Source organism: Tubulanus polymorphus, chromosome 9 (genome assembly GCF_964204645.1).
Source record: "Tubulanus polymorphus chromosome 9, tnTubPoly1.2, whole genome shotgun sequence".
NCBI classification, from domain to species: domain Eukaryota; kingdom Metazoa; phylum Nemertea; class Palaeonemertea; order Tubulaniformes; family Tubulanidae; genus Tubulanus; species Tubulanus polymorphus.
The window spans coordinates 14,569,774-14,703,230 of NC_134033.1; the positions used below are offsets into that span (position 1 = coordinate 14,569,774).

Consider the following 133,457-nt stretch of genomic DNA (forward strand, 5'->3'; position numbering starts at 1 on the left):
CCAGAAGAGAATTCTGGCATCGGTAGAAACCAATCAAAATCTACCAAACTCTCTACCGGCAACTTCTATCAGGTTTACAGATTACAAACTCTCTACCGATCGCTTCTATCAGGTTTACAGATTACAAACTCTCTACCGGCCACTTCTATCAGGTTTACAGATTACAAACTCTCTACCGGCAACTTCTGGTTTACAGATTACGCTATTTCGGAATAGTCAAAGCGTATTCTGGTTGAAACGAATGCACCAGAAGAGATTCTTGAGATCGGTATAGAGATTGGTCTTAAGTCATAAGATTGGTTATGGAACCGAAATTGGCTTTAACTCGGTCTTGAATCTGCGTACGTGACTGGCATCTGACCTCCTAGGCCTAGTTGGTCTTACCGGTAAATCTGGAGACTAGGTCTGTGCAACTGACACCCTGGATCCAGTCCCACAGTTGTGAGTTAGATTTAACTGTCGAGTTAAAACATTGAAAATGAACTAACTTTAACTCAAGAGTTAACTCACAACTGTCGAACCGGGTCCTGATTATCGAGGTGATTTTAGGTTAACTTATTGTCTTTCGATCCATGACGCAAAAACAACTGATATTATCGACGTCATTTAATTTGTTCTCTTCTGATTGTTTTTCGTTTGGAAGTTATTTCCGTTATGCAACATTTCAGTCACACATCTAACAATGATGGTTTATATACGTACTATTTATGCATACTACGTACGTACTACTAGATTGTGTAAATTAATTCAAACAAAGCCCTTAATTATATAAATAAATTACTGTCTTCGATAACAAAATTGTTTGTTGTTTTCTGGTCTCAAAAGGTTTGCCGTTCAGTTTATCAGGGCGTTTCCTGGATTTTCAAAATCATATGGTGAAATTAGGGGGACTTGTGACACTAGTACAAACCCATCAAATTTTTTTGAGTGCCCTTATCTATTTTGGCAACATAGATAATTGGTGTATTTCAGTGCAGAAGTGCCCCTGGTATTGCCTTGCGGACATCAAAGTGCCCTTTAGGGATGTGACTAGCTCTTCAAATCATAGGATCTGCCCCTGGTAATGGTCAATCTTCTTCTCCCCCTTAGATGCGTACATACTGTTCATTAAAGGGCACCTTATGGAAATAGCTTCTGATGCAGAATTAGTATTCATCCTCTCTCTGTGACGTGAGACCAAGTCAACCGGACCTATCCTCTATCCAGCTCGTGGGATCAGCTCTCGATGGATCGGTGGTCATGTGCGGAACATGTTCTCTTTTGGGTTGCGTCGAAACCTAGGTGCCCCAAACCCATGGATAGGATTTAGAATACTAATAATTTGGGTTTGTCCATCTCCTCATAACTCTAATCCTTTCAAGTCAAATTATAAAACACAAATCTGAGGACCATTGCAACAGACTGTGATATAAATTGAATGCCTTACTCCAACAAAAACCACTTGTTGCTATTGATTAAGAGTCTACTGCAGTGAAACCTCATTAATATGAACTTCAGAGGACCAGAAAATATGATCGTTATAACCAGTATAAAATCATTAGAATTGTTCTATTTGTGATAGAAATCGAAGTTCGTAATAACCGATAAAACGTTATATCGGAGGTCGTCGTAACGAGGTTTCATTGTAAGCATCTAGGGTCAAAATCATAGAAATCCGATGATAAAATACAAACATGTGCGGGGTACGGAATGTCATTGTGAAGAGCCGCGTGGCCACGTTCACGCCAGAATAAATCAAAACCTAATTAACAACTACAAAACAGTTTAAAATATAAAATTCTAATGATATGATTTATTATTGATTTGGCGGTCGATGTAGTTTGCTAATTTTTTTCAACGTTTCTAAAATTTCGTCTTTTATATTGAGACGTCCGTTCACCGAGTCTACGGTCGGTTTAGCGCATTCGTCGAGCATGTTCGTCAGTTTGTATTTTTGTTCGATTTCGTCGGGAAGATCGTGCAGGAAACCTTTCGGATGAATTCCGTCCGACGCGTAACTCGACAGTAAATCGCGGCACACCGCGTAGTAATTAAAGTCCGTTCTGACGTGCGAACACAGCGCCGACGTGTCGAACGATAGGCAGTCGCCGTATTTTGAGCACTGGTCGAAATTACTGATTAACGGCTCGTCCCAACCTTGAGGCTTCTCTGAAATATTAATGACGTTAAAACGGTTATGATTTCGTATAGGAATTCCGCAAGCTGATATTAACCAACAATTTATCACACTTTTTTGATCATCCACACTTCACATGAGTTTAGAACTTCAGCTGAGATACTTTTAATTGAAAATGAACTACAAACACACCAGACATTAGACATTTTATCAGCACACTTTCAATAACCGATCATCCACACTTCACATGCGTTCAGAACTTCACCTGGGACATTCTTAATTGTAAATGAACTACAAACACCAGACAGACATTTTATCAGCTCACTTTCAAAAACGAATCATCCACACTTGACACGTGTTCAGGACATTTTTAATTGAAAATGAACTACAAGCACCACACATTAGACGTTTAAAAGGCGCACACTCAAAAGTCGATTGTTCAGGCTTAACATTAACAAGGAGTTTTATCTGATATTCTATGTACCGGTAGAACTGAATCTGTTGATTTCCCAACGTCGTATTTAAACAGCTGGTTCGTTCTCTGTTCAAATACGCAAACACTATTTACACTAGAATATTTACAAGAATAACAGCATAAAACCTGATACACCGCAGTTAAAAACCCTTAATGTACATACAAGTAGAAATACTCCCTTAGCGTGTAATACCTACTAGGTGAAGAAACTATAACCTACTACCTACTACATTGTCCCTACAAATCAGTCATTCCTATATATAAGGAGTTCGAAAGTGGAAAATTTCTAGGAAGCAACAGCATCATTTTCATATCCCAATTACAGTAGATTAAATCGCTACTGTTTATCTCGGTAAACCGTTAATTCGGTGGTTGTGTAAGCAATACCTATCCTTTCCGATTTGGTAATTGCCTAATTGGGCAACAAATCCTGGTCCTAACTGTCCCAATTTCGGTGAAGTCAATTTACTGTACAACTACCCGGTACTACATAATTTCATTTTAAATTTCTAATTGCTTATTTCTCAAAATTAAAGGAGTTTCTGGCATTTTGCTCGAATTAACAGGAACTTCAAGCACCTGCCGTTTCGAGCGTTATCCGTCTAGAAGGAGTTTTTTAAGGAATCGACGAGTTGTAGGGACCCTGTACTAGGTGTAATGTCTATTTCAACCTGACTTGAGAGCATACAGGGGGCCTAGCTCAGTCAGTTGTGGTGGTACATACCTGATTAAAGTCTTATTAGGACCAGAATGCATTGGCAGTCGACCTAAATCATCATTATTTAATCCATTTGAAACTGTATTGAAGGATATCCAAAAAATCTGCATTGAGAGGGGTTCCTGAGAGAAAAGAGACTCCATGATTTGAAAGTTTAACAATATGTCTCCATGCCTACCAACTGAAATTTGATATGTAGGCATGGAAACATATTGTTAAACTTTCAAATCATGGAGTCACTTCTCTTCATTTAACCCCTTTCAGTGAAGACTTTTTGGATATCCTTCAATACAGTTTCAAATGGATTAAAAAATGATGATTTAGGTCGACTGCCTGTCCTTTCTGGTCCTATTAAGAATTTTATCAGGTATGTACTACCAAAAATGAGCGAGCTAGGCCACCCGGAATGCTCTCAAGTCAGGTTGAAATAGACATTATCCGTCTAGATCGTACGGTGACTTACCGCGTTTGATATCTCGTAAGTCGACTACGATGATATTCTCGGCGTCGATGATGCTCACCGTGCCGTCAACGGCGACCGCGTAGTTATCGTAATTCACATCGGTGAAATATAAACCCCAACCCTGATTATTGTTCGTGAACAAATCGGCGATTCGAAATATCTGATACGCCAAATCAACCTGAGAAATGAAAAACAAAAAAGTCGTCACGGCGGATGGCTCCGTTTCGATTCGCGGAGCAGTGGCTATTTACATACAAATATATATCATGCCATTTCTTCAACGGACAGATAGAATTTTTATAAGATAGCAAATTTTAAAATCAAGAATCTATTCAATTGAAAATTGAAAATGACAATACGTTTCGGAATCTTACTAGAGATCAACACTTTTTTCGATTTTTGATTGAATAAACTCTTAATTTCAAAACTTTTAAATCTATACATATTGGGTTTTATCTTATTATCTGTTCTCCACGTTTGATTGTGATGGCTTTTCTGCCAAAATTGTTAAACCTGTCGTTCGCTGAATGTGATTATAGTTTGATTACAGTAAAATTCAATTCATATATCACAGAACGATGACCACACTCAAACGTGGTGAACGGATAATAAGATAAAAACCCATTATCTACAGATTAAAAGAATTTACAAAACAAGAATTTATTTATTCAATCTATAATATATAGAATACACGACGTTTCGATCTCACCCTCACACCTGACGATGATCTCTAGGGTGAGGTTGAAACGTCGTTTATTCTATATATTTTAGATTGAATAAATAAATTCTTGTTTTTAAATTCTTTTAATTTGTAGATAGTGGGTTTTTATCTCAAAAAACAATATCTAGCCGAACTATTCTCGTCAGATCGAATGTTTTGGACCATTTTCTATACTTGCAACGATAACAAATTTGTTTCGTAAATGAGCATGACCGTTAGTGATGTGACGTACATACCCGTTTTTGCCAGGGGGCGTTGTAGTATTTGTTTAAAGATTCGCCGGCGTTCTCCGTGACGGTCCAGCGACCACAGGCTCCGATATAACGAGGAAATGGCCATCCCTCTTCTTGCGGAAATACCTAACAATAAGATCGAGACAAAACAAATCACGTCAGATGGATAAACGCCACAATATGCAGTCAGGAGCCACACCCCTGCAGACAGACAAGTGTGGACGATCAGTTTTTGAAAGTGCGCTGATAAAATGTCTAAAATCTGGTGTTTGTAGTTCATTTTCAATCAAAGATGGCTCCAGTAAAGTTCTGAACACATGTGAAGTGTGGACGATCAGTTTTTGAAAGTGAGCTGATTAAATGTCAAATGTCTGGTGTTTGTAGATCATTTTCAATTAAAAATGTCTGAACTGAAAGCACTGAACACATGTGAATGAAGTGTGGAGCACCAAAAAAGTGTGAAGAATGGTAATAATTTTTCTTGCGTGTCTCTAGAGGTGCAGGGTAGAGACTGCATAAGTCTAGCTGATTAGAGAAGTCTTGCTCGAGCACGTCAGGTGTAGCTGGACGCACCAGCACAGTCCCCTCGCGCGCAGCTGCTACGTTACGTACCTGCAGCAGAATCGGTTCCGGATTCACTAACAACGTCGTATAGATGATCAACCGCTCCGACCGGAGTAGAACGTCGCCTTGTTTCTCCGGAAACGAATCGACGATTCTCTTCATCAGCCGCTCCGACGGGCAGCTCACTAAATCGGACAAACCCTTCGTATTCTCGGGCGTCAAAATCGGATCGCTGTCGCGGAAAATCCGCCCGAACAAAACCCTGCCCGGATTACACGAGTTCATCTGCGCCATTTTGCAGATTTTTTCGTCGGCTGCTTTTAGTTCGGTGTTGTGTCCGAGTTTCTTCAACACGACGTCAACGGCTTGGCGCTCCCGCGTCATACGCGCGTAATGCACGTTCTTAATGTTAAACCGGTGCAGCGTGCGGTAACGCGACACGCCCGTGAATTCAAAATGGCCGCTCTGAAACAGCGAACACAAGCCCCGACCGTAACAAGCCGGACACGAGCGCAGCTCGAGGAAGTTCGCGTCTTTTAACGGGTTACTGCGAGACGCGCCGCGACTCGACAGGTAGTAGACGCAGACGCAGACGACGACGGCGATCGCGACGACCGAACCGGATACCTGACGACAGCACCGATAACGGATACTCCTTAACGATAACATAATCAACAACGCGGCGACCCTGAAATATACAACACGATCTAACATCATCACTTCTTTGGAAACATACGTTCAGCGATCAATAACATGATGTTCGAATTTTTATTTGGCTGTTCCAATTTCGAGATTCTGAGTATATATTATCGACAGTTCTAAATAACTCTAATCTAAATATCATTCAATCTTATACATTTTGAGATTAACTTTAATAAGAGGAGCTCATTTTGAATTGACAAATGACGATTAAATTATTCTAACAAGCCCCTGCCCTGTATTTTTTCTTACCCGTTTTTCCAGTCGGTGTTGCCTTGTCTGTTTAGTCTATTTATTTAGAGTCGTCGACTCTGTCGGGGTCATTCACGGTTGTGATGATATAGGCCTAATACTAATGTATCTTAATCTTCAGCAGCAGGTACACAGTTCAATTGTCAAACTCCAAAGACAAGTTCAAATAAATCTATCTATTTGATGTCAGTCATCCACTCATTACTACTCCTCGCATGGCATAAACACGTTCCACAGTACGCACACGAATCATATTACATCCACCTCATTATCCACTATCTTATCAGTCTTATCTCTGGCCTCCGTTTAAAAAGGTACCTAGGACATTCTTAAGACGTGCTGCATGTGGCGTCAGAAGCCCCGAGGCCTGTCACCTCATATCGGGGCCTAACACGGCCATATGGTGAATATAAAATGAAAATCTATTGCTATGCAGGAAATGGAATGTCGACTACGTTCATTGCGGCTTTACTTTCAAACTTGAAATATTGGATTAGATATTCCTTGTCATAGATGATTTATTATATATACATAATAAGAACTACATATCACATATTATAGGAAATTGATTTTGAAATGCTGTCCTTTAGATTTACGGCACGCAGCTACACAGTGAATAATTTTTGGATTTAAAAAGTAAAAACTTCCCGCCTCGTCTCCTTGGAAAATATAATAATTACGAGTTTATTTCCACTTTTTTTATTTCAAAAAAGCTCACAACGGACCAACAAATTCGCCCGCCGGCCTCGTCATGTCTACTATGGAGAAAGGTTTGGATGAGAAACAAGTTATCAACTTTGAAGGGCCTAGCTCTACGTCTAATTCAACTCAGTCCAATCACGGCGGTGGCTAAATTCGGGGATCGCTGATGAGAATCAAGTCATTTATTTTATGGCCTTATACAAAAGTTCTACGTACGATTTACGATATCGTTAGCTGGCTACTGGTGCGTGTTCAACCCAGTGCAGTCAGGAACCTATGCTCTCATATGTAAATCCATTCAACAGAGACACAATTGCGGTCTTTCAGAGTTGTCGATATCATTTACACGCGCTATTGAATACGTCACCGGCTGACTACGGTGTACACAAGCATACGCCATTCACCTCAGCTAACTCACACTGTGAACATGCTACCGTGGATTCTCCTCCTGGCGATTTTCGCTGCGCTCCCGCTCTTGCTCCTGTTCCTGCTTCCTGAGAAACGATGTCTTTATGTTTTATGTGTTACTGTTCGTCTCTGTGCTGTCCTGTACTGTTCCGTGTTCATTAATCCGTTCTATTTTTCAGGTTTTAACCCGTTTTATTTTTCAGGGCCGATTTCTCTGTCGAATTTCAACGTTTGCTGGAACAAAACTAATGTCCGAAAGCATTGGCTCTCCTTTGCCGGTCACGTGTCGAGGATGTCAGACAAAGAGTCGGTCAGGAAATGGCTGCCCTCTACACGCCCTCATACGGAACACGAAAACCAGGATGACGAGGCCTCACTCTCCCCACGTATCAACAGAGTGTGCTGGGTGACGTCAATGACGGGCAAGTCAGTCGAATTGCACAGGTTAAAAATGGAGTGGTAAAGCTGGACTGTCTACTAGTATTCATTGATTCCTTTTCAGGGATTGCTTCGGGCAAAGATTTAGTCTTTTTGCGTTCTAGCATTCATTGATTCCTTTTAAGGGATTGCTTTGGACAGGGATTAATTTCCCTGTCTTCCTTTGCGTGCTAGGATTCATTGATTCACTGTGGGATCGCTTGCGTGCTAGCATTTTCATTCAAGTCTTGTCTTCCTTTGGTGCTAGTGCGGGCAATCCAGTTGCGCTGCCCTATTTTTGGCCTGGGCAATTTGATAGGTTTGTCAGTTACTGACGTCACCCGGCACACCCTGTCGGTAAATGGTGAAAGTAAGGCGTCGTCATCCTGGTTTTCATGTTCTGTGTGAGGGCGTGTAGAGGGCAGTATATTCCTGGCTGGCTCATTGTCTGGTGTTCTTGGCATATGACCGGCGGCGGAGAGCTGAAAAGCTTTCGGACATTAGTTTTGTTCCGTACCAGGTTTTCATCGCTCTTCTCTTTTTTTTCATTTCAGGACTCCCAAGATGAAGAAGAAGATGCTGAAGGCGACTACAGAAGATGCCGAAAAAAGAAACTGAACTCAGTAATGTTGAAAGTTAAGTTGATAAACATGTAAATTACGATGCGTGATACGGAAAGGATTGTTAAACTACAGAATATCGTTCTTTTACTCATTTCAGGTTAATCCGGAAAGGCCCATCTAAAATCTACCCACCAGAAGTGCCCACAAAAGACTCCACCTTGAAGTACCACCAAACACCGAAAGTCCTGCCGCAACCAAACCTGGCAGTCTCATCCTGCATGGCAACAGGAATGCATACATTCATAAAGCTAAGTTGATTTTTCATATCTGGGGTAGAATGTATAGGCACTGGAGAGGATAGAGACGCTGGTCAAGCTCACCATCTCCGCACTACTTTATTGAAGCTCTATGGCCGGTATATTGTTAAAAGTAAATTGAAATATAGCTAGATGAATGATCGCTTGAATATTTACAATATTTGACAAAATGATTGAGTGAGGTCCCTTGAATATTCTGTGGTCTGATAATTAAAATGAAGATTGGTCAGTTATTGATTAAAAGATTTTTTAAGTATGTACAATTAAGGTAAATTCAATATCTTATGTGAAATTTTCCGAGTGTAGCGTAGATATTTCAGGCCCCGTATATGACTATTGTTTAACTGAAAATCAAGATATAGATAGGACAATTTACTAATTAACCAATCACTTAGATATTAGCAATCATTCAATACATTATAATGTTTGATGAGAAATTCTTCTGGTGTAAATAAATTAGGGCTCAATATACATATAGGCTGGCTTCACTTGTAACCATATATATCAATTCAACTTTATCGTCGGTTAATAAACTTAATAGACTTTATAAACATCCAGGCACTTTATAGTATATATTATGTGCCGCCTTACCCATTGCATTAATGAATTTCTCAGCGAAAGATGCATGAAATAGTGTCTAGGGTTCTATCGAGATCTGGGGTGATATATATGGGGAAAACTATGGACTGCTGGTCTTTTAGAAACTGTGATTAGGTCTATGCACTTTGAAAAATCTAGAATCTGACAAAGCTTTAATTGATTCAAATTATTCCCCAGAGCCATACTCTGTGCATTGTTTTGCGCTATGATTATGGTTTAACTGACAAATATGGCTTAGATATCCACAATTAAGATGAATTCAATATTTCATGAAAGATCGAAAACTCTTTATATGTAATACAGGTCCATGATATAAATGTCGTTAAACTGACAATTCAAATATAGGTCATATATGTATATATGGGCACATCTGAATCAGCCTTATCGACTTATCAGTATTTCCATCTCCAACCGCTGTGCTTACAGCGACTGGTCATGCTCTTCAATATTGCCAAAATTTACCAACCCTAACTGATTCAAATAATATCTAAAAGCATTACTGTGTGTCAAGTGACGCATAAAAGATATTGTTTAACTGACAATTAGAATATTATAGCTAAGGCTAAGAAAAATTACTCAATCTCATTAACATATGTATTACTTATCTACAATTCAGGTGAATTCAATATGTATTGTGAAATTATTTTTAATTCAGTTCCATGGACGTTTAAAATGTAGCTGATACACGTGTATCTGAGCACATTTATTTATGTGTATCTAAGTGAACCTATTGCGTCTTCATACAGCTGTATTAGTTTTGATACATATTGCCAAAATAATTAAACGCAGATTTACTTCCGATTGAAGGGAAATAAAACAAATCTGTACGTGCACAAATACATTCCTGAATTTGGAAGGGGGAATATTTCAATTTCACTGTGTATGTCAGATTGAGAGCCTTATTCTGACAGGATATCCTTAACTTAGGTCTTATTCCTCTTGCTAAAAGCTCTCTTTTACTAACCCCTCTCCTTCAAACTATATTCCAGCATCATGTCTTGCACCGCACCAGGGAGGTCCGGTCATAACAAGGTCTTTCGGTCCTTATACACAGTGTACTATTAAAGGGAAATAAAGATTACATAGCAATTCAGCTAATTTCTAATTTACCACTAAAAATGTGCTTAAATTCAAATAGTGATGAATTCACCACATCTGAAATTCTACTCATGTAGATTTTCAGGCTCCATATGAATATTGTTCAACTGACAAATGTATAGCTAGTATGATTACTAATTAACGGATCGCTTAGATATCTAGAAGATTAATTAAAATCAATTCAACATAATGAATATAAGTGAAAATTATTCAAATAAGGCAACTATACGGTGCAATGTTGTCTGCGTCTAACTGGGCCACTTGTATGCGGGATCTGTTGAATCAGTTAGGTTTTGGGGAATTCTGGATTCATCAAACTAGATATCAAAAGCTCTGATGCAAAATTAGCAGTTTGAAATAGTGATCAATCCAAATTTGTACCGGATCTGAATTTCTTCTCGCGTAGATATTTCAAGCCCCATATAAAGTATTGCCAGATACAATTTTAATTATAGCTAGGACATTAATTGATTGATATCTAAAGATGAAGATTAATTCAGCATCTTCATATAAGGTAAAAGTGCTCAAATCTAAACCATAGGGGTTGATAAAACAACTGTATAATTTAATATTGGTTGATATCTAAAGAATAGGGTGTGTGTCTTGTGCGAGGGATTTATCGAATCTTTAAGGCTTTTTTTTAATTCTGGATTTGTCAGGTGTGGGAATGATTCAAGGTTTCTTAAATCTGTAGAACCATGTTGTTTATGGGACCAGTGTGCTCAATGCTGGTAGCACACTCTTTAGCTATAGTTGTATTATCATTATTATCAGATCATTGTATATTTTAGCAGCAATATTAAGAATTACTGAAATGGATTAGAATACCATTCACTGGGTACAGATGTCATAATCTATGGGTAGAAAACATCCCTAAAGTTTATTAATTAACGATGGAGTTGATTTGATAATACAAATATAGTTCAGTTAGCTGACAATAAAAATGTATATAGGGCAATATTACTAGCAGGTTTACACTGTATGATGGGCCTGGGTTTCAATAAAAGCCTACTGGCCACTGGGTGTTTAGCACCCGAGAAAGAGACACATCAAGAATTAACAAAGATAGAAGAGAAAAACAGTACAAAAACGATTTGATAAGATTTATTATGCATTACTCAATATGTTGTAACTCTGGTATTCCTAGAGATGACTATAGCTGCTTTAATCGAATTGCTGTTAAACTATAATAATCAACCATTGCTTAGATATCTAGAATATATAGATGAATAACAATATGAGTAAAGTTTCATTTAAAAATAATTTAATGATTGACTATTATCAAAATCTATATACCGATCCACATTGCTGATCTTATGTGTGAATTGTCACATTAATTATGATCAGTGATATTGGAACGGATTTTCTGCTCAAAAGGTTCCTGCTCTTTTCTCCTGCTAAACTGCTACATGTATAATTATCCACTAGTCATAAAATGTACAAAATGATCTTCAACCTTGTAATATAGATATCCAAAATCCCGATGTTATAAAATAGGCAGAAAAAAAGTTAACCTTGTAATATAGATATCCAAAATCTCGATGTTATAAAATAGGCAGAAAAAAAAAACCTTGTAATATAGATATCCAAAATCAGGATGTATTAAAATAGGCAGAAAAAAATAAACCTTGTAATATAGATATCCAAAATCTCGATGTAATAAAATAGGCAGAAAAAAGTTAACATTGTAATATAGATATCCAAAATCTCGATGTTATAAAATAGGCAGAAAAAAATAAACCTTGTAATATAGATATCCAAAATCTCGATGTAATAAAATAGGCAGAAAAAAATAAACCTTGTAATATAGATATCCAAAATCAGGATGTATTAAAATAGGCAGAAAAAAAAGTTAACCCTGTAATATAGATATCCAAAATCTCGATGTAATAAATTAGGCAGAAAAAAGAATTAACCTTGTAATATAGATATCCAAAATCTCGATGTAATAAAATAGGCAGAAAAAGATAAACCTTGTAATATAGATATCCAAAATCTCGATGTTATAAAATAGGCAGAAAAAAAGTTAACCTTGTAATATAGATATCCAAAATCTCGATGTAATAAAATAGGCAGAAAAAAATAAATCTTGTAATATAGATATCCAAAATCTCGATGTAATAAAATAGGCAGAAAAAAAGTTAACCTCGTAATATAGATATCCAAAATCTCGATTTTATGAAATAGGCAGAAAAAAAATAAACCTTGTAATGTAGATATCCAAAATCTAGATGTTTTAAAATAGCAGAAAAAATGTTTAGAATTACTGAAATAGATTAGAATACCAATCAATGGATACAGATGTCACCATCTGTGGGTACATAGGGCAATATTACTAACTGTATGATGGGCTTGGGTTTCAATAAAAGGCTACTGTCGCCTGGGATTCAAAGAGAAAGAGACAAATCAAGAATTAACGAAGGTGGAAGAGAAAAATAGTAGAAAAACGATTTGATAAGATTTATTATGCATTACTAAATTTGTTGTAACTCTGGTATTCCTAGAGATGACTATAGCTGCTTTAATCGAATTGTTGTTAAACTATAATAATCAACCATTGCTTAGATATCTAGAATATAGATGAATAACAATATGAGTTGAATTTCATATAGATATAATCTATTAATTGACTATTATCAAAATCTACGTATCGGTCCACATTGCTGATCTTGTATGTGAATTGACACGTTCATTATGATCCGTGATATTCGAAAGGATTTTCTGCTCACATGATTCTGCTCTCTTTTTAGCCCAACTACTAATCAACTAGTCATAAAATGGACAAAATGATCTTCAACCTTGTAATATAGATATCCGAAATCTTGATGTATTAAAATAGGCAGTCAACTTAATTGACCCCAATCAGTCGCTTGCCCATTCAGACTGGTTGGAAGATTTTTTAATGAACCACGACCGAATTTCCCAATTACGTACTTCGACTTTGAAAAAAAAAATTATGTAAACTCGACCGCCGATCACACAACTATATCTGTACTTCTATTTTCGATTTTGAAAAAAAACCACCTGTTTCGCTCCCGGTGGGTGCGGCAAATTTATAAGGGACACCAACTCGAATCAATCAAATGAAATCTACCAATCAAATAATGATTAGAACAGCCTGCGGAAGAATCAAACCAGAAGATCGTCACCGATACTGAACCCAGCAATCTTGAGAGGTAAGTTGATTTTTATGGAAACTATTATGATAAATTCTAAATGAAATATTGCGAGATAACAGGATATCTTCTTTTAATCATTGCAGCAAACATGCCAAAAGACGACAGAGAAGAGATGCTGCAGATTCAGCGGCCACGTAGACAGAAAAAGATGATATGATGACAGCCCCGAAGACACCATAGCACTGAATTAAACTCACCGACTCAAAGAAGATCGTAGCCGATACTGAACCCAACAATCGTAAACTGTTAGTTGATTTACATGGAAATTATTATGATTAATGTTATATAAAATATTGCAGGATAACAGGATATCTTCTTTTAATCATTGCAGCTAAATATCAACTATAAGAAAAAACCGAGCTTGAGAACAACTACTCGTCCAAAACCAACCAACTGGAAAAGCACACAGATGAGGCCGACTAAAATATACACATCAACCAACCAACTAATAAGATAATCGCCAATAATGAACCCAGCAATCATAAAAGGTAACTTGATATAGGCCTACATGGAATTATAGCGATTGATTCTAGATAAAATGTTTTGTCATTACAGGATATCTTCTTTTAATCATTGCAGCGAATACGCCAAAAGACGACAGAGAAGAGATGCTGCAGATTCAGCCGCCACTGAGACAGAAAAAGATGATCTGATGACAGCCCCAAAGACACCATAGCACTGAATTAAACTCATCGACCAACAACAAACAAGATCATAGCCGATACTGAACCCAGCAATCGTTATTAAAGGTAAGTTGATTTACATAGAAATTATTATGATTAATGTTAAAAGAAATATTGGGGGAATACAGGATATGTTCTTTGATTCATTTCAGCTGAATCACATCTATAAGGAAAAGCTCAGCCTGAGATCAACTAGTCATCTAGAATCTACTGATTAAAACCACCTAAACTCAGCGATCTTGAAAGGTAAGTTGATTTACATGGAAATTATTATGATAAATGTTATAGCCTATGATATATTGTGTGAATACAGGATATGTTCTTTAATTCATTTCAGCTAAATCAAATCTATAAGAAAGCATTCTTATAGGAGGCATTTAATTATCAAAATCTATGCCCCGGTCCACATTGCTGATCTGATATATACTCGGCATCTTATTCTACAGTCATTAGTCTCAAACAGTGAGGAACTAATGCTGCATCTACAATGAATTATCGGGGGCTAAAACTAATGTTCGAATACACCGAAGACGACAAAGAAGAGATGCTGCACATTCAGCCGCCACCGAGACAGAAAAAGATGATCTGACGACAGCCCCAAAGACACCATAGCACTGAATTAAACTCATCGACCAATGACAAACAAGATCGTAGGATATGTTCAATTAATTTCAGCTAAATCAAATCTATAAGAAAGCATTCTTATAGGAGGCATTTAATAATCAAAATCTATGCCCTGGTCCACATTGCTGATCTGATATATACTCGGCATCTTAATCTACAGTCATTAGTCTCAAACAGTGAGGAACTAATGCTGCATCTACAATGAATTATCGGGGGCTAAAACTAATGTTCGAATACACTGAAAACGACAAAAGAAGAGATGCTGCACATTCAGCCACCACCGAGACAGAAAAAGATGATCTGACGACAGCCCTCAAAGACACCATAGCACTGAATTAAACTCATCGACCAACGACAAACAAGATCGTAGCCGATACTGAACCCAGCAATCGTTAAAGGTAAGTTGATTTTTATTGAAATTATTATGATTAATGCTAAATGAAATATTGCGAGATAACAGGATATCTTCTTTTAATCATTGCAGCTAAATTTCAACTATAAGAAAGAACCCAGCTTGAGAACAACTACACATCCAAAATTGACCAACTGGAAAAGCACACAGATGAGGCCAACTAGATACTCATCAACCCATGGAAATAATAAGATAATCACCAATAATGAACCCAGCAATCATAAAAGGTAACTTGATATACATGGAATCATTACGATTAATTCTAAATAAAATATTTTGTCATTACAGGATATCTTCTTTTAATCATTGCAGCGAATACGCCACAGAAGAGATACTTAAGGTTTAGCCGCCACTGAGATAGAAAAAGATGATCTGATGACAGCCCCAAAGAAATTCATGATGGATTTCTTCTACAATTGGTGGAGCAGAGACAATGCGTGTCTTATATATAAACAATTAATCAGGAGCAGCTGAGACATTAGTTTATATTATCAACAGTTATTCAGGAGCAGCTGAGACAATAGTGTATATTATCAACAGTTATTCAGGAGCAGCAGAGACAATGTGTATCGTCTAAACACTTATTCAGGAGCAGCAACGACAGTAGATTATGTAAAGTATTGATTTATTTTACGTATCACCTTTTTACAAACAAGTCCGATAGGTAACATGGGTTTACAAAATTCACTGTCTATTTGAAGAGACAGAATAAACTAAAGAAATAGATTTAATGTTGATGAATGAATATTGAAGTTAGATAATTAGGGCTCGGGGCCTGGGAAGGAACTGTTCAGATCTGAAAATTTCAATAAAATGGCATCCTCCTGATTCTTTATATTGATTAGGCAAACTGTTTTGATTTGTAAACAGATAAATCATGTCCTTTGTAATGTGACAGTCCCTTCTTTGAGTCTCATATAATCTAAGCTCCATTAATTCATGGTATTGATCGTGTACTGTGTCTGAGTTCGACTCATAGATCGGTTGAAATACACCTAAACTGAGATAGAATATCGACAGGATAGTTCAGATAACCTTCATACTTAGTTGAACATAGCTTTGCATGATTTGTAATAATGGCTTAGTTCATAGGATGAATTGGTCTTTTATTCGATTATTACGGTAATATTAGAATTAGTGATTCATTTTATATTTCCTGAGTGTGAAAATAATTTGCATAGTCTAAATGTTCAAAAGGGAGAGTGTAGTCAGTAAAACAGTTGCAACTTTTAAACGCAATAAAGGAAGTTGGTACGTAATTAGTTTGGACTCCTAAACTCGCCAAGCAAGTTTATTGGTTTTGAATAAAGATGTTTTGAAGATGATTCCTTGGCCAAAAAGTGAAGGGCCGGGCCTTCAGTACAAACTGGCTACGCCACCCGAACATCATCACGTATAGTTAAGGAAAACATAGACTATGATATTAGGCAGTGTTCTGTGTACAAATAATAAGTTTATATAACAAAGTGTCGATGTATTTTTGATGCCATAATTTTAAGGCCCATTAAAGCGATTTAACTAATGAGTAGAATATCTCGATTTTCACATAGAGTTTTAGCATTGTGTTTCCATGTAGGTGATCCTAGCTAGTTATATGAAACTTATATCATAGTACATTGTATCCACAGAGGTATGAGAGGTAATACTAGGAATAATGTAATATAAAGGAATGAATAATAATGGCCAGCAATGATTTTGATCGTTTTGATTTTGTTTATAGCTGTTTTAACTTCTTTCATTGTCATCCATATCATAAGGTTGAGTGGCTTTCAATGACCACTTAACTTCAAATCGGGGTGTTTAATAAGGAAACTATTATTTAGGTGCAGCAGTGAATTTGTAGCACTTTTTTAAGTGAGGCCATAATTTCACCGCTAAAAAATTCCTGATGATGTAAATATTAATAAATAGTACAAAATACAGAGAACATAATTTAAAAACAAATTGATAAAAACTACATAACAAAATAAATAATATGAAAAAAACAAATGAAATTATAAAGTAATGAAAAAATAAACAAAACCAACAAACAATTAGTTAATATAGGCCGTCATCATCAGGAATTTTTTTTAAATCAACTCATCTAATTATTAAAGGGTTCTTCTTTCATAGAAAAACCTTCTCCGTGTTTCCCAACCTCTCGAGATCTTTTCTGTTGTTGTTTTAAGCATTCTATCGGCTCAGTAATAAACAAAACAAATAACCATAAACCTTAAATAAATCACACACACTAAAATAATATCTGTTTCGATAGAATGCTTCAAATAACTGATGAAAGATCACGCGTCCTATAACCTATGTTTCACACCCTGTCACTGCTGTAACTGTTAATTGTTTTAGGGCTAATATCGGGGAGAGATACAGTTTACTCTTATTAGAAAAAATGTTAAACAGCTATAAACGTGATTAGTTATCAATCGTAAAATTATTGTCATGTTTTCTCTAAAATAACGTTGTATCAAATGAGCGAAATGATAATGTTTGAAAATCTTTAGTTAAGACAAGGTGCAGCAAAATTCTAGTTGTCTAGTAAAAATGATGTTAATGAAAATGAAATTTAGAACGTTAAGTTAATACTAAGCTTTCCAGGATGACTTAGTAGGATTTGTCTCTAGTTTGAATGCTTTTATGTTACACTCTTTTTAAAATACAGTTCATTTGTTAACTAGGAACTTACATGATAATTCCTCGAGTACGTAAATACCTGTCATTTAGCAAGGTTTTGTCATGAGAATAAAACGACACATACGTTTCATTATTCATGGTAAACTTATCAATTGTCTATAGTTAAGTTTATAGCAACTATCAAACTGAGGCCCTATCAAATAAAGTGGAGCGGTTCTTTTTATAAATGAGGATTTATGAACAGTGTTCATTAGTATTGTCGGTTTTACAATGTCTATATAAAGTATATTTATTTTTCATAACTCCTACATACAATGTTGGACAGGTTTTACGTGCACTATATGGTTATGGAGGATCCAGTGCGAGCCAGCTGGCAGTGCTTAGAATTAAGGCACTAGACTCCTGCGTATATGGGCCTGATTCAAATCTGCACAAGAAGCATTTCAGGGTCCGATCTAAGGAATGAAAGCCACTTGCCTGGGAGCAAGCATATCTGAAATTTCACTTGCCCCCTCCAAAAGCTACATGCGCTTCACAGGCAGTCCAATTGGTGTTCGTTGTATCGAATGGGAAAATAGCTTAAAATTGCACTAGCCCGGCGGACAAGTGATAATGATAACCTACTTGCCCTGATGAGAATATACTTGTCCCGGGCAATCGAACAAGTGCTTAGATCGGACCCTGCATTTCAAATATCGAAAAAGTTATAATTGTAGACATCTCAGCAATCAGTTGTTTGTAATTTACTTAGCTCTATTCAAATGGATAGTTGAACAATATCTATATGATGTTACTCCATATAGCTTAATTAAAAAACCTTCAAAATACTTGGCATTAAACGTAACAATGTGTAGAAAATAACGTTGATAATGTTTGAAAATATCAAAGTTGGAAAAACTCTAGTTATCTTGTTAAATAATGTTAATGAAAATAAAGATCGATTAGTTAATCTCAAGCTTTCCACAGTGAATCTGTAGGTTTTATCTCTAGTTTTAATGCTTGAATACAGTTCTGAGTTCACCCATTTGTTGAAATTACATGATACAAAAACAATGTTAATTAAATGAAATTAGATATTGATTATTTGAGAGAGTGAATTTGTGGTTTTATGTCCAGTTTTAATGTTTATATGTTGGAGATATGTTATGCAGTTTTATGTATAAACAGAATATCCTAAATCTCACATTGTCATTTGAATAGTTGATATGATTGAATGCTTCATATTTCATGAAATAACCAAGTGTCACTTATGCCCGGCGAGTGACTTCATGAATTGTCAAATTAATAGTCTTAGACATTCAGACTAGTCCCAATTGTCGGTGTTTAATGGATCAAAGTTAACAATTCTTTGTTCAATTTTGTTATTTTCCTATTGATTCAAATTGTATGAATCAATTGCAGTTGAAATGTTTTTGGTGAATAAAACCTTGAAATACCTTGCATGATGTAGCATATGTGATATTAAAAGCTAGTAATTTTATATTTTTGATAATCTAAGTCATTACAAGGCTAAAAATGATACCTTGTTTTTCTTGATGGGTTGGGCCATTTCATAAATCAATGAAATTTGTAATCAGTTCATTTCTATCTGCCGGGTCTGTTATGGTTAGCTTGATCACGATTAAAAAAAAGTAATGAAGGCCTAATATAGATAGGCAGCCGGCCAGGTCAACTTTTAAGAGTAAAAAAGTAAATCAGATTGATTCATTAAATCTTACGCTTTCCAGAGTATTTTGCCAGGTTTATCTCTGGTTTTAGTGCGGGGAGCCATGGACTCTTACCGTTTAGAGTCCATGGTTGTGGGCCAAAGACGTTTCCGTTTTAGAGTCTATGGTTGGAGCATGGACGTATAAACTCTAGTTTATAGTTTATACGTCCATGATTGGATTGTTTTTGAAATACAGTCCACGTGTTTGAGGAACTTGCATTATAATCCCTCGAGCACAAACCTGGCATTTTGTATAATTGTTGTATGAGAATAAATCTGATTGTTTGCTACTCTTTATTTGCTTAGTTAATAAGCTACAACTGTGAACTTAGTTAGTTCACCAGTCAGTGGTTTTTTATTATCTTGCAATGCACCTCTTTTTTCAACCCAATATTCCCCGGCACGAACAGGGTGCGGAGACGAGGATGTCCGGAAAATATGATAATCGATTATATCATTGGCAATACAGCTTACAACTTTAAACCTGACACTTGTTGACCAGTTAGAAGCGAGTGTTGAGCTGTCGAAGAGTAATTACGAAATTAGCGATCTTTTTGATTGTCACTTAAGCCATTAGGGGCGGATCCAGACCGTATTAGCCGTATTGCCCAATACGGTCTAGAATTTAAAGTAACCTTCGAAATTCCTCGGCAATACTTTTTGATGGCTTCACCACCCGCTAATTTGATTTGTCCACTGATGATCGGTTTGATTTTTATATAACGCAGAAGCAGAGGCTGGGAGCACCTAGTATCCTGTGATAGCACTTTTTGGTGCGAAAGTTTATTTTCCTTATGTGTTAACATTACATGATTAACTACACGGCGATTAAGATTTAGATTTAATGCAGTGAATCATTGCCCCGATTGCGCCGATATATCCTTCAAATTTCATAAACCGTGCGTATACTGGCCAGGCGAAGATCTGAAATTATGAAAAGAATATCTTAGGCAAAGCTATTTCATCGTGATCTTCATCCTGGAGAAAATCTAGATGGAGTTCTGGAGATGATAGAACAATACGGTATCCGTTTTCAAGGCGAATAACGAGAGAGCAATCCCACGACAATAAATTCGGCCAAAAATGAAAAATTCCGTAGTAAAATGGTATATATTTCGAGCAAGGTTTCGGCTAAATATTTAGCCAAAATCGCACGCGTGATGTAATAGTTCTTTTGATGTTGGGCTGAATATATTGTGAGATTTCTCGCCTTATCCTAGATGGAACATGATTGTGTCCATCGAAGTATTCAAATAATGAAAATGATTTGTTGAATATTAGATGTTGCACACAAAGCAAAAAAAAAGTATAAAATGGTTAGATCTGCTTTTCGTTCTGTATTTTTCATTCAGCGACTTGAAATAATTACAGTTTCAAGCCGGTGTGAGGTTTTCTAGAAAGTTACTTCGAAAATAGGAAATCCAAATAGAGATTTCCGTTTCTCGATGGGATTTAGTTGAAATCTCAAACGACGTAAGAACGATTGATTTTCACGCAGATAGACTTCGCCGCTCGAGTCGGATCCTTCGGGGCTTTGGGACCGACTTGAGAGTGATTTCCGTGTTAGATATTAAGTATTTCGTATTCTCTCAAAAACATGCAACTCGGGCGGAGTCTTATATTGCATTGCGGCGGGTTCGTTTATCAACTTCGAAAACTGGTAAAACTACGCGCCCGAAAGAACCCGAAAGAACCCGCGAGAGACGAGTAAAATATAAATCCCACAATCACGAGATCGAAAAAGTTTTTTAAAATATCGCAAACTATTAAAATTTATTAAGCACCCGAATTTTCGGTTTTACACTAAAACAATTATCAAGGAATGAAAACTTGTTCGAAAACTGAGTTGACACCGGTTATCTTACTTACATTCGTGATCATTGGCAGACGATCCCGGATGAATTGTTTGGCTATTTCGGCTTCGTCGGCGAAGAACGATCCGGCCAGGTAACACTTGTTCAATTTATAGGCTCTAGCGAATGAAAACACCGAATAGACAATGTCGCTACCGATCATATGTAATAACGATCGGGCCAAATCCTCCTTACGTGGATTCTCCAAATCTGAATCAACATGAGAAAAGGTAACTGGAAATTAAAAACAATGTTGCGGCACACGCGTACATCAGGGGCAGATCTAGCCTACCGCTCGAAACTCGGGAGTCTTTCAGGAAAGTTTCTTCCCATCGGAGTGCGCCTATATAGAACCCGCGCACTGCTGATCGTTAGCGGTAATGGCCGACGAAATGCCCATAAATCGCTTCTGATGGCGTTTTTCAAAATTTTTTTAAGGGGAGGACGCCCAGACCCCCTTTTTGTGCCTGGATACAGGACTGAGCAGCAATCGGGAACTGAGGCTAGATCCGCCCTGTAGGTTTTTCTACGACTACGCCATTAGTTGGCAAATTCACATGACCCTCGAAATTTCCCCTCGAAAAAGTCCCCTCATTTTGTTATGTGTGGCAAATCTCCGGCACTGGTTGGCAAACAAACCATAACGTTACGCGCAACATGTGCACAATAATCACAAACACTTTTCGTCTAGGTTTAGGGTGGTTAAGATGATATAATATCTTTTGGTAGTATGGCTTTCAGGCGATTAGTTGCCGACGCTACACCGACTTGTGGACAACTTAATAGTCTTTTTTCTCGAATTTACAGGGCATGTATAAACACGTAATAGCTTACGGTTGGGAGCCTCGTCAATCTGATTTTAAAAAATGCCCCTAAATACGATTTATACAAGAAATAAACCTCGAGCGAAACTGTATGATGAATTTCTTAGAATTTAGGTAGAAATTTCGATTTCTATAGAAATAGTTCAACTTCTTCTTGTGAAATAAACGAAGTTTACGTACGTTTCATTACGATATTTCCAAACGGCAGAATCTCGTAAACGAATTTCTCGTTGAAAGACGCCAAGTTCATGTTGGCGTACTCGTCTACATTAAGATCTTTGACGGTCGTCGTACAAACGGTAGAATCACCATTCCTAGCAAATTCCATCAGTTCGTCGTAAGTCTACAGCAAACAGAAAATGACAAATTCAGTGACCATCCCAACTGGCAGGTCCCCCCAACCCTTCGAAGAATCCGAATCCTAGATCTGCCCTTAATTTGCTAAATAGGCTATCTAAGTCGCCTCCGGTTGAGAAAAAATATCGAGCTTTTCAAATATTCAAATTATCAATATTAGTAGGAATAAATTGCGGGGCTGTTTGTATCTATTTTCACCTCAGCTCCGGTTAAGAGTTTTCCTATAGAATGGAACGCCGAGCCTGCTACGAGAGATCCACCAATCATATTCACGGAACCATCTTCATCGACCTACGTAGAAATATTCATGGTAAATTTCAGCAGTTTATGCTGAAATACCTGTAAAAAAACCTTTGTCGGGTTTTGATACGTAAAATGCTAAACAGTGTTAGCATGTCTGTTAAAAAGTGATGTGGACAACGATTATAGGGCCCAACAACAATCTCGACTTACAAGTATGTATCCTAGACCGCTACCGCAGAATACTAGCAGAGCTGGAAACGTGTCTTGTTTCTCTCTCATCCTGTGTTCTTCCTCTTCTGTTACTTTGACGAATTTTACGGCATTCATCCCGAATTCGGATCTGGTCGGCACAGTCGGGTCCTCGTACGGATACAAATACGCGGATTCATTCAATTCCGTCAACATGTAATGGAGTCCCTTTCCGAAACACGCGAATTCGTCCGTTAGATCGTTTTGGCTACGTTTCAGAACCAGTTTTGTCAGAAAGGAACGAGAACGGGACGGTGATTTATTGAGCAGAAAAGGAGCTATATATGAATGAATGAATGAATGAATTTCATTTTGCAAAATAAATTGTTACAGCATCATAGAATGTTCATTATGAATAATCGCATGAAATATTTGCCAACCTGATGCCTAGTTCACTGCCATATTCATGCAAAAATAACCATCTGCCGATCCCGGTACCAACGACCTTGACGTCTGTTCGATCATCATCTCCGATTATCTCTTCACGAATGAAGGTCGCAGCATCGCTTAGGTCAAGGCTACTGAAGGTCACCATTTTTATCTTGACCTAAGATTTTCAAAAAAAGATTTTTATGCGGAATACCAACAGCGAAACAGGTAATGGATTGGTAACGTAAACAAAGTCAAGGATATACCGTACCTGATTTCGGCCTCCAGCGGTGTAGGCCAACTTGAACAACGATCCTCCTAATTGTGAATGAATAGATACATAGGATTAATTTCATCTCATCCTGCAATCCCATGCATTCCAGAATCCTCTGTAAATGTGATTTTAGGAACACGGCATGACAAAACTACTTACCTGCGTCAAAAGTATAGATCCTCTTGTCTCCAGGCAACGCCGTCGAAGGCAAAACAAGTTCCTCTTCATTAAAATACTTTTTCATTTTGTTCTGGGTCGCCGCCATTTTCTATATTGGTTAAACACATAGATATCGATTTTGTTCAGGTTCATAGTCAAAACCCGATGACGCAACTGATAATCAAACGATCAAATTAGGTTTTTAGATATTACGTGTTATCAGGGTTCAAAGTGTACATAACCAATCTCATTCAATGACTTTCAAGGACTTTTTTGAGTCCGATTTCAGCACTTTAGATGCCATCTGTTGACAAACGTAAGCACTAGAAAACCAAAATATAGACATTATTTTCTTGTATTTACTTAAAAGTATTTTCATTGTGTTCATCTGAATCCAAATTTATTGGCATTTATATTTAATAGCGTTAAAGAACTGTAAAAATGTTTTAAACGTTCCCTGAAATGATTTTACAGATTTATATCGCACACCAATTGTATCTGTATCGAATATAGAAATATATTGTTTCCCCTTCCACATGACTGTACAAAAAATTCTACAATTTTGCCATGATTGAATCACATTACGTAAGGGATTACGTAGCGTGGCCAAGTTACGTCATTACTGACGTAATGTGATTCAATCGTAATAATCTAAACTTATGAAATCAACCTCGGGGGGACGGACGGCGCTTCAGGGATCGTACATAACCCCTTCCTTCAACACTCTACTATATATTTTGTATCGATACAACTGTAAATATTGTGAACGAAATCCCATCTTTAAAAAAAAACAAAAATAAAAACAATAAATTTGATCTCTACGTCGTTCCTATATAACAATTGTATAGATATGAACAATAAATCGATAGTTTTGTTAAACGCATGCGTTACTTGGTATTTTCCTATCAAGAGCACTCGCCTAATTCGAGGATTCACACACAGAGCGTAGACTGGTTGCCGGTCTCTACCTTCAGTTAGACTATTCTGACTGCGAATGCAGGTGGCGCAGAATTGGACAGGCGACCAGTCTAATACAGAGCGTTGAACAGAATAGTTTGAGAAAATGTAAAGACGGTTCGAGCCTCATAAAACATATATATAAAATACAGACCAACCCCAGAAGTGAAATAAAGAGGTAAACGATTCGGAGGAATATATTATTTCTTTATTTTTCGTATCTCGTTGTTTTAACATTTTGAACGACGGTTCGGATTTATTTTTTTAAATTCAGCTACCCGCATTGATTTTTATTTCTTAGCTTGAAAATGATCTATTATTGCACCCAGTACTCCTATATACCCTTCAAATTTGAGATACCGCGGATAAACCGGCCAGCCAACCGTCTGCAATGTGAATTAAATGAAAATGATGAGAACTTTTGTCGTTGACAGGAATGAAACAGGAATTTAAACAGGAAAAAAAGATTAAAATTGATTAAAATGTTGAATAAACTGTGATTTTTTTTAGATTTCGCTGCATATCAAGCGGTCGCGTGTTTGATTTTGTTTTCCGGAATGAAATGAATCTGTTGAATGTGGGGTTGTGGTTCACTTTTACGTCGTACCAAGAAAAAATTGCCATCATTTATTGTCTTATGAAATAACGCAAAGAATATGGTTATCCTACTTACGTTAGTGACCGTCGGAAGTCGAGCGAGGTATTGCTTGGCTATATCACCTTTGGCGAAAAACGATCCGGCCAGGTAACACTTATTCAGTTTATAGGCTTTAGCTAATCCGAGTACTGTCGTTATCACACTATCGCATACCATGTGTAACAGTGACCTCGCTAGATCTTCTTTTCGTGGATTCTTTATACCTATGGATGAAAGACAAATCGGTTGAAAGGAAAGGTAGATGAGGTACCATTGATTCCGATAGGTTATAGTTACAGTATGATACTAAACAGTCCTGCAAAATAGCAGTTGATAGACTACCCAGAGGAGGGGGGAAGAAACTTTTGGAAAAGCGCCCTTTTTGCAAATATTATTGTTATATCCAAAATACCTTTCCTTCTTCGGATATCTCAGCCAACTCACCCCCCCCCCCTCCGATTCAAATGCTGAGTAAGGCTCCTCTATTTTGACTAACAAATATTCACCATGCGATTTTTTAAGTCTGACCTTTTCGCACTATATTTCCGAATGGAAAAACCTCGAAAACGAAATCGGTTTTCTCGTTGAAAGCTTGAAGATCCATTTCGGCGTATTCACCGACAGACATATCATCAAGGGTCGTAGTACAAACACGTGAGTCTCCATTCCCGGCAAATTCCATCAATTCCTCGTAACTCTATATAACAAAAATATACGGATAAAACTGTTGAGATCCCGAAACGGAGATATAAGCCGTCTGGACGGGTGGACATCTGGTACGGACGCTGAGATAAATCAGGGTTCGGATAATTGAACGATTTAGTTCGTTCGACAGTACGCCTATTAGAAATACGTACGCCGTTTTTTGAAAGCTCAGATCGAAAGAAAGTATGCAACATTTCATGTTACGTCGTATATGCACGTATGCAAGTTACCTTTGCACCTGTCAGAACCTTTCCGAGTGAATGAAATGCTAAACCAGCAGCCGCAGCACCGCCTACCATGTCAACCGAACCGTCTTCATCGACCTTAACAATTCAAACAAAAGCTGCTATTTTATTTCTGCTGTAATACATTAGATAATGTTATTATTCTGCTGTAATACATCGTTAATCGGTTTTGGAAGCTGATGCTGTTTTATGGAACCCCAGTTGTAACTTTGTGCTTTGTGTCATTCCTGTGTTTTGTCCTTTTTTATTACGAATTGTTTAAATGTCGGGCGCAAGCGTTTTGTAAGTTTTAACTGATTAAAGATTGAATTCGAATTTATAAAGTGTTCGCTGAAAACAAACCGTGACGTCACACAAAAACGCAGTTTAAATTTTTAATGTATATGCAAATGAACTGGCGTGATACAAAGCAATTGGGCATTATAAAAGTGACGTCAAATCGCAGGAAATCAATGTTATACGTTTTATCGATGAACGCATTATTTAGTGTGATGTGGCTAGCAGGAAGCTAGAAACGATGTCGGTCGGTCAATTAAGTGTTTTCAATTTCTTACAGCAAAGATTCCCCGCAACGACGGAACTCACCAGTATAAATCCGAGACCACTACCAAAAAACCCGAGCAGAGCCGGAAACGAATCCTTTTTCGCTCTCATCGTCAGCTCTTCTTCTTCGGTGACTTTAACGAATGACGAGTTATTCATGCCGAGTTCGGCTCTGCTCGGTACGGTCGCGTCTTCGTACGGATGTAGATACGCCGGTTCGTCCAACTCTGTCAGCATGTAATGCAATCCTTTCCCAAAACACACGAACTCATCGGTGAAATTGTTGTCTCTGGAAATGGTAGTGGAAAAGAACTGATTATCATATTGCAGATAACGATAAGGACCTCCCGTCCGATTCTCAGGGCTAACACCCCCTTGGGGTTCCTTCTTGTCCCTTTTCTTTACAACGCTTTACAATGTAGAAGTACTCTCTTTAACATTTCTTTTTCATTTGTGTAATAGTTATGACTGTATTTTTGTAATGTACTTTTTAGTTAAGAAATAAACTATTAACAACAATCACAACCGCACTTGATGTTTGGAACAATAATCATTGTTCAAGATATAAAGATAAACTTCGTGGTATTTTGATATACAATTTTTCCTTTTTACTTGATATCGAATTTGTTGGACAGTTTCTCCATGTTTATTCGGCTGCCGATTCCGGAACCGTAGGCTGTGACGTCATCCCTCTTTCCGGTTTCGAGTATCTCCTTCTCGATGAAGTTCAAAGCATCGTCGAGGTCATGGTTGCTGAAGGTCACCATTTTAATCTTTACCTGCGCGCGCGCAGGTTTAACATAAAAAGAACGAAGGTTTTCAAGGTCGAAAATATGACGACGGGCGCATTGGAAACATGGGATATAAGGCATTGCACCTACTACGAGGTGCAATTAAACATGAACTTACCTGACTTTTGTCGTCTGAACTGACCGCGTAAGCCAGCTTGAACAAAGATCCACCTGATAATCAATTAGATAATCTACTTCAGTCAATTACCAGGAGGCAGAATTTGACAGGAACATATGGAAAGGGCATGCAGTTCAAAAAGGAAATATCCAAGCTGTACCAGGGGCCTTGAAAATTATGAAATTTCAGGGCATCTTAATGCAATGCCCTGGGACTTAAGTGACTAGGCCAATGTCTTGTGCAGCTTGTGCCATGAACAAAATTGCAAGCCATTGTTTTTCAAAAGACGGAGAAGAATTGCGACGGGAAGCATGTGCTCCTTGTACTCCCGTCCGGATCCACCCTTGGGGCGCTCTAATGATTGTACTTCGTGCAAATTATTTCACACTATATTTGCAGATCAAATACATATTTTCATCGATGCTGTGTTCAAGAAAAAAACTGCCATCGTTTATTGCATCTTATCTGAATACGTAAATCGTTAAGATTGAACTCAGGAAGAAAAGGCTTTAGAACATGTTGAAGTTTGACAGTTTTCAAATGAAACCAAACCGAATACTATATCGAGAGTAATGGAACAAATGGGCAATCATCGGTCCTTAATAACATACTTACCCATATCATAGGAGAAAATCCGTTTGCCATCGGGCAGCGTCAATGGCAAAACGAGTTCCTCTTCGTTAAAGTATTTCTTGTGATTAGTTGCCGACATTATGTCGTTTCTGCCTACGTCGGTGTACTGAATATCTACTACGGGTCCGGTAAGCACTTTTTCACACAATCTCGGTGACGCCCTACTGACCGTAATGATAAAACTACACTATCACACACAACACTGATCGCGTGTGGGTTCGGAAACAATTAACTAAACTTTACCAATCAGCGATATAACTATATAATGATATATATTGTTCATAACATGAACTTGATTCCATGATTATCTCTACTAATAATATGCGAGCATTTAAAAATCATATAATATGCGAGCATTTAAAAATCATATACGGTGCACTGTAATGCTTTAATTAGGCCCTATATAATTGAAGAAGTCCCATTCGCATTTGTTATTAACTAACAGCCATCCTGAGGAGGAATGATGCCGATGGCTGTTAGTCAATAGCCGAAACGTTTTGGATTCATTCACATAAATTTTATCGTATAAAAATTCGAATCGTTGGACTTACGGATTAGAGTGTTTTTTCGACTTCTATTGGCCGTATAGTTTCTTCGTATCTGGAAACACCGTAAAGTGTTTCTTAAAGAGATCTTTCACGAACAGGAAAATACTCTTTGATCTCGACCGCGCAGACAATTAGCCCTAACGCGTGTTGTGGTTTATATCTATTTACGTTTTTCCTATAAAATATAAATATTGCAACTCTTCGTAGAAATCCCTGAATATCATTTTTAGTACCAAAGGCTTAAAACAGGTTTCGCGCTCTCGTTAGTAGTGTCTTTCATTCCGCAGTGGAGGTCACGATAAACTCTTTCTGTGCCATATATATCGCTAAAAAATTATTATCATGATTAGCGAGTGCATGAACGTCAAGTATTAACGCGTCGAGTGCTAGCTGTGCGAGAAACGTCGAGAAAAACTTACGCAATAATGGCTACAGCAGCAGCAAAGAACGTTAAGAAGTTTTTCAATGAGGAAGAACTTGAACTACCGCTGGCAATGCCTAAAGGCAAGAAGCTCTTTTCGTATGATATGGGTAAGTTTCATGGACAAAACTCCGTTGTTGCAACATCAAAATATATACCATATTTGTGTCAATTGGTATCAAACTGTTTCCCCGCTAATTAAAAAGTCTATCATTATGTACATTGTGTATGGCGATACATACGTAGTCTCGAAGTAGAGCCAAAAAATTCGAGGACACCCCGGTTTTTTGAAGGGCTAAGTGCTCAGTATGTTGAACTACAGCTACGACTAAAATCCTACCGAAATAGATCTATTGTTATTTCGTTAAAAATGTCTCCAGTTTTCAACCGATTTATTATATTCAGGTGGATCTTTGTTCAAGTTGGCTTACATTGTCAATGCACACGGCGAAAGTAAGGTATTTCATTATCGCGATTAAGAAGAAGTAATTGAAAAAATTAAACCAAATCCGAGTGTATAGAAAACTGCACATCACGATATTATTGTCCTAGATCATCTAATTACAAGATATTTTCTAAATTGCTGAATGTTCTATATTTCGTCTAACAAAGACAAAGGTTAAAATGGTAACCTTCGACAACAACAACCTGGAAGATGCTTTGAACTTCATTGAAAAGGAAATCTTCGGAGATACCGACCGTAAAGATATCATCGCCATCGGGTCAGGCGTCGGTAGCCGTACTTACAAGAATAAAATGGCCGACAGATTCAAAATAAAGTAATTGAGTGAATTGTGCCAAGCCGACTCCACATTTGGAAGTCGTATCCTTGTTTCGTCTACATATATATATACTTTTCGACGCAGGGACATCAAGTTAACGGACGAGTTTGTCTGTTTCGGTAAAGGATTTCACTACATGTTGAAAAACATGGACGAGTCGCAGTACGTGTATCCATACACGGATATCCCTGTTCCGACCCGCGCCGAAATGGGCATGGGTAACGTACAGGTAACTCACGTAACAGAAGACGAAGAAAAGAAGATGAGAGCGAAGAAGGATCTATTTCCAGCCCTGCTCGGTTTCTGCGGTAGTGGTATGGCTTTTATGATTGTACGTAACTGATAGTTCTCATATAGTCTAAATCTAGATGGAATGGAAGTGGCGCATTTAAGTGAAACAATGTTTGTATGTATGATTCTATTTCCTACAGCTCAAAGAAGACGGGACGTTGGATATGGTAGGAGGGACAGCAATGGCCGGCATTGCATTCCATTCTATCGGCAGACTTTTGACCGGTGCTAAGGTATAGACCTACGTATATGTATTTATTTTGAAACAACTAACCCTTGACTCCTAAACAAATATGATCATGCTTTTTGATCTGTATAATCTTGGCAGATATTCTATTTTCCGTTACAGAGTTACGATGAACTGATGGATCTGGCTAAGAAAGGCGATTCGACCGTTTGTACGACGACTATAGATGATCTCTCCGCAGATGGATACGCCGACATGGACATGAAGACATTCAAAAAGAAAGCGCCATTCGTTTTCGAGGTGTTCGCTTTCGGGAATATAGTTAGAAAAGGTCGTATAGTCTTATAGTAACGTCTTATTAAAAAAGGTCTCGAAACCTGCAAACTAGCATCATCTTAAAAATATCATAAGATCGAAATTTCGTTGTTTGCTTTGTGATCAGTAATGCACAACTATTAAGTACTGGGTCCTGAAAGCTGACTAACGAATATCACCGCTTACTTCAGGAATTGAGAATCCGAAGAAAGAAGATATCGCGAGTTCGTTATTGCACTTGGTTGGTGACTCGATCATGCACACGTCTATGTGCATAGCAACTCCTTATAAAATGAACAAAGTTTACTACGCCGGTTCGTTTTTCAAAAATAACGACATCGTGAAACAGTACATGACCCGGCTTCCGATGATGACTGTGGTAAGTAGTTGGAATAACACTGTCCTGAGACCGGACACGGGTAGCGAAGACCACACGTTGCAGTGAAAGGTCTTCTACAAGTTCTTTTCTATGCTTTATATTTTACTTACAGATGGTTGGCTGGCCGATTCATCCACGGTTTCTGAAGTTTGAAGGATACGTCGGTGTTCTAGGGGCGGTGATAGACTATTTGCAGTCTAACAAATAATGAAGGTGAAAACCCTGGACCACGTCAACTTAGTAGTACATATATACTATGATGCAACATTTTAATACAGATGAAGCACACAGTAGATATAGTGTTTGCTATTGCAACTTAAGATGTTTGATACCAAATACCCATTCTATCAGACCTTAATTCAATTAACTTAAATTTTACTGGAAAAGTCTGTGCAAATGGCTGAGCCCCGAAATTAGCCCATCATGTACATCTGGCCTTTCTTTATCTTTGAAATGGCGAAAACCGACTGTTTTATTATGATATAAGAGATGTTGAGGTTCGTCGTAAATATGCCAAAGAAGAAATACAATGTACGGGTAAAACCATGATTAAGACGAATTACGTATATATAAACGGAATTACTTCGTTAAGCATGTTTTGTAATTTCTACTTTAAATAATCAAAATATTATGCATAATGTTCCTAGCCTTAGTTCGTTATTTTTTATGGTTACGAGCATTGCTAGGAAACGGTTTAAGAACGATAGCACGTTCCAGCCCCCGGCTTGGAGATGTCCTTTTCTCAAATTGTATTTATGTGTGTATATTAATTATTTGTACTTAGAGAGAATAAAGCATTCATTCATTCATTCATTCATTGAAGTCGTGTCTCTGTGATGATATTTGAGGTGTGGAAACAAATCTACGTGACCAATATCGAATATACCTGTACTGATATACTCAAGTTCTCACTCCTTTAATGATGTATGGCATGGAAACGCACAAAAGAAAGATTCCTGTGATATCACTTAAACGGTTCTGTAAGTTCATTTTGACAACTAAATTCCACGATCGAAATGGTTTGACGGTAAAATAGTTGTTATTCTCAAAAATGTGTTTAAACCCAAAATTGTGGTCGTGTCACCTCCTGTGATGTGGTTATATCATTTTATGTGACCACAGTCTGTGAGATCATGATCAGATCGAGACGACAAACAAACCTTACACAGACCACTCATGCGCGATCTATAGATTGACCAAATACGTCGGATTTTGATTGTTCTGGTACAAACCAGTTTGTGGCCTGTACGACAATAGGTCACGTTGATATTATGTGATGAAGGTAGTGGCCCTACTGAATGTCTGTTCTGTACACGAGAATTTCAAAATGAAACAACGGGCGGGTAGACGGTGAATTTTTCCTAGGTAATTTAAGTCCATCATTATTACATTTCCTGTGAGAAAAAAAGACCCAGTACCAGAATAATTTGATTTGATTAGCATTTTTACAGTTTTCAGGTGCCATGTTTTTTGGTACCAGCTGGGGTCCTATTGTTGGATTATTGTTCCAATTCTTTTACAATTGAATCCAAATTTTTCATGTGAAAGAAAGGAAAACGAATAGAAACAAATCTCTCGATAGAAATCACTATAACTGTGTAGTTGGGTGCGGACATTGCCTGGTAATAAAATAGGTTCCGAAATATACACAATGGAAACAATCTACTAGGCAGATAATAGAAATACTTATAGAAATAGTAAAGTGATGGACATAGTTTACTGTGTTTAGCGAATGTCAGATACGTTTCGTCACATTCTTTATAAAGTCCTAGTAATTACAAAGACTTTCAAATACCAAGGGAATCGCTCTAGCTGGATAAACACGTAAAGTTGATCTGAAAACGCGAGAGTTATTATGAGATAGGGGAACGTGTAACGAACTGACTGATATCTGCGACACTTTATCAGTAAAATTAATGTCAGAAAGTTAAACACACTTCCCGGTGGAAGCAAGAAAACATATTTGAAGAGTCTGTTGTATTTATAAATGAAGTTGGTAAATCTTCTGAAAGCCATGATATAATCCGGTGTCTTCACAGCAGTGCGGTATATTCTACGAGTTGTAGTGGTGATAGTGGTTAAATTATCCATGACAAGAACAGAACTGTTTGATACGACAATCTGTGTAGTAACTGCTTCTCTCAAATTGTGTGTTACTGCAGAACCACCATTTCAAAATGCTTCCTTCACAGAACACTATATAATCAGCATCGCAACATTTCACACGCTCTGTTGAAATTACCCGTTACATGAGTCGCTCTGAGAGTTACTAAAAATCAAAATAAGCCAAAGCTTCATATTGAAATTCACAGCAGTTTTTAGATTTGAATTTATACACATTGCTATTCGCGACCCAGAATTCTTATTTTATGAATGAAGTCGTGTCTCTGTGATGATATTTGAGGTGTGGAAACAAATCTACGTGACCAATATCGAATATACCTGTACTGATATACTCAAGTTCTCACTCCTTTAATGATATATGGCATGGAAACACACAAATAAGATTCTTGTGATATTACTTAAACGGTTCGGTAAGTCCATTTTGACAACTAAATGGTTTGACGGTAAAATAGTTGTTATTCTCAACATGTGTTTAAACCCAAAATTGTGGTCGTGTCACCTCCTGTGATGTGGTTATATCATTTTATGTGACCACAGTCTGTGAGATCATGATCAGATCGAGACGACAAACAAACCTTACACAGACCACTCATGCGCGATCTATAGATTGACCAAATACGTCGGATTTTGATTGTTCTGGTACAAACCAGTTTGTGGCCTGTACGACAATAGGTCGCGTTATTGTAACGTGATGAAGGTAGTGGCCCTACTGAATGTCTGTTCTGTACACGAGAATCTCAAAATGAAACACCAGGCGGGTGGACGGGGTTTTTTTCCTAGGTGATTTAAGTCCATCATTATAACATTTCCTGTGAGAAAAAAGACCCAGTACCAGAAGAATTTGATTTGATAGATAATAAGCATTTTTACAGTTTTCAGGTGCCATGATTTTGTGGTACCAGCTGAGATCGTATTGTTGGATCATTGCCCCAATTATTTTCCAATTGAATCCAAATGTTTCATATGAAAGAAAGGAAAACGAATAGAAACAAATCTCTCGATAGAAATCACTATAACTGCGTAGTTGGATGCAGACATTGCCTGGTAATAAAATAGGTTCCGAAATATACACAATGGAAACAATCTACTAGGCAGATAATAGAAATACTTATAGAAATAGTAAAGTGATGGACATAGTTTACTGTGTTTGGCGAATGTCAGATACGTTTCGTCACATTCTTTATAAAGTCCTAGATAAGTAATTACAAAGTCTTTCAAATACCAAGGGAATCGCTCTAGCTGGATAAACACGTAAAGTTGATCTGAAAACGCGAGAGTTATGAGATAGGGGAACGTGAAACGAACTGACTGATATCTGCGACACTTTATCAGCAAAATTATTGTCAGAAAGTTAAACACACTTCCCGGCGGAAGCAAGAAAACGTATTTGAAGAGTCTGTTATATTTATAAATGAAGTTGGTAAATATTCTGAAAGCCATGATATAATCCGGTGTCTTCACAGCAGTCCAGTATATTCTACGAGTTGTAGTGGTGATAGTGGTTAAACTATCCATGACAAGAACAGAACTGTTTGATACGACAATCTGTGTTGTGACCGCTTCCCTCAAATTATGTGTTACTGCAGAACCGCCATTTCAAAATGCTTCCTTCACGGAACACTATATAATCATCTCAACACTTCACACGCTCTGTTGAAATTACTACTTACACGAGTTACTAAAAATCAAAATAAACCAAAGCTTCATATTGAAATTCACAGCAGTTTTTAGATTTGAATTTATACACATTGCTATTCGCGACCCAGAATTCTTATTTTATGAATGAAGTCGTGTTTCTGTGATGACATTTGAGGTGTGGAAACAAATCTACGTGACCAATATCGAATATACCTGTACTGATATACTCTAGTTCTCACTCCTTTTATGATATATGGCATGGAAACACACAAAAGAAAGATTCCTGTGATATCACTTAAACGGTTCGATAAGTCCATTTTGACAACTAAATTCCACTTGATCGAAATGGTTTGACGGTAAAATAGTTGTTATTCTCAAAATGTGTTTCAACCCGAAATTTTGGTCGTGTCACCTCCTGTGATGTGGTTATATCATTTTATGTGACCACAGTCTGTGAGATCATGATCAGATCGAGACGGCAAACAAACCTTACACAGACCACTCATGCGCGATCTATAGATTGACCAAATACGTCGGATTTTGATTGTTCTGGTACAAACCAGTTTGTGGCCTGTACGACAATAGGTCACGTTGATATTATGTGATGAAGGTAGTGGCCCTATTGAATGTCTGTTCTGTACACGAGAATTTCAAAATGAAACAACGGGCGGGTAGACGGTGAATTTTTTCCTAGGTGATTTAAGTCCATCATTATAACATTTCCTGTGAGAAAAAAGTTGATACTTAACGATAGTTGTTACATAATAATCATAGTCAGTCAAAACAATAAATTGTATAATCGTATAAATTTCGTATTTATGAAATCTAAATATATTTGAATAAAATGTCTTGATTTTATGTGAAAGTTCGGGATTTTTCTTTCATTGACTCCAGGACGTTTCGTCGTTCATCGCTTATCGCTGTGCGTTTCTTCGTTGCTCTAACTGACATGACAAAAAGTCGAAGTTTCCTGATTTTGTTGTTGTTGTTGTTATGTAACGATGGGTCTCCATCACTGATTGACAAACGCCACCTAATGTCGGGAGTATGGTACGCGAGAGCTGAGTTCGACACGCCAAAGAAAACTCTTTTGTCAGAAAGTTAAACACACTTCCCGGCGGAAGTTCTGTTATATTTATGAATGAAGTTGGTAAATCTTCTGAAAGCCATGATATAATCCGGTGTCTTCACAGCAGTCCAGTATATTCTACGAGTTGTAGTGGCGATAGTGGTTAAATTATCCATGACAAGAACAGAACTGTTTGATACGACAATCTGTGTAGTGACCGCTTCTCTCGAATTGTATGTTACTGCAGAACCACCATTTCAAAATGCTTCCTTCACAGAACACTATATAATCAGCATCGCAACATTTCACAAGCTCTGTCGAAATTACCCGTTACATGAGTCGCTTTGAGAGTTACTAAAAATCAATCTAAAATAAACCAAAGCTTCATATTGAAATTCACAGCAGTTTTTAGATTTGAATTTATACACATTGCTATTCGCGACCCAGAATTTTTATTTCATGAATGAAGCATTCATTCATTCATTCATTCATTCATTCATTCATTCATTCATTCATTTATTCATTCATTCATTCATTCATTCCAGCTTGAGGAAGTAATGGAAAACCTACTCAATAGTAAACTTACCATGTCAAGTTCATCATCAAGTTCAATTCATGGAATTCATTAAAAAAAACTACCAATATGGCAGTGGCCTCGTTGAATAAGGAAGACAGACTATTTTATATAGATGCATTTTCCAGTATAATCAACGTTTATAACCATATGTGTACAAATGTTAATAGTATAACGATGAAAGATTTGAGTTCCGTAAAAAACCAAGGGCAGGTGCAGGAAAATCTTGAAGCTATTTTGGATTTGAATATACCGATAATTGTACTGAATTGACCGGCAACCAGTCTAACCCCGATATATCGATGACATAGTGCGCACATCCTCTCAAAAAATGATTATCAAGATTTATCAAAAATAGGATAAGAGTTATGTATTTTATTTCAAAATAACAAACGCCAAAATTCATAATTTATATCGCTTTTTTTGAAACGCTTATATTGATGACGTATTGAATACTGGCCTACATCGCACCCTTATATAGTAGTATCATAGTAGGTATCAGTAACGGCCTTTTACGGCGTCAAAAATAATGTGACGATCGTAGGCTATCAAACATAACGCATTTTGTTCTTTGTTGAAGATATCAAACGACAGGCTTCACCATAAGATTCCCCATACAAAAATACATCAGTGACGTGAGTTTGATATACGTAGATAGACTGAAAAATAGTGCAGTGTGAAAAGTGCCACGCCCTGCTTGATTATACGTTAACGACATTGAAAATCAGTTAAATCGCTTAAACGTATGTTATAGATTAATGAGCTCGCTGCAGCGTGTAAAAAATCATTTTCTGAATGTAATTATTTCTCTATTCACACAACCTGACAGTAAGCATTTGAAATCCTATTTTTCTTTGTGTGAATTGCCCAACGGCCGAACATTTCAATAATCCAATGGATATCTTTATTTGAATGAATAGAAACAGGTTTTGCGCACGCTTTATATCATACAGTTTCGAATAATCGTATACGCCGATAATGCCCTTCAATTCACATCAAAGGACGTTACGATTAAATCTCCTTGTGACTGTTGAAGACTATTATCACAATTAGCATACCGCGCACATGTACGTCAAGTATAAAGAATCGATATCTAGTGCTAGAAGTACTACAGGCGGTGAGGAAAATATAGAAAATTCTAAAATGGCCGCAGCAGCAGCAGCAGCAGCAACGAATAGTAAGAAGTTTTTCAATGAGGAAGAACTTGAACTACCGTTAGCGATGCCTAAAGGCAAGAAGCTCTTTTCGTATGATATGGGTAAGTTTCATGAACAACACTCTGTATGGATAGCAGCATATTCAATAACAAAATATTCCTGTTTTTATTTCTATCTAAATGTATTGTGTTTCATATTCTTTGTCGATTGCGGGAATTGTCATATTATGTGTCTGGAGCTGACTGGATATTTTGACTTGGATCAATATGTACGTCATTGAACATATATTATGTATAAATGTAAGAGAAATGAAAAACATTTGAAATATTCTCACAGGCTGCACAAAGTTTCGGTTTAGGACGAACCCATCATCCATCGCCATGTGATCCCCTGATTCCATGAAACTTTTTTGTGTTCTCTACGTTCTGAATAGACTTTATTTTTCCTTTATCCATCTATCTTTTTTTACCATTATTCGCCTACCATGTTGATTTTTAGGCGGTTCATTGTTCAAGTTGGCTTACAGTGTCAATGCGGACAAAAACGATAAGGTATTTTTCACGAAATTCTATGCAAATAAATAGACTGAATAGATTGATTATTTCTAACTTGCTGAATTTCTTGTACTTTTGTCCGACAAAGGTCAAGATTAAAATGATCACATTCACCAACGAAAACATGGAAGACGCTTTGAGCTTCATCGATAAAGAAATAGTTGGTAAAACCGACCATAAAGATATCATAGCCATCGGGTCGGGCGTCGGCAGCCGTACTTACAAGAAAAAGATCGCCGAAAGATTAAAAATAAAGTAAGGGCGAATTGGAACGTCATACCAAATGGGTATGTTAAGACAAGAACCCTTGTCTAACTACGCCACTTTATATTCTCGTGGTGTACACATCTAAATGCAACATTTATCATTCACAAATAAACAATCTAGAATTTCGAACTCTCGCAAGTGATCATCGACAGAAGTGAGAGTTCGAAAAGTCGAATCCTGAAATTCAATTTTTGAATGATATATAGATTTTCATTTTGAATTGGTAACCAACATTGTTTTTATTGTAAATATTATTACATTAGATTTTCCACGTTCCACGTTTGAGTTTGGCTATTCTGATTATGTTAGCGATTTTCTGTTCGACATACAGGGACATCAAGTTAACGGACGAGTTTATCTGTTTCGGCAAAGGATTTCACTACATGTTGAAAAACATGGACGAGTCGCAGTACGTGCATCCATACACGGATATCCCTGTTCCGTCTCGCGCCGACATGGGCATGGGTAACTTACAGATAACTCACGTTACCGAGGATGAAGAAAAGAAGATGAGAGAGAAGAAGGATCTGTTTCCAGCCCTGCTCGGTTGCTGCGGTAGCGGTATGACTTTTATACTTGTAAGTGCGCGATTCGAATCATATCGAGGACGATAGTAATGATAGTACATGTAGTTACTGAAAATGGAGTAATGATTCCGTTTTATATAGGCACAAGAAGACGGTACAATTGACATGGTCGGAGGTTCAGCAATGGCCGGGCTCTCATTCCATTCCATCGGAAAACTTCTAACCGGTGCAAAGGTATATATATGATCATTTGAAACGAGTAACATTAAAAACCAAAACATGACGAATGCCCTTAACTTGAAGTCTATAGATCCTCCAGTGCAAACTTGAGCTCACTAGGACAGGTGCACGTGGAATCAGGAATCTGTCTCCACGAGTGGCTCCGGTCGAAATGTATGTTCTATTTCTCCCTAACAGAGTTACGATGAACTGATGGATCTGGCTAAGAAAGGCGATTCGACCGTTTGTACGACGACCATGGACGATTTCTCTGTAGAAGAATACGCCGACTTGGACATGAAAGCTTACAAAGAGAAGGCTGCGTTCGTTTTTGAAGTGTTCCCATTCGGGAATGTTATTCGAAAAGGTATTAATCTAAGCAAGGTATAATTGGCATATTTCCTAAAATCAAATCGATTCGAGAGCTGTAAATACATTGTATAAACCGTTATATACACAATATAGGAATCGAGAATCCGAAAAAAGAAGACGTAGCTAGTTCGTTACTACATTTAGTTGGTGATTCCATCGCACACTCGACCATGAATCTAACGAGTCCTCATAAATTGAACAAAGTTTACCTCGCCGGTTCGTTTTTCAAAAATAACGACACATTGAAAGCGTACTTGGCGCGGCTTCCCTTGGTCACAGTGGTAAGTAGAGGAACAGGTTGGAGTTAGGCGGCATCGGAACGTCGGGCGCACTTCTGAATACATAGAATGCACGGGGACATAACGCGTTTGGTTGTGTGTGTTAGTAGCCGTTCATGTCACTGAATCATCGTTTTTAAGATAATTTCAATCTATTTCTTACAGATGGTTGGCTGGCCGATTCATCCGCGGTATTTGAAGTTTGAAGGCTACATCGGCGTCCTAGGGGCGGTGATTGACCACTTGCAGTCTAGCAAATAATGGGAATGATGCTCTGGACCATGTTGATGTTATCCACGTGGATATACGCATAATTAATATGATGCACCTTGATATTGATGATATGCGTATCTTCTCCACAAGCAATTCAGATCTCGGCATTTAACCCAATTTAAGAAGCTTGGGTAGAAGGAATCTACTGCGGGATCTCACAGCATGGAAATTCAATTTCATCACAAAATGTTCAATTGCACTTTATCATATCTCTCAAACAAAAATAACGTATGTAGACGGCAGTTAGAAATTAAATGTGGTCGCACATTAGGAAATTAAGGTATACACTGATCTGGGGGTATCGGTAAACTAACGAAATAGGGCACTCAGTGATGTGGGCTGAATTGAAAATTGATTTATAAATACAACATTAAATGCGATATAAGGCTTTATTCGAAATCCTGTTAATAAATGATCCTCAAACGAAGGTAGCAATAGTTTAAGTATATTTTCAGTGTATTTCAACGGCATCTCATTTTCCTGTAGAATATGAAACAAATATTTCGGTAATTTATAGAGTTTAAGCTTAAAAAGCTTACGAATTGTGGTTATGAAATAACAGAAACAATAATAAAACAAAACTGTTTTTGCAATGCATCAAGTTGATATACGTAGATTCAGCGCTATGAGTTGGCTTGCTTCTAAGTTCGTTGTTCGATTGTTTTACGGTTTGCAAGAGGCGCAGCATCTTTTTTTGTAATGTTGGCAGACGAAAGCTTTGTTGTAATTGATACCGGCTTTGCAGCCGACGCCGACACCTTTGAAATCGATGAACGTGTCCCCAAACGGACAAGCAGCTAAAAAAAGGAATATTTCTTTGCATCAGTTCCACACATTCGTTCAATTCGGAATTAGTTAATTTCTTATTAACTCTATAAAGTAGATTCAGAGAACAAATGGAATCGGATCCAGAGGTGTTAGGAAAGCTAACACAAAGGGTGCCGAGCTTTTTTGAGGGGCAGTAAATTTCAGGAAATGGGTTTTTTCAACGTGAAACGCGACGCTTTCCAATTGAAAAAAGACAGATTTTGAATACTATTTTTGATTACTTGAATAAATCATTCGCGAATGGATTACTTTTCATTTTCCAAGAAAACATGAAAATTGTATTTTTGATAATTTTGGGGGTACATTCGCTATCCCTCTCGGCATGGGCCTAGGAATAAAATTCGTCTGAGGTACTGACAAAGCTCAGGAGCATTGTATGGCGGATGTTGTTACTGTCAAAACAGTAAGTATCAACTGAAAATGGATAGTTTGACTCACGATCTTGTGTCGTCGGGGCGAGTGACGAAGCCACACATTTGCCGTTCAAACAGATCTTTCCAGCAGCACATGTTGTACCGCGGGCCGCTTTGAAAAAACCGGAAAAACACGTTTCTTTTTGGCCGGGTTTCGTCTTCGTACACGATAAAACTTCACAGACGGGCTTGTTCTAAAAAGCAAGAATTTGTTGATCGCAATCAACCAATTTCGCGGATAAAATGGACCTCAATTATGCAAAACGACGCAAGACTCCTGAGAAGGAACATTTTGCCTGATTATTACACGGTCAATCCATCCGTTGACGAATTCATTTGTCTCCTAGCAAATAGAGCTCGCTATATCAATATCTAAAAATTACGATTGATTCTTTTATTGAAATAATTTAGGTAGAAAACTCCGTCTCAGGGCGATCGAACCTTAGCTCTCCGAAATTAAATCTTCATTAGGAACATGTCATTTTCATACTCTTATTCCGCTGTCTCATCAAACTGCCATCTGGTAAAATGTGTATTAAATTGCTTTCCATATCAGACCAGTTTGGCCAGAATTGATAAATATATACTACTTCAAAGGCAAATGGAATTATTAAGGTTATAACAAGGAACCGGTAAACGGTGCTGACGATAACGTACCTCAACAAAACAGAATTTACTTGTATTGCCAAATTCTTCGTGACATTGTTCCCAGACATCGTATATCAATCCGGGGTAGTCTTGAGACCAATTGTCGTAAACTACCGCGTTGTTGCTTCCTGTTCCGCTATTCAAACAATTTGCTTGACTACGATATAAAACAAGAAAACCAACTCGAAAGTCAACTGACGTCGCCTTGAAAAATAACACATATCTTGCGTAATTGTCGAGAATAGAAGAGGACAATTAATGGCGCTTGAGGTTTTAGTTTGAAAAATGTTGAAATCTGCCCAACAATGCGGGACCCGTGGGACCGCCTCAAAATGGTGCCTGGTACATGAAAACTTCCCTATTATACAATACAAAGAATCAATAAAGTTATTTTTGGATTTGAATATATCGATGATTGAATTAAATTGAGCGACAACCAGTCTAGTCCCGATATATTGATGGCGTAGGGCACATAATCTCAAAAAACAGTTATTGAAATTCATCAAAAATGAAATAAGAGATATGAAATGTATGAGTTTGTACCGGGTGCCTACTAGAAAGGTCATGCTTACCCGAATGGTGCTTTTCCATTCTCTATCGATTTCAAAAATGAGTTAACGAGTGTCATCGTGCAAGCGGAAAACGTGAACACAGCCTCCAGATTCTCGGGCTTCAAAGTCGCCAAAGTGCTCGTCATTATGTTCTGATGATCCTTGCAGTTGTTCTCAGAGCCATCGTGATTTGCCGACAAACTATGCGAATATGTACAATATGTATCAACAAATCTCCCCGATTTTTTGCTGTTTCTTACGTTATTCCCTGTTTATTCCCTGACTTTTTTACATCAATGAAATCACATTTCCCGACTATTCCCTGAATTCCAATTTAGCGGCCACCTTGAAATAGCGCGTTCCGTGCGGCCACATTTCACTTGAAAATCGTTTTTCGCCACGAAACCTTTAACCAGGCTTGGAGGACCAGGTTTCGGGGAATGATTTATCCATTATCTTCGATAAAACGCAGGCCTCTATGTACCTATGAAATAGTTCGTGAGTTCCGGTTCGCCACGAATTCAAACCGTTGTCTTCGACTATTGATACTGACGATGGACCGCACATCGCTGCTAGATATGCTAAACCTACACATAAACCGGAATGAAAAAAAACGATCACCATTAAAAACAAAAACATTTCCGAGATAACATATAACCTTGAACGAATTAAAAGGCAACCGTTTAGGAGATTTCGGAAATAGCTATCAAGATATAAAGAACGAATCTCATTTTCGAAAGAACATTCCATACGTACCTACAGTACCATCTGCAGGGTTTGTTTTGTTCCCAGAAATGATATCAAACCTGCGAGATTTGAGAAAAGAATACAAGCCGTATCGATTCGGCGCTTGTTTTGAACAGAAGGCCACCAAATGACCAGTTTTGAGCTAATCAGCTTCGTGGGACTTACAATGTATACGCCTGTAGATGATCGATAGTTTCTCCTTGTTGCTTGACCTGTGATAATTCAGCAGTCATCGAATTTAGAATCGCAGTCGCGTCCACCTGTATCTTCCTCGGGTCGTCGTCAGTTGGTGTCGTGTTTCCGGGAACCACGTGATCATACGTCATCCGACTAGCGGCCTTCGTCTGCCGGATAAATCATGCAAATTATCGAGAAATCTCTCATCCATCTTTCCACTATTTCGTTAGATCAAACATATTCAAAATGATCATGATTATATGAAACAGGCTTATTGACCCTCTGTAAGAGAGCCAGGGGTTAGAAGTAATCTACGGACTTACAGTTTTGATAATGAATCCTCTGTTCCATAAATAGATTGTCACTCCAGAAATTTTTTTCGCGGCAACGGCCATCTTAAGGAGAGAAAGAAAACAATAATTCAATACATATAATTCAAACTATAAGTGATTCTTTTGAAAAGAACGTCATTAAACTTTCAGCGCAAAACCGATGATTTAGAATTGCTTAATTACTGTCGAAAAAACAACTTTAAAAAGGAACGGAATATCCGTGACAATCACCCCGTTAAAGATGTGGTTGAATCTAAAAATGATTTCTTTTTTGGCTTTTTCTGCGTCGCCTTTCTCAACCAACCAGCTGCGAATAAATTTACAGTGCAAAATTTAACAAAAACTGCATCCGATTATATACAAACATTGACATCTTTTCAATTGGGATCTATAGTTTCAAGAATGAAAAGATAAGTTGTTGGTGCCTTGGTAAAGGCTTCAGAAAACGAATTCATAATTCAGCCCATGGCATCCTATTCGAGACCATACACTGTACTGCAGTGATTGGTCGAGGAAGTAGAGCCCTGCGCTATGATTGGCCGAAGAAGATCGCAAAGTTCGTAAGAGAATATATTGTCACGCCTGATGATGGCTAATAGGCTTTATCTGCGAAACGTTGCTCAAAATACTTGACATCTTTGGTTGAACTTTTGTGGGATTTCTCTCGTATATTAAAAGCATATTGTTATTCATCTCGACTCAACTTATGGAAGCGTCAAATCAATAAACGTACGGACAAAATAGTACTTTGTAGGTTAACATAGATTTTATCAAAACTATAATGAGCTTTCGCTACGAATGCTACAGCGTCATAATTTACCCGCTGATGAAGCTATACTTTACACCAGTAGCGAAAGCTTGAACTTTTGATGGAATCTAGTAAACCTACAAAATAATAGCTATTCTGTCCTCACGTCATCATTCATCAAGAAAATAAGATTTCTTACTGATTATAGATTGTAAAATCAATTACAAACATCAATCGTATATCGTATCTTTTACCACCGCTCCTTTTGTCTTTATCTCCCGGATTTTCAGCCGGTGGTTCGGGCGATTTGTCGGTATTTTTGGAGCCGTCGTCTGGGATATTCCTACGAGTGAATTCGGCCGCCTCTTGACGCAGTATATCGGACAGCAAGTCGGCGGCCGATGTCCGTCGGTCGACGTAGCTCATGGGTGCAGCGACGTCGTCGTCATTTCTAGTTCCGTTTTCTGGTATATTGCGTCGATTTCTCGCGATTTGAGGTTTTTCCATCGTTACTTTCATACCCGAAATAAAAATACTAATCTTATCTCATGTATCATCACAAACATTGCTTAATAACATGTGCTGCCCCTGTTTTATGGAATTACCCTTATTTCACATACTATTGATGATATTACTTCTTAAAGAATAAAAACTATTATTATCTTTATTAGTCAATTTTGCATAGAACTGGTAGATATAGCAACTATATAGCTATCGGTGGACGATCGTACACAAACCTTTTTCGGCGGTCATATCATCAGCGCGTTTCGTTATCAAATGAACGTCGCCATATTTATTCAGAAATCCTCGTTTCTGCAGGAATCGTCTGCTGATTGGCTGGATGTCGTACAAACTGCGCTTATGCACAAAACTCCCTTCCTGTTTACGAAATGTGTAAGACAATTAAAATATCCCACGAAACAGCTTAGTATTTTGGAAATTTCCAATGTTTTTTTTCTTTTGTCAATTTCATAAGTACATTATCATCTTTACCATTTTCAATACGAAATACTGATGGATTTTTGGACAAAAAGACCCACGAAACAACTTTATAATTGTGGAAAATGATTTCCAATAAATGATTTTAAATTCGCAAATATGTTTTTCTATTTTAATTGCATACATAGGCAGCTTTTTTCGACTTGTCGTGTATACGTAGCCATCATTTTGCTGATGACGCAATTTCAACTAAATTTCAGGAATCATTTCAGGTTTATATCTTACAATGGTTCGGATGTTTCTTCCAAACGTGTCTCGATCTCGTCTCACCGAAACGACCGTATCGCCTGATGCATCCTGATACGTTTTACCCTGGAAAAGGATAATGTAAAGTTGATGCGGGAACACTGCAGTGGAAGTCACGAATAGGTTGTAAGTTTAAAACCCACTATATCTAAAACATGAAACGCAAATTTCATTTATCAAAAATCAAAATACACAAGTTTCGAACTATCGCCTTCTGCAGTGAGAATTCGAAACGTCGTGTCTTTTGTTTTATTTTTTTCAAATAAATAACATTTGCTTTTAATCTAAAATTCTGCACGAAGTGGGATTTGAACTTATAATCTATTCTCCGCCTCAGAGTGTACGGGATATTCTACTACAAAGAAGTCGATTTCAAGAATTCTCACCTCCGTATTCATGGACTTCTTCAAATGGCGTTTACTCAGCGGGTCGTAGGTGTATACATCGACCTGGTCGGAAGAGGTGGAGACCGTCCTCAAATCTAGTTCAACGTCCTTTCCCGCAGCCTCTAACCCTAACCGTAACGATACCGGCGTGGCCGACAGCGTTCTCACCCGCGAAAACGACGAATGTTCTCCGAGGGAAAAATCGAATACATTTTTAAGTCAAGTTTACTATTGTGGAACCGTGGACTCTTCGACGAGGAGTCCATCTATTATACATGGAACCAAGTATACATATGCTTCAAGTAATCAGATATCCCCAAAACAGCGCATACCCTTCATGGGGCTTTTTTCTGAGATCGGCCCCTTTCTCGAACCAATAACCATGTGGGCGATGTGGCGATCTTTGGGAATTTCGTGGAAAACCCGGCTAATTATTTTTTCCAAATGAATGTAAGTTCTTTATTTCATTCTCGTGCAAGTTTTCTGAATAGCCTGATCACATCCCAAATATTATGCGATGGTGAGTATAGCCTATAAGTTATATTGGATCTACTAAAAAATTCGAATTTCTTTTATGCTTAATATTTACCGGCAGCATTTGAAGATTGAAGCCCCAGTGATGTTATCTCTATTAAAACTAGCACTAACCACATGCTCGGAAAACAATTCATTTTATATCCTGAAAAAAATCATGGACATCGTCATATTCGTTTTCATGACGAAATATATAGCCTATTATATGCATTATTACTAACCGGACAAGGAATATGATTATACATCCATGAATATCGTCGCTCATAAAAATGCTTGTCCTATCCGTAGAAAATTCGTCTAGAAATATGTCCCGTTCGCACGGATCAGAGGTAATTAACTAGCGCGATCTTAATGGCGCCAAACTGCGGGGGAACACGTCCGACATGTATCAAGCGCTGGAACGTTTTTTCTCTCGTTGTTGAGAACGTTACTTTTTCATTTGGAACGTATTGAACGTTTTTTTTTCATTTTTTTTTCGGAACTGCAGTATTTTTAGTGAAACTATATGTGTTACAAGTATCACTTCAAATCCAATCGTTTTGGTTCAAGCGTTCGTTTTCTCACGCAAAGGATTTCAGATTACTTGAAGAGAAGCTATCCGACTTCATTCTTACGAGTACTCGCCATAGTAATGAATATGTCGGTTATGATAATTAGGTCTATAGAGGCACAAGGCCGGATTTTGTCGAACACGAAATTTTAATTGAAGTTTCTACCCTAATTCCCATTGAAATCGCGATGTCCCGTAAGAGGTAGCGGTACTGTGGGAGGTGATATACGTATTAGTGGTGGCATTTATTATATACAGCAATGCAGTACGCTGCTCTTCGGGACCATGTCGCGGTACCAAGAATTGATCACTTCCTCGGGAGGAGGGGTTTATCACATGGTGCCTACGTGCCTAAGAGGGTCAGGAAAATTTTTGGTGCACGGGTCAGAAAATCGGGGGATTATGTCAGCCATCGACGAAGTAGAAAGCTCCAGAACAAAAATCCACTCTCAACAACGCAAACAGGATTTCTACATTATTAAAAAGGTTTAATGGCATCATTTTAGTATGATATTCATCATGTTATAATAATAATAATAATAATTATAATAATAGTAAATTATTCAATTAACCACTACAACTAATCAATCATCCATTATAATATATTTTCAATTAACATTAGCCAACAGAATAGTTGTATACAATCTGTACAGTGCTTCTACTAATTATACCTAGTCATTGATTTATATGTATTTCATTTGAATAATGATAATTACATAATCATAATTTCCTAAATAAATTAATAATCTGATTAATAAGTCTGCTGCATACATTTCACAGAACATCTAAAGTAAATAACGCAACGAATTTCTGCCGGGAGAGCGCGCCCTCTAGCGACGAACGTTTCCGAACGCGGCGCTGCTTCTGGTCGGGATGGACAGGACTGACAATTGGTGTATATAATGGAACAATAATCATCGTTCTAAACTCGTAAATTCTGTAATATAATATCTTAACACTTCACAAAAAAAATAACAAACCAACATCACAAGCGACGGGCATTGAATTTTAAGATTTCTGCAAAACAAATAAGTCCCCTTCTTCAACTGTCAACTTTTCATAACGTTGAAATAATGTACGACGACGACGACGAACGGCCGTATCATCAGCGAATAACTACTCCCTAACGGTGCATTGTTTTCACGCACAAAAATATCAACCCTGTATCGAAGAAGTTGGAACAAGTTAATACAAATAGGACTTCGAGCGACACAAAAACCTGTGCATGTTAGTAGATATACAAACAAATCGAACAGGGAGAAAACGAACTAACGAGGCTACGAACATATCTAGGGCCGGTGGACCGCGGCACATTGGCCGTCCAGTTCGCATTCAGCCACCCACGCCGAAATATTGCAGCTGCATTGACAATTTTTCTCCAGTTTTTTTTCGTAACCACTGTTTACCAACAACGTTGTTGATAAACATCGGTAGCTAGGAGGTGAAAGTGCAGGAGTGTTGTGGTAGCTGTAGCAGTGGATTTTATTTAGGGTAGCTCAATGTGAAAGGACGGCCAACGTGCCCCGGTCAAACTACCCCCTACCCTTCCGTCTTTCTATTTCATTCATATTTCAAGAGATGAGATAAAACATTGTACATCGAAGAGAATGTGGAATGAAAATGAATTTCGTTAAACACGTACGCGCGCGCATGCATCACACATCTGACCCATCCCGTCTCTTACTAGAACATTCATTACACTAATTAATGCAGGCATCAATCTGTAGCCTGGACCGTGCACCCGCTCCTGCCTGTCGTTTCCAGGCTGCAGATCGACGGCCGGTTACAGGCCGAAGATTGATGCCTGTATAGGAGTTTCACGTAGGTCTATACACGTTATAAATATATGTACAAATAACACACATCGCCATGAACTTTTTTTTTTCAGATGATCACAGAGTGTTTGGTAAACTACACACTCGCACGGAACTGGTATTATAAGACTGAAGATATACAGTTGATTTTGTTTCGTTTGACTAACTAGACCGACACTCTTTAAGCCTAACCCAGGTCGCACTAAGATCCGACCTGCGATTCGGTCGTAAGTGCGCTCGAAGGTCGCATACCATCCGATCCGTTGGCAGAGAATATGCCCGAACATTACGATTGTCTCCGACCAATCTTAACGATATTACCGGGGTAAGTACATTCGTGTAGCAATAATTCCCCCATCTGAATAATCGGCCGACTGACTGCCAATTCCCCACGTCCCGACGATAGGGTCGAATCTTGTGCGACCTGAGATATAGGCTGTGTACCAGGTCCATTATGTAAATGGAGCAGTTCAGCTGTACCTAGCGCCGGGCAGTTGCTCTTTTTGCAAATACCGTAAATTCAAATGCTAGGTACAGCCCGTAGGTTGGTATTTTATTACATAGGATTCCGTCAAGATTTTGGAAGAATATCGTTATTGGTCTTATGTTCATTCATATGACACAGATGGAGGCCTACCTTATCATTATTATTATTACTAATTGGTGAAACTACAACCACTAAGACGATTTCTGAGATAGGAGCACATGCAAACATAAATATCAATAGTAGACAGATCTTGAATAGATTTTTTTTTAATAGTGCGTGCAACATTCGTTTTTGATAGGTAGTTTGAAGTTAATAATCTTGTTCGAAATAGGCTTTTCTTGTTAAAAAGGAAAAGCTTCCTAGAAGAGATGACAACAAAAATATTCAGCGTGTAAACACCATTGAAGTCCACCCACACGCACCTGACAGAAAATATTTTTGACCCCGGTATCCTAGGTATTATATAGTACCTAGGATACCGGGTCAAAAAGCTCAGGCCCTGTGCGAGTCCACATTACACCAGGTTTTCTGATTTTCACCTCCTAAAGAATCTCCTTAAGTTTTGGGGGCTAATCGTTATAAACTGGATACCAGTTACATATAGTATACCAAACAATACTAAGATAATAAATAACACTCAATAAGGATAGATTTAATCAAGCTTAACAAATTAATTCCAATAGTTGAGATCATGGGATAAGTAACTCCTATGCAAAACGGGTATTTGAAATGATTTTTTTTTTCAAATAAAACTTATGCGAAAAACCGTGCCCAGAGACTAAGATCATTTTCCAACGCTGGAACTGGGAGGTAATGAGGCTATGGCTGGTTAATGGTCTACGCTGAAATTCCATAATCCTACCCTGTAATGAGAGATCCGCACGGATATTGCAAATAAGTCGAATGATGTGTGGTGATTGTCTAAATCAACTGAGAGATTGTAAATGTTAAGTACAATCGTTAGTACAATCATTTGAGATTAATAGGGAGGTAAATGTAAATAAATCTTATGACTTGATTGATTAAGTAGTGATAAAGACCCATCAACCGTGCTACTATAATAAAGTACTCCAGGAGCTATTTCATAGCTAGAAATCGGCTACGAAATTCAATTCAGCTTTCACCTACACGTTTTACAAAAAAAATCTGGCGTTTCAACCATTTTAGTGCAGACCAATTCTTACCCTTAAGTGCTGGAGATAATTTGAAAATATTGGAAAATTCTACCACAGTGCGTTGTATGACAAATTCATGAATTTTTGATGGCGGGCATACTGTTAAAGTGCGTCTACACTGCAGTGCGATGTATCGTTAGTTAATCGTGTTAATAATCAGATGGGACTGCAGCATAATAACAAAGTCCATCACTGAATTATACACTGCACTGCAGTGTAGACACACTGAAAGGACTTCTAGAGATTTGACTGTACATTCCTACTCATAGGCTAAGTCAACAAATCGCGATTGAGGATGGTCATCTGGAACTTTGCCGATAACATATTCTACTACAAAATTGACGAAAAGAGAACGTCAGCTTAAACATGTCTAACCTCTACAACATTAAATCAAAACACCGGCTTCTGAACGGTTTCATCATATCGAATGAACATTTAGACAAGTGATCACTTGAACATAAAGATTGCCTATTGACATATATGGTTTTACAATAAGATCAATGGTTTGAAGAATACTTCGGCCGTGGAAATCGGTCTTTTGTGGTTTTCGATATAGGTAAACACTCGAAGGGCATTCGTAAAGTACATACTCAAACTTTAGCTGATTTTCAACCCCGGCATGTATATCAAAGCATCGAAATATCGAAATCGGCTTTTTTAAAATCCCCATAGATGTGTACGTACGTACATCATGAACGACCCGGCCGAAATTGCTCAAGTCGCGCTCCCTTGTTCACGGTTGCTCGCAGGCCGTATTGAAAATCATCGACGAAATTCGTAGCTTTAGGTTACGTCGATTTTAGCAGTTTCGAACATCATGGTTCTAACGATAAAATAAATATAGCCATAAAATCTCCCGTCTGTTCGTTTTAATACTATACAATAATCATTAACATTAACTATCGGATTAAAAAACATCGGCGATGACGATTAAACAATTAGATTAAATCATCGGTAATAATAATTACGATAATAGCGATTACTATAATATATCAATCAATTAACAAGGATCATACATAATTCAATAAGTCACTGTTAACGAATCGGGACACGGTTCAACAGTTCCTGAGTTTCGATTCGACTCGGGAGCCAAAACATTGAAAATGAACTGATTTGAATAAGTTTAAAACCCACTTCAACGGAACCTCGTTAAAACGAACTCGGATACAAAGATTCATCGGATATAACAAATATAGAATTGCGTCCCAAGTAAGAGAATTTGATCAATTCTATACCGGTTATAACGAACATATTTTCTGGAGAAGTTTGCTGTAACGAGGTTGCACTGTTTATGCAGAATTTGAAACATTAAAAAATGTATTTTACTTATCAAGAATTGAAATCAAAATACACCACATTTCGAAATCTCACTAGAGATCTACGTCAGGTGTGACGATGATCACCGTACGATCACTAATCAGAGTCCGAAACCTCTTGTATTTTGATTTTAATTCTTAACAAATAAAATTTGTTTTCAATCTTTTTAATTCTGTATATACTGGGGTTTAAACTTATCACATGGTCTTCACGTTAAGAGAGTGTTCTACCAAACACACAACTGCCGAACCGCGTCCAGATTTTGATTAAGTGATTGAAACTACACTCATTTTTGGTAGAACTTGAACATTTTTGTTGTTGTTGTTGTCGTTGAAAAAAACCCGTATTTTTTATGTACATTTCGTATTCACAATTTCGGTTTTAAAACAACACGATTTTATTTATATAATATATATATTTATAGTATATATATATATATATGTATGTATAGTATACATCGTATAACTAACACGCCTCAACAATGACGACGTTCATCCAGCGAGTTCCCCACGGCGACCGGGGCGTACCCATGCGACAATAGATGGTTACTATCAGATTTGATTCGTAACGACGCTTTTTAAGATCTGGTTAAGGTCGTATTTACAGAGATTGAGGCATCCTCCCCCGGCAGGGATTCGAACCTGATGGCATCGCTGGACTCAGCCACGGCACGAAACCCTGCCGCATTAGACAGAAGGCGCATCCCTGCCGGGGGAGGACGACATTGAGGGTTTTTTTTTACATCGTTCAATAAAAATCCCTCACTCTAAGTAAAGAAAAATGGAATCTACTGAATTTCATTATTCGGAACATTACGCGAACTCGCGAAAGGCAATAAACAAACATAAATAGCTACGTCAAATTTTATATACGGAGATCATTCGAAGTGGATGGTTGATATCGAAACCTATTGAAAAACCAATACGAAAACGACGACACGGAAAAAGATCCAGACAGAAATAAACTTATTTCCAGCAAACTAATCCAGAGGGAAATAACAATTCCATTTCATATACGAGTCAATTAACTAAAGTGCTCCTATCAAATCATTTCCTGGTTATGAATATTCTCTAGCCGCCTAAATAAACCTTTTGCCGTAACGACGAAGGTTTTGTCCGATTAAAGGTATCAGCGACGACCATATTTTACATTCTAGAGAAGTTCGGCGCCGACCAATTTTTCTTTAATTCGGTGTCATGATTCGAATTCCGAGACTGTTTCGCCATCTATTGAAACGCACGGTACTACATTACGGATTTAAACCACATCGTTCTACAGTAGACCCCGCCTAAACCCGTACATTTGGGGACCTTCATTTTTCTACTGAATTAGGCCGTATCGACCGGTACCTAGGCGGAGTCTACTGTACTGTAACTCCCCGACGCGTTGTTTCTACTCTCATCGAGGTTGTTACTTTACACTGAGCGATATACGATTCCTAAATATCCATCGATTTTTCTAATTAATAAGATAGTACTCTAATAATTAATATTATCCATAATTAATACTAATAATGATGATTATTATTTATTCAAACGACTCGTATGTGTGTGAGTGATGTGGTATTTACACAATGATCTAGTAGAATACATATATACATCCTCTCTTCGGGGAATTTGAGTCCTCGTGGTCTAGCGACACTCCTGGGTCCTCGTGACACTTTATCAGTCCTCGCGACACTCTACGCCTCGCCATGGCCTCACGAGGACTCATACCATGCACGAGTCCTAGTGGCCTTACGACAATTTGCTGAGATTGGAAAGCATTTCATATTCGAGGTTCATCATAATACTTTTTCACTCCCAAACTAATCAAAATCTTCCAATGCCGCACAATTGTTGCGCGCTTTTTATATACCCGCTAATGTCCTCTAATTAGACCGGTAAGGCCAAGCCGCGAGAATGTGCACCAGACTTGAATAAAGTGCGAAGTTTGCCAGGAAAATTGCCAGCCTCACGAGGCCATCAGGTTCAACAAATCCCCGCCAGATAGAACGACATACAGAATGAAGCACCATATTCATTCCATAGTGATTTTTAATACCGATTTTTTTTTTTCAATCACTTCACAACCACCTTAGTAATTCTCTCGATACAACACCGTCGAAAACATCTACTCGTAAACTTAACTTCTAACAATCATCACCCCTGCACGTAACCCTTTTCCGTACAAGGAGGCCCGACCTCTGTACACATTGGACGCTTTATCTTGCCTTTGGCTGCTACTGGCTCGTAATAATTCCGCGATCTTCCCCGTTCAATGCCGTTAAATTCCGAGCTTTTCGGCTTCGAAATTCCCCTGGATTTAGTTACTTTACACATATAACACACGTGATCTTCAACACACAGCAGACGACGCATCAAACGTGTTCAACCGATTCTCGGGAATCGCGCGTACACCTTCCCCCGCAGCTGCCGGAGCAGGGTCTATCAGAACCGTAAACCTCATCGATACGTGACACAGAAATCTTTCCACCGACTACACACACGTACTCACGCACGTACGTACGTACGCATGCACGCACGTACGCACACCTTCCCCTGATCGACGACGTTTCTATTCGTTAACAACTAGAATTACGAGAACCGCGACGAAACTCGCTGCGACTATATTTACACGATGGTTTCGCGCGAAGGTTTCCGTTTACGAGTATGAGCAACATACGTAGACGTACACAGACGTACGTTTTACATGCGATTAGATTCGATGAGGAGATTTAAACCGAGGTCGCGCGGAGTATGACGACGTTTTCCGACGCGGGTTAAGTGAGGCCGATACTCGTGCACGATTTCACCGTTCGATACAACCACAACGATATGACTAGAGTCGTTAAACAAGACGCCACCTGGTGTCCACGCGATGAAGTATGATTGTTTATGTGTAGACACACGCGGTCTTTCTTCGGTGAGATGAGACGGTGACACGGCGTCGTTTGTTTGGCTGCTGCGTGAGCGTGATGATCTACAAAACAAGCAAATATTCATCAAATTAATTTTTTACACATATAGAGGCTAATTGACACATTGGCAGCTGACTACAAGTTATCATGCAGGTTTGGTTTTGCCATCATTGGTTTTGCCATCAATGCCAATTTGACTTATCTCATAGTTTTGGTTTTGCCTTTAATGCCACTACGAGTTATCTCGTAGTTTTGGTTTTGCCATAAATGCCACTACCAGTTATCTCATAGTTTTGGTTTTGCCATAAATGCCACTACCAGTTATCTCATAGTTTTGGTTTTGCCATCAATGCTACTACCAGTTATCTCATTGTTTTGGTTTTGCCATAAATGCCACTAAGAGTTATCTCATAGTTTTGGTTTTGCCATCAATGCCACTAAGAGTTATCTCATAGTTTTGGTTTTGCCATCAATGCCACTACGAGTTATCTCATAGTTTTGGTTTTGCCATCAATTCCACCGACACAGTTCCTGATTGGCTGGCAATGTGAACAAACGCCTACTTCATTCTCATTACTCATTGGTCAATTTTGAACAATGGCCGACTATGTTATTGCTCCATTTCCACCTATGAGATAACTCGTAGTAGTGACTGGGAAGAAATACAGCGGTAGTGAAGCTATTTGAGCCAACATGCTTTCATCATGTTACCCACTAGACTAAGCTAATACAATATACCTAGATGGCTCCACTATTATTATTTGTAACCCTCATCTTAGAAATTCAATAGCTCTGGTACCGTCCTAATAGAGATACAGTAGTCAAGAGGTTAACTAACGCGTCTACCAATGAGGCACATTTTGCAGCCAACATGCTTTCATCATGTTACCCACTAGACTAAGCTAATACAATATACCTAGATGGCTCCACTATTATTATTTGTAACCCTCATCTTAGAAATTCAATAGCTCTGGTACCGTCCTAATAGAGATACAGTAGTCAAGAGGTTAACTAACGCGTCTACCAATGAGGCACATTTTGATATTCTAATACACCGGGCCCAATTCTTATAGTCACCACAGACCATATTTTCTCAACTGCAGAACCCTGAGGCTCGCAAAACTAACAAGCCTTTAATCTCCAGATCGTAATTACATAGCATAGAATAGAAGATGCCAGCACAACAACCACTATCTCAATCTCCAGTTTATCTGCGGATGCACTTAAGAAAGTTTGAAAAACCAATTCATTTCCGCACAGGAAAAGTAAATTTACGCAAAGCCGTTTCTAATCTAACTACGCCGGTTTGATGGACATTCTCACGTGGCAACCGATTCAAACGCGGTATTCATCGCGGCATGCTAATTGCGAGGCTGTATGTACCGACAAGCATAGCTCTATATAATAGCATCATAAAAGAGATTATATATTTCATAAATATAGTATAAATCGTTTCTCGGGTTAGCTAGCGGTATAGGTATGATTCGTAGTAAATATTTGGTTATAGTATTAACGATATTTAAACGCTCACATACATTCCATATAAATTTTTTATAATCAATACATACAGGGCATTCCAATACTACAGTTTTAGATAATAGCAAGGCATATGTGGTGGAGTGGTTTCTATATACAGTAATGTCCGTCGAGGAGTAGTGGCGGTAAATTTCCCCGTGACAATGGGAGGGGGGGGCGAATTACCAGCTAACCCGCCATTTGACATGAAAAGCTTTCAGTCTTACCAAACGTTAAATTTATTTATTTTCGATCAACTTAGAACTGGATTTTAAGGCTCCCGAATACACGTAACATTGTCACAGGGCACCCACTAAAAATAGATTCATCTTTCTACTCATTGATCGGCATATTTTTCATTAATAATGGATTTATCTTAAGAGAAATGCGTCGAGCATCTATTCAACTGACTATAAGTAAACTACCAGTAAATGAGAATGAACTGATTTTATCTTTTAATCGTGGCCACTTTCCACCTAATTACAAATTCCACAAGTTTTCCCTGGTTTTTCAACACACAAAATTCCCTGAGTGAATCTGCGACAGGTGGAGAAATTCATTGGTTCCAATAAAATGTCACATTCAATTCATTTTTCATGAATCATGTATTGATAAAGACATGTATAATCGATAGCATATCCATATTTCCAGGGTTTTCCAGGTTTTTTTTGCAAAACGTGTACAATCCCCTCGGCCCTGGGTTCAGTTCCACAGTTCTGAGTTAAGATTTGACTCAGAGTTAACTCATTGAAAATGAACTAACTTAAACTCAGAGTTAACTCTAACTCACAACTGTGGAACTGGGTGCTGATTTGTTATCAATCTTTCTGATTCCCCAAGTTTTCAAGGTCACAGACCGCTCAGTGAAGTGTAAATATAGGGTACGGGGTACGCTGGGGGTTTAAAACTAGACGAATTATGTTATTAGTAGCGCCCCCTCGAGGACATTACTGTAAACAAGGTTTAAACTACATTCTAGTTGTTATGACGGACGGGGCACATCGAGACAGATACATTACCATTGAGTTGAGTATTGTCTAGGTTATGTCTATACGACGAGTCAGCACCTTTCAACGGATAGAAACAATTGAGTTAATTGTTAAATCAGACGAAAAGAAGACACACTTGCCAGGATCCTACGAGATCCACCTAGACGGCTGTATCGCGAATTCCTCGGCAGGGATTCGAACCTGATGGAATCGCCAGACTCTGAACGGGTCTGAAACCTTGCACGATTAGCCCCAGTGCGCATTGATGTTTCATTTTTTAGTCGGCGCTATCTGCGAATTTGCCTCCGTGCTTTTACATTAATCTGATCTTGGCATCAAAGTTTATGTGCGAATAAGCCGTGTAAGTACCTGCACATTGGGCTAATCGGGCAGAGTATCGCGATGCTATCGGGTTCAAATCCCTGCGGAGGGAGGATGGATGATTCAAGCTCAACATAAAACTGCAGCGAACAGCTCTTTCTATTTTTAAATCGTAGAATTCCGCTCGAAGCCGTCACGTGAGGAATCGCAGATCGGATACCGGCAAGTGAGGAGACAAACTTATAGATACTTGGTATAGAAAATAGACATATAAGAGATAGGAGAACGAATTCAACTGAAGATGGACACGATGTTGTACGTACTTCCGAGGACATTACGAAACACGAATCAAGACACACTTCTCGCTGAGTGGGGACTCAAAATGAATCTTAATAATAATGAATTAGTAACAGGACTCGCTGCTGACTTGCCAGACGTTCAAATCCCGGCAAGTCGGCAACACAGTAGAATGGAGCTATGAACATCATGCATCTCAGAACAGGGTGAAAAATAAAAGAGAATCTATGTATATATATATATATATATATATAATAAGGAAATAATTTAAAATAGCGCGAATACTATTGCGACTACGTACCTGTGCATAAAAATGTGGGTTCACCAGAATATTGGTCGTCCATAGCAGGCAGCAGATATGGACATCTATTTTCAATCTCAGTACAATAATCCATGCAGGGTACGATGAGTTGCCCGGCTCTATAATACGGTATGTGATATGCGCATAACCAATCTTTGTATGCTTGCTGTAACGAGATACGCGGATAGGAAAAATATAGAATCATAACTTCATGAATTTATCAAACACTGAAACATGGAGAGTCTGGTTGAAACGGTTTAATCATACAATTTGGTTGGGTTAAAATCGATATGCTTCTTGAAGACTGAATTGAATGTTTCGGTTAAACTGCGCCAAATCGACCTAGTCTGTGCACACATGATCAATTCAGGCAGTAGATACAATCGATGTTATTGAAAATGTGGCTTTTGATTTGATTTGAGTTCTATGGTTTTACGATACAAGACCCAGTTTTAAGTCATGAAATGGGACTTCCATCCGTCCAGGGCGTGCAGTGTTCTCCATGTACCGGAATTCTAAAGGGGCAGCATTCAGTGAGGCATACATATGACATTGTGGCTGCTGAATGGGCAAAGCTTTCGATCCCTCAAAAATCCAGAAAATTAAGCTTAATTTTGGGATGATCTTCTATTTTTCGCATTAGCTCAATATCTTTCAAAGCTATTATCAGCACTGATAGAATATTGACATCCACTCCGGTAGGGGCAGAAAATATTCTATAAGGGTTGGCCGATTTTCAGAGGGGATGGTGGATGTTAAAAAATGAAAGGGGTGGCTGCCCCTCTTAAATCTGTCGTGGAGAACACTAGCTTGTTAGGGGGGGGGGGGGCACTGACCTTGCATGTATGACAATTTGATGTATGAATGGCAGAATATGAGGTTTCGCAGTCCGTCCGATCCATGATGTTCAAAAACTGGCAGTAAATCTTGTTCACGTAGTTGTCGCGGTCTTCCAAATCTTGAAAACATTGCTTGCATTGTTGATACGAGCCCTTAAAACACTGGCTCATCGTGTCGTTCGGGATAACACTATACACCGGATAGTGACCGCAAAACCGTAACGTCGTAGTCCTCGCCAGTTTCGTGCGTTGATCGTACCGTTCCGAACGCGAACACATTTCGTCGCTTAAATAACGATTTAGAAAAAGGCACTGACCGTTATCTCCGCGGCGATAGTCGTTATTGTTGTAGTTGCGGTACGTTTTGTTGTAATTGTTGGCGGTACGCGGCGTAGGTGGCGCGTTCGGGCACGTCACGCTGAATTCGACCGCCGTGTTCGACAAACCGAAATTGTCCGTCAGTAGTATTGTGAAGAATAGCAACGAGGCCAGACTGCGGCGCCATCTTTGGAGAACATCGCGTATCGGCTTATATAGTAGAACGCCATATTTAAAAGAAAGGGGCATATTTTGTAAGTTGAACAGCACACGATGCAGTCTTTACGAGGAAGAACATTTATACTCCGTGCTTCCGCGATCGAAGCCAGCCTGATTGTCGTACTGATGAGAATACTGCGAGCCGATCGGTGCGTCGTCGTTGTCGCTATCACCGTCTGTTGCCGGGCAACGGCGCGATAATCGGAGCGACGACGTAGTTCGCATTCGCGCGCGCGAACATTTCCTGATTTTCAGATCTGCGATTCGGACTTTATTCAGTTCACCGCGCGGAATGGCTGCTGTTCCTTATTTCCTACTTTCTGCCTTTCTATTAAACCCGATCGGTTTTTTATATTTCTTCCCGCAAACCCGAATCACGACGCACCAATTCCAGGAATATCTAGCATTATCTAAATCACAGCAATGATCTACACATCAAATGACTGAGGCATCGAATTTACCGATTTAAAGAGAAATATGAATTATAAACCTACAGGCCGCCTAAAACAGGTTATATTTTGTGGATTTACACCAATCAAGGAGGGGTTCCAACAATGGCCACTCGTTTCGTGCTCTGTGTAAAATGCAGTGGGTCTATTTCGACGACGGTACGGAAAACGAAATCGGCAATCTATGAACGGGAGACAAGACTTGCATCGTTTTCGTGGGACCAGTTTGTGTTTGGGTGTGTGTGGTTTGTTTTGTCTGATCGGCAGCGGCGCAGTTCCTCTCCTCTACATTTCTATCGTGTCATCATCGACGGTGTAGTAGGTGACATCTTCAGTTGTGTAGTAACTCAGTAGCAGCAGCAGTACGGCGGCCATTGCAGTTGGATTTTTATAGCACATCCACAGCGCGCATGCTCATTTCATTAATCCAACGACAAATGTTAATGTAGCGCCACCGTCAGATGCCGTGAGCAGCTGGTCCAGCATCAACGAGCAGCTCTCTGAGCTCCCCTGCTGCGGCCGTCAGATGCCGCGATCAGTCGGTCCGGCCAATTTGTCGAAGAGGTCCCTTCAGACCGCATTCAAGATCAGTGCCCTGTTACAAAAATAGTTCTATTTTTTAAGTCCCGATTTTATCCGATTCGGAGCATCTGTTATTTTGGCATTAAGTCCCTGAGGGAACGTTCCGGAAAGCACGTGCGTTTGTTTACATAAAAAAGCGCGCCCTACAATCCGAGCCCTGGGGTTTTGATTGGGCCACTAACGCTTATTAGTTGCAAATTATATTTTCAACAAGAATGCTGCCAAAAGCAATTGTGCAAATTCTAATTACATGTTGGGTATAAAGACGAATAAAGTTTTAAATTGAATTGGTCTCAGGATTAGACAGTCAGGTGCTGCCCCTATACTCATCGTTAGCGGTGAACACGTGAACTAACTCGGCTCCAAAACACTCCTGCTGTGGCATGCGAGTAGTGAGTTAGTTCGCAGACTCGCCGTCAACGATATGTATAGGGGCAGCACTTGACGGATACGGACTAAACCGATTGAAGTGTTGAATTGAATTGAAACTTTCTAAAATCAAAAACAACTCGTTTTAGCTGATTCATATGGAAGACCTCAGACGACATACAAGATATGAGATATAACATACGAGATATGAGATGCAACATACGAGATACGACATATGACATACGAGATACGACTTATTTACAGTACGGGTGTCCGTCCGCTAGCGCCACCGCAGTGTATGTTTTTTCAATATTTACTGCATATAAATCGTTTAACATGGTGACGCGTACAGTCATCGTCAATTATATGAAAACCAACATAGTCAACATTTTATTCAAACCAGAAATAGATTTCTTTTGGATAATGGACACCTGGACCGGACACAACGATATTAGGCCATACTGTGAACACCCTGGACTAGGCGCGCCGCCGGCCGTTCCTCTCCCGCGGGCGACGAAAAGTTTTTCAAATCACAAAACTAAAAAGATATCAAACTGTTCAAGTTCATAATATTATGCTATTTCTTGTCTTCCTTTGGTCTTAAAACGGCCTGGTGTTCAGGAGCCGGGGTTCCGGTTACTCAATGCCTGCAGAAAAAATAACTACTGTTCACCGCCCGCCGTAACCGCCTGCTTTTCTGCATCAGAAATCAAAATTCTAAAAAAAACTCCGCAGCCGGAAATCCCGGCCCCCTTGTACCCCTCATCCGCTGTTTGACACCCCTGCCTGAGTTCTTGAATCCCAAACAACCTGGGAACCCGTACATCGCCCTGGTATCCAGATTAAGAACTCCCGTGCTCTCTCTCAAGGTTTGAAATCCCCAGCTAAATTCCATCCCTATCGAGCTACTGGGGCAGACTGGTGAGTCCACTAGACCAGCCATTGAGAGTCGAGACTGGCCAGTTTTCGCTAACCGCCAGGGCAGTATGCGGTACTGTCTTTCTGAAGCCATAGTCTGGGGTCCTCCCCTGAAAATTTGTTCAATTTAGGTACTTGTGTATTCTGAGTGCTTTTTGGCTATCTTTCTTTTCTGACATCTTTCATGAAAAGGGCCAATGGCTGAATCTGAATAACTTTCATAATCGGAGAATCCAATTTAAGATCATTCTTATCAATTGTCATGGTCAGTTTTAAAACTGTTTATTGACAAAAGTACAGGACCCACATGAATAAGTCTTCAGCAAAACACAACAGCTCTTACATTTGTAAAGATAAGAGATCCATGGAAATATCAAGTAACATTTCTTTAGACCGGGGAATTAGCGGAACACCGGAACGTTGCTCGTATGGTGCGTTTGCACCCGTCGCAAAAAACGTCGTGATAAATGAAATCAGCTGGACTAGGGCCAGGAGCTGAGAGTGATACAATGGAACTCCATTCTGATATTTAATGAATAATTCATTCAATAGATCTATGTTATCTTTAGTATTTTTAATTCATGTCCATGTTTCAATTCATTCGTTGAAATCATAGTACACTAAACACAGATTCCGCGTGTGTCGGACTTTTTTTTAACTCTTTGGTCATCGGCATTCGTAATATACATACATCTTTCATTTTTCATCGAAAACCCTCGATCGAACGCGAAGTTTAAACCCTTGACTAGGCGCAATTCTTAGTGACCACCAATTTGAAGGGGCCATGGCTAACTCTTTTTGAGGGATTTTTGTACACTCAAAAATGGAATTTGAGGCGTTTTTGGTGGATTTAGGGGCTGTAGCCCCGTATTTGGAGCCAACTCGAATCACCGGACCATCGGTGTCTCACACTACTAAGAGTGGCCGCCCACTGATGTCACAGCGAGAAGCCGGTCCCCGGGAGTGGTTGATCGAATATTTTTAAATATTTTTCGTTTCAAATGAAACGTTTTTCGCATATTGATATTCATAGTTAATGTATACGCCACTGCCTGCGCACGTGTCGTAGTATACGCCGCAACGCCGAGTAGATGTTGAAAAATATACACTGCGGTGGCGCTAGCGGACGGACACCCGTACTGTAAATAAGTCGTATCTCGTATGTCATATGTCGTATCTCGTATGTTGCATCTCATATCTCGTATGTTATATCTCATATCTCGTATGTCGTCTGAGGTCTTCCATAGATTCAAACAACAAAACGACAAGAAATTTATATGAAAAACATATTTTAGAAAGATGATGATTCCATTGAATCGTCGACTGATGCTTGAAAAATAAAAAGTGAAGCATTTTTTGACATTTCTGATTTTTTTAGTTCCATCCATTCAAAAAATCTGGTTAGGCCTAACTAAATAGTTCGCTTGAGCCAAACTTTGCATTCTAAATAATGATGGAAATGATGAAAGACGATGACGATGAAATAGTTGGGATAACGGCGTTATTTACGGGTCTGGCGAAACTGAGTTTGAACGAGGTTATACGCGATGCGAATCTCGGCGTCGATCCGTATCACGAACGACGCGTCGCGTTACGGCGATTGAAAAAAACTACGTACGACGCTTACTTCGAACAACTCAGACTTCGCAGGTTTGTCAAATTAATTATTAATAATCAATGCTGGTAATAGTTTCACACTGGACGAGACTTTTCTTGAATATTTACCAATACACCCAGATCACTAGATACCCATTTAACGGGATATTCAATTTGATACTCAGTTCAATTGATACCAAGTTCACTGGATACCCAGTTGACTGCTTACCCATTTGACCAGATACCCAGTTAGAACTCACTGGATACCCAGTTAGGACTTGATCCCATTTGATCAGATACCCAATTGATTGGATACCAAGTAAGGACTGGATACCCATTCGACTAGATCCCTGTTCACTGGATACCTAATTCAGACTGGATACATACCCAGTTCACCGGATACATGTGAATTTTATTCTGTTTATAGAAATGAACCGTGCGACGCGGCGGCGCGAACCGAGCTGAATATCGGACCGTTTAACCAAGCGTTAGGATACGTCTTCGAGAAATTTCGATGCCAACGAAAGTTTGACGAAGCGAACAAGATGGAGGATTTATTGAGTCGACTTCAGTTGTATGAGGGTACGTGTGCAGAGGTGCATCGGGGGAAGGCCGGGTTCCACAAGAACAGAAAAGGCATTTTTCGGATAAACTAGCCTTCCTTGTCAATGGACCCTAGTGGGGTCCCTCCATCATAACCTGCATATTGGACTCATCGTATCAGTACCGGTATTTGATATTTTTGAAGAATTGAACCCAAAAAGACGCAAGTTCTGATATGCTGATTGTCAAATTTGCAGGTTTTTTACTATTCGGTCTTGAAGAAAGAGGAAACTTGTGGAAAGGCAGGGACCCTGACTTCTGAGACCACCCCCTAAATCCTCCCCTGGTGTGCAAGTTCATTCAATTTTGGTTTCACCTAATTGTACATGGTTGCCACAGAACAGGGAAATTGGGAAAAACTTGGGAATTTTGAAATAATAATTCCCAGTTGGAAATATTTGGGAATTTCAAAGATTTTCGTCGAATCAGCTGGGAAATATTTGCTGTATTACATTTGCTGAAGGTAACTTTCTTCAGCGATTTCCCTTGAAAATCATCTTAATCAACCAGTTACCACTAAGATGTTGACTGTAGAAATTTTGGTATCTGTTCATTTCCGTTTGGATAAATTGAAAAATTACCCATGAAATACTTGGGAAAAACCTGGGAATTTTTGATTTATCTAACTGTAAGAACCATGGATTTAAGACGTGTGTGTTTTTTGTTCTCTGTTTAGGTGATTCGGGCGCTACTGTTAAATCAGTATTATCGATGTTATTGAGTTTAGCCGAAGCAGACGACGATGTTCCGCGAACTGGCGGCGCCCCCTGCCCGATACTCGGAGACGTTCTCATACCCGTCGCTCAGAAACCGAACGTGTTCGTTATTCCAGATGGCGCTCCGGTCTACGGCGATACGAACGTCCGGCCGTGCCGCGATGATAAATACAATATATCATATACTCACTTCCCAGAGTAAGTTCTAGTTGTATATATTGTCTCTTATAAACCATTCTCATCAATTCAGATGAGTTCATCATCGATTCCAGTGTCCAGAGTCTCTACGACTCCTTGATTCCTTAAAAATTTCTTCTAAACAGAAAATGTTTTTAAGGATGCTCGAGAATGCCCAAAACTCCTTCAATTTTGAGAAATGTTTGAGTGCTTATATTGTGGATTGGCTGGTCTGTGTTTTAAGGACCGTATGTGTCTATTTTCAGTTATTTGTTCAATGCTGTTCCACCCATTCAGAACAACAACAACAACAACCCTTACATCAAAGATTCCATTGATAAAATGAAGGTAAACTTTATTTATACCTCATTTACCGGTGTTTCTTTAACCCATCCTTTTTGTACACCTTGTCTTGTAGACCAGGTAGTGTCCCTCTGTCTGAGAATAACAGCCAGTTTCCACTGTTATTTGGTTAAGTAATGGTTTGACACTAAAAGTTAGCAGGGACAATCCCTATTTTAAGATCAAAAAAAAAAAAAATGAATGTTTTATGACCCAGTAATATCCAGAAGAAGTTTTAAATGGGTGGCTGCCCCTTTCAAACCCCATCTAATGGATATTACTGGGACTTAAACCATTCTTACTGTTTGCCCATTCGCCTGCGGCAGATTCACGGGAATTTTGTGTGTTATAACATGGAAAGACCAGGGGCAAAACTCAGGGAATTTGTAAATGGGCGGAAAGTGGCCGCCCTTTAAATGATATGTTGTATTTTTGTTTGTAGTTGTGTAGTGTATCTCCCGGAATGAGGCACCAGCACGCAGCAGCAGCAGCAGCAGCTGACGATGACTCATACTCATTGAGAAACAGACGTACTCTGTTCGGAGCGTTCACCTACGGCGTCGTCGCTACGACCGATTTAAACATCAAACTAGAAATTCCCGACATCGACGAGGAAAATCTCGGGTTCGTAAATTACAAAAAAATTCACGATAATCACAAATTTGAGAATTTTTCGCTTTCTAAGTAAAAAGACCTCTTTAATATGGCGGATGAATTGATCAGGGCAGCCACTTACATGCGTTCATAATCGATGATATTGAACAGAAAGATTATCAATCTGACAATTTTGAGATCCCTTATTGTCTAAATTATGTAAATCCTAAGAATTATCTGTATCAACCGCATTCATTACTGTTTTAACCAATTTACCAATTTGGGATTTTTAACAAAGTTCGCTGACCTCTCTCGTAGTAGATAGAATTAATGATATTTTCTCTATCTTGAACCAATTCTAAATCTAATTTTTCAGTGATTCTGCATTTCCTAAATATACGGAGGTAAGTGAATTTGAATATGTTGAGTGCTCTGCGTAGAAGGATAGCTTCAGGTTTAAAAGATGATTTTCTTTTCGTTTCATTAATATTCATCGATGTTCCTTTTTTCATATCCGAAGAAGAATCTCAGGCAACACGAATCGGAAGACGAAGGTTTAGGGACCGATTCGGAATCGGTATCCTCAGTCGAGTCGAGGATGAAATTGCGATCGCCGTTCTGCGAAGAATTGGATCAGTGGGAACTGGCCTTACTGTATAAACCGAATACTCACTACACCTGGGAAACGAGAGGAAAGTGAGTAAAGTTTTTGATGTAGAAAAAAATTGAAGCATCTGAAAAGTCATGAAAATGCTTGAAAAATTCAGAAAAAGTGTCCGTCAAAATACTTTGGCCCCTTTTTATGCCTTAAAATGTGCAGCTCAGAATTTATGCATAAGCTATCTGTGTTGAAGTTTAAGAAATTTGATTTTAATGTTGTGATCAGTAACTGTTTACCGGTATGTTATATTTGATCTTTACATGAAAAATGTGAAAAGTTATGCGAAAAAACTGATTGTAAGAATGTGAAAAAGTCTGAAAATTCCAGAGTTCATCAATCTGATTCATGGCATTCCTGAATTGGGTCCTATCGAGTGTTCCTCTGCGGTTCTAGCTAAATTATGATTAATTCACGACCCATATATTCATCATTTTCAAATTTCAGACCGTCCGAAAAGGAACAACCGTATCTAACCGAGGCCGGACCGGAAGCGTTCGATCACGTGTGTTCAATCGTTAATGGTTGGTTGAGATTAATAAATCCGGCTACAGTTCACATTAGTGAACGTATTGTTACGATGAGCCAACTGATCAAACATATACAGTACTTACTGGTCGGAGTGCCTTCTGAAACATTCTCTTTAAACCAGGTCAGTAAAACATACGTATCTTGGTGAGTTCATTAGAATCCAGTGAGTATGTTAGAGTCCAGTGAGTTCATTGGAATCTAGTGAGTTCATTATGCGTTGTGTTACAAACTCCCTGAATGTAGAATTGAAATATCTGTGCTAATATTCAATTTGTTAGTCTTGTGCTAAACAGGGTTCCTACGGTCTATCAAATCCCTCAGTCAGATGACCTTAAATTCCAAATTCAATTTTGAGGGAACACATTCAACAAAATACCTAAAATTCTTAGTGTTAGCCCTCAAATACTCCTCAAATCCTGAAAATATTCCTTGGAAAATATTTGTAATCACACATTTATTAAAAGAACAAGGTCCTTTCATACATTGCGTCTTTGCTAATTGCTTTGATTGTACACAACACGATGGGTTATACAGCATAGTCTGTTGTCAAACAACAATTGATATATTTACAATTTCAGGCAACTGGTAAATTTACGATGTACGAAGGCGTTAAAATCTCCGGTTTATCGACGGAGTCGTTGCGCGCGTCGTGTTCGGAATTCATCGAATGCGGTGAGAGTTGTCGTAAACTCGATCGTTTCGCTCATCAGACGTCGAAACTATCGTTTTACAGTAAGGGTAACGTGTTCCAGGCGTTCGCTCGCGCTATACGCAGATACCTCTACTATTACAACACAGCCGTGGCCTCCGTACCGAATCATAAAACCGTGCTCGAGATGAAATGTATGCTGGAAAAACTAATGCGCCAAATCGGGTAAAATGTTTTGTAAAATTTTTGGGTATCTTTCTGGTTTAACAGGGTGGCCACTTATCTGGACATCAGGGACAGGTCAGGATCAAGTAAAAAAAAAAACAACTTGCATGTCAGGGAATAGTCAAGGAAAAATTAGGGAGAAGCAAGTCAAATAAAAATGGCCGTCCTATTTAACGGGCCCAATCTCGGCTATCCTTGCTTATTTCTGTCCAACTCGTATGTACCACCTTCAAGTCTGTCAACTGTCAAGGGTTCGCGACTGATCTTTCGCATATTTATTGTTACCTCGCTAGGTATTTGGTTGGCTTGTGTAAACTCGATTCTCTCGGTTCCGGTCAAGAAAGTAACTTCCCGACTGTAAGTTTCTAACTGTGGGAAAGGCCAGTTTAACCCGCGCCCCTCATCTACCTGTACGTACGATATCTCGTTATTTCTAGGGGTTGAAATTGTTGATGTATTTGTATGAACACACGCTCGCTAACTGTGCCATGGATCACTATACGATGTTACTGTATCTTCTGACGAACTGTTGTGTGCCGTTTACCGTGTAAGTTATTTAACTCATTTAACTGATTGAAAAACTGAAATAATCTCGATTCAAACTGCTCGGAAATTTAATCGTGAATATGATTATTTTATGTTTTCAGGTTTTTGAAAGACTGGATTTTCCGTGGCATCTATAAAGATGCGTTCAATGAGTTCATGATAAAAATGAATGAAGATCATCTATACAGCCGAGGTACGTGTTGTGTTAGCTGCAGATTTGCCCCGAGTCCTGGGACCATTTCCGAGAAGCTTGAATATTGAAACTTCTAAATCGACTTCAGTAATGAAGACCCGCGTCGACCACTAACCAGCTAGATGGCGTGTATCAATTGGTCAACTCAATTGAAAATAAAAAGTTCATTTTCAATTAACTTTCATCTAAGTTTTGGGCCTCCCCTCATGAAATCTGCAAAGAATCTGAAAAGAAATCCACGATTGTTGTTAGAAATGATACTGATTAGTGAATCTGGCGTAATCCTTGTTTCTCCTAATCGGTCGGTCATTTTGTAAACTGCAATAAAATTTCTAATCAGTTCATTTCTATAGCTGCCGGGTATGTTATGGCTAGCTCGATCCTGATTTCAAAAAAGTAATAATGTACAGGGTAGATACGCGGCTGGCCGGGTTGACTTTAAAGCTCAGTAGAAATGAGAAAGAAGGTATCAATTTATTTTTAGCTTTAGCCTAAAGTCGTCATTGTTGTTGTGTTTGTAGATAAATTCTACTGGACTCATGGTTATGAACTGCTGCCAGATGAGACGAGCTTTTTGGGTAAAATCATGACTGATATCTATTTGTGCGGTAAATCGGTGAATCTGCTAACACTGTGCTGTCCCGATGTGAGTATTAAAAAGTATTTTTTCTTCGAATTTGGTGAAATTAATCCCGGGGACGACTCGCTGTTTTGCTGCCGGCGGGTGTAGTGGGTTTGAAAGGGTCACCAAATCAAAAAAAATCAAACGAAATCTACCAATTAGACAGATAAAAGGGTAAATCCCTATTTTAAGATCAAAAAAGAGATGAAACTGGTCAGTTATACTGATAGCTGGGCAGGTTAAGTTGATCCAGCGTAACTATACAAATCGATAGCATTCTGACCAAAATCAGTCAAGTAGACTTAAAACTTGAGTGCGTTATACTTGCTATATATTGCTTATTAAGCGCAGTGGACTTTAGCCTTCTATAGACGAGTGCTGGCAGTTGATATCTATAAGTTTTGGTTCGTTTTCTAATTGCAGCATTTCCTGGCCAAGTCTCACCAAGTCGTACCGCCGGTGTATATCTGTTTTTCCGAGCAGCACCTTTCGACGATCAACTCGAAATGCCGTCGTTACGTAACCTACATGGAAAACGAAGCGTCCGATAGGGTGATGACTCGGTAAGTCTGTCCAACTTGATTGGACATCACCGCAGGAAAATCTTTTCAATTCAATTTCATCTTAATTTGTATATTTCTATACCCTTCATTTCATTAACCATCACATCATTCTCAATTTCATCATTACAACCAATTTTTGGTGTGTGAAGCCAATTAAGGGTCTACAACGGATTTGGCTAGTCATACATCTAGCCACATTAAGTGTAAAATTATCATATTTGTCTACTCATTATTGTATTATTTGCTTGTTTATTGGGTTTATGTCGTTTGGATATTGGCCTTACCAAGACTACCCTAATGGATTGTTGATTTAACCTAATGATGGGACCTCGGCCTTTGAAGTGTTGCCCGCATACTGTAAACCAGCCAGCAGGACTCGAACCCACTTATCACTCAGCGCTGATAGTGAATGCAACAGTATTATGCCTTATCCCACTAAATTATGACTAAATTATTGAAATATGGTAAATATCTATAGGGTTGAAATGCTGAAAAAAGCTGCTGAGAAGAAGAAAATGCGCGTGATGGAAGCGAGGAAGGAGGCGAATCTGCTAGTTCACAAAGTTCAAGCGAAGAACCTCGAAAAACGAAAAGCGGCAGACGCGAAAAAACGCGCGGAATTCGCTTTCCTTAAACGTCAAATGGAAAAAGATCTCGTTGTGAGTATTTTGGAATGACACCATTTCCTCGCATATAATGTCATAGCGGCTAATGGGACCAAAATTGGAAAAGAAACTACAGTCAACCCATATCAGTTACATCAGGGATTGACTGCAGGTTTATAAGTCATACAGTTGTGATTGGTTTCTTAACATATTTTTGGGGCAGACAGTTTCAAGATCAGATGTGTGGGTTTTTGATCTGAAATCTTTGCTGAAAATAAATGAATAAAATAGATTAATTTGTAGAATTGTTTGATGAAAATTTATTTACAAATGTTTTTTTTTTCTGCAGAGGCGTGCGTCGGCCCAGGAGAAAGAGAAAGAAGATGATATAGCGATAATGGCCGTGCTCACTGAACAGGAAGATGCAGTCGATCCAGAACTGAAACGGTTGCAAGAAGAAGCTAAGTATGAAAATTAAACCCATTTCAAAAATTTGAGGAGACTAAATACAGTGTAACATTGGTACAATGAACTTTAGGAGACCACAGAGACAATATATTGGTTATAACTGTTGTTTCCAGAATTGTCCTATTTGGAATGAAATTCTGTCTGTTTCATGCGATAAATCATTTCATCCAATTCATGAGGTTTCACTGTACTATACCTGAGGCCTACTATTAGTGTATCAAACACCATAGAGATCTAAGATTAGATGATTTTGAAAAAAAAGACTATGATACGATTATGTTCGACCACGTTTAAAGGTACTTTTTCATGTCATTTATAGGGAAGAATTGGTCGAAAAATACCGTAAACTGATGGAAGAAGCTGAACTTCGCGAACAACGAGCTTTATGGAAGGTGAAACGAGCGAAATTAGCGGAAGCTCGACGACAGTTCTTCGAATCAGACAAATTACAGGTGAGTTTAAATCATTGCCTCACAAGATTACGAGGTTTGCTTATGATGATGTAGCAGGTTATTTACAGATCAGAAAGATGTATTTTTCCCTTCACTGTGGGGAAATCAGGGAATTCTGACTCTTCTGAAGTCAGGGAATTTGAATTTTTAAGGCCTTGCTGGCGTTGAGTGGCAAAAGAAACCTCTTAATAAGAAACAGCCCCCACTGAGGATGTATGATTTAATCAGGGAATTTTTGGTCAAGGGTCCAGGAAAATCAGGGAATTTTGGGTTAACTGATGTGTATGAACCCTTCTGCAGGAAGTTATCAAACTTTGTCAACAATGTCTACTTCACCATTTCAGCATGACATGCCTGATTACACAGTCTCTGGCATCGAACCAATAGATGTTGCGAATTTACCTCCCTGGGCGGCAAAACGTCTTACCGACACTAAAGAGGATATGTTGTCGATTGAGAATTCAGAAGTTCCTGTTTCTGAGATACAGGAGGATAGAAGTTTACCGAAATGGGCTGCTGGTCGCTTAAACACCTCAGCCACAATAACAATTACTGATGAACCCGTCGATGGGATTCCTGAAATGCCCAATTGGGCTCAAGAACGTCTTCACGAAAGTGTGACGGTGGACGCAGGAATGAATGGTGGAACAGACACAAAGGTAGATAGGACAGATGGAACTGTGGATAGAACAGATGGAACTGTAGATATCAGTGTAACAGCTGCAAATATTGTTGAAGGTTCTGTGAATAGCACTGAGCAAGGTGCGACTACTACCAATGAAGTCGATTCAGATTCTGCGAATGTGAAAGCAGATATGGCTCCGGGAGATGTAAGGGCTTCGGATATGGATAAAGCGAATGTGGTCAGCTTCGAAGGAGATATTGATGACATTACAATATCTCAGGAGAAAGGAGTTATCGCTACTGGTAAAGGAGCTGTAGGTGTAGAAAGGGCTATGGATGCAGCGAAAGGAGCAATGGCAGATGGAGATTTTGGTTCCGTAGATACATTGAAAGAAGAAGTTGCAGGTTCCGTTGAAAGCTTTATGACAATCAATCGAGTTGATGGCGAAACTTCTGTGGAAACTTCCGATATTTCTATAAGTATATGTACTGATCATCTAGAAATGAAAGATACCAGTCTGGAAACGGCTTCTTCTCACATCACCGACGAAACCGAACAACTAGATCTCGATCAAATTAGATTACGAAAATTCCACAATTTGAACATCCACGGACGCCACGCCTCGCAGCAAACCGATACGTCTGAGGATGCATCACCGCGGGGATTAGTGTTAGATAATCCGTCTGATGAAACAGAAGGAGGAGTGATGGATATAGATTCGAGAGCGGATCGGTTTAGAATAATAAACGCTGCAGGACGACATGCCTCGCAGCAGACCGGCTCGGATGTCATCATGCCTGAAACTGATAAAGAAAGCGATGATTTGGTAGGCTACAGTTCACCGTGTGCTACGGCAGTATGTCCTGGAGAACAACGTCCCGTCAGTTGCGTGTCTGATGAAACAGGTTATCATTCCGAACCAGGAATGGGTAAAGGTCAACAGAGTCCCGGCGACCGAAGGTCCGCTGAATCGACGCAAGAAGTTAGAACTCATAACAGGTGGAGTGAAAACGAACGTCTAGACGTCGAACAAATCAGACTGAGAAAATTCCAAAGTTTGAACATCCACGGACGCCACGCCTCGCAGCAAACCGATACGTCTGAGGATGCGTCACCGCGGGGATTGGTGCTAGATAATCCATCTGATGAAACAGAAGGCGGAGTGATGGATATAGATTCGAGAGCAGATCGTTTTAGAATGATAAACACTGCTGGACGACACGCCTCGCAGCAGTCCGGCTCGGATGTCATATATCCTTCATCGGTCGAAACGGGGCCGCGATTAGAAGCCGTAGAATCACCCGCCGTTGTCGGTCCGTTCATGCATGACAACGAAAACGAACAAATCGATGAAATTAGAGTCAATAAGTACAAACAGATGAATAAACACGGCTCTCATGCCTCTCAGCAGACCGGTTCAGATATCATCATGCCGAAAACTGATAGTGTCGCCCCGGTTGAAAGTGACTATGCCGTTAGTTATGGGTTCAACTCGCCCAGCTCTACCGGAGTGGATCGAGTAGAACGTTCGTGCAGTCATGTTTCCGATGAAACCGGGTATCATTCCGAAGCTGGTGTTCGTAGATCACAGATCGACCGGAATATCGAGTCATCGCAGTCTGATAGCAGACGCGGCGCTCTCGGTTATATCTCGCAGGAAACCGAAGCCTCGGATATAGAAGGAATTCGTCAGGATCGATTCAAATATCGTAATCTTCAGCACGGGCATCACCCGTCGGAGCAATCCGAGAACGTTTTACGATTCGACGAAGGGATGGCGCGCGCTTCGACGCCGAAGACGCAGCACGGGCGCGGACTTACGGATTCGGTGTTTGAAACTCCAACTGGTTCTGACGATCACGGCCCCGTCTCACACCCGTCGACGGAAAGCGAAGAAATGTCGGAGGCTGTTCGCTTGAACCGGTTTAAAACGAGGAATAAACACGGTTCGCATCCGTCGGCGTCGTCGGTCGAGAAGTTACTTTATGGAGCGAAAAATGACGACTACAATCCGTCGCCTCTTACGATCGAAGGTACGCGAGGTCTAGAAACCGATGAATAAACCTTATAACAATCTCATTTCGACACCAAAACAGTTCTCTAGATATGATTTTTGTTTTATAGAAAATGATGAAGAGTTTGATAAAGAAACGGATGAGGAAATCGCGGACGCTTTCATCAGTGAATCAGGAGTTAAACCATACCATTACCCGGATATTGGTGAGTTGTGATATGTACTTGATGAAGAGAATAGTTCATTATTCAAAAGCACTTTGAATTAAAACAATCTCAAAGTTTCATTACGGAATATATTTCTAAAAAGTGGCTTTTAAGACGCTCTGTAAATAGAAATTCCTCTAGAGCGTATTTTGTTGTTCTCGCTGGTGACAAGTGGCACAAAGGACCTCTTGAGAAGAAACAGCCCCTAATCTTATAGTTTAATCGGGGAATTCGAATTTTTGGCATCTCGTTTTTGTGGATGACGAATAGCACAAAAAACTCCCTAAAAGAACCCTGAATTGATTTCATTGTCGTGTGATGTTTCTGCGTCTGTTACAGGTCTAGAACGAATGGGTGAAATACTGAAAGAGGAGATGACGCGCAGTTTAAGTTCGCCGGTTCCCGAGATCGAGCATGTCGATACGTTGCGTTATCAGCCGCTCGATTCGCTGATGAATAAATGCCTCGCTCCGCCGATATTCGCCCAGATTTCGCTCGTCAATCGAAGCCTGTTGAACTATTTCTTCAACGAACTCGAAATCGATCGTCACTTCGAAGCATTGCGCATGTATTTGTTTCTGGAAGACGGCGAATTTGGTCAAACTCTAAGTGATTCGTTATTCGAAAGGGTAAGAATTATTTGCGATTTATGAACCCCTGATTTCTAACGTTTTCTAACTATCATTGTTTACCATCAACAAAGTTATCCTTATAGAATCAGTTAGCAGCAAACTGAGTACACAATTCAAACTTGTGGCAAACTTGCCGTTACAGAATGTAATATTTTGATAGTATGTTGAAAAAATCTATAAAATATGACCTTGTTATTATTTAGAAGTATTTCTTATTGCCATTATTTATGATTACTTACCGTTATCTATCATAATCTTTTATTATTCATCACTCAACCTTTTTTCCCAAGGGACTTAAATGTCCGCAATGATTGCTAAACCTTCATGGCTCTGTTCAGACTCCTCTAATCAATTTCCTATTTCTATCATGTATTTATTGTAATGTTTCAATCAATTGATGCTCAAATAAATCTTACGTTATTGATGGTTCAATGTTTTCCAGCTATCGACGGACTGTATGCCACACGAGGTGTTGAACCCAGTCTCGTTGAATCGAATATTAACGAAAGCTTTGCGATCGTCGATACACGCCGAGAACACTTCTCTTACTGAAAATATCAGCTTCAGAGTTAAATACATTCCTGCCATACTACAACTTAACAGTAAGTCCGGTGAAAACTAGAAAACCTGGCATTCAATTTGTGAATTACCGCATTTTCTGTCCTTGCAGAAGATAATTCAAATATTATTTGTTTTCTATTTCAGCTGCCAGTGCCATCAACTGTTTAGATTTACAATACAAAGTGAAGTGGCCCTTGAACATTGTAATCACCGACAATTGTTTGGACAAATATAACCGAGTTTTCACTTTCATGTTACAAATGAAGAGAATAAGTTGGATCATCAAAGACATCTGGCATCGACTGAAACACGATGGTAACGTATTCAATTGTGGGTTAACTGTCAAATATTGTGTAGTTCGGGGTTCTGCTGATTGGTACATTGTTTAAATATGGTGTGCTGTCTTTCAATGATGTTGTACTACCATCTAACATCATGGACTGCCTCCCAACCACGATGAACTACCTTCCAACTAGGCTGGACTGCCTTCCAATGATGATGAACAACCTCCGCTCATGTTGGTCTACCTTCCAATCGTGATGGACTGCTTTTCATATTGGACTAAGTACCTTGCAACCATATTGGACTACTACCTTCCAACCATGTTAAACTACCTTCCAACCATGTTAAACTACCTTCCAACTAGGCTAGAATGCCTTCTAACGACTATGAACAACCTCCTGTTGGACTACCTTCTGATCATGATGAACCACGTTCAATCATGCTGGACCGCCTTCCTATCATGCTCTTATTGAGTTTTCTATGATGATGGACTGCTTTCCAACATGTTGCACTGCCTTCCAAGCATGTTAAACTGCTTTCCAATCATATTCTGCTCTGCCTCCTATCATGATGGGCTCACCTCCTATTTTTCAGCGACGGTCAACGATATGACACGATCAGTACAGTTCCGCCACTTACAGACGTATCGACATGAAATGGATCATTTTGTGCACACGATGCAGGGTTATCTATCGACGCAGGTTATTCACGTTACGTGGAAACAGTTTCAAGAAGATCTCGATAACAACGTACAGAATCTCGATGATTTACACGAACGACATTCCGAGTATCTCAATAAAGCTATATTCAGGTACGAATATCCCACTGTTTTCTATAAAACAGATCTCTAGCTGGGGTGGATCTAGGAAAATTGGAAGGCCAGGATCTAGAAGATAAGAAAAGGCACATCCCGGATATATCAATGTCAATGGCGACTGGTGGGCCCCTCCTTTGGTATTAGATATTTTTGATGAAATTAACCCAAGAAGATGCATTTTCTGATTTCTGGTTTTCACCCCCTAAATCCACCCCTGCTCTGGTCTAACACAAGTTATTCTTAAGCAGTAGAGGATTCCAATTTTGGCAAATGGGGATCACAACGCATGGTCGGACAGTCTAGTATAGCCTCCTATTGTTGATTTTCAGATGTTTATTAAACACGAAAGCTGCACCGATTATGAAAGTCATCCAGGACATATTCAACATCATCATCCGTTTCCGATCGCAGATAATATGGTCACCGTGGAAACTGAAAAACGATCAGATGGTCCACGCCGGATTTCTACACGCAAAAGCGTCCTACAAATCATTCAAACAATACTCAACTTTTCTATTTCAAGGTTCGAATCTTCATTTGTTTCTAGTTTTACTCCTTTGCACGCCAAACACTACACAATCTATAGCGCCTGGCGATACCCAATGTGTTTCTTACGCGTTGTATTGATATCTATTGTTTCAGTTGTAAAGAAGTTGACTCTGCGAGGATATCAACAGATCGATCTACAAGAGCTGCTGTTACGTCTCAATTACAACAATTACTACATGAATGACGCCTGACTGTTTGTCATTAGTAGAATGTCTATTCAAGTGAACATTCGTTGTGAACACCCAATCTTCAGGTCAACTGAATCTGGCTTAGGATTAATAATTCTGTATATTAGATGAACTAGAAATGTTTACAGTAAATCAAATTTAGTTGCGATATATGTATATAAATTCTGATAACATTATCTAACAGCGTGTGGTGGTGTGAACATCATGAAAATCAGAGCTGCATACTTTTCTTTTTTGCTGAACTCTTGTACGAAATACTAATTTCATTTGATAAATGCCTTTAGAATGCCTAAAGAACAACTGCTTGTTGATGTTGGAGGCCACAAACATACTTTTCATATTAACAAAAATTCGATAATCATCGTGAGATTAAACTATTTCGTGCTGGTCATGTATTACGTGTAAGGAGGCCGCCTATACTATGTGGTACCCGTTATTGTGTTGTACGTTATTTGCTGGACAAATATAGAAAAATGTAAACGGTCTTTGGAAAGTATTCTTGTATATTTGCATTTATGTGTCAGTTTGAAACGAATTTTGTAATACATTTACAATTATATAATGAATAAATTTGTGTTAATTCATACGAATTTGATTTGATTTTCATTCTGGAAACCCGGGGGATATCGGCGACCCGGTCTTATCAGAGACAGGGTTTTGCGCCTCCTGTGGCCGTTCGGCAATGCTGTCAGGTGCGAATCCGTCGAAGGAGAATGCCTTCGCGACTCTGAATGCAATCGCTACCCATTGAACGAAGTTATTGAAATCACAAATTCTGAAGAGAAAATTTTATTTCATCAAGCAGCAGCAGTTGAATTGACATTTAATATACAATTACATGTAGTATATTGCTTGAAAGAGCTGGTCGCGGTGTAGTCGCGGTGTACCGGTAGATGTATTAAAACGATAATAGTAATATGTATATATTTATCAAATGTTGACAATCTCGTGTTTATGGTTGAGTTAATTAATTACGTGACATCCGTAACTATATATGCGAAGTAGAATTATCGAGAACACCAGATCACCTGGGTGCATATCAAAAAAAGGATGTTTATACAATATTCCAGGTCGCCCGCAACAACTTTAGACATTCTGAAAAGAAGTGGAAATGAACACGTTTACCACCCTTTGTACATATGCTCACTTGATATTTCTCAGTTCTTCCCAAAAACTGTTAAGAATGACGTAATGATTATTGATCCGATCATCCTCCAACGGCAGGGATTCGAACCTAATGGCATCACCACTGTTCGTGCCGTGGCTGAGTGTAGCGATGCCATCAGGTTCGAATCCCTGCCATAGGGAGGATGATCATAATTCTGATTGCTATGAATTACACGCATCTTTATACATCGTGTTTAAGCCGGGGCTTTCTATATTACATGTATCAAGATGTGATGAAGAGTAAATTTCAATTTCAATTTTAGTGTCCAGCTCGGGGAACAGTATCTTTTTCCTCGTAGAATGTGGATGTCATTCACTTACCGGGCTGGTTTTATCGCAGGTTTTACAGCAACCATAAGGATAATATACGCACAGATTTGGATTATTGGCGTGGTCTGCGCATCTTGAATTGCCCGGAAATACTAACGTATCACCGTAAGGGCATGAATCTGGAAGATGAAACACGATCCACAGGTTTTAATTGTGTCCCAGTAGAGAAATAAGTCCAAAGAAATTCCAGTCAAATATAAGGTTAAAATGATACCTTGTTTGTCTTAATCAGCCGGGTCGTTTTGTAAACCGCAATAAAACTATGTAATCAGTTTTCATTTCATTTGCCTGCCGGGTTTTGTAATTGTTAGCTTCATCGTGATTTAAAAAGACGTTATGTGCAGGGTAGATAGGCAGGGTCAACTTTTAAGCTAGGGCAGATCAAAGGAGAAACAAGGTATCAATTTGTAGGCTAAATATCACAATGATACCTGGAACGTTGTGGTTGTCAATCATCGGAAGGTCCCCTATAGGAATAGGCACACATTTTCCTTGGATGCACCACTTGGAGTTACCACAAATAGTACCCTCAGCCGCCCTGGTATCGGTATACCTGAGTAACGGACACCCGCTATTTACCGGGGAGCTACATTGTAGATTTACGCATACTTCGGGCTAAGATGAAAAAGTATTGCAAGTATCAAGGTGGACTTTTCAAGACATCATTCGGAGAAGAAAGTGAAGATGATACATTTCTTTGGGTTTGATTGCCTCCTGCCAAAGCTCACACCGACGCATACGTTTCATTACATTAGCGGACAGGCTGCGTCTAAGCGGCCACCAGTCCAATGAAGGGTTTGCGGCCAGTGTTTGCGTGAGCGCTAGCTTTGGCGAGAGGCAATCAGACCCTGGCAAACGAGGATGGTAATACGTACCCCTGACCGTTCATTCCCTGGTTTGCAATGTTGGCTCAATTTGTTTTCAAAAAATTCCCGACACTGTTCGTGTGCGGTGTACATGAATCCCGGATATTTCGTTTCTGTTGAAATCACGTTTGGCCGCGCACGAATGGCGTCGTTAGTGACCAAGCAATTCGGCTGGCTGAAATTAATGTTCTTTCAGTAGAAAATTGCTGCCGCTTTTCTTTAATGATTTGAAGATGTCCTAGAATTTACTATAGATGATGACTGTGTCCATGATAGGCCGCAGTCATCAAAAAATGTCACAGCTAGAGACTCAAAAATCTATCAGTTAGAATTTCGGGGTAAAATACTCATGGCGACATCTTGCGGGGCCACTAATAACTACGGTATTAATAAGTAGCCACATTTGCAACGCGTGTGTGAAGGCACCATACTCATTAATTTGGCCCGTACCAGGAACGGTCTATTAACGAGTGGTAGTATGAACGCGCCTTATTTTGAGCATGTGGTATACACAATTTTATTTCGTCTCCGTGGTGGTCTTATACACTAGTACCTGGAAGATCTAATTGAGACTTTACTGCGTAAATCTTGCCGAGGAGTGTAAGACCACCACGAAGACTGGAACACTCGGTTCAGGGCAGAAACCAGTCTATTTTATCAATATCGTTACGTCCGGGAGAGTAATCACGGGGTTCCCTGTAGTGACCATGTAGGGAGTGCCCGTAGAATCAGAATTTACGGTTTCACCCTAAATCTTTCACTCACTTGTACTTCGCTTGATTATCGGTTAGTTGTTTCAAGAATTTTGTGATATCGTCTTTCGAGCATTTCGAGAATACAAAGCCATTTTGGACGTTCGTCTCATCAAACGGCTTTAGTATGGGAGTCATGATATTCTGTTCAGTTTTCGAGCAATTGTTGCCAGCCCCATCGTGAACAGCTCCAACACTGAAACGTAAATACTAACAGTGTACTTGGCAGTCTCTATCAGACCGGGATTTCAAATATCTACGCGTGCAAGTTCGGCCCTCCAAGCGAAATGGTAACCCAGGAACAGTTGAATTTATCCTCAAGTCATGTTCTAATCTTTTTAACTTATCTTTTTAGCAATTCAAATGGATGGAAATCGTTATTCAAAAGATCATGAATTCATCACTGATCAACTATCTCTGCTGAGAGCGAAATGATTACTCCACGCATGCTCGTTTCGAACATTTGATACCTTGTTTCTCCGCAGCAGCCGGGTCACTTTTGTAAAATATGATAAAATTTGTAAACTTAATCAGTTAATTTCTATAGCGGCCGGGTCTGTTATGAGCACGATTAAAAAAAGGTAATGCACACGAGGGTAGATAGGCGGCCGGCCGGGTCAACATTTAAGCTCAGCGGAGCGGAGAAACAAGGTATCAATTTTTAGCCTATATACGCGTTTTTTAATAAATATGATTTGAGTATACGAAATATGATAGGATAATTTCCACATATCTTCGCTAAGTTGTTAACGCTAATCAAACTAATATCGAAGAAAAAGGTGCAGACCTGTGGCCGACTTCATGAGTCGCCGTAGACCACGACATCCAACCACGGTCTTCAACAACTGATACGGAATAAGAACCGTGACACATCGCCTCGTCGTACGCCAACGCTGAAATTTGAAAACAATACGAAACGTCAAGGCGGTCGCCATCCTCTCCAGGCAGGGGTTCGAACCCGATGGCATCGCTACACTCAGCAGCACCGTACGATATCTTGACGGCATCAGGCTCGAATCGCTGCCAAGGGATGACGGGCAGTGGTCGTCATTGAAGTTATATATGATATCATCGTAAAGCTTGCCGACTTAGCCGCGGAACACCGGCCCACAGTTAAGTGATGGGAAAGTATTGGACGACCGTCGTAGTATCCAACAATGGATTAACATACGTACCAATCGTGCCGTCAGTGTCACTGTTGGTCTGCACCAAATCGTATCTGAAATAGTAAATCATTTTCTAACATCTGCTTTTATGATATTAATCACGTATTCTTGTAATTTTCCTACAGTCGTCACCGCCATATTCCATCAAGTGTTAATTACGCATGTTTGAAAAGACGAATTATCACCTCGTCCAAGCTTGTAAGTGGTCAATGCCGTGGCTCGAGCGGAGTTCGACAAATTTTCTACCGATATTTTGTAGTACTTTGAGAGCGTTTATTCTGGTTTTCGAGTCATCCTGGGTATGACTGTAGGCGGCGTCGTAAGTGTACCAACTGCGCTCCTATATCGAAATAAACGACAAAACGAAGAAAGCGCGCGTTTTAACGGCGGTATTTTCCCAAAAACACGAGACGTTGTTGATTTCTAACTACGAAGAGAGCTAAGGGAGAATTGAACGTTTCGAGAACCGAAAACTGCTTTAGCTCGTGTGTACCTCATCAATGAAGATCCCTTTGTTCCAAATTTTTATGTCCACGTTCTCCACGGTTGCAAATTCCCCATCAATCTGGAAACGACAAATACACATAAACCGATCTTAGTTTAAAGACGATGAAATCATCGAAGTTTGGCCTGAGTTAGTTAGGTATGATGTTGTTTATGCGGTAAATAGGCCGAGAATAATGATTAGGGACCAATGGTCGCAATATTTATAACAATATGGAACTCGTAAAATAAAGTAACGTTAAATGCATCCTCCCCGGGAGGACTTGAACCTGGTGGCATCGAGACTCGACACGTTACGAAACCCTGCCACAGCCAATCAGATATCCCGTTTAAACCGGGTTTTTTATCCGTGATATTAGCCTCGGTGATTAAACAACGGGAAATCTGATTGGTGCTGCAAGTTTTCTTGCGGCAAACCTGCGCATGTACCTGCGCACCCGGTCTAGTGTGGCAGGGTTTGTCGTGGCGTTGCCATCAGGTTCGGATCCCTGCCTAGAGAGGATGCGTTGAATGTTTCTGGTTTTAAGACTTGAAATAATTAAAATGACATTTTCCGATCTTATGGTTCGAGCCCCAAATAAAAAAAGAAACTAGCGATACTGTTACTACCAAGATCTTTAAATATGTCTACATGGGTAATGATTTTACTTGAAAAACTGATAATAAACATTCTGAGAAATAATACCATGTTCATCATATGGTCGTATTTATTTCTGATCTCCTTCAAAGCTTTGACTTTGTCGCCTTCCATCTTCACCCAACTGAAAAAAAAACAGTCAATATCGATAAGGTGCGAGTCAGTGTTAAAAACTGTTCATTCGTCGAAGAACGTAAACTGACTGATTGAATATAGTATGATCGACTAGAAATGCGAGCTCAATGTCATATCGGGGAATTGTAGCTGTTTGTCTTTTATTCACGCCATCCTTTCCAGGTTTTCCATTGTTTTTATCATCGTCGCCAGGTGGCAGTGGTGGTACGATAGCTCGGTCTTCGCCTTGTGGTGGTACGAGTTTAGACGGTTTTACAGTTGGTGGTTTAACCTCGTCGTTCTCAAACGAACGTAAAATCTGTTCATTCTTCTTCCGTATGGTTTCTCGTTCTGTGCTTATAAATGGCGCTAATGCAGGCGGCGGTGTCGTTTGGTCTCCCATCGTGGCCGTTGTAGCATGCGCTTTCTCTAAGAGACTTCTTACAACTTCTGAAATTAAAGAAAAACCAAAATCGTCCAATTCTCTGCCCGATAGCAAAATGCGTCGTACATGCAATTTCGAAAATTATAAAATTTGCCACCTTTAACCTCGCTTTCGCTTCGTTTGTAGACCACGTGTAAATCATTTGCCACCGGACCGCGTTTCGATAAGAATGACCTTGACATTGGTTTGATCTGGTAGAGGGTTCGTCCGACGTAGAAGTTCCCGTTCTGTAACCGAAATCAAAGAGATTAATGTATTTAGGGAATGCATTATTGCACTTTCAGAAATTAACGAACAGGATGAAAATACGTAAAATTCTCCTAGTAATTCTCCCTCGGTCGTTCTTTTCTGACGTCACAGTAATGGCCGCGCGTTTAGTCGGGTCTTGATAGTGTTTCGTTTCCTGTACAATACATGATGACAATTTTCAGTGATTATATGTGAACATTCCAGATGAGTCACGTAATAGTGGGCGTTCTTAGGGATATTTTGGTTCAAATTCTTCCAAAAGCACCAAATTCATACCAGATGTCAATCATACTGTATATTTTCGATTTCCTGACCCTGAAAACCCCTTTTAACATACGTTACACGCCAGACTGGTGATTCTAATCATTGGTCAGTGGCCCGAGTCCATTTACAGAGGACGGCCATCTTGGATTGCCCAATACGGTGGCCCCAAGCCACGTTCGTCTTGGCGTTCGGCGGAAATCGATAATATACAGCATGATTGACATCTGGTATGAATTTGGTGCTTTTGGAAGAATTTGAACCAAACGAACCAAAATATTCCCGTAGGTCCCTCCCACTATAAGTCAAAGTAGACATGGTAAATCATTACAGATTTGTTTACCGGGTTTTCGAGTTTCTGGGCGTCGTATCGCTTCGTTTCTGGATTGTAACTATAGTAGTTCGAATTCTCAGTGTGGCGGACTCGTCTGAGATTTAGCGTGACGACATTTCCGTCGTCGCCGCGAAGTTCAAGTTCGAGCGATTCCGGAGTTATAGACCTCGCAACAGCCCGTACGAAGTGGATATCTGAGGAAAAGACTAAGCGAATTTGATTTGATTTTGAAGTAAATTGGTGTAATTTCCATTTCTAGATCTTAAGACGATTTCTGACTAAAGTAAAATGTGCTGAAAAAGGATAACTTATTTCTCCTAATCGGTCGGGTCATTTTGTAAATCGCAACATTTGTAATCAGTTAATTCTATTGCTGGGTCTTTTGAAGTTAGCTTGATCCCGATTTAAAGGAAATCAAAATGTACGGGGTAGATAGGCGGCCGGTCTGGTCGACTTTTAAGCTTTGAAGGAGAAACATTACATTTTTTGAGCCTTGATGCGTGTTTACATACCATCTTTAGTATAAACCAGTGCAATCAGCGCGGCTACCGTAACGTATACGAAAAACGCCTGCATTTCTACTCCTAGCTGAAAAAAATTCCTCCTCATAACTCTTCTAAATTTCAAAACAATTTCTAAAGCATTAAGGGCATACGACACTGGAATAGAATTTAGCTTATTTTCTTTCTGAACAAACATTCGTACTAAGAGGTCATATTGAATTTACAAACATCAGAATCATGATACGATCCTATCCAAAGAACCAATTAGAAAACGCTCTACTTAATCGCATTTATAGTAGGCCTATTACTAAAGATACTGTGATCAATCATAACAAATAATGCTTACCTTTAAGCTCTTTGATATCTACCCGTTTTTTGGTAGTTTCTCAATGGATATTCTGAATTTATATTCCGACGCAAATCAGACAGGATCTGCGATTGTTTTCGTCTATAAGTCTATATATACCCGTATCGTTTTAATGCGTACTTGATTATTACTTCATAGACATATCATTAACTGTTCACCTTTTGTTGAATAGCATACTCGAGTCAACCCACATGTTTCTCAGGTTTTTTCTCTCCTGGTGGAGGACCAAAATGTCGCCAAACCAAAGGGAACGAAGGACGCATATATATGAATATGGCTTATTTTTCAAGTACGTATCAACAATATATGAAACAAATGAAAATACTTGAAAGCCCTACTTAAGTAACTCCAGTTACATCATGACTTGAATTTTATAAACTCCCGAATGGGCCGCAGAAGAAATTGCTCTAATTCCAGACAATGACCGCTTCACTAAGTATCGATAGTCATCAGCAGTTTATCAGTTGGTTACTTCTCTTTGAAAAACGAACCCTTCAATAAGCCAGGAAACTAACAGAAATACACTTGAGATAATCGGAAAAGTAAGCGTGAGAAAATGTGCGAACTAGCGATCAAGAATTTGGTCAACAGGTCTCCAGACGAGGGCGTATACATGCGCCGTTGCGTGAGAAACTCCAAGGCACACGACGTCACTGCGTATTACTTAGGGCGTATATATACGTATAAGCAGGGATTCGAACCCGACAGAGAGAACGTCCTGATAGGCAGAGTGCGTACTCGTTCACAACGCCAACCGTGAACAAATAAAACATGAATAAACAAAACACAACGATCTATGATGTATGTTAGTTTTTTTCAACATGTTATTCATTTTTTTTTCAATTTTATTTTTCATTTATGATTTTCAATTGAGACATTGTAGAGAAAGAGAATACAATAGATCGAGGCTGTACAATATACTCAGCATTTGATTAATAGTTTGGACGGAAGTTTATCATATATAGTATACGAGTAAGTATTGATTCATCAAAAATTGTGAGATTTTTTTTTTTAAATATAAGAGATTTGTAACAATGTAACGAATAGATTTCATGTATATATATAAATGCATATACAAGCAGATATTTCAACATTTTGGATAATTCTTGTAGAAAATATAAACTAACGGAAACGAAAAATTTTATTTTTGAAAAACAATTGATTCATCATTAACAATGATCTTTACAAATACTAAGATGATCAAAATATTCTGTAAAGTGCCTGTGCTTTCATATATAATATCACACAAGGTGCGTCTTGAAGATGTGATTAGAATTGTTAACTAAGTAAGATAGCAATTTACCCAGACTATTCGCGACATTCGGCAATACAGCGGCGATCTTCAATTTCTGATTGATTTTAGATTATGATAATGATAACAATTATATTGACCTTCAAGGAGACAGTTTAAGATAATGAGGACGGTTGAACAAGAAGCCCATCAGAAGGCTGTTCGCGGCGGTGGGATGAACTTGATAATTTCAGTTGAAAGTAATTTTCGTTGACAATTCCATTCGACATTCGACAATAGACCAATTGCACGTTTAGGGTGCGCCGGATTTTATTTCGTTTTGAAAATTTGTTCAATTTTGAGAAAATCGCCATGCAATAGTGTACCAGGTGGGCCCTCGCTTGCCACAAGTAGAATCCCCAATTGCCACAGAACCCTTGCCGACGACGTCCTATCATAAGTATTACAGGATATATCACATTATTTAACGTTAATCATTATTTACAATATGAAAGGTCACACATAGAGCACAAATTAGCAGACTCGAATCTAATTGGATCATATTGCGGTGAGTCAAACCCTGAGTGCTAATTGCAGCCCAGACGAAAGAAGGTTCAGTTCATTCAGTACGTGGCTATATCTACAACAATTTGAATCGCGATCGTTCACCTTTTTATCACTAGGGTGCGCTCTACTGACATTCCGCACTGATTGGTTCGATTTGTATGAATTCTTAATACAGAACGTTTCAAAAAACCAGACCTTCAGGAAATGGTCGATGACTGCGGTTGAAGTCAGTGTAGGGAGGTTATTCTGAATGCGGTTGTAGATGGGCTTGTTCAATAGCTACCCGCGGAAAATCGTTGATTTATGCCAAACAACTAGGAAGTGGCAGCGCGTATGATTAAAACACGGCGAAATTTCAACCGTCGTTAAATCTGACCACAAAACGATCGAAAAAAAGAATCAACAGATAAGCAATTGTTGATCTAATCGAAAATTTAGTATTTTCTGACGGTCTGGTTGTTTTTGTTGAAACGCTCCGCAGAACAATATGCTGATTATTCCGAAGCCAATTAGTAAAAACCCGTAGCTTCGTATTATTTATTGATGTTGATGGTTTCATTCCGATGAATGTTTGAAATATTAGAGGACAAAATATCATACAGCAAAAAATAACATGCGGATATATATATATTTTATGTATATATGGTATCAATCGGGAGTGGTAAAATGTTCATATTTTCCCCATACGGTTTATCCGCGATGTATTTCACGATAAAAACTCCCTATTTTACAACGCACAATGACAGACTGTCGTATTTCCGTCGGCATTTTGCGAGAGGGATTGCACGATTTCATCGAAAAGCGACTAAATAAATCCGAAAACTGGAAAACCGAGAACGTATCGAAATTAACTTTTCCTCAATGAACTTCGTAACCTGATTTGGTACGATTCAAGCAGAATCTCGATGCACGTACGTAATGAGAAAACTTTAGAGTAAAGCGATTCAAATTCATTTCGAGTGATTTTCAGATGCAGGGGTTGATCTATGGGTCTGATTCAGGGAGGGTGGATCTATGGGTCTGATTCAGGGACGGGGTGCACCCCCGAAATAGGGCATATCATACAATGTTTAGGTGACCCTATTTACAAGCCTTTTGCTTATCGGGCACCTTCATTGATATTACAACTTCTTTACATATTTATATTTCTATTTAATTATGTATCAATAAAACTGAGTGTTATATTATGTTATAATTTCAATGTAAATAAAGATTATTATTATTATTATTACAATTAAAAGGGCGAAAATAAACTAATTTTTGAAAATTGGGAGAAAAACTTATGAATCCAAACTTGTTTAGGTAGTTTAATTTACATGTATTACATTTTGCCGTAAGATTTCTGGGCAACTTGATATTTTGGGAGGGGGCGCGCCCCCTGCACCCTTCCCTTGGATCCACCCCTGAGATTACTGAATATATACAACATGTGGCAAAGATTTTGTGCAATGATTCGGTAATATGAAATCTTGTTTTGATGACGTCAATGTGCAATCCCTCCGTATATGCACAAAATAACGTTAGCGTCGCGCACCGTTAGAATTTCAAAACATCGTTACATTATTTCTTCAAGATCGGCTAGAGAACGAGTGTGACCGGCATCGAAATATAGGTGGCGCGCCACGTGCGAATGAAAAGCCGCCCCCTATCCGTGAAATTCCGGAACTTCGTTACCGTCTAGCGTTAACGTATGCGTCATGCCCTCGTTGGCGTTACCGCTGCTGGTTATGGTGATTCGGGCTTTATGGTCGAATATACAGAAGTCTAACTGAGCCCCTTCATCGGCGAAATTATCCTGAAATAAAAATCAAATGCGTATCCTGATTAAACAATAAGGTCTGATGAGTATTCCCGATAAAAATGTCCGATTTTCAGTGTTGAAGAGAATATTGTAGACCATCTTCGCTTGCCAGGGTTTGGTTGTCTCCCGCCGAAGCTCACACCAACAACTAGCCTTGCGGCAAACTTCGTGGGTCCATCAAATTACCCGAGATTTCTCGGGCGGACAGGTTGCCGCTAAGCTGCCACATCTTGCCAATCAGATACGTGGTTTTTCACCGACAGTCAAATCGGGAGGCAATCAAACCCTGGCAAGCGAGGATGATTATTGACTTGCAGAATGTTGTAACAATGTGAATCCAAGACAATCCCAACACTAGATTGACGGATTAAGTGGATAGTCATAATGGGGCTGCTGACCATAACTCTGACCCAATCCTGAGATCTATTGTAAGGGGGTAGCATGAATGAGGGGGCGGATGGGCACATTCTATTGTTGTTTCGCACCCGACAGGTTTGTACGGGTGACGCCAAATCAAATCAAATTTCCCCATCAAATAATTAGGCTAAGAGCAACTATTTAAAAGATCAAAAGTTGATCGAAGTACAAGTTGACAACAGGATTCAACTACCACGTGACAAGAGAGTAAACCGAAACGTACTGTAGTTTCTACGAGTTCGTCGTTACACCAAACATCCATGCTGTCTTTGCCTATAAAACAGAACACAGCAAAAAAATAGACGATAGGTGATAATTGCATTAAAACACAAACAATAGAATAATGCCTTCAATCGAATTCCGATATTCTACGTCTGCGGCGATGAAAATATCTGTATAATGAAAAAAGAAACTAAAAGATATCGCGTTCCTGTTTCATCATTCAAGATCGATAACCCACGCGCCACCGAGTAACGTGTTGGGACGTCGTTCGAAGTATTTCGCAGTTGTAGCAGTAGATTCCGAAAGCTCGTAATGAGTGCGAATTATTGACAAAACAAAGTCAATAATGCCACCGTCGGTGCCATGGCAACCGGGCAACGGTTTCCACAGTTTAACGTGTCTTAATTGGTTACGAAACTGTTTAAAAATGCGGTAAAGTTGATTATAACGGTCGTGTTGGTGTTGAGGGATGACTTTTTTTCGGGGTATTCAGAGACATAGCTCGCGCGCCACGTCGGCTGATGAATAATTTAAACGAGAGAGCTGCTCTACGCGTCGTCGTATATTCATAATTTGCTTTTTCTTCGCGCACAATTCTTTCATTTATCGACAATATCGAATCAACACGCCGCCGATATATCGTCTGAATATCTAGGTTGGTCGAATGATTACGAGATGCAATATTGCAAGTGATAATCGATGGAATGAAAGTATTCCACTGTTATGCATCCGGCGTTCATCGCCCTTATGAGTTGTTGATGTTTGTGAGGGATGAGAGATGGGAGCCTATAAGCAGTAATATAGGCGAGAATGAATCCAATCTAATTCAACAGAAGCCGAGTTGTAGCAAATTACCGTTGAAGTAAAAAACGGCTAATTTTGGGAATCTACTATTCTTGAGAATGTTTGTCAGGTCACCTCAGGGAATGATTTAGGGGTTGGTCTCGGAGGTCCGGGCCCCTGCCTTCCCTCTGAGGTTTACTTTTTCGTCAGAGATAGTTAAAACTTGCAAATTTGATCCTCTCGGAATTGGCATATTTTTATGTAATTCTTCGAAAATACCGATAGCTCATTACCGAGGGTGGGACCCGCTATGGCCTTTGACATTGGGGTTTACACACGAACTTGATGCAACAGTTATATGATTATTGAAGATGTCTGTCATGTAAACTGCCAATATGGCGTCGTTCTGTTGGGTCTGGTCTAGCTCTCTGTTTGTTCAATTTTATCAATAGTCGGTTCAAAGATGAATTATGCACAACAAAATCAACACCGTCCCGAACAATCAAACCCGACGCTCTACTTATCGACCATTAGTATTCATTGTATTCGTCGAATGTATACGACTAAATTAATGTAATTGAAATTAATGGAACGAAAGAAAAATAACAATCTATCGAAGTACGCGACGAACGCCGCTTCGCCGTATTGTGTGCAGTTCTGGGAGGCACACAACGCGATTTTATTGTCAGATAAAAATAGACGAAACCATCACATTTTCAAGCATCGCACGTTCCCTCATCCAATATACGATGAATTGCCCGTCGAGATGGGGAACGCGCTCGCTCGCTTCGCGGCTCTCGCTTGTTTTTATTTGGACGACGAATAATCGATACGACCTTGACGCGGATAGTCACGTGACGGTTGTTGGTATAGCGACTTTGATTCTCTTTGTTATTGGAATTTTTCTGGTATTCGTCCTCGATATCGAAACGATTACTTGTCCGGCTATACTAAACGTGTATAAGTACATACGAAGGGCCGTTGCAATTCGATTCGCAAGATTGTCGGTTCGATACTGTCTAGACGGTAGCTTTTAAAACCCGGAAAATCATTGTAAGATTCGGTATGTCACGTACACATGGTGCCTGGTATGTATCGGGGGTCATTCGATAAATCGGTCAATGCGTTCACCTGTGATGTCGCGATATTGGCGGCATGTGGTTTTGGCACGCAGCAGACGGAATGCGAGTGATGATTACATATTCGAAAAGGTTTCTGAATCCCCGGTCCGAAGTGCCCAAAATATCAGGAATCGGCAGGATTCGAACCCTGCTGCTAGGACTTGGACCTATACTTACACAACGCTAAACTCATTGGCGTTTCATTAATCGTTAGATTCCAGACCCTCGTCGTGGCAGATGGCATATACGAGTGTGGAGGCACCGCGGCGCCCTTCCCTTTCTGTTTTCTGTAAGAAATGAAAAAGAAAAACTTAAGATCAGTGTCACCAATAATCCATCCTCCCCCGGCAGGGATTCGAACCTGATGGCATCGAGATTGCCACGGCACGAAACCCTGCCATAATCGACCGTGTGCGCATATACATGCGCAGTTCAGATGATGTGATTTTTAGCCAATCAGAAATCCCGTTTTATTTTAGCCCGGGTTTTCCCATTTATAGTTCTTCCTTGAAATTTGCCTCAACGATTATACAACGAGCAATCTGATTGGTGCCGCCAGTTTTCGTTCGGAAAGCTGCGCATGTACCTGCGCACCCGGTCTACTGATGCAGGGGTTCGTGCCGTGGCTGAGTGTAGCGATGCCATCAGGTTCGAGTCCCTGCAGAGGGAGGATGCCAATAATCATACATCCAGGTTGTACAAATATTATCGTTTTAGAATTCATTATAAGTTTATTACTCGACTAAAAAGTACAATACAACATGAAATACACGAAAAGAAATAGTTAAAGAAAGTACTTCTACATTGTCAAGGACAAAAAGGTACCCCAAGGGGGAATAGTTTTATCAAAATCCATCGAAGAGCCGGTGAAGTATGATAGCATACGCATCAAATCTTTTCTTATGGAAAACATGTATGTTAATCAATACAGTACGGATGCAGTAATTATGATAATAGTAAAAAAGTTGTTTATAAATTTGTAGAGCAACATCTTTACAATGTCATCGTTGCACTAGGAGATGGTTCAGATAAAAATTGCAGGATGTTCACCTCAGCAGAATATCCGACACAAAGTAATCAATTAAGATGGAAATTAAGACTAACCAAATAGGTTCGATTTTAAAGATAAGTTGTCAGAGTTCATCTAAAAGACTTGGCTGTAAGACTGGATCTAAAATGACTGGGCATAAAAATTCCTTTGTGTGGGCGAGAAACCTCTCTCCAAGATTTCTATTTCACTAGCGGTTTCACCAGCTGATTAAAATCCTGACTGGAACGAATACATCCTAGTCGATTACATTATCAGTTAACAATGATTCTAAATATTCGCCGAACATAGTGTCGTTGAAAGAACCGTAATGGCGGCGAGCAACTGTTAAATGGTAAATTGCATTTTAATGATGCACTTTACACAGCGCGCAGTATATTCGATTCGAGTGGAATCGACGGCTCTCGTGTTGAATAACAAACGGAGTTCTGTTCGAAGTTGAAGCCTTCGCAAATCCGAGTATTCAATATCTCTCAACCAGTGAATAATTGATGTCGCGGTGCAAAAGAAAAAACCGGCGAAGATCATCGCATTTTCTTGGAAAGCATATCAGCGCCGACACGTGGCCATTGACATTCTGATCATATGGCGCTAAGTACGAGTTCGATTGCTTTAATTTTACGAGGCTCTACAATCCTCAAATCCAGTCACCTTGGTTAGAAATTTGTCGTTGATATTTTGATGACAAGAGGCAGGATCCACAATTTCACAGTTCAGGATCTAGTTCTACAGTCCAGTTACTCGATTCCACAGTTCAGGACCCGGCTCGATAATTCAGGACCCAGTTCATCAGTTCGGAATCCAGTTCCACAGTTCAGAATCCAGTTCCACAGTTCAGGTTCAGTTCCACAGTTCTGGTCCAGTTCCACAGCTCAGGAACCAATTCCGCAGTTCGGGACTCAGTTCCAAAGTTCTGGACCCAGCTCCACAGTTACGGATTCAGTTCCGACAATTCAGGCCCCGGTTCCACGGTTCCGACTCGTTTCGGCCTTGTGCTCGCTTAATGAGCTATAATGTGAAAAACAGCTTATTGTACGAAAATCAAGCTTATAAATATTTCTAAAGAGATGAAACCGCTACGTAAGATTTGATACTCTTAATGAATGCAGTCCTTCTAAAATTCCAGCTTATTTAATAAGGACACTTGATAATGAATTGATTATGAAGTTAGTTTGAATATGCGTGATAAAACTAAACGATTGTGTCAACACCACAATACACACAATAAACCATTATTGAAAAAAAAAAAAACAATTTTTCTACACTGAAATAACCTTGGACCTCTTTGTCCGCAAATTCGCCGCAACCGGAAGTGACAATAAACTGGCGCTTGACATTCGGAACTGCAACAAGTCGCCGGAAAAAAACCGAATAACATCGATCGTGCATTAGACGCGATCATAGTTATCAATAGCGACTTGATTGTCATTTATTTATTCTACGATTCAGACGATATGAGAGCTCAGCGTGTAATAGACGAACCGTCGACCTATTCACGCGTTATCGATCGCGTTTGTTCGCCTGTGCTGCATAAATTGCTACGTCGATGATGAAACGTCGCGTGCGTGCTATATAAAGATGTTTTTTTTTTTCATTTCGCGAAGGATCCATCGCGAAACGAGAGAGAAATTCAACAATCGTCACCGGGTAATTCCGTGTGATTAAAACCGGTCACAGATCAATCGCAGATTAGGATATCTGCTAATTGATATGTCAGAGCGTAACCGCCGCATTCGGTATATTGGTTGCTATAGTTCTATCGAAAGGTCAATTCACAGAATTAACGATAATACGATCTCATTTCTTACAAGGTTTTTACAAAATAAATGGACAAACAGTCGAGAGGAATCTCGTTAATACGAATCTTGTGGGCAAAAGTGCAATTATTAAAGTTTTTGCCTCTCTTTCTATACTAACGAAATGTCAAATTCTATTATCTGGTGATGAAAGCCAAACGTTTGAAATAAATGAGGTTATTTTAGAAAATACGGCTAAGTTTGTTAAAAACAATTTACATGCCATTTAAGTATCACAATTCATATTGATTCACTCATTTGTATTGATAGTTTTTATAAAATTACTATATTTTGCCTGACTTAAATAAGATTGTGTTGATAATGTACATTATGTATCTAAGCAAACCATTTATATTTAATGTATTTGTTATCTAATGATAAAGGCACAATCGTATTAGAAAAAAAATTGATGTAAATATCTTAGCTTGGACACGAATGAACGTAATAAACGGGTTTCGTCAGAATCGTATCAACGACGTTCATATATAATATAAGCAGTACTCAGATTATACATCAAAGACAATGAAATCAGTGGAAAGACGGTTTTGTTTATACAAATGAAAGCTACCATTTTTACAAGTATCAATATGTTATTTGTAAAAAAAAACTGATAAGTTTAAGTTTTATTTAAAAGGTTTGATTCTTCTCCAATCTACTCATTTCATTCACATTTATTCACTTAATCAACCCAAAGCTAAGAACGATTAAGCCCTAGGAATTTTTTCGGTTTCGCTTTGTGTATAGCTCCTCCGCAGTCACGAGTACCGGTAGGCCTAATGCGTATGTGATTGCTGAGTAAATATTTCCCGATGGCGCTTTCATTTACCCAATAAATATTTAGATAGTAAAAAATGGAAAACCGTGTTATTATGAGTTATTTCCTGCGATGGAAAAAACGCGAATTCTGCGTAACAAAAAGGAAACATTGTGGAAAACGAATTTCCCTCGAGCCGGATTTGAACCAGCGACCTAAGGATATCGGCATTGACATGACTCTACAGTCCTCCGCTCTACCAACTGAGCTATCGAGGGATATACGTGAAACCAGTTCCAGGTGTATTTTAAAGCGCTGTCATTTGTCGCCTTCAGGTGTTACAGCCATATGCTTTTGACGTCGTAGAAACTGTTGATATAAATTGATACCTATGCATGCATTATTTAACGGTTCTGTGTGAGTAGAATGTGTATAACGTCATCAATGTTGTCGTTTCAAAATACAAAGTTTTGGCGTTTATTGAATGTATTTCATAACTTTTTTCGTTTCGGAGAGGTGGTGCGCTACGTCATCAATATATCGGTGCTAGACTAGACTAGTAAACGGTCGATTCAATTTAATTATCGATATATTCAAATGCAAAATATGACGTCATATGCATATACCTTTGAGAAATTTTGTAAAATCACTGCCAATATGGCGTCGTCACTTGACTAGAGTATATAGGGCAAAACATCCTCCCTCGGTAGGGATTCGAACCTGATGGCATCGCTCGACTCATGCCATGGCACGAAACCCTGAGTCTAGACCGGGTGTGAAAGGTTTGCCGCATGAAAACCTGCTGCACCAATCAGATTTGTCGTCGCATACTCGCTGAGGCAAATTTCATTGAAGAACAATACATGGGAAAACCCGGGCTAAAAGAAAATGGGACATCTGATTGGCTAATAATAACATCATCTACTGCATAGTAGCTGCACACTCTGTGTAGTATGGTAGGGTTTCGGTACCATGGCAATTTCGATGTCATTAGGTTCGAATCCCTGCCGGGTGAGGATGACCTTTATTCATTCTAACAGTTATCAGAAAACACCCGATTATTGATATATTTTCCTACGTTCATATGTCATAAGAAGCTATGGTCATTTACACCTTATCGCGATAGATACAATCTATATAAATTATAGAACTCAGTCTAAATCAATAGCGTACCCAGCATTAGACCTACATTACGAGAAATGTATACGCGCGTATGAAAATAATTAATTATTCACGAAAGGCATTGATTGCGATGCTAGAAACAAATGCGGTACCGGCACCGCTACTGTGGCAAGCGAGGATTCGGCATTGATCCGCCAGGCGTCGCTAGTGGTAGTTGGGTCACCACGCTTCGGTTATTTCTACATTTCTTCATTTCGAATCTACTTTTCTAATGAGCAAATACATCTTCAGTAAATTCTAAACCATACATGAGTGAGAAAGGAAATCATATTTATTCGATGAATCCGGTTCGAGGTTCTTTGAAAACGAACATAATTTTCACTACGAACAACCCAGTGTATTGCTGCGCCATCTGGTGTGCGTATCGGTAACCCATTCAGCGCTTCATACATCACCTGAGTTCTGAAGCCATGTACGCGTGACAGATCGTCGATTAAACAAAACCGATTTTGCCTTCTATACAGAGTAGCAAAATGTAGCCGATGAAAACGTTCGTGAAGTCCTCTTATCTCTGACAGCGAAACAATGCCTCGCGTCTGACTACGTACGTGCTGTTGTTCCACGCTAAACACCTAGAGCACCGATATATCATCATTCAAATATCTAAACGAGTTCGCGAGATTATTTTCAAAATAAGCATGACGTCATCACCACGTGACCGAGCTACGCGCCCACAGATTTAGTGTTTAGATTTGGCATTACCACCGAAACGGACCAGTCGCTCTCTTCGAGTGGACCGGATTTTGATTTTTCGCGTATATAAATGTATACAGCCTATGTTTTGAAATGAAAGAAAACGAACATACCCAGCTCTTCGCGCTGACGAAGGTTTATTCCGCTTGGGTCTTTTCCGATTTTTCGATCTGGCGGCGGTGAGTAGAACGGACATGATGATTGGTGCGCGGTACGGCGGTGTGTTTTGTACGATCGAATGAAGATGACGCCTCTACTGCGATGACATCGCAAATGACTACCTACAGACGAGCACGACCGGTTTTTATTTCACAGAGCGTCAACGAGCGAATCCGTCAGTAATGGTTGCTAACGATGCAGCATTTATGGTTGCAACAGCCAGCACCGCCGGTTCGGATCGATGAGACGACGCGCACAGATATACCACACACACATACGCACATTCACTCTCAACTCTCGCTACTTCGATAGTCCACTCCATCTCTTTTCAACGCTTTGTTCGATGATATAACTTAGTTAGAAATAGATAATTGAAACATCGGAACATATTTACTCCGGAAGCCACACTTGAAAAATCTACGCGCTGCGCGGATATATCCATTGCACAGTGTTAGACCACGCAGTCGTGTTTTTAGATTGGTCCTTCAAATTTCAAATCATTTTCCCACAACAGAGAAAATTTTATTGCAGTTTCAAGTAATTAAATTCGTCGTATAAAACTGTGTTTTAGCGTGGATACTAACCGAAACCTTGCCACGAATTGTAGCCACTTGATTTTACGTTTCGTACGTTTCATATCGAAATTTCTAAAATTTGATTCAATTATTCGTCAGGGGAGTTTTGTGGGAAGCCGTATCAAATGAGTAAACGCGTAGACATATTTCACTTAATAGGTTTACTAGATGGAGCGAGCGGTTTGGGGGCCAGTGGTTAGAGCGTTCGACACCGGGGAGCCAGGTCGTGGGTTCGGGGGAAGCCCGCAAATTGCCGTAGTGTCCTCAGGCAAGACACTTATCCTCATTGCCTCTCTCCACCCAGGAGTAAATGGGTACCTGTTCTGATAGGTGACTCCTGAGCGCCTAGCAGCTGCTCGGATGTTACTTCTCCCGGAACCGTTGTTTAGTATCGAGTGAGTGGTTTCCGTAATAAGCGCGTTCTCTAATTAATCACGGGCTAAATCTATCTCGGGCCTGATCCCTGCCAATTTGGCCTGAAACAAGTCGTCTCCGTGTTATGGCGGCTTATACATTAGGGTTGATGTACGCAAAATGCTGCTTTTTACATGAATAAGTTACGATTCATGACAACGTCCTGAAGATATCAAAAATAAAAGAGGAGGGAACGGGGGATGAGGGGAGAGGGAGCTATAGACAGGCAGAGAGGAATTTAAAACCTAAGCCATATCGGAATACTCTCTGTCAAACTCTAAATGAAGTGTCTATTTATGTTGAAAAAAACAATATATCGGAAAACTCTAGTGATAAACAAATATATGTATCTCTTTTTATCTGAATATGATATAGATCGTACATCCGTCGGGTGAGGAAATATAAAAACAAAACCGCGTGTCGAAGTATAGCTTAAGGTTAACATCGGTTAAAACGAAACGACGACGAAGAGTACACATAACAGGCCGGAAAGGTCTAGACGATAATGTTGCAATATTGATATCGGTTGTTATTGGATGAAATATAAAACGAATTCGATGTTTCGATTATCAATTGTTAAAAGCGCAGTTCTGCTGTTTTGCTGCGGATATCCTATAGACCCATTAATCGTGGTCCGCTCTGTGTATATACGCTCAGTCGATTTTACCATTTGCGGCAAAAAATGACATTTCTCACATTTAACTAACGGATAGTTTTGAATTATATATAATTTTTTTTCAATAAAACATGTAAAATAAATGCATGGCATCGTATATGCGCGGCAATGAATATAAGTACATGTTTATATTACGGTTTTTTTTTGTTAACGTATTTTAAAATGTTCACGGAATTGTATTGTATATGCCCTTCTATGAAAGATACTAAATCTGATCCGGGGTTTTCTACCTCCAAATGAGCTTGAGCCGCGTAGACTAATTTACCTATCCAGTAGAAAGAATTTTTAGCAAACATTTACTTAGATAGTTAGATAATTTTATCGTCCACAAAAAATGTTTGCATTGATAAAATCAGTTTCAATGGTTAGTGCACGATATCAATATAAGACGTGTTGTAAGTGACATCGTGTATATCGATAATTAGACATATCAAAATTAATAATTAAAGGAGATGTATTAATAACACTAATTGATGTCTATTGGATTAGTTGGTCTCCTATTGTTTTCAAGCGAGGCCTCAAAAAGTAACTGCCTAATTTAAGTTTCTTTTTTTGGTCAGTTTCTGGTATTTAAACTTAATCTGTGTGATTAGGTAGTAAGAGGGTGGTGAGGACATTTCGTAAACTTTAGGTTTCGTTCACGCGTCCCTCCATCTTGAATGCTTGTATTTTGTATTGTATAATTATCACAATTCAAAATGGCAAAACAGGTCCGTATCTAGCGATTTTTACGATAGCGGACTTATTGTAAGATGCAAACGCGAAAAGATGCGCAGTTTTAGTCGGAGGTCCAATCGGAGAAATCAAGTGGATCGCGCGGGGAAAAGAAATGAACAAGCAAAAATGCGGTTGAAATAAACTTACTGCGTTTGTTGCGTGTCAACCGCCGAAGATTCCGCCGATTTCGATTCGCGTTGTTGTTCTTTGCGTTTCTTCTCTTTCTTGCAGTTCCGATTTCGATTTCCGCTGAGTAAAACGGACATTTCGGTTCGATGCGGTTTGAATCGATTTCACGAACAGGGCACTTTCTGCTATAGCAGTGACGACGGCGCCAACGGTTGTGCTTCCCCGGAACGACGATTGCGTGATATTTATAATCAGGTTATTTGAATCGGCCGCGCGCGCATAAAAAGCGCTTCTAATTTTCCTCTAATTTTTCTTAAGATATTTGCGTATGCAATGTTTACGCGAGGTTTTTTTTTGTTGAGCCCTGTTGTTAATCTGAACGCCGCGCGCGATTGAAATGATGATCGCGAACGAGCGAACTGTGGCGAATGACGTGAACGAGTTACTTTCACCCGATAACCATAGAAGCGCGTGTAATACCGGGGGATGTCGTTCGCGGTGAAGTGTCGTCCCGCTTATTAACTACCAGACGCGAAATTGATACCAATCGTATACGTATTTATATACATATGATGGTTGTCGCGTATCGTTTCAATTTTCCAGCTAATTGCCGAACGAATGTCGCTTTATTCCGATTGAATTTTTTTTCTCTTCACAAAATAGATCCGAAAATAATCTAGGCCTAATTCAACAGTCGTGCGCGATATGCTGCACATGCGCATTTCGTCATGCCTTCAAACTCTTTAGTCGTAGACAACACCTACGTGTATATTGAAATCGGCGTGACGTAATAGTCCTGTGGGGCCTTGCATAATTTACGTCTTCGCCTCCATAAATCCTCTAATGATCGAGTATTACCACTAAAAGCCTAGCGGGTCATTTTATATTTACAACAAGTGAAGAACTATTAACGAATGGATTATGAAAAAAAATTCCAAACAGTTCCACAGTTCTGGGTTAAAAGTTTCAGTCGGAAAATGTGGAACTGGATCCCGGACCCGTTCAAGGTCTGTTCTTTTTCACTTCCGCGTTGGGATATCTATTTAACTGTATCGACATTTTATCCGACGCTGCTGCTACGATGAATTCATTATTCACGATATGTCAATCTAGTGTACTTTTCCTAAAACATGTTTTTCTTTCCATGAAGTCATTCTCTACGTCGAGACGAATACACAGATACATGGACTTTACCTTTGTGCCGAGAAATGAAGTTTTGGATGTTTTGTAAAAGAACTGAGAGGGCCCTGAAGTGATGCTTAGTGCCGAGGCATGTGTTTATACGTCCACGCATCACGATTGATGCTTAAAACGTACGTATTAAAACTATACCTCTATATTAACGTGGCTCTCAAAGTGTCAGTAACTCACTGATGTAAATGGTGCTTGATTATGGACAAATATGTGTTTACCGAGTGTTCAGTCGAATTTTGAAGGCGCAGAGTTTGCTGATCGTGTGTACGGCGCGTTGCACGGGGTTGACGAGTGTTGTATCGCCGTTGAAGAGCCACGACGCGGAAGTTAACAAATAAACGGTTCGCGATCTGTGTTGCTCTAGAGATGAGAGCTGTTTGCATCAAGCGCTGCGCGCGGTCCTCTGACTTTCTCCATCGCAAACATGATGAATTTCACTATTACAGCTCTGTGTCAAGCACACCTCAAGACCTTTGTTGTTTTAGAATATTCTGGATAGAAATTTCGGGGAGGGGCACCCGGGTTAACAGACGACGGAGAATTCTGGAGGGCAGAAAAGTTGGCAGAAAATTCTGGACAGGAAATATTTCCGGAATTCTGTGATTCACAGACCCGGTAGTTATAGAAATGAACTGATTACAAAATGTCATTGCAGTTTACAAAATTGCCCGGCCGATTAGAAGAAACAAGGTATCATTCTTTCTTGAAACCTCATAGGGAAATATATGATTTTAAATGGACGTGTCCCGAAGCATCTACACAGTTTATACTATTATAAAACCGAATACGCACCCACAAACAAGCATAAAACGAATCTCTAACGAATCAATCAGAAGTACATTAGTACTTCAGCATTTATTCTCTGGTCAATTGAAATAAAAAAAGAACAACATTTTCTAAGATTGTTATACAATATACAACATATTATGCCTCGATACAGCGGTGATTTTTGATAGATATATTTTCCCAATGGAAATTAAACACGACGCCGCGTTGGCCGACACGGAATTATTTGACGGGTTGGTTCTGTATGTCGTGCTGAAGCCGTGTGTGTATTAGACCCTGGGGATAACGAAAACAATGAATATTGCATTGGCTTTGTCGGAAACAAATTTTACATTTCAAAATATGTGCGCGGCTCGAGCGGCCTGGTATAACCCCTCAGATATGCGCCATTTATTGAGTGAAGCCTTTTGCAAGTTATTAATGTGCGCACGCCCCACCATTCAGATTTACCGATAAGGCTGGAAAGGGGTGGCTCCGATAAAAATGATTTTTTATCGGAATTTTTTTCTCATGTAGATTGAAAATAAAGGATTTTTCCTCTCACGGGCCTCCATATAATGTCATGTGCAGTACGCACCTGCGGACAGCCGCACGGGTCAGTACAAATTATCTGTTAAAACATAAGTTCCCAAAAAGAAGCTTGCAACAGGATGTGGCGCGCGTAATGGTGCCGACGATGTTCATTCGACGTCTGAGATTCTACGCTGGAGATGAACACCACCACCGCAGAGAACAGGATATAATTCGTAATTCGCTAGTTCTCGAGTGAATAAATCATGAGGCATCGCGATACAACCGCGCAAAATATAGCCGATACTCCGTGTTATAAAACACTAATTTCTCATGCTAAACGGTCGTTATGTACAAATTTCCCGTAGCCCTCGGGTGCTGTAAATTTCAGCAAAAAGTTCGCGTTATTCGTGTCCTCATTATTTCGTCGTTGGGCGCCATCAATATATAAATATCTAATAACAATTGGTGTATTGAATTGGTTGTACGGCGTATCTCAATTTTCCCAATTTGTTTTTTTTCTAAACCATTTGTATTTTGTCATAATATGACGACCCGGAGAGAATCGGATAATACCTGATTCATTGTTCGTTTTACAACCGATGCTAATTTTGCGAAATAAGCAGATTTTTATATCGCCAACAATTCCGTTTATCGTGTAATTGCATCACGTATATAATGTATTTTGTTCGTTTTATTTTCCCCCGGAAAGGGTTTGATTATTTTTGAACGGGATAAAGTGGATGATTTAGAGCTATAACGTACACGTTACACCAGGATGTGGAACGACGTTGTAATCGGCGCCCGAAAGCGCCCCGCTACGCCGACTAGAAATATCTTGCGTTAGTGGCGACGCAGACGCCGCCTGTTGGTCATAGCCGGCGTTTCGTCCATCGCGTCGCCAACAGGAGACGAATTCTCGGTAACCTTTACGGATTTCGTGATCTACGATGACGAACAGAAGCCAGTTCAACACGAAATACAGTCCCAATATCCAGGACGCGTAGCGCGTCTTAGCCGTGCTGATGTCGACGAACGCCGCTGCGAATGACGTCACGGCTGACGGCAGCGTGAAACAAACGAAACACACGTAAATAATCGTCAACGTAAAAATGACGCGACGCCGACGACTCAACGTCGATTTGACGTCCAGAAAATTCGATACGGAAGCCCGCGGTTTGCTCATGGTCGAGGCGGTGCTTCCTTTACGGTTCCGTGCGTCCAAGAAGTCTTCGTATATTTTGCGTCGGATCAGCGCGTAGAGGACGCCGATTATTAGCGTGGGCAGGAAAACGCTGACGGAAACCATCGTCAGACCGCACGCTTTTGTTCTCGGTTCGGCGTCGTGGTTCACTCTGTACGTGCACACTTTCGTCCAGTCGTTAGCCGTCGTTTCGTTACCGTACGGGTGAATGAAACAGTCCCATCCGCTACCGACCTCTAGCGACGTGTACGCGATCAACGGAACAGCCCAGACGACTACCAGTGAAATCAAAACCGCTGTTTTCGTTACCTGTTAAATTGATATGTATAAGATAATTATATTCAGGCCCGTATTCAGGGAACTTAGGTCACACGACTGTGCAACTGGCGCCTGGTGTTAGCTGGTGTATTTCGACTTATTTCGTCACATCATCCATCACTGTTCAAAATAGGTTCACAACTTACCTTGACGTTAGGGTGGCACACTTTGACGTATTGGTGTATCGCCATTGCGGCAACGCTTATCGTCGAAACGTAACAGGGAATCAGCGTCAATAACGTCATAACCTGGCAGGCGTGCAACGTCGTCGGCATCGAGAGTTGAACGTAAGAATGAATAGTGTTGGTCAGTAACGCTAAAACGTTAGCGAAAGTGGCGTTCATTACGTATTTATAATGAGCTTTACGTAAACGTCGAGTTTTTAACAATACGACCAACAGAAGAAAGTTCCCACCAACGCCGATTATGAAGAAGACACTTGTAACGTTCCAGCGTATGATGTGTTCAGTAGTAGCTCCCATGGCTTGGACTGTTCGATTGTTCATTCCAGTTGAAATATCTATATATTAGCCGGGTACGATTGGTATATCTATGACTGAGTAGCAGCTGGATGAATCGTTCAGGCAAGCAGCATCACCTGTCTCTAGAATATCGCTGACCAAAAGTCAGAAATCGCTATCACAGGATTTCCTGTACTCTTGTTTCAAACTCACCCGGAGAAGTTAATGCGCGGCAGTGATCAGTCGCCCAGCTGTCGAGTATTCAAGTGCAGATTATTGCAGAAAATGTGTTTTCATTCGATAATATTAATCTAAATTTCAGAGCGCGGTCATGTGATGTTCGTGCTCTGGTCATCGATCTAAATGTCAGTTCCAGCGCGCATGCTTTGATAAGTAATTGTCACGTGAACCCGCGGCGTATTGTGTCATCCAGTGCAGCTGATCCGAGCTTCCTTGTGTTGCGAAATTAAACACTTTTTGTAACGGCCGAACTCCACGCGAGTTCACACGAATTAAACACCCGCTTATAAACAAATTCGTTTAGAATCAAATCGAAAATTTTGAAAAACAACCGTTAAACTATTGTGTTCTTGATCGAAATGAAAATTCTATTTCTGGAATTTTGCGTCAACCGGCAGCAAAACAAAATAATTATGCTACCCACATGCTTTTAATCATGTTGTGTGGTAACAATGAATTTTCGTCATATTCGGAAATAGCTTCAAAATGACGTTATAGATAGGATTCAATCGTCGATTTTACTATTGTCTGTTTATTTCAAAATGTGGTTAATTAACGAGAGACAATTTCAAGATATACGATTAAGGTCATTCTCATTATTATATTTATTATCAATAATTGATATTAAGAATATCATTAATCGTTTTAACTATTATCATTGATATTATCATTGTTATTATTATAATCAATCATCAAACTATTTCATAAACCATCTCTTTCTTGTTTTATTGCACCTTTCTTGCGCGCGTTGTACATGGGTCCAATGCCTTGCGATGGTTTGTAAGTACAACCCTATAGGCTTGCGCTGGATCCCTCATTTGATATCTCCTTGTTATTCCGAATTGGAGAAATAACCTTATTTTGTAATGTAATTAAATGAAAAATTAAATTGTTATTATCATTATCATATATCGTTAATTTGAGAGAACGGAAAAAGCCAAAGACAAAACTAAATTTGTCACTCGAAAAATGAAGTAATAATAATAATAATAATAATATATTTATTTATCAATATATGTACAAGATTTTTCTATAATGCTCTAATGTACACTTGTCCTACATAATTGAAAGGACATCTCCAAGCCTAAAGGCTGTACCAAAAAAATTGATAAATAGATATTAAATAAAGTTGTGTAGGAGGCTCTTCAGGTTTCCCACTCCATGCATTATTAATACGAACCAAATTTCTGGGAGAGTCTTTATAATGCACCTACGAATATGAAATTGCACTCTGTGGCCTCACCAGATGGCGACAACGTTATACAACTCGGTGATTCGATTATGAAAACGTGAGAAGTATCGATTCTCAATCAGTTCTAGTTTGAGAAGGCTTTGTTCATCGCCATTTCGATATGCTGGTTAATGCTCACTTGCCACGAATAGAATCGTTCATTGACGCAGAAGTTGAAGTCACTGGCACGGTAGCCAATTCAATTCAATTCAATTTCTATTTATTTTCTCAGAAAAGCGTTACATTTTTACAAGTTAAACAATTAAAAAAAAGAGAAAAAAACATATAAATTTACAAAATTATAGCGTGCTTTTCCATGTGGGCCTTGCAAAGCCTTTGTAGGCCAATATCCTAGTGCACACTAGCGACACCGGGTGGATCCTCACTTGCTACAAGTGGAACTATCCACTGGCACCGAAGTCGATATCCTACTGCACACTAGCGACACCGGGTGGATCCTCACTTGCTACAAGTGGAATTATCCACTTGCACCGAAGTCGATATCCTACTGCACACTAGCGACACCGGGTCGATCCTCACTCACCACAAGTAGAATCCTAGATCGCCGCTGTTGTTGCAAGCTCTCCATTTTCCGGAACCTTCCCGAATCAGACCATACTTTCTGCGAAGAACGACGTTGATTATTCAAACAATAATTCCTTTAAAGAATGGAATAGCACGTTAGCGTTTACACCTAAACGAACCCCAACGATTTATTCTAATAATAATTAATGATAATTGATGACAATAATTCATCATCTAAAAGCGCTTAGAATTAAGACAATCTCAAAGCTCTTTACAAAATACGTATTTCTTATTTCAAACAGTGACTAATCATAAAAACTCTTTGAACAAAAATGTCTTAAAAGACCCCACCGATTGTCTGCACGGTTTATGGTCGAAGGCGTGTATAAGACAATGAGTTATAAGTATGCTCGGTCATGATATAATCTACGTACGATATCATCGCGCGGCATGTCTACCTCACATAAACACTAATCTGAGTCAATCACGGCTAATACCGCATCGCTCTATTATCTAATTGAGATCGTGAACCGTTTTCTGTGACGCCGCATTCGCGCGCTTCTATCGAACAGACGAGAGTAACCGCCTCGAATCGGCGTGTCATTAGGTCGGAGCGTGGAGGACTATAAAACGAAGGGTCGTAAAGCGCGGCGAACGTTCGAAGGATCCACGCGCCTGTCGACGCGTATTGGATCTTAGCTACGCTGAAATCGAAAACCGAGTTTTTTCGAGTATAGCTGTGAGGAAGGACACGCGCCATATTTGAAGATGTACACATATTTTACGTGGTTCGAATCAATGCGATGATCATTTTAAGTAATACTATTACGTTTTCTAGTTCATGGCTTGGAGCACGAACATGATTGAAATAGCCAGCATATACGGCTAAAATCTCGCTTAACTCGAATTAAGCGAAAGTCTGAGTTTAGGAGTAAAAAAAGATAATACTTTATGATAATTTCTTGCCCTATTAATGTCAAAACAACAGTTAGACATAAAACAGTACTTAAGAATAAGCTTTGATAAAGATGTGTGTCTTAATTTGAGATTTGAATACCTGTCGAAAAATGATTTTGCTTCTGAGCGGCCCGAATCTGACTTTGCAACGTTTACCGCGACGATATCTTTGAGATCATGGACAAAATCTTCTGTAAATGAAACAGAAGCGAAGCGCCATATTTCCCGACATAACGATTTTAAAACCCACTATACACATAATCTAGAGGATTCGAATCGAATTTTATTCATCGAGAATTAAAATCTGAATACATGATATTTTGAACTCTCACTAGAGATGATCGTCAGGTGTGACTTGAATTCTGTATATAGCTGTTTTCAAACTTACTATCTGTTCTCCACGTCAGAGTGTACGGCCTATTCAACCATTTCTTAATATGTTTGATTCATACACTGCTAGGCCTGGTTGGTTATCAATGCTCATCAAATATATGAAAACTTGGACAATATTTAGATGTTCTTATCGGTGCGTGAGCATCAACTCATTTCAATCGCATGAATAGAAGTTCCGCATTTTTAAAGTTAATCTTACGGACAATCATACTCATAATCATCACCCGCAATTGAAATACGTAGACTGCATTTAGAATGTCAATAGTTCCTTATTGAGACCATTTCTATAGTTATTTCCAATTGAAATATGTGATCAATTTAAGTGATCATTTTGTCGTTTTTTAATTTGAATCGACGGAATTCTTTAATACGAATTCATCGAAATATCAATGATTCGCTTATATTCGAGTGCGGATTCGTCGCTCGCTCGCTCGTCGGTCGGTCACGTGACGGCATCGTATGGCATACAGCGCCGCTTAACGACATTAACGTTAATTAAATCAGGACGCTTATCCAAGCAAAAAACGTTCCAAGATTGGTGATGTTTATTGCCGGGTGTACGGAGTCGACTTCACTGAATTATCGCCGAGTGATTATTAGATTAAGCGTTAATTTATTTATTGTCGACGAGCGAATCTAATTATGAAGGCAGTCGTCTGCGTCAACGGTCGAAATCGAATTTAGCGAAAAACACGTAAATAAAGATGACGCCCATATCTCTACGACTTAAGTGATATTCTGACCGGGGCATCGCACTGGATACCGCATCGGTTTTAAATTGATTAATGCGACTTGAAACGATATGGGTGAATTTGTGTGTAGAGCACTGACTTATATTTTGGGAAGAGTTTTTTTTTTTAAGACACGTGTAGGCCTACGTAGTCTTATCGTGTATAGAATGCATTTGAAATAATATTGTTGATGGAAAACTCTGAGCCCGTGCGTTGTAACAATGATATAGAAAATCCCATACTTATAGAAAAAATACAGAGTTCGAAAAGGTTGCTTTTTAGCCCCGTACGAATTTCCAATTACACACCCACAGGCTTACTACATCAACAATCCTCTTCAGTCGATGACCAGCACCCAACTACAATTTAGAACTGTAAATTTCACTTTATTTTTGGTACATATCGGAAAGACGGGGTTGAACAACCCGCGCAAAGTCTTCGACACGAATTTTGTTCTCAACAATGTTCTTGACAACGAATACTTGACTCATAAATTCAGATTTGAAAATGCTATGTAAGTTAAGGCTACATTCAGTAAATAACTATAGTGTTACATTTGAGTTAACGGTTTATTTTTCGAGACGTCAACTTCAGGAATACCAAATTTACAGCAACAAATTTATGAAATATTTATACAATCCAGAACCTACAGACTAATCACAATATTTTTTAGATGTGTGTTTAGATTTTTAGCATTCAATCGAGCAAATAATTTTCGATCTCAAATCTTCTTTGTTTAACCGACCCGGGCCAGATTCGGATTCTGGAAACGGTTGCTAACAAGATACGAATTCTCTATGCGCGACCCGTTTTTCCCATGCAACAACACGAACTTGTCCATTGTAAAAAAGAACCCAGAAATCAAACATCTCGTTTTCCCGATTGACACGAGTGATATTTTTGTTGTTGACTTCGCGTTTTCAAAGGCGTTAATAACCGTTATTAGCTCCGGTAAGATTCGTCGACGATAAGGCCGTGTTTCACCCCTCGGGTGTCGGTCCTAATCACTATCACCTAGTCAGTTGATTTTGGCGTGTAATTCCTACAATAATGCCATTATCAAGCCGAATAGCGGTCGCCTTTTCGACCGTATCGTATTTCGAGCCCGCGGGCGCTGGGTCTAGCTTAACTCGGCGGTGTTCGCGATAATTTAATCACTTTGCGCTCTGTTTATTTGGTAGATGTTTAATCCCGTATTGTTCTGTTGTCGCCGTATCGGCAATTAAAGCAATCTTTTTAAGAGTTTATAACAACGCGGTTCGTTACCGCTCGAAAACCTGTCTATTTAATACACGATTTCTGATTTCATCCAGAGAATCTTTCACTGTTATTAGTTCAAAGATCAGCTCTTCGCTTTGATATAAAACCCAACAGTAAGAAAGTAAAAAAGGTAAAAGATATAATCGAAACGTTGAATAAACTACTAGCTCAAGGAATACACTATTTCTGAAGATGACTCCTAGGATAAAGTCGATATATGATATGATATGATATGATATGATATGATATGATATGATATGATATGATATGATATGATATGATATGATATGATATGATATGATATGATATGATATGATATGATATGATATGATATGATATGATATATGATATGATATGATATGACATGATATGATATGATTTTTAAGAAAAAACCCATGATTTATCGAATCAAAAAATATTAAATCAAAAGACACGAAGTTTCGATCTCACCTAGAAGAGGATTTTTAGGGTGCGATCGAAAAATGACAAATTAACAAATAATTTAGCGCGCTATTACATATCGTTTTTTTTCATGGGGAACCGATGAAAAATAAACAGATGTGAGAGTTTCGATTTCTCCGGGGATTTGAAGAGCAAAATGGCGCATCTGTGCGACTGGTCATTTTCTTATCAGTTCATCTCCGAACCGATTATACTTAGAGTCGATTTTATCTCGATACGATATCTACGAAGGGTCTATAAAGGGTCAGTCGCCTTCGGTGGTGTCGAAATTAGTAGAAAACTCGCTTGTTATCGAACGCGTTGTGTCTTAAACAGTCGGATGACGATCGAAGAGATTTTTATCACTTCGGACAAAGGCGTTAAATAGGCAACTGGTGACCGGCGTGGAGAGAAGGCGCATCCCCCGCTGATTTTAAATATAAAGATCGGCGCGAAATTACGACGAATTGATTACAACTCGTCGAAAGATTAAAAGCTGATCGGACGAAACGCGTCGAGGATTAGGGATCTAAATGATTATAGCCTTTTCTGATAGGGTTTTACGTATGACGGCATTTCAAAACGAATTTCAAGAAAATAGGATTAGATTTAGTGATGATAACGGTTAACGAGATCATTTTAAACGATGTTATCTGTTAACAAAGAAACATCGTCACAATTAGACGAATATCATTACACTATGATCCGTAAGGTAGATAAGCGAAAAGGTCCCGCAATAGAATTTCGTGCGGCAAAACTTATCAAAATTAAACCGCAAAATTTCAGCCGTTGACTAACATTTCAGCTTATGATGGCTGTCAGTCAACCGCTGAAATGTTGCGGTTTCATTTTGATAATATTATCCATCTAAAATATATGATTATCTATCGTATAAAAGTCTATTGTGGGAATTTTCCATTCATCGTCACAATATTGTCTAATTTCTCGTTCAGGAGGCTGGTAATGTTTAATTTCTCATTTGCCATACAGGATACAGTTGTATCAATAATGAGAACCATAATATATTATATTAGGCCTATATGAGGACTCATTTTCGAGCTTATGATAAGCAGGCAGGCTGCACCCAGTTCGAAAATGTCAATCTTTAAATAGTTTGAAGTGATAATCATTGATAGTGATAATTCAATCCACAGGATGTACGTTGGTAGTTGCTATACACACGAATGAATTACAGTTTATGGGGATAAATGATGCATATATGAAAGTTTGCCAAATCCACAAATGATTTATAAAACATGTTTATATATTGATAAATTTGATGAATACATAATCATCATGATTATCATTTTCACTATTATGGACTTAAACGTCAATTCCACGGAAGATAATTAAACGCATAAATTCAAAATAAAGTATATTGAACTGTGTTGCTTATCTGAGGTCGGTACAGGTCACTAAAATAGGTACACGCCCAAAACCGGACAGAGCTCCTCCAGACAAAACTCCTCCACCATTTCTCCTCATGGACTCGACATAACTCCTCCAGTTTTGTCAGGAGGAGTTCTGTCCGGATTCACTAGAATATGCCAGGTTTGAAAATGTACAAGACCTGCGATGAATTCGATAGCATATCAGTGCAGCGGAATTAGGCACAACTGATTGATTGATTTATTTACATAGAACAATATACAACACAAATACAAGATTAAACATTTCTACATGCGCACTACCATAAACAACAAATTAATTGCAAAAAAGAAAAAAAAATGAAATAATAGTTTATGTGAATTGTTAACATAATGAAGATGTACTGGGCAGTCGCGTTCTGAGAAAAAATGTCATTAATTCCCGGCCGCAAAACTGTTGATCATCGTAATGAACTGAGATTCTTCGGAGAAAGTGAATTCATTTCCTGGGTCAAAGTCGTCATAGACTGCACCGCGATGAACGGGGTCGTAATCCCGCGCATATTGTGCGTCATTGAAAGGTGTTTGCTTTGATACGATTATTAATCAAATATAATGTATTTTTCCGACTGCTAATGGCGCTCTGAGACGACGCCATTGTGAAGTTAAGTCGGTAAAGATTTGTTCGCTTTTGTAATTTACTAATAGATATTGCGGCCGCATTGGAACCAGCCGTGGACAAAAAACTGACTGAGAACAAATCGGTCAAAATGGTTGATATCATCCGGACTGACCCCGTCATATTTTTGTGTAACTTCTTTTTAAAGTCCAGTCGGAATTTCTCAATTTTCTCTTTTCAATGGAAGAAAATTGGAATTGTCGACCCCAATTTTCCGCGATAGAATCAGACATTTCGCGACGCATTCTGAACAAATTATAAACCCGTGTTAACACGCAGTCTAGACGCCAGTCTCTGGTATAGGAATCGCTTTATCGGCCTCTCTCAAACCATCGTTTCAATTGATTATGTCGTCGAGTTCATTTTCTAATTTCGGCGTCACAAAATAACGCATTCTGAACTGATTACGGTAACCTGCGAAAAGTGTCGCCATCGCTGGTCGAAATCTTGTAAAACGTCGCCGGTTTTGCGCGCGATTTTGTCAGTTAAATTACCCCGTTCCATCAGACTCTATTCAGCAGCGCGTACTCTTTGTAACGATTGACTTTTTGGCTCTTGGCGCGGTGGGTGTTTCGGCCGACAATACGCCCTACGAGATCCGGCTAAAAAGTCAAGAATTCCCGGTAATTTGTCAACGCTAAAACTTGTTATTAGCGCACAAAAGCCGCTATACAAATCGGGCGCGTTATTTTTCTCGTTTTTTTTGTGAGAGACTATTACGATTTGAATATGATAGCCGGGCGAGTGGTTGTATCGGGCCGGCTATCGAAGCATCGAGTCTACGCGTTGACTCCGCTCTCTCAGAGACGTACGGTGGATATTCGTTCAGCGTAACGGCTGTCGGGGCTTTAATGTAATGAACGCGTCGCCGTGTATAGAAAGAAGCGAATCCCGCGGGCAATAGGCGGAACCTGACTGGCGAACAACAATATTTGTTCGACTAATCTAACCGAATAAAGGCTTTATAAAGAGACCTGCCATAGACTGAGAGTCGCGCAGACGCACGCCACTCTAAACGCCGGCTCAGTCCTTCTTTTTACTTAATTAATATCTGATATTGTGTATATGAATGACTAGCGACTCATTCGGTCGTAATAATCCCGCTATTATATACCGATGACTTTTTATGGACTGAAGAAAAACGAGAACAAACCCGCGCACTGGCAAGCGAGTGAGCCGGTCGTATTCTTTTCTCTTGTCGTTCAATGCTGGATGATCACGTAATAAAACTTCATCTAACAATAGCGATTGACCATTTTTATTTATTTGATTGGTGGATTTTGTTTGATTTTTTTTATCTGGTGTCCCTACCACGCCAATTCAATTCAATTCGATCTTTATTGAAGATATTATAATTTCGAAATATAACATTATAGTAATACGTCAACAAAGGTGTATTTTATGAGACACGAAATAGAAATAGGTACTAAAAGATTGAGAAAAGATTCTGCCGGGAACGAAACATGGGATTTGACTTTGAAATTTTGGAATCTAAGTACAGAGTTGTGTGATCGGCGGTCGAGTTAACTGATTTTTTTTTTGTTGTATAATCGAAACATTTCGCTACACAGTCATGCGATCACCAAGTCTATCTAACTCATAATTGTAGATCTGGACTGATCAGATTTTGGGGAGGAGCCGATTCAGTGCCCATCATTAGAGGATGTGTGACTCATTAACGACTCCATAAAGCACTTTGCTCTATTTAGCGCTAGTCCTTATAATTGTATTCTACAATTTTACAGTCTCTCAATTGTAATTCTTCTGATTAACTCATTCGACTTGATAATTTGAACTTAAGAAAGTACATTTTCAAACACTCGAGGTCACTCTTTACAGCCTTTTTAAAATTGAGAGCATATGTTGTTTTTTTGTGGTTTTCGGGCCATATTGCGGCACACGGCTATCATTACCGTGGGAACTAGCAACGGCCAGCCGCGCTGCAGTACTAACAGACTGCGGCACGTGAGGTCTATCGATGCCGGTCTCTATTGTGGCTTATCTAGTTTCGTCTGCTCTCCTTCTCTCTCCCCATCCCTCCCTTTCTCCCCTTCTCTCTCTCTCCTCTCTTTCTCTCCCATCTCTCTCTCTCTCTCTCTGCCTCATACTTATCCGTCGATCCATTTTGTAAATGAAATTTTGTGTGTTGTGTCAATTAGACCGATTATTTTCAGCGCGACTTCTGAGTGAAGTTTTAATAAGTCTTTTTCATCCCGCGATTAGCTGGCAGTAAATCATCTAAAAATCCAATCGTTTTACAAGCATACTCATAAACACAGGAAATTCATGTAAATTCAATTATGTACATGTTTTAGCACCTAGATGTGTATTTATCACCTTTACGAATTACGTAGGTTGAAGCTTTCTAACACCTGGAATCTAATGCGCAGAAGATATTCAAAATGTCGAAGTGAAAAGTGTCTGAAATCCTATATATTCATGATTAATAAACAAAAATGATTCTTTTTTTACGTATCTTGAAATAGAGAATTATCCCTCTCATGCATTTGATTGATTGATTGATTGATTGATTGATTGATTGATTGATTGATTCAGATTTGATACGACCCGTGTCCCTTACAAACCCACCACACACCTGCCGAGGAATATTTCATTGTTTTCAATCTAGCAACTCAACCAGATACGTATTTTGCTTTGGCTTGTGTATTGTTTCCTAAAAGACCAACGCACACGACATGGGAAACACCGGAAACATGAGACAGAAACATGTTTCCGAGCGTTTCCTTGTATCGTGTGCGTTAAGAGAAACATGGTTTTCGGGAAACATTGTTTCCGAGATAAAAAAATGTCTGCTTCCGTGCTTCTGTTTTTCCGTGTTTCCGTGCGACGTGTGCGCGCGTTGGGCTTGAGCACGGTGCGATCATTTTCATTTCGGCATCGTTGAGTTTTACTGTTTTCGTTCAAACCGTCGCCAATAATCAATACGCAGGAAGGGGTGATAGGGGGGGGGGGTGCTTTCATCGTGATCTTACCCCGAACGGGGACGCGCCCGTCGCCGTTGTTTGTATTCGCGTTCGATTGTTTAGAAGGTTTACGGTCGAACGATGTCTTAAATATTTTTGTATTTGTATTTGTAATTATGGAAGGAGCGAATCAGCCTGATTAGATAAAGAGAAAATTGATGTCAATCATTTGGGGGAACTGCAGTTGTGTGCGAGGAAAGCTGCAGCGAATTAGTCAATTCTATTAGCCTGAGTAATTTCATTAGCTAGTCGTCTTACATTCAGGCGGCGATAGCCCTCTGAGCGCGGCTCAATACAGCCAGGGAAATCTTCACTAGTCGAGCATTTTCGTGACGAAAAACCGGAACGCTTGCTGGGCATGGTGGACGTTCAGGGTGGATCCAGTGCCGGCAGATTTTGACTTGAACGCAGAAAAAATATAAAGGGCACATACAGTTAAAAAGCGCAGTATCCGCGCTGTGGTCTAAGCATCAGGGCTGGATCCAAAGCCAGAGACTTTATCATGAACGCAATAAAAAGTATAAATGGCATACAATGATACAATGGACAGTATCAGCGCATCGGTCTGGAAATTTCAGCGTATTTTGACGTAGTTTCAGGCGCGATGGTGACATTGAAGTGGAGAATCTGAAAGAACGATTGCCCCGAAAAATGATTCCCTTTTTCTAATGGCAAGGGAATGGGAATTACGACGGGAACGCATACTCAAACTTGGATCCACCTTGACGTCCTGAAGATGTATATTATTCTCTAGTTACGATGAATCAGACAATTATCCGTTATAAATATTATGTTACTATGTGAATACGTACGGAAACGTATTGATCATTATTTAGACTAATATTCACGCGATGATGGCTGTTAGGAAACGCGCCGACGCGGTCTTAACAAACTTTTCAATTTCTGAATTAGTTTTCACGCAGGTTTTTGTCTTTAATAAAGATGTACGATTCCCAATTAGAGCGATGCGTGTATTTTCATAAGGCCCATGGAAACCAAGAATCGAACAACGGGCTTGTGTTGATAGATATCAGTTTTAACTTCAGCTGCGGGGGTTTTACCTAATTGTATAGTTAAATTTAACCCCCGGGTTTAAGTTAATGCCAATTGCACATTGTTCACCTAGATCTAAGATTAGTCTAAGACTATCTTAGTTCTATAACCAACAAAAGACAAGGTCTTTAGGTGCTAAGACTACTTTTGGGATCATGGGCAACTGAACTCTGGGTCTTCTGTTGAAATCTCTTATTTGGTTGGAGTGTATGTTTATTTCATCAATAACAAATTATTGACAAAAATACGGAATATATATAATTAATTTTTGATATGTTGCCACCCCCGAGTCAAAATGACTGTAACCCAAGGAGGTAAGACCGCCGTGAATTACAAACGTTGTATTGGCAACATTATTAGACGGTTACATTTTCTTCCAAAACAGAAATACGCCGAACGCTTTAGAATTGAGGCCACGGAAATGTTCCTTCGGGAAGTCTCCACACGACGATCACGTGCTCCAGTTCGACTGAAAATTTAATTCCTCATAAAATTTTATCTAAACGAACCCTGAAGATACGTATCACATTGTCTCGCTTTCAAAGACATTCCGCTCTGCGAGGAGAGCGAAAAAAAACTCCGGAATGCGGCGACATAAGACGCCGGGGTGATTGGTTAAATAGTCGCCAAACAACCTGCGGCAAGCGGCGTCGGTCATCATCGGTTCGATATAAAAGGCGGACGCGTGATCGCGAAACGAAACGACGGTGATTTGAGCGCAGCCGACATCGATGACAATAGAGCGAATCCTAGATAACGATCGGGAGGCTGGGTTTACTGGTTTACTGGTGGCTAGAGCATCCCGTTCACTCGAGCAAGCATAACAGTCACGTCACTCACATGGGACGCCGAAGGCTCACCATTCAACGACCCGATTGCGCAGAAAACGAAATCATTATTTCACGATCCTATATCGTACCGAAGTGCGTCGCATTTAAAAACGTTTTGGAAGTGATTACGAAAAATACTCTGTTAATCTGTTGAAGATTTTACGCTCGAAAAAATAACCAGAATCTGAAGTAGATACGCGAGGTTTGAATATCGTTCGGTCTGATTTTGTCGCGGGCGCCCGAGAACGTCGTCGTTATGGAAGGACTTACGAATTTCGTGTCGAAATCTTTCGAACAGTCGAATTTAGAGATTATCAGACGAGAACGGGACGACGAAAAACGATTAGATCGCGCCGAATCGACGACACTACTCGACGTTACGGACGGCGACGAATCGAACCGGCGGATCTCCGTCTCACCGGTGTCCGTGCACGAAGAAGAAATCGACATAGTCGGCGATATCAATAATAAAGACGATGCGACGGACATTGACGAAAATCTGGCGACGACCTCTGCGGCCGAATCGTTACACGTGCAATTAGGCGTAGGACTGAAACGAAACCGATCGGTCTCGCCTCCTATAGTGTCCGGTTTAACCGGTGCTACTAGGTGTGTTCCAGATAGTGACGGGTTCTCCCCCGACGACTCGCGGTCAAGACACAGCGGTATGTAAATAGAACACAGTAGATTGCTTTAGTTGAACCTTTCATTTTTTTCCCGGTTTTATTCTAACAATTGAAAAAAAGAGACACCTTCTGCTAAAACATGTCTTAATTCAGGATCTATTCATCTGATTTGGTTGAAAAATTTTTTTCTCCAAATGGGACCCAATTTTGTAGTGAACTTTTCAATAGAATTAAGAGATAATTCCAACCATATATCTGGGGCCGGTTCCATAGTCATGGCTTAGACTTAAGACCAGTCTAAGACTATCTTAGTTCTATAGCCTTTTATCAACTTGAGACCAGTCTTAAGATTTAAGATCACTTTCGGACTTAAGTCTCGACTATGAAACCGGCCCCTGAGCCGTATTTCTCTTTAAGAGTCGCCCTTGTGATGGCTTTTATATCGCGTATCCTTTTTTCACATCAGGCGCAATGATTCACATTTTTTGCCCGATGTTTTAGAAAGCGAACCGAGTCTTAATCGAAAAATTTCCCAGGAAAGTTGAGCTCTAGCAAAAATTGGGAAAAAAATATGCCGGAATACAAATTAAACAGTTTCTTTACGTGAATCGGGGTATATTTTTCTATGTGTCCCACGGCGCGGTGGACACCGTTCACACCGTGTCGACGCAAAAATGCGTGGTCGGACAATGGAATAATTATCGGGCTATGAAGAAGGGACGAGTGAGAAATAGACGCCGATGGCGAGTTTGTGCCTTTTATTTGTATATTTGACTTTCACATCTGTTTCACGGTTTTTTGTTTTCGATGATATAGCGCGTCAGGATGTAACGGGTATACTGTGAACCTTATTTCATCAGTATTAACAGATTAAACAGATTGGAACTAGATACAATTGAATTTGAAAAAGTATATTTTCAATTTTTCTTATATTCCGTTTTTAAAGCGATTGAATAAGAAATGGTTTCACGAGAAATTCTTGATTTAAGGCAATACTGATATCAATAGGAAGCTTGTATTTTCGGAACCGACTTTTTATTCTATATGACAGAGAATCTATACGATTAGGGCGTAATTAACAAACTTAGGGTTATAGAAGAAAAATAGTGCCGGTCTCTGACGTTACACATAAAATGGAGGCAGGGAATGTACGAGATTTAATGTGATTGACATAATCATTGAGAGAACTGTGTTGATAATATTCGTCGGTGGTGCAGGTTCTATATGAATGAAGACGAGTAGAAGAGGTAAAGAGATAGTAAAATAACCACAATGAAACACGGACAACAGATAATAAGATAAACAAAACTCCGCTGTATACAGATGAACAGATTTAAAATCGAGAATTTTTTCGATTAAAGAATTAATCGAAAAAAGATGCGAAGTTTTGATCTCACGCTAAAGATCATCGTCGTAGTAAGATGAATCATTTTTTCACATCTGACGATGATCTCTAGCGTGAGACCGAATCCTAGTGTCTTTTTAATCAATTTTCGATCGAATTCATTCTCGATTTTAAAAAATATTTGATATGTGTATATTTTCGGTTTTATCGAATTAAAGAGATATTTGCATGGTAGCACGGATTTAACCATATTCAGAATATTCGCCGATAATATTTCATTTTCAACAACTGTAGTAACAGTTGAAATTTGAATAAGTCAATTTTCAATTCTTGTCCATTTTCAAATTAAAATCGAGTTACTGTTGAATTTCGATAAATAATTTGATTTAAGTCAGTACCGTATTCTTAAAATGTACGTCTACTTATTTTCAATTCTTTAAATAGTTAGATGAATTAATTGATCGCTTTAATATTGTTTCTGACACGTTTGAGAACGCTGGCGGTGGCTGAGTTCTCAATTTCAACAACAACGATAACCGCCCAACCGGAGTGGAACCCGGAATGGAATCCGGAGTGGAACCCAGAGTAGTTGAGGCTGTGACCCGAACGCCTCATCAATACATATACATTGTCTGTCATCTACGCGATCGCCTTGCGCCCGAAACCATTGTCAAATCGTGTTTAGTAACACGATTATAGGAGTCCCGATAGCAGTGCTTAATGCTTATATAAATCGACGCTCCACGGCGAGCTAGTCGACCCCCTTACTGATTGATAGCTTCGCCTAAAACCCACTGGAATTATTAATAAAACGTCACCAATGATTAGGAACCTATCGCGACCGTCTTATAGATGCGGGCAATTGTTTGCGGATTTGTCTACTTGAATAAGGATGAAATTATTCGCCAAACTAAAGCGAACCAATTGAAAATTGAATTGCCCAAATGAAAATTGAATCTAGCCGATTCGTTTAGCGCATGTAACTGAACGACACAAACCGCGTTATTGATGCTCGATTGATGTCGGTATTCCGTTATCATTTTTCCGCGCGCGCGCGCTTGTCTCCGGTAAAAAGCGATCTTACCGCGGCCGATTGAAATATGGTTTTCTATTCTTTGTTTGCAGGCGGCGGTCGTCGAATCGCGCCGGCGAAGATCATGTCAAATTTGTCTAAAAAATACGATCGTGAAAAATTGGCAGCGACGACCGTGAACAATTCTATGAACGGGATCTCGATTCGTGGTTTTATGAATTGGGCCGTCGAGTTCGTGTATAGTGGTCTCTGGAAAGATCCGTTCAATGGAAAAACTTATATTCAAAGCATCTCTATATTCTGAATAATAAGAATTTGATTATTGAATTTGCAGCGACTATTTGTATTGGCTTATATCGATCCAAGTCGCCATGGGTTTTTTAAAAGGTTAAAACAATAACGTAGTTAAGATTAAAAGATTAAAGTCCAGTTTCACGAAAAAAATTTTCTTTAAACGCCAAGACGTAGAAATAAAGGAACCTATTTCATTTAATCCCCTACTATCAATAAATTGGGCACCCTTTTTCTAATAGAAAGATCCTAATAAATCTGGTTTACTTTATAAAAAAGGCAAGCTGATTTTTGTCTTAAGTTTATTGTGTAATTCATAGCCATGTCTATATACGAATGTTCGGGTAATTTTTCCATCTATATATGTAATTTATTCTAAGAGAATGTCTTTTCACTGAGCAAAATAGATAAACTAAACTAAACTCAACTGCGCAACCATTCACCACAACACTCAATCTTGAACAAGCAGACGATTAGGGTACACACACACACACGCGTACAATACGCGGAAATCATGAGATCAGGGCAGTGCAAAAGTGACGCAATAAATTCAAATCGACATACCATAAACATATTATATGAGTATTAAACATTGATCCGTTAACGGATAATATTTGAAATTCTTTTTGAAAGCATGAATAAATGAAATTCTTTTCCACTCTCGCAGACGACGGAGGTATACACGAGCGCAGCGTCGATTCGGACGACGACGACCAACCGAAACTGAAGCAACGACGAAGCCGAACGAATTTCACCCTGGAACAGTTGAACGAACTGGAGCGACTGTTCGACGAGACCCACTATCCCGACGCGTTCATGCGAGAAGAACTCAGTCAGAGATTGGGCCTGTCGGAAGCACGGGTTCAGGTAATATTACAGGCATCTCACGAATGGTTGAGAATCGAATCTTTTGTAAATAATTACGCGAAATGGTTTGAAGTAATTTGCGAATTAGAATCAGTAGCAGGGATAGACTCGGGAGCACGTGATCCAGCCGTAATTTCATGATGCCCTTTTGAAAAAAAATTGGCAATTTTTTTCGGGGCATTTCATTTTTTTACCGCAACTGAAAGGGACCCTGTCAACCACCCAAGAGTTGGGACTATATGCTTGTTTTCTCTCTCAAGCGTCAGGAAAATTGCATGAAAAAGCTCTGAAATGTCTAATTTTTCCAGACCCCCGTTTTGCCTGCGTGGATTGTATACTGCCCGTTTTAACGGTAAAAGCCTTTTTTAATTGTTTGTGCTCTGACGATGGTCTCAAGAGAGAGAGTCCGAAACGCCGTGTCTTTTAATTTCTGAATCAAATTCTTGATATTTGTTTTTTTTAATTCCAAGATTGAAAATCTAGCTAGTGGATCCTAATCTTACAATCGCTGCTCCCCTAGAATTGAATATTTTGCTATACGTACGGAAGATGTTTTATTGTGCCTTTTCAAGGAAGAACTGAATGGACCTTTCTTGATACCCCCTTACTGTGGACTGAAGACAATTGGATTAAAATACGCGTTTATGTTATTGTTAATCCTGTTATCGCGGTGCGACCTAAGCTTAGCACAAAAATAAGTCAACAATATTCACTCACGTTGCCGATATCGTTCACTCGCATGTGAGTAGCGCAGGCGGACACATTCTCGACACGAAAGTTTCTTTTTGCGTCGTCGCGCCGAAATTGCTGAGAAAAATTACCGAAGAGAGTATTTTGGAAACAGCCGGAGGCGAATAGCGCGGTATTTGCTCGAAACAATGTACTGACAGACGGGCTACCGATGCTATGCACGTGTTCTACCGACCTTACATTTCACGCCATCATGAATCAATCCTAATTCTATCTGCGCTGACAAGCCCTTAATGTTTTTGGCAAACATTTTCACAATATTAGCTGCAAATTTCATTTTCTTGCCATTTATTGCTTTATTGCTCTCGTATCGCCTACATTAGGAAAATTGCTTAATTCGTTCTAGTCGGCCGCCGTTCCCCCCGAATACCGCGTCTTCTCGCGAGAGGTCGCGGGATTTCAGCGAACGTTGTTCAACGCACTCGAGGGACCGGTTTTTAGAAAAGGTTTCAATTTAAACGATGAATTCGATTCAATATTACGAGTCGACTGAGTTAACCCCAAATGGCTTTAGATAAAAACTACTGTCTTTTCAGAGCGGCCATCTGTAAAAAACCTTGGTTTTGAAGTTAAGCGATCAGGACCCAGTTCCACGGTTCTAAGTTGAATTTGACTCTGCAAAAACATTGAAAACATTGAAAATGAACTAACTTTAACTCAGAGTTAACTCAAACTCACAACTGTGGAACCGGGCCCCAGATTGGGCCTAGAGACCCGGTTAGAATCCGACGTTTTGATAACTGATACAGCGATAACTAAAACTGAATTATGCTACAGGGTTAGCAGTTGCTGAAAGGTTGGTTTAAGTAAACCAGTGGATAGTTTGACAGTGACATTTGAAAGTCTAATTGTTACTGTGGTATATATTCGCCAGTTCCAACAACTTTTGAGCAACTGACTCTTGGATAGTTTCCGGGTAATGTGGCAACTCGATGATAGACCTCCCATCGAGGCTGTTATTCTTCAGCGAAATTAATTAACACACCATTCCGGTGGGCCGGTTGTTTTGTCAAAGAAATGCATACATTTTTAAGAATCCTTGTTCTGAATATGAGCCAAATGTTGACCAAGTGAACTAACTTAATTAGAATTATATTATTGAGTAACTTAATTAGAATTATACTACCCCACAGCGTTCGAACAAAACAAGGCAACTCGATAATGAAAATCCGTTGTTTTCCACGACTAATTTCCACGTAACATTCGTTGGGACCGCATGTTTAGTCAATGTACACTCTATAGGTTTGACAGTTTTACCGGCTTTCGCGCTCGTTAGACCAAGAACCAAATCGAGCGATTCTTTAATAACTGAAATTAGATTAGGCGGCTAATCAAATAAGTTTAGTCGAATTTCATTATCCGATTTTGTCGATTCCACTTTACTGCAGCGAGCGCGCGTACACAAAAAAGACTCTCGACGAAAATTTAGAATGGCCCTCAATTTATCCATAAAACGATGCGATACGAATACATGCGATGATAAACATTACGACTAGAAAACCAGCAGTAACTAGATAACTATAGATTATGTTTTCCTGAGCCTGGTTTTAAAGACTGGTATTAACTTTAATAACCCAGGGGCTAACTCGATTGAAAATTAATTAGGTTAAACCCCGGTTTTCAGTAAATACCAGTCTATCAAACTGGCCCGTGGCGTTCTGAGAAGATTTACATTCCCCATTTTCAGAGATATTCGAAATAACTTGTATCTAAGTATTAACAACTGTTTTTGTTGATTTGGGAACAAACTCTGAAAATGGGGAGAAGAACTCTTCCCAGACCTTTGGCAGACTTTTGTTGTTTCATCGTTATTTTAGGTTTTTTGAATATGCCTCTATAGACTGCGACTATTCCTAAACTAATTTCGATAAGGACTACGCACTAGCCTTTGTCAGTACGTACCCAATCTTCGAATCAACCACTGACTGGAATTCATTCCAACCACGGACGTGTTATCTAAGTCTATACGTCCATGTTCTAAAACCTTGGAGTAATCACTGGATCACTCCAAGATTCAATGTTTACTCCAAGTTTCAACCAAGCCTATATCCCATGCCATAATGATAGATTGCGGAAACATTTCTAAAAGTTCGAACATGTAAAAACGCTTTAGATCAATGAAGATCTTTGACTTGTGTAAACTTTTTGTATGTTTTCGGGATAATTGCTCTTTATAGCTTTCGAAAAAAAAACAGTTTATAACTTGAACAAACAGCCATAAAACAATTGGTTGTTATATGGCTTAATATGGAATAATTGAAACAAATACTTCTGGGATTCAGACGTTTTAATTCGATTTGAAGCGAACGTGTTTGTCTGTGAACTGAAACGACAAAAACTCGCATTAATAATCGAATTTGATTAATCCTTTAATGGGAGAATCGGGATGTATTTTCATGCATTTGAAATTAATCCCGAAATTCCATTAGAACCAGTATCTCGACTGTTGACATTTCCCGACCGGGGAAATAAATCATTTTCGGACGATATATGTTTTAATTCGTCAAATCGAATTCGGCGATGTTTCTAAGACCGGGCAATTTCATTTATTACTTTCCACTTGTCCGTCTTACACAAGCGGAGTGAACAAATAATGGCGCTCATCAGAGCCATGGCATCTAAGAACATATGTGTCGGCTGGCGACGCCGCATCTGGCGCCGGATTCATCGAGCAAGATGGGGTTAAACTTAACCTTATAGGGTTGAATAGAATGGATAGGGTTAAATCAAGTTTTTTCCGAATGTCACGCATCAACTTGGCTCCCAATTGAAGATAGCTAGCTAAATATAGGGCTAGACAATGTAACGATTGAAAAGCGACAGTGAAAGGGATCAAACCCGATGAAAACCAGTGATCCACTAGGTCAGTGGTTATACAGATGGTAGTATTTTGCGTAACGCTTTAACCCATCGTCCAATCCGATATTATCGAAATGTTTAGAATTTGATTGCATGTATTTATACATATGCCTAAACCTATATGTTTAAAGCCACGCGAGAGTATGGGTATGACAGCTACAAGGTATACGGTAGACTTGGGAGATAAATGGTCAACGTAGATTGAGGTGAAGGGATGTAGGTTAGTACGATGATACGTTACAGAAAATTAGCGAATTGTTAAAGGCAGGAGGAACCTCGGTGGCGAGGATGGAGGGTAATATTAAGGAACTAGCCGGTTGGATAAGGATACGATATCGAGCGAGAAGGATGAGACCGAGAGGAGAATGCGAGAGAGGAGGAAGAAGAAGGCGAGATGGGCGTTGAATGTTAGTGATGGGTGTTTAATTATGAAGGCATCAGTACTCGACACATAAACCATCAATCATTGATAATATCCTACGGGACGAATCTACGATATGTGTTCTAAACTAACAATAATCTTATTATCTTGATATACGACAATTATTCCGCTATTAACTCAACATTACCCATTTTACACTGGAGATAGAATCTATCTATTTGCTTTGCTCAGTGTTCGGAGGTTGATAATGGCACCCGACGGGCTGATACCGAGAGGGAGTATGCGACGTCACCGGTAGAAAGGCTTCCCGATTCCTCGCATTTACCGACTAAAGACGACCAAAATGAGCGACCCACAATTACCTGTAACTAGTTAATGGTTACTTAGACCAGGGAAGTCTCATCACACTTCCCTGCTTAGACAATGACTCGACTAACGCCAGCTATATTTGTACTTCGATTTTCGAATCAAACTACCCGCTCCGTTCCCGGCCGCAGAAATGGTTGGTTTGTAAGCGACACTAAATAAAACAAAATCATAACCAGTCAATGAAATAACTGTAATAGATTTGGCGGACAAATCCCTGATTCAAGAGTAAAAAAGAAGAAAAAAGACTAATTAGAACATATAAAAATATTGGAATTTAGAAAAAAGAGGCAGCTTTGGAAAAAAATACCGTGTTAGGCGTAGGGGAAGCTGTAACCACGGGTCAAGTGGACTTTCAAGTTCTGTTGGTCTACCGGTTAGCTCGCTGGATTTCTCATACGAGACCCGCGTTAGTTGTCACCCCTCTCAATAGCTAAAACCATGTATGGATATTACCAACTTTAAATCCTCGTTGTCCATATTTCTTTCCCTATTCTGAATTTCCTTTCGCGGCCGCTCGTCGAGCGATAATTACGATCTCGACGCCGCACAAAAATATCGCTGATTACCCGCGACGAGAGAGTAAATTTCTAAGTAACCATTAAAACGATTTGTTTATACATGATTATCAGACGACGTCGTTTCGACCAATCAAATTAGTCGAATTAACTTATGATCGATCATGAAAAATTCACGACAACTGCGCACGCGCGCGTCGCGAGAGGTCACGTGACCGTGCCGATGTATCATCAATTATTAAACGGCGCAAAATTGAATTGGACCCGTCTCTGGGTGACAGCGAAACAAACATATTTCTCGCGATATCCGATTAACCGAAGTCAGGGTCGCGTGGGGCTTCGCCGTGCAAATTAGATGTTGTTTTTGCTTGCCTAATTGATACAATCGTTTGATGCTATTATCATAACGTCTATTTGCCATATTATTCACTTTTTTCCCTATCTATAAATACAAGCGATTTTATCCCGTTCTTATTGACAACGCTTTTAAAAGCCTTTGGAAAAAGTACAGCGTTGAACTATTATTCTACTACAGGCGTTAGAGTGGTTGAAGTTTAAGCCATCGGTCGCATCAATCCAGGGTTCGTTTTGGTTTCGAATCCCGGTGGTGGCAGAGTTTTCAAACGAGACGGCCTTGCGCTGCTTAACACCCGAAAAAGAAACCCCGAATATGCGAGCAAAATCCCGTATTCAGCCATAGATGTAAAGTTCCTGAATAAAAGTGTATAATATTTGAGTAACATTTCGGCTAAAGACTATAACACGGATATTCCACGCTCTTACGCGGACTCTTGCATGGATATCGTCGGATATCATCTTGAAACCCGAAACTGACCTCAAGAATGCTAATGTCGGCCTAAAAGGGGGTCAAGGGCCAGGATGATAAATGAGTCTCTTAGATATCATAACACTCTCAGAATTGAATTGAAATCTAGAAGATAACGCCCATAACATTGATTTACGAATTCATTTGTCTGTGATTCATCTCAAAATTGTTACTCGTTTTTTTTCTATTTCCGGCAGGTCTGGTTTCAAAATCGAAGAGCTAAATGTAGGAAACAAGAAAGCCAAATGCAAAAAGGTTTGTACAGCATATCACTCCAAACCTGAAAGAAAGAATGATTTCTTTTCCATTTGAAAATATCATTGCATGATAAACCAAAATACAAGAGGCCTTTTTATGAACCAGCAAAATCGAAATAGATTAGCTATTTAGATTATATAGCCGATTAGTGTCAATTAGCATAACCGGGTATGTTGGTTGATAAAAACGCCAGGTAGAAATTATTCAATTATGGCCTACTCAGCAGCGACTTCTACCGAGAACACCATATCGGTTGGATTAGATAATCGGCATACTTGCTCGCCGAGCGAGCATGCTGAGTATGCTAATCGATTATGATAACCAATGTTCATAAAAATGACGGATTATGACATAATCCATGCTCATAAAAACGTTTTGCATACTCGAATATACTAATCGAGTGTTCATAAAAAGGCCTAAGGTTTCCGATATAGATGTTTTTACAATATAGTGTGATACTGACGCACACGACGCCTAGAGAAACTTTGAATCAAACATGTTGTTTCCCGAAATCGCGTTTCTCGTTCATCGTTCACGATACAAGGAAACCCTCGGAATCATGTATCGTGTTCCCGTCGGTTGCCGCGCGTTTGGCTGAAGTTTTACGACGCTTTCTCAAATTAAAGACATCATCGCTTTACCATCCATCCGTTCCGTTCCACGCGCGCGACGATAAGTCGATATATCGACTCGCAAATAAAGCAAAGCATAATTAATTAGCGCCCAGTAGGATCCGGGTTAATTGGGAGGCACGATCTTACATAGTTTAATCGGTTCTTTGAAAAAGTGAACGCGTCTTCGATTAACGAGATCAGTTCGACTGCAGCCATTAATCACTATACTCCATTCTACTGTCGATTCTATGTGTATGTAAAACTCATCGGGCTCCGGCGCTGTCCCCCGGGGACCGGCTGGCTAATTACAGCGATCAAAAACTTGATTAGCAGCAAATTGTCTCATTCTTCAGTTCTTTACTCCGGGAATGAGCTGTCGTATCGTTGTTGCAATCTACAACACTCCCCCAGTTCAGGTTTTAATTCGATTTTTGCCCGGTTCTGATCGGTGCTAATTGCGCGGCGAATTCGTCTGCTTAGGAACCGACCGCACGGAGATGATTTACCAGGCCAGGCAAATTTGATCGACGATTCTTAATTGAAGTAGAATAAGAAGTCGGTGGCGTTAAGTGTTTATATCAATAACCTAAGGCTAGTTTTCCACTGCACGTTTGCGGCTGTAGACGCTTGCCTCGAATCGGTCATTTTTAGCGATTTCGTCCCGCTCTTTTACTGCAATCATCCTGTAATGTAAGCTCACGAGAGGCGCAGTGGCCGAGTGTCTTAAGGCGCCGGTCACCGGTCTCGTCAATACGGGGTTCGAACCCTGGTTACGGGGTTTCATGGTCGAAGGTTCAGCTCTGGTCTTTCCTCATTTGGACGAAGGAAACATCGAAACCGCTCATAATGCCCTGCGTTGCGCTCAGATGGTTGAGAGAATTTCAGAAAATAAAAATGAAAAGCCCACGAAGTGCAATTTGGAATAGATTAATTCATTTCCGTAATTAATTCATTGCGTACACGAACACAGGGAAACCGTATTTACATTGTGCGAGTCTAGGCAACTGGGGGAAACGGTTTATTACGATGGCTTTGCCTAACGACAGCACATCGGGAAATACGCATTCTCAAATAGAACTGATCGACTGACAAAAGACACGATCAGACTATCCGTGCAACTTCGCTAACTTCCGTACGTGATCGGAATTATCTCAGAGAATAGATCAGCTTGTTCACCGCTGTGGTAGTGAGGATTGGAAATACTTCTCGGAAACCCGCGTTATTATCGCCTTATTCCACCTTTCTTAATTCAACTTCCCATATATCGACACAAACATTTCAGCGCGGTTTACAAACATACAAGGCTATAGCCTTGTATGTTTGTAAACCGCGTTTGTAAATTTGAAAATTGAAATGTTTTTAGCTAAGTTTTTAGAGTGATCAAATCAATACAGGATCTATTTCTAAAAGTTAAAGCCTTCCAGGGGCGGTTCTAGGACTTTCGTAGGGGGTAGGGTCCGGGGAAGTAAATAGGGACCATATGAAATGTTACTGTAAGGACGATGCAAGATGCATAACGACGTAGCCTCCATCGACCGTGAGGGGGTACTCGACTATAGAAATGTTTTAAAAATTTGAAAAGAATTTGGTGAGATTTCCATGAAGTTGAATTGATGAAATCCATGAAATTAATCATAAAATACACAATACCACAACCAAAATCACAATACCACAACCAAAATCACAATACCACAACCAAAATCACAATACCACAACCAAAATCACAATACCACAACCAAAATCACAATACCACAACCAAAATCATAATACCATTGTGTATTCATCATTCTGCATGAGAAAATACCACTTCTGTTTGTTTTATGATCACCTTAATTGAAGAAATGTCACCTCGGATGTCTTTGGTAGACAGTAGGGACCTTCAAATTTAGGGGGTGGGGGATACGGACCCCTTGGACACCTTTAAATCCGGCCCTGCGTTCTTTAAGATAGGATACACACCCGTCCCGAAGCTCTATCAATTTTCTTTAGCGGAGATGAGCTTTTTTATATCTAGGTTATGATACCGAAGCTGGAACGGACTCCCCTAGCGCGACGGTCCATTGTTCCAGTCGGCAGTGGCTACCATTCTCATGGCTTTCATCCACTCAATAATGATCCTACCACTTGAACAATCACATCTTAACCAAAGAGTGTTTGCTCACCGTTAGAACGGCCGTCTTTAATTAATTTAATTACCAACATCAATTAATCTAATACATCGACGTGCCGAACACTCTGGGGTGTTTGCTTCGTGAATTGGACCAATCAGGCTAATGAACGATGGGCTTAGACGAGGTCTGCAGCCGTGTGACGGGATGAGCTTCAATGACGTATTTAACGATTGAATGAGTGTAACTGCGCTGCCGCTGAACGGCGTACTACACCGCGGTATATGAGCCAATGAACGGAAACCGCGAACTAAGATTTCCACACGTCTCTGATCGGGCCAAGTGTGGCCCGTGTCAAACAGGCATGGGCCTATTTGGCACCGGTGTGAACGGTTGACCCGGTGGAAAACGTTTCTATGTTCGCGGCTGTAGTTGTTTTTGAACTAAGGGATTTGTAGGTGATACTTCGAATTTGGCTTTATCGTATGACATCGATGTTTTGGGGATATTTTTCTTAAAACTTTTGAACGCATACCTCAAATTAATCTTAATAGGATCAGAGTGAAACAATGCAGTCTGAATAAGACATCGTTTTTATATCCATTTTACACAGTTTTGAAGCATTGCAAAAGTATTAAGTATTCTTTAACTCATTTGAATAGGAGAAAAGAGACTCCATTTTATAATTTAACTTATTTCTAACGATATGCCTAACATTTGAAATCATATTTTCAATCCGGAAATTACTTGTCTCGATTGTCCATTCCATTTTTGATCCAGCCGTTGAGAATAAAACGGGCGTTATCTAAAGGCTTGGTAAAACGGCGCCATTATCTTCGCGGGTTATCGAAAACTTAAACGCTTTATCTTTCACCTTAACTTTCAATAAATATTTCTTGAAAAATGCTAACCACCACCTGAGGTAAATCACCCTCGTGTTCGGTTTAAGCGTCACCAAGCTATCCGAAACGATGCAACAGGCTTTACCTAACGCGCATCCGCATTGTGATTGTTTATTCAACTATCATTATCAGAATTCAGCAGAGTTTATTCAATGCTAAAGATGATTTGTTTTCGTGTATTTTCAGGAATGATATTGGGACCAACTTCCGGCGCACTCGAGTCGTGTAGAGTGGCGCCGTACGTCAATGTGAATGTACCGGCGATGCGCATGGCGTTCGACAGACTTCAAGCCGTGCACGCGCCTCATCTGAGCGCATGGGATCCCGCGCATCTACCACTCGTCCATCCGGCACCGTTTCTATTCTATCCACCACCCCACTACGCCATGCACCTGACGGCAGCGTTTACGGCAGCTGCAGCAGAGAACGCAGCTGCCGGTCTGACGGCGGGTATTACGTCGGTTACCAAAAATTCGAGCATCGCTGATCTGAGACTGAAAGCTAAAAAGCACGCGGCTACGATCAGATTCCCTTGACTCGTGTTATTTACGTTTCGTATTGCGAAAACTAACCCGCTTTTTGTCGGTGTCAAAACGACCAGTTCAAAGGATCGATGAACTTTAGTCTCAGACTCGTTCCGTTATCACCGGGATAACTTCAGATGTTCTTTTCACTATTCCTGCATTATCACAGGGACACGTACGATCCTCTCCTGAAGGTGAGCTCGAATTGTAGAGGTTTCGGAAATCGTGTGAGATTCGGGTTCCCTCCCTCCTGTTTGGCTCGGCGGGGGTATAGTTAAGTCAATCTAGGTGCTGCGCGTGGAGTCGTAGTCAGTGCGGGAGACTCGCCAAATAATATCGTCATTTATAAATTTCGGGTATCCTGTTATTGTATTTGACGGCAATATGGCGTCGTTTTCAACGTGATAAAAAGTTCATGGCTGCAACTTGTCGATAGCCGAAGTCTTAATATAATTATCGAGACCATTCCCCGGCCGACCGACGAGCACGAAGAGATATGGCGCAATTCGGTTTCGAACGTAAAAGTTAAAAAAAGTTTCCGTGACCATGAATGCAAAAATGTGGCTCTGGACAACGGCAGCACCGACAGTCAAAATCCCGAGGAGGTCGAACCATGGACTATTTTAAAGGAAAGATTCGCCTATGTGATGGAAATTTAACGGTTGAAGGTTTAAAGTGACACGCATTATCTTTAACCCGTTAAAATCTGAGCACCGTATGGATCAGTATTCGTATTGTATCTTATTCGAATTCTTGTAAATAATGGAGTAAATAAGTCTTAAAAATGAAATAAAGTATTGATATTATAACAAGCTGCGTGTCTGTAAGATTCTTAGTATTTATTACACATTACGATTCTCCAAATGACGGTTAGATATTAACACATTATAGAAGGCGTGCTGTTATTGATAATTGTTGCTAGACATTATAAAATTTACTAGACATTAGGTGCCCTATGTACGACCACGCGAAGTTTGTCTCGGAACAACTGTTCACAAATGAGCCCGTGCCTTTTTGGGCCGACCAAATAGGTCGGACTAGGCCGGAACCAAATTTTTTGCACGGGTCAAGTCGTTGCATGTGAATGGGTTCCGGAACTGTGGCTTCGGAAGTGACTTATTTCGCTTTGTTTAAGCATCGTTTAGTACCGAGTGAGTGGATTACGTGTGAACGCGCTCTCTGATTAGGCACCGGCCAAATTTGACTCGGCCCTGATCCGTGCCAAATCGTCTCCGTGTGATCGTATTGGGTATTAATTAGGCATTGTGAAAGATGAATCCGTTCCGCTCGGGCCTAACAGGTCTTCTCTAGCCTTCGAAAATTATTCCATAGCAAAATGGATGAACTTAACACAGCCATCACCGAGAGCCAAATTGATTCCCGTTGCGGGTCGATTACACCAGATGGCGACTACGATCTATACGTCAAATCCATTCACCGCCCCATTAAAAGAGAACATTGAACATTGTTTGCGATGTCGTTTCCAACATCAGAACGAACATAAAGCTTAACAACGTTTTAGGCAGGAATAAACAAGGAAACAAAACAACAAAAAGTAAAATACGCAAGCGATCGCAAACATGAAGTAAAAACTCCTCAATCCTGAAATACGAAATCATGATTTAAACTTAGGAATTCGAAATGATTTAGCAACATTTCAAGTATGAATCTAAGGTATTGGAAAATGATAGATCATAGCAGAAATAAGAGTATAGAAAATACGTGTTTAATCTGTAATTCCCTACATCTAAACTCCATATCTGTGCATCCCGTATCTAACTTCGTTTTCTTATTTCGAAAGCGAAAATATTTCAAAACAGATCATTTTCATCCCACCACATCACACATAAGCATTGCACTTGCGTGGGTTACAATGGGTTGGTCATCAACATCCTGTTATGTACACCTCAACGCCGTCCATTCGAAATTACGAATGATTCTAATTTTCATGAAGCCATGGCAAATTGACAACAAAACACAATTTATTTTGAGACGAATATATTCAAACAACACGATCGATTTCACTGATTCATTCAGCCTCATCAATTCTAATTCTGGGGTGCTGCTAACGCGAAAAGAAGCTGTCTGTGCGGCCCAAGCAAAGCCTTAAGGCCGCTGTCGCAAGCACCCAGTAAGACACTCTCATATCTAGA

General features: G+C 39.5%; 9 protein-coding genes, 1 long non-coding RNA gene and 1 other non-coding gene across 14 annotated transcripts; 4 read left to right on the forward strand and 7 right to left on the reverse strand.

Moving 5' to 3' along the window:
- Positions 1-1,795: 1,795 nt before the first annotated feature.
- On the reverse strand, positions 1,796-6,817 carry LOC141911180 (divergent protein kinase domain 2A-like). The gene is made up of 5 exons (XM_074802158.1): positions 6,242-6,817; positions 5,339-5,978; positions 4,730-4,852; positions 3,773-3,950; positions 1,796-2,148 (listed from the first exon to the last, which is right to left on the reverse strand). Exons 2-5 carry the CDS (start codon positions 5,957-5,959, stop codon positions 1,796-1,798), a joined length of 1,275 nt encoding a protein of 424 aa, XP_074658259.1. The 5' UTR covers positions 5,960-5,978; positions 6,242-6,817.
- A 6,190-nt stretch (positions 6,818-13,007) lies between these two features.
- On the forward strand, positions 13,008-19,842 carry LOC141910784 (uncharacterized). Its single transcript, XR_012619925.1, has 8 exons — positions 13,008-13,522; positions 13,609-13,770; positions 13,857-14,013; positions 14,105-14,274; positions 14,361-14,454; positions 14,546-15,230; positions 15,317-15,471; positions 15,557-19,842. It is a non-coding gene; the product is annotated as an uncharacterized LOC141910784 (long non-coding RNA).
- Positions 19,843-19,853: 11 nt separating this feature from the next.
- On the reverse strand, positions 19,854-24,054 carry LOC141910783 (uncharacterized). Its single transcript, XM_074801579.1, has 8 exons — positions 23,906-24,054; positions 23,744-23,790; positions 23,484-23,650; positions 23,065-23,311; positions 22,810-22,902; positions 22,435-22,597; positions 21,447-21,640; positions 19,854-20,501 (listed from the first exon to the last, which is right to left on the reverse strand). The coding sequence occupies exons 1-8, from the start codon at positions 24,009-24,011 to the stop codon at positions 20,406-20,408; spliced, it is 1,113 nt and encodes a 370-aa protein (XP_074657680.1). The 5' UTR covers positions 24,012-24,054; the 3' UTR covers positions 19,854-20,405.
- Positions 24,055-25,048: 994 nt separating this feature from the next.
- On the reverse strand, positions 25,049-28,745 carry LOC141911020 (uncharacterized). Its single transcript, XM_074801964.1, has 8 exons — positions 28,517-28,745; positions 27,902-27,954; positions 27,605-27,771; positions 27,035-27,281; positions 26,435-26,527; positions 26,028-26,196; positions 25,536-25,723; positions 25,049-25,248 (listed from the first exon to the last, which is right to left on the reverse strand). Exons 1-8 carry the CDS (start codon positions 28,611-28,613, stop codon positions 25,153-25,155), a joined length of 1,110 nt encoding a protein of 369 aa, XP_074658065.1. The 5' UTR covers positions 28,614-28,745; the 3' UTR covers positions 25,049-25,152.
- Positions 28,746-29,471: 726 nt separating this feature from the next.
- On the forward strand, positions 29,472-32,237 carry LOC141911123 (4'-phosphopantetheine phosphatase-like). The gene is made up of 8 exons (XM_074802084.1): positions 29,472-29,613; positions 29,909-29,961; positions 30,116-30,282; positions 30,370-30,616; positions 30,717-30,809; positions 30,926-31,094; positions 31,270-31,457; positions 31,570-32,237. Exons 1-8 carry the CDS (start codon positions 29,508-29,510, stop codon positions 31,663-31,665), a joined length of 1,119 nt encoding a protein of 372 aa, XP_074658185.1. The 5' UTR covers positions 29,472-29,507; the 3' UTR covers positions 31,666-32,237.
- Positions 32,238-37,850: 5,613 nt separating this feature from the next.
- Positions 37,851-41,087, forward strand: LOC141910982 (4'-phosphopantetheine phosphatase-like). 3 transcript variants are annotated; one of them, XM_074801903.1, is made up of 8 exons: positions 37,851-38,120; positions 38,518-38,570; positions 38,662-38,828; positions 39,172-39,418; positions 39,509-39,601; positions 39,785-39,953; positions 40,052-40,239; positions 40,402-41,087. In XM_074801903.1, exons 1-8 carry the CDS (start codon positions 37,928-37,930, stop codon positions 40,495-40,497), a joined length of 1,206 nt encoding a protein of 401 aa, XP_074658004.1. In that variant the 5' UTR covers positions 37,851-37,927; the 3' UTR covers positions 40,498-41,087. The 3 variants fall into 3 exon arrangements, with proteins under 3 accessions (XP_074658004.1, XP_074658006.1, XP_074658005.1); XM_074801904.1 differs by lacking the exon at positions 37,851-38,120 and adding an exon at positions 38,291-38,318; XM_074801905.1 differs by lacking the exon at positions 40,402-41,087 and having other exon boundaries at positions 39,785-39,970; positions 40,052-40,222.
- A 13,197-nt stretch (positions 41,088-54,284) lies between these two features.
- On the reverse strand, positions 54,285-59,903 carry LOC141911084 (NALCN channel auxiliary factor 1-like). Of its 2 annotated transcripts, XM_074802045.1 has the most exons (4): positions 59,620-59,903; positions 58,784-58,949; positions 57,895-57,942; positions 54,285-55,422 (listed from the first exon to the last, which is right to left on the reverse strand). In XM_074802045.1, the coding sequence occupies exons 1-4, from the start codon at positions 59,899-59,901 to the stop codon at positions 55,223-55,225; spliced, it is 696 nt and encodes a 231-aa protein (XP_074658146.1). In that variant the 5' UTR covers positions 59,902-59,903; the 3' UTR covers positions 54,285-55,222. The 2 variants fall into 2 exon arrangements, with proteins under 2 accessions (XP_074658146.1, XP_074658147.1); XM_074802046.1 differs by lacking the exon at positions 57,895-57,942.
- A 3,826-nt stretch (positions 59,904-63,729) lies between these two features.
- On the forward strand, positions 63,730-78,388 carry LOC141910593 (gamma-tubulin complex component 6-like). Its single transcript, XM_074801284.1, has 25 exons — positions 63,730-64,127; positions 64,501-64,655; positions 65,353-65,590; positions 65,836-65,917; positions 66,354-66,535; positions 66,882-66,909; positions 67,026-67,201; positions 67,611-67,815; positions 68,273-68,568; positions 68,862-68,925; positions 69,006-69,115; positions 69,216-69,307; positions 69,829-69,953; positions 70,353-70,492; positions 70,971-71,151; positions 71,447-71,562; positions 71,885-72,017; positions 72,362-74,675; positions 74,767-74,862; positions 75,202-75,491; positions 75,937-76,096; positions 76,200-76,370; positions 76,932-77,148; positions 77,484-77,677; positions 77,797-78,388. The coding sequence occupies exons 1-25, from the start codon at positions 63,928-63,930 to the stop codon at positions 77,892-77,894; spliced, it is 6,063 nt and encodes a 2,020-aa protein (XP_074657385.1). The 5' UTR covers positions 63,730-63,927; the 3' UTR covers positions 77,895-78,388.
- Positions 78,389-88,499: 10,111 nt separating this feature from the next.
- LOC141911092 (fas apoptotic inhibitory molecule 1-like) lies at positions 88,500-97,452 on the reverse strand. Its single transcript, XM_074802055.1, has 4 exons — positions 97,315-97,452; positions 91,906-92,015; positions 89,826-89,875; positions 88,500-89,179 (listed from the first exon to the last, which is right to left on the reverse strand). Exons 1-4 carry the CDS (start codon positions 97,395-97,397, stop codon positions 89,030-89,032), a joined length of 393 nt encoding a protein of 130 aa, XP_074658156.1. The 5' UTR covers positions 97,398-97,452; the 3' UTR covers positions 88,500-89,029.
- On the reverse strand, positions 95,514-95,604 carry Trnay-gua (transfer RNA tyrosine (anticodon GUA)). Its single transcript is given in 2 exon segments — positions 95,514-95,549; positions 95,568-95,604. It is a non-coding gene; the product is annotated as a tRNA-Tyr (tRNA).
- Positions 97,453-101,931: 4,479 nt separating the features above from the next.
- On the reverse strand, positions 101,932-104,677 carry LOC141911027 (uncharacterized). Its single transcript, XM_074801974.1, has 2 exons — positions 104,030-104,677; positions 101,932-103,874 (listed from the first exon to the last, which is right to left on the reverse strand). Exons 1-2 carry the CDS (start codon positions 104,387-104,389, stop codon positions 103,116-103,118), a joined length of 1,119 nt encoding a protein of 372 aa, XP_074658075.1. The 5' UTR covers positions 104,390-104,677; the 3' UTR covers positions 101,932-103,115.
- Positions 104,678-133,457: the final 28,780 nt, after the last annotated feature.

Excerpts from the sequence above, each read along its gene's own strand:
- LOC141911092 (XM_074802055.1), bottom strand. The coding sequence starts at position 97,397 with ATGTCCGTTCTACTCACCGCCGCCAGATCGAAAAATCGGAAAAGACCC. Across the intron at positions 92,016-97,314 it reads TCGTCAGCGCGAAGAGCTGG|AAAACAGAAAGGGAAGGGCG; the intron begins GTATGTTCGTTT and ends CATTTCTTACAG. Across the intron at positions 89,876-91,905 it reads GCCAATGAGTTTAGCGTTGT|GCAAAGACAGCATGGATGTT; the intron begins GTAAGTATAGGT and ends TCTGTTTTATAG.
- LOC141910783 (XM_074801579.1), bottom strand. The coding sequence starts at position 24,011 with ATGGCGGCGACCCAGAACAAAATGAAAAAGTATTTTAATGAAGAGGAA. Across the intron at positions 23,651-23,743 it reads CCGCTGGAGGCCGAAATCAG|GTCAAGATAAAAATGGTGAC; the intron begins GTACGGTATATC and ends TGAAAATCTTAG. Across the intron at positions 20,502-21,446 it reads GTCTGCCAATGATCACGAAT|ATCTTCGCCTGGCCAGTATA; the intron begins GTAAGTAAGATA and ends TCATAATTTCAG.
- LOC141910593 (XM_074801284.1), top strand. The coding sequence starts at position 63,928 with ATGATGGAAATGATGAAAGACGATGACGATGAAATAGTTGGGATAACG. Across the intron at positions 66,536-66,881 it reads ATCGACGAGGAAAATCTCGG|TGATTCTGCATTTCCTAAAT; the intron begins GTTCGTAAATTA and ends CTAATTTTTCAG. Across the intron at positions 77,678-77,796 it reads CTCAACTTTTCTATTTCAAG|TTGTAAAGAAGTTGACTCTG; the intron begins GTTCGAATCTTC and ends CTATTGTTTCAG.
- LOC141911027 (XM_074801974.1), bottom strand. The coding sequence starts at position 104,389 with ATGAACAATCGAACAGTCCAAGCCATGGGAGCTACTACTGAACACATC. Across the intron at positions 103,875-104,029 it reads TGTGCCACCCTAACGTCAAG|GTAACGAAAACAGCGGTTTT; the intron begins GTAAGTTGTGAA and ends TCAATTTAACAG.
- LOC141911123 (XM_074802084.1), top strand. The coding sequence starts at position 29,508 with ATGGCTACAGCAGCAGCAAAGAACGTTAAGAAGTTTTTCAATGAGGAA. Across the intron at positions 30,617-30,716 it reads GTGGTATGGCTTTTATGATT|CTCAAAGAAGACGGGACGTT; the intron begins GTACGTAACTGA and ends TATTTCCTACAG. Across the intron at positions 31,095-31,269 it reads CGGGAATATAGTTAGAAAAG|GAATTGAGAATCCGAAGAAA; the intron begins GTCGTATAGTCT and ends CGCTTACTTCAG.
- LOC141910982 (XM_074801903.1), top strand. The coding sequence starts at position 37,928 with ATGTACGTCAAGTATAAAGAATCGATATCTAGTGCTAGAAGTACTACA. Across the intron at positions 38,571-38,661 it reads ATGCGGACAAAAACGATAAG|GTCAAGATTAAAATGATCAC; the intron begins GTATTTTTCACG and ends TGTCCGACAAAG. Across the intron at positions 38,829-39,171 it reads GCCGAAAGATTAAAAATAAA|GGACATCAAGTTAACGGACG; the intron begins GTAAGGGCGAAT and ends TTCGACATACAG.
- LOC141911084 (XM_074802045.1), bottom strand. The coding sequence starts at position 59,901 with ATGTGTTCGCGTTCGGAACGGTACGATCAACGCACGAAACTGGCGAGG. Across the intron at positions 58,950-59,619 it reads CAAATTGTCATACATGCAAG|CAAGCATACAAAGATTGGTT; the intron begins GTCAGTGCCCCC and ends ATCTCGTTACAG. Across the intron at positions 55,423-57,894 it reads AGACAATACTCAACTCAATG|ATCATCACGCTCACGCAGCA; the intron begins GTAATGTATCTG and ends CTTGTTTTGTAG.
- LOC141911180 (XM_074802158.1), bottom strand. The coding sequence starts at position 5,959 with ATGTTATCGTTAAGGAGTATCCGTTATCGGTGCTGTCGTCAGGTATCC. Across the intron at positions 4,853-5,338 it reads CGGAACCGATTCTGCTGCAG|GTATTTCCGCAAGAAGAGGG; the intron begins GTACGTAACGTA and ends TCTTATTGTTAG. Across the intron at positions 2,149-3,772 it reads CTTACGAGATATCAAACGCG|AGAAGCCTCAAGGTTGGGAC; the intron begins GTAAGTCACCGT and ends TTAATATTTCAG.
- LOC141911020 (XM_074801964.1), bottom strand. The coding sequence starts at position 28,613 with ATGTCGGCAACTAATCACAAGAAATACTTTAACGAAGAGGAACTCGTT. Across the intron at positions 27,955-28,516 it reads GATTTTCTCCTATGATATGG|GTGGATCTTTGTTCAAGCTG; the intron begins GTAAGTATGTTA and ends ATTGATTATCAG. Across the intron at positions 25,724-26,027 it reads CGGAAATATAGTGCGAAAAG|GTATAAAGAATCCACGAAAA; the intron begins GTCAGACTTAAA and ends TTTCATCCATAG.